The 144,179-nt window shown below is 35.9% G+C and overlaps 1 protein-coding gene across 1 annotated transcript; it reads right to left on the reverse strand.

Moving 5' to 3' along the window:
* Nucleotides 1-10,584: 10,584 nt before the first annotated feature.
* On the reverse strand, nucleotides 10,585-97,024 carry SAMSN1 (SAM domain, SH3 domain and nuclear localization signals 1). Its single transcript, XM_088144447.1, has 15 exons — nucleotides 97,001-97,024; nucleotides 92,900-92,989; nucleotides 83,394-83,434; nucleotides 78,597-78,640; nucleotides 68,425-68,501; nucleotides 64,051-64,113; nucleotides 58,993-59,116; nucleotides 57,164-57,543; nucleotides 31,886-31,961; nucleotides 30,022-30,170; nucleotides 28,204-28,336; nucleotides 23,771-23,922; nucleotides 20,061-20,267; nucleotides 17,968-18,118; nucleotides 10,585-11,730 (listed from the first exon to the last, which is right to left on the reverse strand). The coding sequence occupies exons 1-15, from the start codon at nucleotides 97,022-97,024 to the stop codon at nucleotides 11,531-11,533; spliced, it is 1,911 nt and encodes a 636-aa protein (XP_088000573.1). The 3' UTR covers nucleotides 10,585-11,530.
* Nucleotides 97,025-144,179: the final 47,155 nt, after the last annotated feature.

The raw sequence follows: 144,179 nt of genomic DNA on the forward strand, positions 1-144,179 counted from the left end.
TTTAATACTCAATAACTCTTTATCTTAAGCCTTTTTTTTGACTAAGATTTCTTTATTGTTATAAGAAATTTATACTTTTTGATTTTGAAATGGGGAAAGTGGAGTTAAGAGAAAGTAAATGAAAGAAAGTTGCACTGCCATCTAGAGGCTCGGCATAGTGCTTTTTTTCTTCTATTGTGATGCATGCTCAAGGACCCTGTGCTTTCTAAAAAGATAGTGGGATGTGCATGTTTATACAGGTGCCATCCGTAACTATAAACAAGAAAGTGGAGTTGAAAGCGATTTTGAAAATATCAAGATGGAAAGTTTGAGCTAGTCACAAGAGCCCTGATTAGTGGCAGTAGCTCTTCTTTCTGCTAGAAGCTCTGCTTTGCTCTCCATTCCCCCCTCAGCTGGATTTTTTTTAAAGAGACTTAGTCTTTTCCCTCCTCTTTTTTTTTTTTTCCTCCTCTTGCTTTTTTTTTTTTTTTCTAATTTTTGGCAAGAACAAAGATAAAGAATCCTTTGACTCAATGAAGGTTTATCAAGATAATAAACTATACGAGAAACACAATGCAGAAAAAGATTTTTAAACTATTGAGGATGACTATAAAAAACTGGAAGAAGAGCTGCAGAAATTCCCACAAAAAAAAAAAAGAAAAAAAGATATTAAAGCTAAAATGGACTTAATTAAACATAAAACGGGATCAATGGAAAAGGAAGAAATAGTACAAGAAATCAGAAACATTAAACAGAATTATTGTGAGGCTTATAAACTGAGAATTAAAAGGGTTAATCAACTGATAAATGAAGAGGGACAGACTTGTTCTTGGCACTGAGGGTGAGAAAAAGATTATACAAGATTATAATGGAAAATCGTACTAAGAGAATGCACAAAAAGAAGAAGTAAAACAATATTGAAAGAAACTACTTCAGATGTTTAAAGAAAAAACGAAGGGAATACAACAATGATGGAACTGACAGAAGCTTCAAAAAGCAGAATGTTTGAAAGGACATTTATTATTGCTTTCTCTTATCCAATAATATAGAAAAAGGAATAAACAGCTAGATATTTTGGGATATTGAATGAAAAGGGTGAACTCAAAATTATGCAAGCGCTGGAATAAAGTATAAATCTGAGATATATAGTTAAAAATTGTATTTGATTGTAAATGTTTCAAGAGATTAGACTAAAATTTATACATGGTTGAATATAGTAACATATAGATTTTAAACTAGAGACATTTTTGTTGAAACATGTAGTGAAGAATCTGGTTAGAACTGTAACCCGGTTAGAACTGTAACTGATATTGTAACTGATACTGGTTAGAACTGTAACTTTTAAGAATTGGAAAAATTAAAAAGTACTTATGCAGGAGGAAGTTATTGAAAATTATGGAATGTGCAGAGATGAGTTAAATTGAGATTTGAAATTAGAGTAAGAAGATAAGTAATTTTATATGACACTGAGAAAATATAGTAATGTAATGGATTAGGAAATTTTATAATAGAAATTTGATATTAATTATTATATATATACACATATAATCGATAGATGAAAATGTATTACTAATCCTATTGAAAGTTAAAATTTCTTGTAATAAATGATTCTATAGATTAGCTATGAATGATTAATAATTGTTAATTGATAAGTATACAAGTATATTTTGAATAGATGATATGAGAATTTAAGATTATGAAAGGGGCACCAACGAGTTGGTAACTGGTTGACACACGGTATAAAATGGAAGATGCTTTTTTTATGCCTTTCTATGTTTTTGTTTGTTCATGTATGTTTTGTGTTTGTTGTAAAAATAAAAAAATATTTTTTTTTTAAAAAAAGAAAATCATTAGACAAACCATTCTTCAGTTGAGCTATTTTCTATCCATCTGCACAATTTATTGGAGGTCTGTGCCTGACACTGGTGGGTAGGGCATGCTGTCATAGGTATTCATGCAGAAAGAATAGTTGTCCCTTGGTAGATGTTTTGTAAATTTCTCCCATTTGTATGCTTTCTAAAGTATTTGACACCCATATGTGATTGTAATAAAACAGAATATCTGTAGCTCAGGGTTGAACTGTGGAGTTCTTGATGCTCTCTGAGCTTGGTTGTTTGCTTGCAGATGTTTCATTACCCAACTAGGTAGTATCATCAGTGCGGTTGCACTAGTTAGGTAATGAAATGTCTGCAAGCAAACAACCAAGTTCAGAGAGTACCAAGAAGTCCACATTTTCAGAATTGCCCTACTTTTTTAAAATGTTAAAAGGTTGGAAAAAGAATGCATGAAAGGAAATCCAAAATTTGCTGTAGTTCTACACTGAATGTCCACTTTTTTTGTCAAATAGCTGTATAATATTTTTCAGGCAAAATAGTATGGAAAAATGCTATTACAGTTTGGAACATGGGATATTTGAGAAAAGGAACTGCAAATTATATCAATCATATTCAGTTAAATGATAACAATTTGCTCTGATCTTATAAATTGTTATCTTTGGATTATCAGATATTCTCTAGTGCAGAATCCTTTAAGATCAAGGCAAGCAACTTACCTCAGAGTATATCCCAATAATTTTGGACTTAATAGGGGGGAGGGGGAGGGGGAGGGGGGAGGGAGGGAGGGAGAGAGAGAGATTACATTGCCTAATTAAAAATCAGTGCTTGGTTAGTTAGGAGTTAATTCTGTTTTGGGTTGGGTGGCCACTAAAATACCCTAAGAAAGCAGGACAGTGATACTAAGAAAGGAAGTCATAACAAAAGGAAGAATAGTGATAAGTATTTTTTAAACATCTAAGGGCACCTCCAACTACATGCACCTTCAAGTAAAGAAATATATAACAATTAAGAGTAAAATATCAATAGAAGCAAATATGTGTAGCTCAGGGTTGAACTGTGGAGTCCTTGGGTTCTCTGAGCTTGGTTGTTTTCTTGCAAACATTTCGTTAACCAGCTAGGTAACATCTTCAGTTGTTGTTGTTGTTGATGTTGTTGTTGTTGTTGTTGTTATTATTATTATTATTATTGTGATGATGATGATGATGATGATGATGATGATGATGATGATGATGATGATGATGATGATGTTACCTAGCCGGGTAATGAAATGTTTGCAAGAAAACATCCAAGCTCAGAGAAGCTCAAGGACTACAGAGTAAAATATATATGTACTCACCAATCATAAAGAAGATTTTCCTTATCCACAGAGAGAACAAGTTTGCTCTCATACACATATACAACATTAACTTGTTTCCTCCTCATTCATACATGCACACATTCACATAAGCTGCCCTAGCAGTTGTAGTTCTTTAACCTGCACCTACAGCCTTGAAGAGAAAGAAGGATGTCTTGGAAGCTTGCCTGGGGTTCAGCTGTTCATTTTATCTTACCCAATTCCTTCCTGCCCAGGCCACTAGCCAAATTCCTTGGTGACCAGCTGGGTCAGTCTCATGCCTGTGTATACTCTTTCTGTCTCCAGGTTCATTCCACAAGATCCTGGGAGAATCTTTACTTCCATCTGGTGGTTATCCAGACTTTTGCAGTCCCCATGGGAGAGGACACAAAGCAGAACAAACCAAAAGGTGGACAAAAGGCAAATCTGCCAGAGGGTAAAGCTGGCTGAAGGGCTAACAGATTGTCCAGCATAATTCTGTATATTTGCCAGATCTTGTCCCTAGTTGTTAGACTTACTTCTGAATAAACCTAGGCTGTACAGTTGACTACACTTTTATCTCAGATAGTCTTCTCTGTTTCTCTGGAACTTTGCCTTTTTTTCTGAGTCTTGCCTAGAGCAATGCATTACTATTTTTCTTGAGTTAAAGAATATAACTTGAAAATATGGGATTCTTTGTAGAAGACTGGTTCTAACAATTAACTAAATTGCTTCAAGACAGTATAGTTATAACAGATTGAAAATGGAGCCTGTCAGTGTGCCAGTGACTGGCTGATGTTCCTGCTATGCCAGGGGAGGGAGGAGAATTTCTTTGCCAGCATTCAGTGAAAGACTTGCTGCTGTGACAGCAGATCTCACTCGTGGGCTTGATTTAATGCCCCCAATTACCATATCTTTGTAATTACAATCTATGCCTGATGAGGATGGTAGAAACTTTAAGGCCTTGAGTAGAACATCTCTGTCTTATAAGGATATAATGTCTTCCATTGATCTTCCCTTTTAATGTTTCATCAACTCTGCAACCAATTGATCATTCCTTGGATAAAAACTGTACCATAACTATATGCCAACACTTGTGATTCATTTTCACTTAGCTAATCAAAATGTTGTTCCACAAGACCCTGATGATGTTCAAGATGCTTTGTAGGAGGTATTGCCTCAATCCAAACTGGCTGCCTCAGATGGCATATTTCTCATAGCCTTATCAAAGTACAAGACATGAGTTATTAATCACGCCATCTTCTCTCAAATATCTATCAGGTGGTCCACTGGGATGGCTCACCAGAGTGTTTGCCAATTAATAAAAAACTTAAGTAATGCATCATGGGGAGTTTTTATTCTTTCCAATCCAATGGAATATTGGAAAGAAATTTTGTAAAGGAGGTTAGACTCTGTCCTTCTGTTTCTCATTAGGACAACTCTCTGAAAACTGAACAGGACCAACTTTGGTATGGGGAGAGAAGCCAGAAAAAGTAAGACTGAGTTTGAAAATAAGCTAGAGCTTGCTAAGAGACTGTGGAGTAAAATATTCTATCCCAAACCCCTCTATGCATCAGTATGGGGGGAGCAACTGGGCAACAGCCCAGAATGTTGCTGACTATTCTATTCTAAGCCACTTTATCACTTGTCTCCTAGTCATGTGATTTAGAATAAAGTATATGTGTTTATTACAAATACATAAAAACCGTGTAGACATTATACAAGGGGAAAGAGGAAACACATAATTATGAAACAGTTACTTCATTACAAAGAAATTTAAAAATATATAGATGTCTCCTTTGGCCTCTGTTAGTAAAGGGATTAAAAAAAAATCCAGAAGCCATGCTCTACACACTTTCCCTCTGTTGTTGTTCTTTTGTTGTTTTCGTTTTAAGAACTGCTGCATATACATATCTGAACCTGCCTTTTGTAGGGTATCTATTTTAGCACATTATGTGTGGGGGTGTGTGTATGGATTTTTTGTTGTTGTTGTTGCTGTTTGATATTATGCTGAACACTTTTGTATTTACAGTCAACAGTTCAACATGTTTGTTGGGCATCATAGCTTTAATCATAACTGTATGACAAGTTTTGTGCATCTTGTTTCATTTTTCTGAAATGTATGAGAAACCACCAACAAAAACACTTTTACATGCCAAATTACTGTATGTGTTTGCTTACTGTTCTGGTGGATTTTCCATTACTTCTATAATGCCTTTAAATAGGTGGAATAAGTAGAATTAAGCATAAACAGGAAGTTAGTATGTATGTATTAGTGCCTTTTCCCTAATGCAAAGTTGGATACCTGGCTTTTGCTGATCTCCAGCACCTAACATAATATTATAACACATCTCATAGAGATCTAAATTGTCTTTTAATCCTCAGGAGCATCATTTGGAGTGGGGTGCTAATCTGGATTGTGTGATCATTAAGAATTAGGTGTCCTGTCGTTTGAAAGGTGATGTACTCGCCATTCCTGAAAAGCCAGGATTGCATATGCAGTATTTACTGGGACTGGAAATGATGTTTACCATTGAAGATTTTCACACAAAAAAACTACCACCTTATTTAGCACCTATATGGAAACTGATGTTGAAAATATCCTTTTATCCCCTTTCCCCATCAAGGGTCAACTCAGATAAATTGTCTTAAAAGTCCTTTCATGTTTGATAGCATTCCCAGCAAAATCTCCTTTTATGATAATGTGTTATCCAGCTATGTCATCTGACTCCACTTAAATCTTATCACATAATTCTGGATATCAGCTGACTGCAGCTGATCCCCTAGCAGATATGGCCAATATTCCTCAGCCCAAAATAGGGATGCCACACTTCATTTCTTTAATCATTCAGTTGTGCTGATTGTATGTAGTCATGTTGACAATACTGTACAGTACTTCTAATGGTAAAGCAGCAACTGTATAGACAAGAATAGAAAGTGATTTCAGTTTTCTTATGAAGCTTTACTTGGTTCATGTACTGCTACTAGGAGAATAACATAAGACAACAAGAGTTATGCATGATGTCAGTCTCAATACAGGATATGTCTTGATTAGCCTGATGAAGAGTTTTTATTATTTATTATATTTTTATATTGTTGTATTTCCCAAGAATTAATCATACTACATAAAATCAGTGTACAAATGATTTCTATTTTTTTTTCTACAGTATATAGAAAGTCTGACTAAAATTTCCACGTGAAATAAATTCACTGAAGGCTAACAATAAAGAACATGAGGAAATAAGCAGGATATTTTTAAAAATAATCCCAAGTAGCATTAGTCTAATTCATCTCTGTTGGAAAATATGAAAAGTAAATTCAGGAAATAGTATTTAAAATAAAAAAAGGTGGAAATTAAAATAAAGAGCTATTTTGCTTTTCAGGGAGGGAGGGAGGGAGGGAGGGAGGGAGGAAGGAAGGAAGGAAGGAAGGAAGGAAGGAAGGAAGGAAGGAAGGAAGGAAGGAAGGAAGGAAGGAAGGAAGGAAGGAAGGAAGGAAGGAAGGAAGGTTTTATAGTTGTTTTGGAGATGAATGGATTTGGGATATATGGAGTATGGAAGTTACAGGGGAGAATATGGAAGACCAATTTCATGAACAGAAGTGTTCTAACTGAGCTGTATTCTGATGCTTTTTGAACACAACAGTGAAGTGGGCTACCAGGCAGCGGTTACTTAAATTGGGTTATATACAAGTTGCTGAAAGAAGTTACATAGTATTATATGATCACTGAACAATAACCACATACAGTATCTATGTTTTTAGGAAAGGAACTGCTGATGTACAAAGCAAAGTCAGCACAGGAGGTAATGATGAACTAACCCTCCAGTCAAGTGCACTTTCTAAATACTTGTCTCTACAGTATTAGAGACAGACTGAAATTGGTGCATTCCCAAACCAATACTACTGGCTTCAACCAATTACATTTGGTTCAATTATTTCTAAACCACTGATGGGCCTTCAATTAGTGCTGCTTGCATGATTCCACACAGGAGCTTTCAAAGCTCCTCTTGCATGGCAAACATTTTTCCTGATTAAGTGAAGAAGTAAACACTTGATTGACTTTTGCTATAAATGCGGACATTCCAAGGCTAAAAGACTAAACCTTTTCACAATCTTAGAATTATCCACACTATCTTTAACAAAATTTCCATCAAGAGAGGTGTTAGTGTAAATTTGAATTACTGTATATCTCAAACTCTTCTCATAGTACAACTTTACATTCTCCATGAAAAATAATATATATCACTGTTTATTCTGATATGGTATATGCTAAACAATGAAATCTTTTAAAATTGCAGAAAATGCACATAAGAAATACCAAACAATTTTTTGCTTTGTTTTTTACCTTAGTCTATATCCCTCCAATATGGAACATTTGAGGACAAAGCCCCTTCTCCCCACTTTTTTTTGCATTTATGTCCCGATAGCAGAAAATGAAACAATAGCTTCTCAGTTGGGGTTATTTTAGTCAAGCCCGATAACTGAAATTGAGGTTAATTGACCTTTATATAATGGGTACACAGGACAGTGCTTAAACTGCACACATGGAGAGCAAGTTTATTTGGAAAGCAAATTGAATTAATTGACATTCATTGCGCAGCTTTCTGTTGGTTATTGCTAGCTGCTCATGTGAATAGTTTGTTGATGGTATAGATAGGACAAACATTCATTTCTGATAAATAAGATTTTCAGTTGAATAGGTTTTAATTAGATGAGTTCTACCTGGACTTTCATTTGTACAATTTGAAACTAATCCTTTCAGGTAAATTTTTAATGCCTCCCTTTTAACACTCGAGCACAGAGGCCTCAAACTCAAATCATCATGAAGGCTACATGAGGACTATTCATTAATCCACTGATGCAATACAGAAGGCTTTTCTAGCATTGATACAAAAGTCCAAGGGATTCAAAAGAAAATGAAGAGTATCATGGTATGCTATTAACCACACAAAATAAAAATAATAAAACTCCAACCCTAATTCTGTGTATGAAATCCATAGTTGAACTTGAAAGGGATCCTCCCATTCATTTACATTTTGTCTCTTAACAAATACTTAATGGTATATTAAAACAGTATCAATGTACGCTTTCTGACTGGATATGTGAGCAGAAGTGAAATTAAAGAAGATAGGAACTTAAGGTAAACATAAATGAATATTGCTGTACTTTTCCACACTTCCATTTTGATTTTTCAGCCCCATTTTTTCGTCAGCTATTTAGGGAAGGGGTATCCTTTATTTCCAAGGGATTTCCTTTCTTTCTTCCTACACATTTCTCATTCCTAAAAAGGATCTTTTGCACAGACTGACAGCCATAGAAATGTTTCTTCCTGTTCTTCCATAAAAATAATGACTGCTTTTGGAATGTCATCAATCCAAGGTTTAAAGGAAGAAGGAATAAACCACATTCCAAGACAAAATGTTTCCTTTCCAAGTCTACTTGACTCTGTACCACATTTCCTAGGGTGTTGTTGCAAGCTACAGAAGATGACTCAGAGGGTTGCATGCAGTCTACCAATTGTGAGTTTAAGAACGACCGTCTCTTTGGGGCTTATATCTAAATAATTTTTTACTTCCCCCCATCTAAAACACATTCTGCATATGCTGCTGCCATTTATTACATTTTTATGATAATGACAGTACAAATTTGTATTTCAGGCAGCTAACCATGCTGAGGCCTTGGGATTATGTGCCCTCCTGACAGCCTAATATATACCCCATAACTTCGCTAACAATTGCCATTGAATTATAATTTGAATGGGACAAAAAGAGAAGAATTATTAAAGATATGGGGACTAATCTGTTTTAATTAATCACATATAATTCTAACTCAGATTTGACTGAAATGAAATAAAAACTAATTTCTTCTTCTAGCCCTGGCTAGTTCACTGTCCTATCCAAATTATTTTTTGAAGTCTGGCTTCTGAAATGCCTCAGATGAAAAAAATACCCATATTATAACATTTTTAACTGTTGAAAGCATTTGACTTGCATTATTTAGTTTGTATTATTTTCTCCTATAGTAAATAATAGGGATAGTGGCATGCCTAATATTAAGTAGAGTTGCCAGGGAAAAGATATGACTGAAATGCTGTAGATGCTGAACACAAGTCCTGATTAGACTGTTGTATGTCTGACTCCATCATCAATGAGCCTTTTTGTTACAGTTCTATAGTTGTGGCTTAACCCATGACTGCAGTAGTAAGAATAAATTCTTACGAAAGCAAGAACAGCTTCCTTTCATTCTCTTTTAAGAACCATAGGAAGTATCCTTAAATTAGGACACATCTTTGTCCATTATCTCAATATTATTTATGCTGGTTGGTAACAATTCTCCAGAGTCTCAGACAGAAATAGTGTTTCCAATCACATATCCCTAACCTTTCAAAACAGGAGCTTCACAGCCTTTTCCCCTTCTTCCAAGAAACAGCAGCAACTTATGCAGACCAAAACAAAGACATAAGATAGGGAAAACATGAGGTCATCCCACACCTAAACTACAAATTAGGAACTGAAAAAGTGAAACAGAACATGCTTCCAAATAAACTAACCCAATAAGTAAGGTCATAAAATGAAGGGACAGTAAAGAATAGCTCATATGCTTTCTTTCCACCTGATTTGCAGTTGAAAATGCTGTAAATATGCGTTATAGATCATTTCAAGTCCAACTTGAACATCACTTTCTAATTTTGCTAGGGCCTTATTTCCAAGCCTTATCCTGCTATACTACCCTTCCTTCTGGACAAATATCACAATATGTTATTTGCAAAGCTACCTATGGTTCCTTATGCTTTTTGGAAGCCTGCAACCATGTCAGTGGGGTTAGTCATATCTGACTTGATGATCATTCACCCAGGATCTGTGTTTCATTCTACCAATGCAGATTTTCTTAGCTGCAAGTATTAGTATAGTTCAATTGTGATGTGGAAAAATTGAAACATAACACACTCAAGGAAGTTACTGCAAAATCATTAACAAAATTAGAGCAGCTGGCTTTTCAAAGTTGAGAGATTACAGATCTTAAACAGACTTCCAGCTGAAAAATCTGGGCTGTTTTATAGCCCATCTCTTGGTAGAATCTTTGTTCACCCTCTGAATTGTAATACATGCAATGATAGCTAAAATAATAATATTATATTCTTACATGAACATTACAACAATTCAGTGACATTGATTTATTTTATTTTGAACTCTGGTGTTGGAGAAACTCTTGACAATACCATGGATAGTCAAGGGGGGGGGGGGGAATTGATCAAAGAACAAAGCAATCTTCAGTTCTCAGTTAAAGTACAAATGGCCAGGCTCAATTTATTGTATTTTAGACACATTATGCAAAGATTCAGAAATCAATAATGCTGGGAAAGGTGAAAGGAAACAGAAGAGGATGGCCAGCATCAAAGTGGATGGACCTAGTTACAGCAGCAGGTTGGGAAATGCTGAACAGCCAGGAGGCAGACAAATCATTCTGGACGAGTCTATCTGTGTGGTCACTAAGAGTCAACACTGACTTCATGGTACATAATCAATTTATTTTTAAGGGAATATTTACACATCTTTATAAAATGCATAGCTGATGTGACATTACTGAGGAAGAGACAATATTATACACTTTTTTTAAAATTATTGCTTGGTAAATAAATATATATTTCTAAATGTCTATTTGTACATCACACACATTAAAAAAGACTTGTGGGAAAAGAAAATGACTTGCTGTTAATAATTAACCTTCTATAATCTGAAGAAAATAATGAAAGGTACATGAGGAAAAATGAACATATGGATGAAGTATTCAGGATACACAATTAAATGTCATAAATAATGTAATCTCTCTCTCTCTCTCTCTCCTGTATACACTGTGTGTGTATATATATATATGCATTCATTTACTTTATGGTAATAGAAACTGTTTTAACTGATTAGACATCATTCTTCACAGTGAATTAATTAAAATAGGCCTAGAAATATTTATATGAAAAAAAGTGATCATTACATTTTAATTGTATTAAAAAGTATTTTATAGAAATATAGCATTAGATTAAAAGGATGGCTATATATTTTTTCAAATAAAATAATAATTATATACATTTTTACAATATTTAAATTTATAGGTGAACAGTCACAGAATAATAAACTAATGTTATTCTCATATTATAGAAATTTAATTTCCTATACAAATTCTGTATACAACTCAATTACTGCATTTTAGGAAAATTGCAAATAATAACATAAGAAATTTATATTATTTGTTTGCATAGTGTGATAAAAAGATGGGAATCAAATACAGTCTCAAAATTAATAATGTATACTATTGTCAATTATTGCATACTTTGCAAACAAATAAGTTCAATGCATTTCTTGAAACTGCCAAATCAGTATTAATAATTTGCTGGAAATTTAAACAACGTTCAATCTGATTCAGTGATGGAGATTTTCTGGACCATGTCAGAGAGATTTTCTGCATCTAGGTCTTCTTTGCTGTTATCTGATGTTTCTGATGAGATGTAACAACCAGAATCTCTTGGACAGTCATTTAATTGTGTCTTGTTAAGGTTGACGTTAGGGTTCAACATCTGTGGCATTTGTTCTCTTTCCTGGTCTTGTTCATCTGAAAAAAAAAAAAAATTAAAACCCTCTTAGAGATTAAAAACTAGTTCAACAAGACCTGAGGAAAAGCATAAAGTACCTTACAAAGTTCTTCCAATAGTGAAATAAAAGTCTGTTACTGAATGGCAGTTAGAACAGAAAACAAGTGGTGTCAGCCATGAAGCTTATTGCATAACATTTATTTTTCAACCCAACTTGATTCATTAAGTTTTTTATTAAGTTGGTTTATAGGTATTATTTCAACGTCATGTGTTCATAAAGCAACATACACATGAGAAAGATAAATTAAATGATTCTTCTCCATCCTGGTGTCCTCCAGATGTTTTCAATTACAACTTGCGATGGTATGTGGGAATGACCTTGAGAGACAGGGAGAAGTGCCACAGACAGGGAATTGGTTGGATAAGAGGCAGCTTAGCCTACAGCGGGAATGTGGACATGGGAAACATCTCAGAAGGGACCTTCCCTAGTTTCTTGGGCTGTAAAGGTGATGGGGATGAAATGTACTTTCATACTTGCAAGATTCTGTTAATATAACCTTACAATAAAATAGTGTTACATCATCTGGGTGTGCTTCCTGTCTGGACTACCTCACAAGGCTGACACAGCTCCTATTATCTTTGACCATTGACCATGATTGCTGATACTGATGCATGTGGCTGAAGGAAGGAGGGTGCAGTATGTACGTGCAAGTGAGCAAAGGGGGAAGGAGAGTGCTGGTGTGTGTGAGTGAGCGCAAAATGGAAGGAGGGCATGGTGCATGCATGCAAACAAAGGGGGACAGAGGGTGGTGGTGTGTGGAGCGAGGGAAGGAGGGAAGGAGGGCACAGTGCATGTGAGTGAACGAAGGAGGAAGAAGGGTGCTGGTGCATGCGAGCAAAGGGGGAAGGAGGGGGCTGGGGCAAGCAAGTGAAGGGGGAAGGAGTGCCAAGAAGCCCCTGAGCTACAGCATGGCAAGCAGCCTCAGAGCCGCGCAGTTCTGGGGCTCTTGCCGCCCCACAAGGCAGGGTGCAGGGTGATCAAAAGGGCAGAGATGGGTGGGGAGATAGGCGGGTGGATGGAGTTGGAGGCAGTCCTTTACCTTACTGAGACTCAAGGCTGAGAGGGACCAAGCCTAGAATGCCTTGGATTGGGGAGGGTCCTCAGGTAACAACTAGTGGAATTCACTTAACAATGGCAATGGGGAATGCCAGGATGGCCATCGTTAAGCAATGGAGTCACATGATGTCTCACTTTATGACCACATCATTTAGTCATGGAAATTCTGGTCCCAATTGTGGTTGTAAGTCGAGAACTACCTGTATTGCATTTTCAATTCATGAATAAAAAGTAACGCTTTTTTTAAAAAAAATGGGCAAAAAAAGCTAGGTTGCATGTTAAGATTGGTAAAATGTATACGCTATCAGTAAATAAATAGATAGTATAAACTTACCAATTGGCCAATTTTTTTTTATCAAGATTTTATTTGGTTATTTATATTAATATAATTGTGATATAAAATCTTTTCTCCAATGCATAGTAAATAAAGTTTTGGGGAAAAAAATTAGAAAAGCTTTGGCATATTTACTATTTAAGCAAGTAACTAAGCAACTATTTATATGCAAATAGTATATATGCTTATAGAGGCACAAAATTGGGTAATCCAAAAAAGAGTTAGACAAAAAAGACAAATAGAAATCCTGCTTTTTGCTGGGGAATTTCTCCAGGACAGGCTGGATAAAGTTCTCTGGGATTCTCTGTAGAGAGAGCATTAAAGGAACATATAGTTCAAGGACGCTGGTGACTATCTCCACCTACATAGGGAGTATTTTTGTAGCACCACAGCAGAACAGCAGAGGGCAATGCATCCAGTCTAGCCAGAGTGAAGACCCAACAAGACTTCAGAATGATGTTGGTAGAGAGGTAAGAGGCTAGCATGTACCCATTTTGAAGAACCCTCTTGCTCAAGCCTGGGAACAAGACTTAGATTGATTTGAAGATCAATGTCCCAGATGCACCTGTGACATTGTGAAACATAATGGGGAGAAGCTCTGATCAAAAATCCTAGAAAGTGAAGTTCACCAATAATGGTTGTTGTTTTTTTAACCAGATTGATTTAAAACAGTTTCTAAAAACCAGTGAGGCCAACCCCCCTGGGAAGTTCAGTTTAGTCAAATGTTTAAAAACTAGTACAAAACTTTAGTGTGTATGCAAACCAAGTAACTCTAAATGTACCTTTACCACTTTTGAATGAAATCCCTCTACAGAATAGAGGAACCCCACTCCCCAAACCCCACTCCCCTTAACCCCTGCTAAGGAATAAGCAGTCCTATTTCAAGCAAGGTATAATGGTACTATCTAGAGGGAGATTGTGATTGTTCCTAGTGTTGGTCCTGCATGGTTGCATGGTTTGCTTGCTTTCCACCGTGCTCACTGCCATTCTTATAGCAAAGCTATCAATGCATGATGTAACAAGGAGTTCTATTTTTCAGCCAGCTTGTCACGGAGCCTGATGGTGATTTGAGCTGAGAGAAGTGTATCACTGTCACTGGGAGTCACTATCAAGAAGGAGGTAACAAGCAGTTGGCCAATATTATTCAATTCCCAGCAAATCAATTGTGCTCTCAGGCTACAGTTTGGACCTTTCTATTGGAAGTCTGCAGTTCTCAAACCTGTGACACTTTAATCTTTTCATATTGCTTCCTAACTGAATGTGTGCTTTGATTTAAAGCATTTTACCACAAATGACAAATGTCAGTCTTAATCTGTAAAATATTAGTTAAAGACACAGGGTAGAGAAATTGGTTTTATTTTATTTTTTTAAAGTTACTACTAAATATTGCTGAATCAGTGGAACATACTATCTTATCAACTTGTAGAAGTCGTGTAATTTCCCTAAAGTAAAACAATTTCATAAAAGATAAATGGCTTTTGGTCCGAGTTATATAAGATAGTGTTAGTAGACCCTATGATGTGCATCATTTTGACATGTATATTCTATATTACTTTAGTCTGTAGGATTAGGGTATGGATATTGAAGAAATATAAGGCTGATACCTGTACTCTAACAAGACCTTGGTTATAAATATTCATTATATGCATTTCTTATCCTTGGTTTACCCTTGAAACTTAATTTTCCCCCTTAAATGTATAGTTTTCTAGCTTACATAATATTGTGAGTATAATTGTTGCAGCCTCTCCTGACTTTAATGAAGCTCTAGAAATTCAGGCTCACTTAGAGCTTATCTTATCTAATTAGATCTATGATATAGCCTTGTTGTGATTGCAGATGTGAGATATATGTAACACACCATAAGCCATAAGGTGATTCACTTGTTTTGGCAGTATGTAGCATGCGAACCTACCATTATGGATCATGTACAAACCATGACAGTATGCATTTCATGATGCATGTATAAATGCCCTATGTAAACATTTTTTCCTGAACAAGATGAAAGGTTTTTCTGTAGAATTAGTTCATAAACTTTATTAGTTAAGTGCTATGAATGTCAGTGGGACATATGCAGAGAACATTGTCATGGATTACAGGAACTTTGTTTGAGTGAATCAGAACTTGCAAAAATATGCCTGCCTGGTTAGGGTTCATTGTTAGACATTTTAAAATGAATTATAGTTGAAGCCTGGAGACACATTTTAGGTTACTGCATTAGTTTAGAGACACATTTTATGTTAATGTATTAGTTTTAGAAGCTTGATGAATGTAATATTACTTCCTCTGAAAGAATGCCCTGTACTTTTTAACAATACAAATATTTATTTCTATTGGTCTTTGGCATTTATTTTGCATGTAATCAGTATTAAAGTGATTGGTTATATGAATTTATTATCTCTACAGTGAAATTAATGAAAGCCAAGAGTCTAAACTTTTGGACACAGAGAAAATTCATGTCATAATTGGACCATATGTCAAGCAAATGCTTCTTCAAGGAAAACAACCATAAGTCCCAAAATTTGTAAGAATGTTGTCCTATCCAGTTTTATTCAAAAGAGCATTTACATATTGAGGTGAAGGCTAAACTTGATTGTAAGTATTTCAGTATATTTTTTGTAGCCGATAACTAGCCCTCTTATATAATTATGCTTTTGACTCCTAAGCAGTACACATAATCAATTTTAATTAGAAAAATCATTTTTAGCAGGCAGAATTATAAATATTGACCTTGGAAAGTTGATATCAGATGCAATATTTAGTTATACCAATGATGTCCAGCTTTTTCAACCCAATTTTCCACTTGGTTTGACTTCAGTGCTGTGATTTTGCAAAGGTCATGCAGAATTAGTTATTCTGCTAAGTGTTAACCCCAGGATCATATTGGCTTCTCTTTCTTTCATTATAACTACTTGACTGAACAACCTATTATATACCATCACATACTTTTCTTTTCCAATCTTCTCCATTACTAATCTACAAGGTGGAAGAACTACTTTTCTGTAGCAATCAGGAAGGCCACTTTGCCATTGAGAACTTCATGTTTTGTGATCTGAATACATGTCTCAAACTAAGTGCGCAATGTCAGCAAAAGAACATAACTTACACATAAACCATACATATATTTGATCCCTATGTGTCTTTTGTCCACTATCATTGCTCCACTGTTCATAGACTACTTTTACTTAGTGACAAGCAGGCAATTGTTACTATGCAAGATTTTGTCCAGTGGCTTCAAGGCAACAGTCTTCTGGTGAAATAACAGCCATCAGGATTCCAGCTCCATGAAGTTTAGAAATAAACACCAATAAGATGAAGTGATTTTCCATCTAGAAATTCATGGAAAATTATACCAAACTAATGTCTTTCTCTCAAGTAACAGTAATCTATTTCATGACTATAATCATTATCCCTGTAAAATTTTGAGCCTAGGAAGTTAAAATTGCTTATTACTTCAACTTCTCTGCCTATTTGCACTGATACAAACACACGTTTTGCACTATACAATGATTTAGTCTGATCCTCCATACAAATTCATCAGTAGGATGATGATATTTTCAATCCATGGTCTTAATGGTTATCCACAATTTGTTAAAGTCTACAAAGTCAAAAGTCTTTGAATAATCATTTGACCAAAAATAGATGTCTTTTGGAACACCCTTGCTTTTTCTATTATCTACTGGCTATGATTTCAGCTGCTTCTGCTTCTTCTGAATTACACTTGTATATCTGGCAGCTGTCACTGCATGTATGAATGAAATCTAGATTTACAAAAATTTAAGCATTATATGCCCATGTTTGCATGAAAATTTCCATTTATTTCTGTAATTTTCTTAAACATATTTGATTATCATCCTCAAGTTCTTTGTTCCTTGTCTCTTCTTGTTCTATGGAACTTAGGGTTTAGATGGGCTTTTTTTTTCTTAGATCATTCAGTTACTTTCGGTGTTGCATGTGAGCCCTGACTTTGACCCAATTTTGTTAATAACAATGGTTATTCCATTTCTTCTATGATTTTCTTCACAAAGTAGAGAATTTGATTGCCCTCTGCTGTTAATTGATGGTATACATATTTATAGCATGAAACTTTCCTATTGTCTTTTCCTATTGTGGTAATCAGCAACTGGGGGTCCTTTCAGCTTTAACTCAGCCATTTTATAAAAGCCAGTGTTACTCATACTTGCCCTTTGTCCTTCCTTAGCAGCTCAATGGATATCACCCAGCCTAAGTGACTCATCTTCAATAGTATGTTGACATTGTCCTGGTTATGAATATCTATATGGTTTTCTTGACAAAATATTGGAGCAGGTGTGCCATTTCCTTCTTGAGTGGATTTTGTTTCATGGATCCCTTGTCTGTGACATGCCATCAGGATAACTCTTCTGGGAGTATACATTCTCACCATTATAGTTCATACTGTTGCTGAGAAATGCATGTTCCTTCAACCACTTCAAATTAACAACAGGAAGCTAATCTTGTTTCCTTAATATAACTTTAGCAAGTCACTGGATAGTTCAATTAAAACCAATGAGAAGTTTGCCACTAATGCTAGTGACAAGTGGACATGACTTTTACAATGATGTTTACATATTCTCAAAAATATTTAAGTGATTTACATTGTGATTTACATATTTTAAATATATATATATTTTTTCATTCTTAAATGGTAAGCAGATCATGTAATATATTGAAAGCCTTCTGAGGCACATCCACAGTTGTATAGTACATCCAACTTTCACCATTATTTTTAATTTTATATGTGTATTCATTTTAATGCCAGTGTAGTACCAATAGAAATGTAGCACCTACTTTCAGAGTCTTGCAGATTCTCAATAGCTGAAAGTAGCCTTGTCCTGTCTTCTGGATCTTTGATGTTAAGTTCAATTAAATGCTTTTCATTTAGATCTTTCAAATCTTCTAATGTCTGATAGCCATTTAGCAAAAGGGTTGATAAATAGTCCTAGAAGAGAAAAATGTAAATTCCAAATGTAATAAAGACTGACATTTTTACATTCACGGAGTGCAGGGCAGCCAAAAGGTCAGAGGTGAGGAGAAGATAGGTGGGTGGAGGGAATTGGGCGGCGTACAAATTTAATAAATAAATAAATAAATAAATAAATAAAAATTGAAGTGCACACTGTGGCCGTAAATGCAGGCAGGCTGTCACCAAGCACCCAAATTTTGATCATGTGACCGCAGGGGTGCTGCAATGGCCATAACCAAGGACCGGTCATAACTACCTTTCATTCAGCACTGTTGTAACTTCAAATGGTCACTGAACAAATGGTTGTTAAGCAAGGACTACCTGTACAAGGCAATTGCTAGATAAGTCATCCTACTTTGTATAGAATAGCATGAGCATCCTTGAAGTAAAACTAAGTATTCATTGAAGTTGTGGCATACTGGCCAAAATGTGTCAAAACCTATCAGTACTGTCTTTATATAAATAGCACAACCATGACTAAGACTAGTAACCTACTCTATATGTTCTATATGTTATTAAAAAGAGTTATGTGAAAGCCTTAATTGATAGTAGAGATAAATATTTTGAACTGTGGTGCTGGAGAAGACTCTTAAGAGTCCCCTGGACTGCTAGGAGGTCAAACCAGTCAATCTTAAAGGAAATCAACCCTGATTGCTCATTGGAAGGACTGATAATGAAGCTCAAGGTCAGATACTTTGGCCACCTAATGCGAAGAGAGGAGTCTTTGGAAAAGACCCTGATGCTGAGAAAGATTGAAGGCAAAAGGAGAAGAGGACAGCAGAGGATGAGATGGTTAGATAGCATCACTGAAGCAATGAGCATGAAACTGAGCAAACTCAGGGAGGCAGTGAAGGACAGGAAGGCCTGGTGCAATATGGTTCATGGGGTCACGAAGAGTCGGACACGACTTAACGACTGAACAACAACAACAGAGATAAATATCTATGGGGCTCTTTACTGTTGACTATAGCATATGGAAGATTGAGACTTGGATTGTAAGATGAATTTATGGTAAAGAACATGAATTATCAGATGAAATCACAGGAAAGAAAATAGATATGTTTACTGATTGTGAAACCAGGAGAAAAAATATGGATATAATAGAATGAAGTTGTTGAATTGGTGAAAATATGCAAGAAAGTGAAGGTGTAGGCATAATTATGAATAAGATTAAAATATGTCAGGATCTATGAATTGGTGTCATCTAGATTACATGGGTGCATTTGACAGCAGAAATCCATAGATTGGTGATAATTGCATATTATGCTCCAGTAAATGATAATGGAAAATCCAGTGAAGAATTTGGCTAAAAATTGTGCAACATCCTGAAAGAATGTGACTCAGGAGGAAAACAAAATTTTAGGTGACATGAATAGTAGAGGGGAAAGAGACAAGACAGAAGATAAAAAATCATTGGTCCATTTGGAGACCAAAGAATGACTGAGAATGGTGACTGATGACTACTTGCTTAGAAAAAGGTCTGTTAGTTTCAGTTGCATGACTTAAGCTTAAGACTAACTATATGTACATACTGAAAATGAATGAATCAAAAAGTATGGTTGATTTGATTAATTATGATGAAAGATTGAGAATTAGTGAAGAATGTAAAGGTGATTAGAGGATATAAATATCAGATAGATCTTTATTTGATAAAGAACGGATCTTGGGAAAAAATGGGCATGAAGAAAAGAAACAAACTGAAAGAAACTAGAGTGAATGGTACCTTGTTATCTACATAACAACCAAACTGAGTGAAAACCATGAACTGCAATTTAATATGAAACAAATTAAACCCCAAAGGGGGGGGGATGTTTTATTAGTCCAAAGCAAGCCATAGACATAAGCAGCAACTTTGAGCTGGAAAACAAATCTAAAAATGAAGAATAATTCAAGACACACGTTTTCAGTTTTTGCTAACCTGGAGATGGATTTGCTCCAAGAATTCCTGAAGAGAATTAAGCTTGGCCCCTTTACTTTTCTTGTGTGGTTTTATTTTTCTGGGTGAAGATTCCTCTTCTATTATCAGATCCACATAAATAAATTTGAAGTTTCCCACCTTGTTGTTTAGCTGTCCGGTCCACATTCCCATTGGGGTTTTACAGATGATATCAATTATATCTCCTTTCTAGAAGATGAGCAACAGAAAAATAGAATATAAAATGAAGAATAATTTAATGAAATAACAGATTATTGCTGATTCATACAGCTGGTTTATTTCTTTGGAAAAAAGAGTTACTTTAAAGGAAAATTAACAGGTAACAATGCATATTTTCTAATTTAAATTAGACTTGCTTTATAAATATGCATGGATTTCCACATTATAAAAGGGTTAGTAAAATTTATGTATTAACTGAGTTATGCAATCAATAAATTACTATAGTTGCTTCCAATACCATTCCTATAAGTTTTGAAGGGGCACTAATAAAATGACAATTGGCATAATTCTTATATTCTCTCTACTGCCTAGATATATATTTAAGTTGAGGTAAAACATTAATATATGTTTGGAGTATCTATTCTGTATTATTTTAAGATATCAGTAAGAGAAGGCATATAATCTCTGTGAAAGGAAAATAAATAATTATTAATGAAAAACTCAAAACAAAGCCTTTGGTTCAAACTAAAAAAAACAAAAAAAAACCCATTCTAGCTGAATCATGTCTACTACAGAAGGAAGATCATGAGGAAAGTGCCAAAAGAAAACTACCAGTTAGAGAAGACAAAACTTTTCAGTTAAGCATAAGATAATGAACTGATGTGAATCAGATCTAAAGTCTGTCCATTCCCCTGTTCAATGCCACAGTGGCAAACCACATGCCTATGGGAAAATCACAAGCAAGACATCAACAATAATTTCTATTGTATTTTCCAGAACCAGAATTCAGAGATATTAATTATATTATATTAATATATTACCAAAACTGCTATGGATTTCTGCAGTTTACAATTCATAATTAAATATAGTGACCTAGTCTTGGAGATAATTGGTAGATACCATAATGTGTTTGGCTAATCCAATTTAACTCTGTCTAGAATTGTAGATATCATTTTATATTTTATGGAAGCAAATTCAGTCATTTAGTTATGTGTCCTGTAAACAAGTTCTTAACTGTTCTAGTTATCCCATCTTTCTGTTTCATTAGATTATCCTGGATTCTACTATTATGAGAAAGAGATTAAAACATTTTGTACACTTTCATATGTGTATACGCACACATACACACACACAATCTCATTCCTTAAATTAACCAGCATGTCTCATTAACAGTATAATAATCTATAGTACCAAAAATTTGGTTCCTATTTTTGAGTGAAGTTCCATTCAAATGTTATTAAATCTGGACTGGGGATTACAGGTGCACAAAGTGGAAATTAGAGCTGAATAAAACAGGCCTACTCAATGCATTTTATTTGTTCTTTTGGAATGTTTTGAGTTGGCAGTATTCACACAGAACAAAGCAGAAAATGGCTTGAGGGTTCTGGCTATAGAAAACAGTAGGAACTCAGTACAAGCCTGTTACTTCCTTGATTTTCACCCAAGGTCACATGAATAGTAGAATGACAAGCCCTGGTAATTTATACTTGCCATCAGATCTGCAGAAAAATAAGTGATTTTAAAACATTTTTTAAATATTAAGAAAATATTCCTCTAGAAAACAAAGGGAATATTGTTATTTTCTCATCAGACAAATCAATCAGGTTACTAATGCTAAACTGATAAACTAGCATGTAGATTTTGCAAAGAATACCAGCATCAAAACCAATCTTGAAACTCACCAGGAAGACACAAGCCAACAAACTAACCAGGCCAACATAATGTTTTTTCATGTTTAAATGCATCCTGAAAGTTCAACATAAATAAACCACAAGAGCATGGACAGAATACAAAAAGTAATAATTCAACTGAAATTAATAAATCAGCTGAAAACAACATTGACTCTGCATTTTAAATGCACCAAGGAGCTCAACTTCTGTAGAGGATGCTATAACTTTCACATAGTGCAACGGCATGCCAAAGCTCAACAAACTAACCAATCCACTATTGTAAGCTTTGCATTTTCCAAAGTCAGCATGAGTAACACAATTCATGAATCACAGTAGTGCACACATTTGAATTAACTGCCTGCAAAATAAAGCACATAATATGCAGCCTACTCACCTACAGGACATCAACTTTAACTTTCCCAAACCAAAGGAATTGGAAGAAAAAACAACAACAATCCAAGCAGTAATTTACCAGGCAGGTGAACACAAGTCTTCTAGCTTTTTTCCCCCCACTTTCCTATCAAGATTTCACTTCTACATTATCCCATTCAGATAAAACCAATAGGAACAGGAATGCAATTATGCTGGGTTAGGTAAAGTTTGAAAAGGGGGTGTGTGTGATGGACTGGAATGGAGGAAGGGGGGTGAAAACGGTGCTCTCATCTCCAGAGCAACGCTCTGGAGATAAGCGGAGAAAGCTGGCGCATCCCTAAACATTCCAGAAGATAGTAGAGAGTTGTGCCTGGGAACTACTGGTCAGTCTGAAAAGATTCTGTAAATAAGCGCTAGCTAATAAACCTTGCTGATTGAACCTACATGGTCTCCAGGAGTTCCTTGGGCTAGGCCTGACATCAATCAAGAGTCAGTCTGAAAAGATTGATGTCAGGCCTTTATTAGCTAGCGCTTATTTACAGAATCTTTTCAGACTGACCAGTAGTTCCCAGGCACAACTCTCTACTATCTTCTGGAATGTTTAGGGATGCGCCAGCTTTCTCCACTTATCTCCAGAGCGTTGCTCTGGAGACGAGAGCACCGTTTTCACCCCCCTTCCTCCATTCCAGTCCATCACAGGGGGGATCTAATCACAAGCCACAAGAACAATAGTCCAATTCTGCAATTTTGATCAGCCTTTCCAGTGTTTCAGCTGTTTCAAATGAACCCTGGAAAGGCTGATCAAAATTGCAAAATTTTGGATCAACTTTGAAACAAATCTCTAAAAATACAGGTTTTGTTTCAAGGTAGGAACATGTGAGTGGCTATTTCAAGGTTAAAATAATTTGCACAACCCTGGTTCATTGAGAAAAACATTTGGTGGAGGATTAAGCAGGAAAGGAGAATTGCCATCTCCATGTATGAGTAAAAATGGGTTTGAATCCAGTCCAAAGTATTTGAGTTAGCATATTATGTTGGTTATGACTTGATCCAAGACATGTAGTTTATACCATACTTGAAAACATTTGCATTAAATTAAATTATTACACTTTCAGAGTGCCTGATGGTTTTCCCTTCAACCAGTTTCACATCACTGATAAGCTCCAGGAAAAAAAAAAGTAATATAGGCAAAAGTCTCTTTTCTCCTAGGCTAAAATTATTTCAGTATTCCTAGTCAGCATTGAAACACTTAATCACGCCTTGCTTTGCTGGAAACACAGACACAAGCATCATTGCTTTTGTTAATATGGAAAAGTGAAACACTCTGTACTGCTTTCACAGCAGTAAGTCAAGTGACGTTATACAGCAGAGTCTTTGGAATCATCCTGTGAACAGGTATTAGCAAAGAAACTACAACAGAATTAGTAGATAGATCTACAAAAGCTTAAAGCTTAAAGTCATTAAGAGATCTGTAGAATAAAGAAATGTCACCTTGATTTTTAGAGAGTCTGAATCGTAAGGACTTGGAGTGAAGTCTGTGTGCACTCTGGCTCTGCCACAGAATGGTCCAACATAACTGATTTCTTCATCAAGCCTTAGGCTGTCTCTGTTGCTTGTTCCATCTGAACAACAAGTTACACCACCTGGAAGCAATAAGAATAGTTTACTTGTACATAAGAGTCACTTTTTCTGAGATGAGCAGTATCTAAATTTGAAATATAAATAAATAAATAAAATCAATCTAAGATGGGTACCACGTGAAGCCAAACTAATTCACAGAAAATCTGTGAAGAGAAAAATCCCTACTGCAAAGAGGGTCAGCCTATTTTTTGGTAAGGTGAGGGAACAGCAGGTTATTAAAGAACAGGGCTGTGTGCTGTAGACACAGCCTGCAAGTCCTAATTCAGCTTCCTGCCACTATATGCCCAGTAGTTACTATGATATCACCAGTGTTAATATTCATCTGTCAATCCAGTAAACTTTTGTACAATGAATAAGGGGTCCTGTGTTTTTCTTCAACTCAGGTAACTTGAATACATTAAAAAAGTGAGTGAGTATAATTTACTAAATTTACTATTGTAAAGTTCTATTGAATTTATAGGACTTAGTACTACTTAACTTTGGCCGGATCTTATCCCATAATTTATTCACACATACTGCAGAATAATTATTACTTCCAAGGATATGTTAAAAGATGGAAAATTTGGTCTCAAAGTTCTGAAACAGCACAAATGTCATTAAAATGATCAAACTCTAAACTGGCAAAGAGTAGTGTAAGGACTGGGGCCTAAATCTTCCTCAAGGCTGAAAACCAATGAAATATATAATATTAATATTTAAACAATCAACTGTTGAATTTTTCTTCTAAATTCGGGCATATGGGAATAAATTTTTGCTGTACATGCTACTGAATATACTTTTAGACACAAGGACTCAGATGCATTGCAGAATGGAAATTTTAGTCTCAAAGGTTCTATATATGGTCAAGCTGAAAAGTCCTGCTTCAGCACATTTAACTAAACACTATAATATTCCATTCAAATACACTTTTGATAACACCAATACTGTGAATATATTTTCTTCAAAACAGCTCACAGAACAAGCAAATAATTATACCTGATAAATTTGCTTAAATATAGCTGGGAGAAGACTAAATAGACTTCCCAGATCATGATATTTCTGAAAAATGTATAGGGAAATGAAGTTGGGCAACAGGAATTGGACTCAGAAGTAGGGCAATGGTAGAGAAAACCTGTGCTTTGTTTCATGACAACAGAATTTTAAAAGAAATATTAGATGTCTCTGGTTGCAGTAAGCCTTGTTCAGAATTAAACCCAAATAAGTTAAGTAAATTCATATAAGAAACATGAGTCTATATTGGGCAAATGCCTCCATGCACTAGCATCACATATACACTGTTACAGGATAGGCCATGTTTAGTAATGAGATAAAATAGAAATGATCAAGCAAACTTGATGGTGGTTTAATTCTGCAATACCACATCTCATAGAGTTAATGCAATTCAGACAGTCCCTCTTTTCATTTGTAACCTTCCTATGATTTCTCATCACTACTTTAATCTTTTTTTTTTAATTGCAGAAAGTCCACTAAGAAAAGAACAGTGTTTAGAAACACTAGGGGTTCATCTGTTTGGAAGCATCCATAAGGTTGGCTTCAAGGTAAGTTTAGTCATCTTTATGAGCTCACTAGAGATGTACAAATCATTACATGCATTAATTATTGTACACTAGAGATGTACAAAACATTACATGCATTAATTATTCACTGCATCAACAGCTAGTTTTAGATGGTTGATTTTGGACTAATTGTTTGGCCCAGGCACACACAGAAGCAAACTTGATGGGCATGGCAAAAGCATTTGGGGAGGGAGGGAATGGGAACAAGGACATTGGCTTGGGGGCCTGGTGGTGGCAGCTGGATGCTGGGAAAATTGGGAAATGGGCAGGTGATTGTTTAGGCTACACTTGAAGCCCAGGACATCAACAGTAATGATGGCTAAAGGAGATAGAAAAAGGAAGGAGCTGGGAAGATTGGGGAGGTGGGTGAGCCAGATAGATATGTCATGCTTAAAAGCAAGATTATCAGCAGTGGCTGATAATTAATTAATAATTAATTCCCTAAATTAAGGGAGGGAAAAGATGGTGCTGGGAAGTTCAGCAGGTGGGCTGGCACAGAAGAGAGGGAGAAACAAGGTGAATCAGCCTGCCTAACTTATCCCAAATTTTGTTTCATCCAAAACTCAAAACCCTCCCAAATGCTCTGGATTTCAGGTCTGCTGAACTGTAGCCCAACCTTTATAGTTCAATAGAATCCCAAAATACAATGGGTGTATTTTTTTCCATTTGAAATAAAACACGTTTTCTGTTTCATGCACATCCTTAGAACTCCCTGTTGAAATTATCAGGAAGACAAACACCTGCAAAATACTGCGATGTATTTGAGCACTTAAAGTGACAGAAACCATGTCTGTTTGGGAATATGATTGACCTCGACCTAGGACATGAAAATTGAATTGGTGTGTCAGTGAACCATTCTGCCTTAGAATAGAGAATGCTCTAGTTAAAAAAAAAAAAAAAAAAAAGCCTAAAATGGCATGCTTTAGTGTCATTAATCAATTCTATGAGACAGAATGACAGCATAAAAGCTTACATACGAATTTCTCAGTAAAAGTATATCATAGCAAAATCCCTATCAGTGTTTGCTATTTGAACATTGTGTCTCACCAGACAGTAGCTCATCCATAATTTTTATGTGTATTGACAATCACGTAGAACAGGTCCTAAGATGTACTTTCTATTGATATGCAATGAAAGAAAAAGAATCTCAGACACTATGCTCATTTTGGTGACTAAACCCCACCAGAATAATAGGACTCACTTCCAAGTAAATATATAAGGATTGTGCTATATGCTTCTCTTACTTTTAATTTTTAAAAAGCTATTTATATGTTAACTATCATTTAAGTGTACAATATCATACAAATAAGCTTTTTTCTTTAAAAAAAATTAAGAGTTAATTCTTGTGGAATCCTCTCTAAATTAATTTTTGTCAAATAAAAAATCAGTAAAATATTTTATACAATTGCATTGTTCTGAAACAATGTGGGAACTGATATAATTAATTTCATAACATTTATAGAATATTTTTCTTAACCTTGATCTTTCTTTCTTGTAAGTGCTTCATGGTTGATTTGGGGGTACATTTTGGATCATTGTTTTGGTGAACTATCCAACCTCTTTTCACCTCCAATTTCTTTGCTTACTGTGTAACATTATTTTTTTAGACTATTTAGTTGAATCTATTCTTTCCACCCACATAGTATTTCGTGGGCAAAGCTACCAGGAATAATTAGCAAGGTGTTCTTTTCTTCAAATGTTTCACTTTCTTTTCTCCAACTGTGTCTTGTTGGATTGTGGCCAACAGTTTTTGTTTCATCGATCAAAAGGACCTTGTTCCCAAACATTTCAGACTAATTCAGACATACTTTAGACAATGATTTTTGCAATGCAATTGAGTAAAGATTTTATTCTGACAATTTTTACATGCAGATTATTATTGTATAAGCAATGCTGTGCTGCAAACTGATGGACAACTACTCCAGTGTCAGCTAAAATTTTCAGGAGGTAATTTGCAAATCTATGGGTTGTTTTTTGCAGATCTGGCCCATTGTCTGGGTAGTTTTTGCACAGATCTTTTTCATGGTCTTCTGAATCTTGCCAAGTTCCATGTAACTTCCATTTCTTAGCAGTGTTTCTCACAGTTGAAATAGCTATCTGAAACCTTTTACAGATGTTTAAAATATCCTTTATATCCAATATATGCTTTGTAAGAAATAGTTACTTCATTTTTAATTGCTCAGAGAACTGATTAGAGGAGCCTATGGGCATTTAAAGTACACAAAACAGCAATCACAAGCTATGGGATTAGAAGAATCAGAGTATTTTCTAGCCTTTGAAACTGTCTTCACTTGGCTAATTGTAGGTCTAATAAATCACTCACCTTTTGGGATATTATTAATAACTTTACACTACTGAATCGAATCTGAAGGGTGTCCAAAGTACTGCACTTGCCGTGTTCACTATTTTCTTATTGTGAATCTATAAATATGTATATATAAATAGCAAGTATACATTCAATTTTTTTTTATTATGTAGACAGTATGTCAGCTTCTGTTCACTTACAGATTCATGAATCACATAGATTGAACCAGAGGACTAAACTTTTGCATGCAAAAGACTGGGATTTTAACACCTAGAATTCCTTACCAGGCTGATCATCTACAATTTTTATATTAGAAAAGGGGGCTGTGTTCTTTTCAGGCATGTTATTTGAATAGGGCTAACATTTTCAGCCAGTTAACACATATATATATATACTTTCTATATAATTATTTTTTTACTTACTTGATGAGCTCTGACCGCTATTAAGACTATAGAGGCTGTCCATGGAATCACTAGCCTTTATACAAGCTGTGGTTGGTTCTCTTCCAGGGTCACTTTCTCTATTAGAAGTAGAAAAGTTTTTTCCTTCTTCATTCTTGAGAACAAAAGAAAGAGAGAGAATAACTTCAACAGAAGAAAATGTATTTCATGCAATCATTTATCAACAATGTTCTTATTAAGAGCATGACCTTATGGGCTCTGGAAGGTAATCCATGAACTATATATTTTTCAGATCTTATTTTCTGAGAGATAGGAAGTTTTGTCCTAAGAAGAGTTGACTTCACAAGCTTCCTCTGTTAAGTCAATACGTTTCCAGAATGGTGGCACTGTAGAACTCAAAACAGCATTCTGAGAGTATATCCAGAGAATAAATTTGCACCCTCCAATCCTCTGACGTGGGGATTGCTCAGCAAGACTCCAGCAAAGCATTGGATTTGGCAGAACATCTACTTCAAAAAGTCTCTTTTCAGATCCCTTAGGATTGCTGTATAATCACCGGTGCTTTCAGCAGAGCATGTACAGAAGAGCAATATTAGAATTTCCCATCACTTGGAACATTGATTGATTTCTTAAAGTTATGTGTGGACAGAATGAAGTATTTAAATAGAACAAAGATATATATGGAAGCTGTAAAAATCAGAACTGCCACAATAGAACCACATTTTCTTTTTAAATCAAACCTTGAGTTGTTATTTCCATCAAATTAAAAAAAAATCATACCAACTTGAACCTTAACAAGCAGTTTACTATGGAAAAGTAGAATCATATGCAAATAAAAAAGTAGTTTTATTAAGCAGAGTTCTAACTGCAACTTCTTTACTCATTGCTCTTCATTATACAACATCCCCTTTTTACTTAAGGCACTTTTATTAATGAATGGCTTTCAGACAAGGAAGCATTGTAACAGCAAGACTTATTTTGCATGGTCATTATGTACCATTGGACAAATAATTGTGCAACTATAGTTTCACAAGAAAAAGGGAACCAGAAGAAACAACTTCATGCTAGCTGTGCATCTTATTTGTAGCATAGCACACATACCAATGAAGAGGCAACGTATTATTTAGAATATTACATCTAACTCACAAATTACATAGTTGGTGAGTGGCTTCACTAGTGGATTTGCATTTCTCTGTTTTATCTTCGGAGAAAAGAATGCCTTGGGAAGAAGTTACAGTTTGCAAATACACAAAAATAAAATTTTGGCTATACCTCAAGCATGGGAGAACCAAAAACATTATCCCATGGAAAATCAGGACCTGAATGTTTTGGCTGCATGGCTGTGGTGTGAGAGTATCTAGGGAATATAAATACAGGAAAATCTTCATGCCTGTGAGATCTAGGATTTAGCCAGTAGTTGATCCACATATAGGTTTTTTTTTGCTATAACACAATTACTTTGCTTTTTAAAATTTGGTTCAGTTGAAGGGATTTATTAAAGGATTAATCTTAGCTGATGGCATACCCAGTACTTAGCAGCAAAGAACTTATAACTCAGGCACCTTATACTAGGCCTTATTTTTTTTTTTCGTTTACCCATATACTTAGATATGGAAAACTGCAGGTATGTAAGCAAGCTACAATAAAATAATGGCTTGGTATAGTTAAAATAACATGTGTGATCTGATCTTGTTGCTTTGTCTTTTTAGTGTATCTTTCTGAGCGGATGGTGTAGCTGGAATTGTAAATGTATGTAAATTGCATAATTAGAGTCATGGTTGCTATAGGTGGCCTAAATACTCATTTTACAGAAACAAACAAACAAACAAAAAAGTTTACCATTTCCTCTGAAAGTGCCTTGCTGTACTTTTTACCCATCTTTTTCTTCATAGTCATGGAAATGGCCCGCATCTTTTTTCCAATGCTTCCTCCGTTATTGGTTTTGTTTTGCCTCATTTCTGTGCCATCACATGTCCCATCTACTTCATCTAGCTGTTTAAAAAGAAGGCAAGAAAGAAAAGCTTGTAAAGAAAATATAAGGAACTAGTTGTATAGAGTGTATTGAGGCAGTTCACTCATACAGTATGTGTCATAAGGATTCACATGACTAGCTATTGTTTTCCAGTGCAAATTATAAGCTTTGTTCAGGCAATATGTTTGCTTGTAGATTCCAGGAACCATACCTCTCCTCTCTAAATTATGCTGTGACACAGCCAACTGTCCATAAATAATTGCAGTTGTCTGCAGTGGGAGTCGTTGTATATACCACACAGGTTTTCACAGGAACCAGAATCCTGTAATATCAAGCTTTCCATTGCAGCCAATTACATTGTATTTGTGAATGACTTGTTTCTTCAGTGATGTCATAATGGGAATCATATGCTGAATTCTATATGTCAACATATCACCTGAAATAGAGCTCCAGTTCTCTCATAGCAAGAAGATCATGCAAGAGTTCCATCAGTAAGGATCTACAATTCACTAAAGAATAAATCTTTTGCTCTAGTGAGAGAAGAATGTAAAAAATATTCCCCTTTCTGATTTGCCAAAAGGAATATAAACATGTCCGTAATGCCAGACTAACCCCAGAACCTACAGGAGACATATATGCAAGGCATTTGATAGAAGTGATTTGGCACCACACCAATTCCCCTTTTCACTTATTTAGGGGCCTTGACCTTATTTTAATAACAAAAGATCTTGACTTCTCCTCCTGAAAAAGGAACAAAATTTAGCAGGCTAGCAAAATGAACCAAAATTTGTTGGTTCAGTTAAGATTCTTAGTTCATGTATGACTGTAGCATTTTAAGATCCCCAAAACATAGCAGGCACTAATATAATTAACAATAATATCACAGGTCCTCTGATCTTTATGCACTCTACCCCTAACAATTTGTCAGGCAGAGTGATAATCACAAACACTCCTGTTTGTGCAGAGCGCAGCAAAAACTCCAGGAAGATATTAGCCATGACAGCAAACACAATGCAATGTCCATTTCTTGTTTCCCAAAGAAATCCAGTCAGAAAATATATACTAACTGGTGTTTATTGATAAAAATGCAAAATTCCATAAAATGCAAATATCATACAAAATATAAAGAAAAACACATCCTCCCATTTAATGTAGCATCCAAGACTTATTAGCAACACAAGCTTAACAAAATCTCTAGCTACAAACTCTTAGAGAAGAGGTACGCTACTTGGTACTTTGTTACAACTACGTAGCCCATAAAACCTACATAGTGGCTAACACTAAAACAACTATCAACTACTCAGAGAGGCTGAACATTTTCCTCCCCTTGTATTATAGCTCTATGCCACCCCCACTGGGTAACTAGCATACACACGCCAATAGGTGGCAGTACGTAGCACAATACACAACACACAATAACAGGTGTTTTTCACATGATCTCTGTAGTCAAAATATTATTTGTTATTGTTGTAAAGATAACGGGATGAATCCTTTCCCATGAGAAAGAAAATCCTGACACAATTTGCATTTTGAGTATGGATGCTGGGGTGGGGGAGGGGCATCTTTTTTCTACAACCCAAACTGGGAGAAAACTATTTTCTTTTCCTGTTTTTATAAGTCATGGACTTTCCTCAAATTGATCAAAGTTTATTGTTTTGCAAAATGTGTCTTGCATTGCATGTAGAAAAGTCATAGGGATGTCATGTAAAAGAACGAGACTGTACAATATACAAACCTCAGATGAATCATTTGGTTTTGATGTTGAGTGATGTCTGCGATGATCAAAATTCCCAAAGCTGCTTGACCGCTATAAAAAGGAAATGAATACTTAATAGATACTGGAGATACTCTTGTTATCTTTAAAATTGATTCACTATAAGGTGGAGAAATTGGTACAGGTTATAACAGGTACTGTTATTGATATATTTTCCTGTATTATTATTTGGCATATATTCAGGGATTATCAGCAAAAAAATATCTTAGATAAAGCAATCAATTATGTTTGCAGGAACAGAAATATCAGTTGTAAGTACGCCAATACTGGGTGCAAATAGCTGAGCAGGTAATTTCAATTATATTCACCAAATGAACTAGCATACAGTGTTGTACATTCACCTTATTGCCAAGCATCCTTATAATTTTTAGGAAATAAACATAATCAAAATAATCATGATTTTAAAGTAAAAATTGTATGTTCAATGCCTCTATTATTATAAATCACAGCATATTTTTTAATTTATCAAGAATTTCTTTGTCATACTTTCATGTCTTCCATGTTGATTATGAAAGTGTTTTATGCCAGGGTCTTAGAGAGAATGTTGGCATTTCAGTCTTTGTGTAGCAGTAGTACTGATCTAAAGAATGATAGTTATACAATTGGCATTAACTCTGCATTTTACAAAGTAGCTTTCTTGCAGAAATTTCACTTTAGAAGGTGTTGCAGCCTACTCATAAATTACACATTTACTATCTTTGTTAAGTGCAATTTCTTTTACATTCCTGAAAACTAAAAAAAAAAAAAATTGGAAGAATGAGAATTGATAAGCAGCATAAAATTATCATTTAGTAAACTTGCTCAGAATCATATATAGACCTCCAATTGTTAGCTTCAGCTCTGGTGTGGATCTTTATTTTAATTTATAGACCACATACATCTCTAATGTTCAGGAAGCCTAAAAATAATTTCACAAATGGGGATGCATTTCCTGTATGGTCTTTGTACATCTAGCTAAAGTAGGGGGAAGTTTCTTCAAAACAAGTTTGCTTTGAATTTGCCATGCTATTACTTATCATGACTACACACATACACACATAAATAATTTGTCTAAAGAGCATTATTTTTAATTCAAATACTACAAAAGCAGATTGTCTAAAGTCACTTAATTCTTTCACAATGACTAAATGTCAAACTAAGATCTCTCACTAAATTGCTGTTCACTCAAAAGACAAATACTGAATTCAATAGCCCCACATGAGAAACTACAGGCCTTCACCTTTGGAATTACAATTCCAAACATCAAGAAGACTATATATAATTACAAATTATATCTCTGACATGCAATATAAAATGATACAATGTATACCATATGTAGACAAAGATTCATATTAAGTCCTAGACTGCAGTTTGAAGTACGCTCATGTAAAAATAAATTCAGTTAGATTTCCTGTCAAGCATATATATTTAGTATTCAGGAGGGTTGTTGTTGTTTTTTAATTTACATTTACTTTATACATTTACTGAAGGCCAAACTAATCATGAATCTGATGAGGTAGCAACCAACAGTTTCTAGGCTGGAGAGAATTTTACAGAAAGGCCACCAAGTGAACAGCCAAGTGTCTGTTAACTCATAACGTTGGGAGGAAAAGGCATAGAATTTAAAGTCTGGAGCATATACCTATTTGAAGGCTTTAACTTCTTTTCATTGCAGAAGGCAAACCATTTCTCTCTCTATGGCTTTATTCTTGTCTGCAGTAGAATCTAATTTAGCCATACTGTGTGTGAGAATCTTTGGCCAAGTAAACCAGTTGCTAAGTAAGGAATTAAGTAGGTAAGTAAGGGATTTACTAAGTAATTAACTAAGCACATCAACTAAGTAAGGGATTAAGCTCTGGGGGCCTGCAATTTACTGGTATGAAGGTTGACCCAATGATGTTAAGAGTGTGCAAGTACTTAACAAGGAATCTTAAATGAAAGGCATGATTGTGATTGGTGTCATGTATCCTTTCCCCCAGATTGTGGCCTCAAAGAACATTTCTAATCCTGCAATCTCTTTGCAAAAGCTGTTTCTATTTTCATAAGTTCCACTGATGCTTTCCCCTTCCTTGTGCACTAAGGCCTCAGTTCTAATGAATCCCTCATGAATGCTACTGAAAGAAGAAGAAACAGGTATATCAATGCTTACACATATTTAATGCTATATCCTTGATGGAACTATTCCAGCAAAGCATTGATTGGCTAACCTCTATTTCTTTCTACATTTAAAAAAAAATGGGTACAGATGAAACTCTTGGACTAAACAGTCAACATTTTATTTCAACATTTCCTATATTGACGTAATGACCAATGTTTTGACATCTGATAAAGAATAGCTCAGCAGAGTGCTATAGACACAGCCCCCAGAAATACAGGTCTATCAAGCTGGTTTAACTCCTTTTGCTGAACTTGTCATTCCTGCTGACCATGCTTCAAGGTATTATGGGAGACTAGAAGGCAGGAAAGGTCTAAGGAAGTCAGCAATTACCTACCATCCTAGTTAATTAGGTAAGGAGCAAGTTCATGCCATGATAGAGCATTTTTTGTATAGTCAGGATGCCTGCCGTGAACTGCTATTTTTTTGAAATGCCAGTGTAATAGTGAGACACCAAGGAGCAAATGGGAAATAATGCTTCTTGCTGCTGTTCTCATACTCAACTGCAGCTTGGGGAAATCAGTTATCCCTTCAGAGTCTCATATGCTTTCTAAACAGAGGCCTTGGGCCATTGTGTTATGTTTCTTAGCTTACTGTTGCTCTGCACTTATTAAACATTAATAAGGATTGCAGGATGGTTTCTACCATTGTAGATAATGGGTTTGTTGCACAGAAGAGCATTAAGCAGGCTTACTTCAGCATTCTCAGCCCTAATTTTTTTCACTCCCCATTAAGTAATCAATACAGCTGCCATTTTTAAAAATGCATTTGAATCCCCTGTTAACAGTAAAGAAAAATGCATGGAAGAGTGGGGGCCCCATAAAGTATGTGTCTGTGTATATGTGTGCCTATGAAACATTACTTTTGCTTGCTTCTACATTGCACATGACCCACCACGCTAGCTTAAGCAAATTTCAACTTCTGGAAGATAGCATAGCAACATGCAAGCTTGCTTGCTTGCTTTCCAATGTTAGCAAAGTTTTTAAAGCAAGTGCAGTCCCTTGGAAAAAGAATGGCCCTTTGCTTTTGACACTGGTATTCAAAATCCTATAAGATTAAGTGATTCCTTTTGGCAGAATGGCTACATTAAGCAAATTAACCTCCCCAAACATAAACGTGCTTCAGGAGGGACGTGGCTTGTTTGCACCCATTAAGAGCAAAACTTAGAAACCCAAAATGTTCTTTCCAAGCTCTCAGATCTTTTTGATTAGAAGATGCACTGGAAAATGCAAGAGTTAGTCACTGATCTCTTCAGCAGCATGTGTAAAAGTAGCTATTTTTTGCAATATATTATTTAGTTGCATTTCTTCCTTTTTTTTTTCCTTTGAATTTGTGGTTCAATGCATAGAGATCACTTTTCCTACTGGCCAGCTGATCAGACAGGAAGCTGGCTACAATTAATAGCAAGGAATCAAACAAACTGGTTCCCTTCAGAGCCAACTGATTACCTGGATGTCTGGGATGAGGCTGCTCACTTCCTCCAGAAGTGAATCTCTGGGATGGATATATGAGAGAAAAAGAATAATGTGTAAGTGTGTGTTTGTATACATGTGTGTAAGAGATGTACTTTTGTGTGAATGAGTACATGGACATTTGCTATCCTGACTCCGAACCTAAAAAGCATGCATATCTGTGTCAGCTGTTATGTGTGAATTAGCTAATGCATTAGTGCAGCTGTGCAGTTTGTACTATGGATTATTGTTGTTGTTGTTGTTGTTGTTATTATTATTATTATTATTATTATTATTAATTAAAGCCAATTCTGAGGCCGGCTGACCCTTGATGACTCTGAGTGGCTTACATATAAAAGAGAAACAAAACATACAAAAAGAGAACATGGCAGACCAGAAGAACAAACCCCCAGTCTTAAACCAGACAAAATTAAGCTAAACTAAAATGGGTTCCACAATCACCCTGTCCCAAGGCTCGGGAGAACAACCAAGTTTTTAGTAAATTCTGAAATAATAGTAGGAGCTACATGAATCTTTGGGCAGATACCATTCCACAGAGCAGGCACTGCAACAGAGTAGGCATGTATCTCGGGTCTCATATGATGAGACTGTTTGATGGACAGGACCCAGTATGCATCCAACCTACACCCAGAGTGCATCTACAGGAAGAAACAATTTGATTGGATTGATCATAAACAACACAGAAGTGATGAAATAAGCTATACAAGAGGGATTTTTTATTATTATTATTTATAATTAAATGTATATGCTGCCCATCTCCCCCAGAGGGTGATTCTGGGCAGCCTGGTTACTCTGGGCAGATTTATATTGTACCCTCCCCTTCTGACACACCCACATATACAGAGATCCAGTTTTGAGTGTGAACTTCACGGCTTCCCAAATTTACTGTGAATTAATAAGTATTTACTAGATTGAGTTTTTGGTAAATATTTATTGTAGAAAAGATTGGCTGCCAAGTAGCCCATGAACTTTTTGTGCCCCAAAGCAAAAAATAAAGAAATTTTGTACTTACCTTTGAAAAGGGTGATATTCATCCACAGGTTTTATATTTTGGGTTTTATATGTACCAATTTTAATTTAACAACGTAAACAAATAAATATGACCATCAAGTAGTCCTCACTTACTGACTGCAATTGGGACCAACAACTCCATTGCTAAGTGACATGGTCATAAAGTGAAACATCACTTGACCACGCCCACCCATGATGTCAGTTCTGGCTGTGGTTATAAAGTGAATCACTATGGTCATTAAGTGTGATATCATGTGACCACAACTTGCAACTTTCTGCTGGCTTCCCCATTGACTTTGCTTGTTGGAAACCAGCTGTGAAGGTCGCAAATGGCTATCATGTGACCATGCAACTGTTGTAAATGCATGCTGGTTACCAAGTGTCCGAATTGTGATCACATGACCATGGGGATGCTGTGATGGCCACAAGTTCAAGGACCAGTTGTAAGTCTCCTTTTTCAGTGCCATTGTAACATCACATGGTTGCTAAACGAGCAGTCGATAAACGAGGACTACCTGTAGTCATTTTTATCAGCATAATTGCTTCCTTGAAACTAAGATAATATCCTCAGACTTCAGTCTTTCCACATTTATTTATGATTTAATTTTATGGCCTATGAACCACTTTTGACTGCAAAATGCCTGACCTTCCTTTTGTGTACTTAAGACATGAAACAGTGCGGAATGTATATGCTTGACTGAAGATCAGTCATCTGAATAAGAAGTCAGAATACTTCTTAGGATCATTTTCGATATGGCAATGTATGCATCTGAGAATACAGAATACTAAATGGCAAAACATGGATACTAGATATATTTTGTATAACTGATTATATCATATTTCAGCCTTTCAAGACAGCTATTTTACAAATACTTTCTTCCAAAAGGAAGTGGGGGAAGAGGGAAGAAGTAATAAACATTTTTTTTCCACAAAAGGTCTGCCTATATTATTATTTTGTGAAAAAGTTAGGGATTGCAATGGATGTTTTGACTGATGATCATACAAGTATATGTTTTACAGCATGTCCTCTGCATAGTAGATAAGTTTGAGTGTATTATTGTATGAAAGATGGAAACATTTTCATTTTTCTTTAAGCTTTCTTTTCTAAAGTGAGTTCTGGGGAAAAAAGATTTCTGAAAGTTTTCAACAAAGTAAATTTGAGTGAAAAACATCTACATGACTCTTTCTTGTCAGTCTGTAGAAACTGCAAACATAATTTTGCTTTCTATTTCATTATGTTCCCAAATTACATTTCAGTTACCTGAAATCACTTTTACACCTCTCCATTTTACTGTACTGATGCTTTATTTTATGTTGCTTTTATTATATTTCATATAAAAGAAGTCCCTAATAATTTATTTAAGTATTTCTGATACTGGTTTCTTTTAGTGACAAGTTTATTTTGAGAAAACCATTATTATTTTATTTGTGGCATGAATATGGTCTTTCTTATGTGGCTAGTTCAGAAACTATATTTCCATTCAAACTTTCAAGAACAAGTCTATTTCCAGCTAATTCAAGATAGTACACTGTGTAGATATTCATACAGTATATTTAAAGCTTTTCCCTCCACTCTGCCTGATTTACAGCATGGTATGTATAGATTCTGCTTTCAATTGTTTTATGAAAAAGGCTACCACAAGGTATGGAGAACTGAAAGTATAAATGGCATACCTAAGGAATGCCATGTTTTGATCATGAGAGCTATAAAAATTATCTGGCAGGAAAGATATTATCAAATGTTATGCATGTCTAAACTTTATGTGGGCCAATTTGTTAAATGACTGTAGCAAAATAAATAGTGTTAACAGAAGAAACTGATCATCTGATCTGAATTCATTGAGTATTGTCTCCATTAAACTGATGATGAAACTTCTTGCTTGTTAATATTACATTATGAATCATGTCAGTTAATTTTATGTTTATGGGAATTTAAAGCAAATATGTTCTAGAAGATAACGTTTACATTAGATAAAGGTCCTAATCTGCCTCATCAATATCTTCACATTTTTAATACCTTGAAATAAGAAAAGTTTCAACTCTGACTTTTGTTTTACTCATCCATGCAACAATGCCCTTGACCGTAAGTGATGGGCAACAATTCACTAATTCTTAGGAAGATTTTTTTTTTTTTTTTTTTTGGTATGTGGATAGGGGAGAGGAATTTTACTACTTTTAAATTAATGTTTGATGCATCATTTTGGTTTACCTGATTAATGTGCACAGCAAACTCAGCCACAAGCATTGTAATGTTTCTGCAAGCTTCCCTAAAGCAAAGTTTAGCCATTAATTCAATGGCATATGTCAGCTCAGCAGAACAAGGTCACTTTTCTCCTTCAAGGGGAACCTTTTTAGAAATAATAAAACTGACAGAAAGATCTCTTTTGCATGCTTTATATCACCTGAGGTTGAATGCTGCCATGAATATAGCAGGGCTTATAAACAGCTCCAGCCAACAGCCCCCTATGTTGGTGGATGTTTTGGAATCTAGACATTTTGTTGTGTTCTTAAAGTCATTATAGTTTTATGTGAAGATGTGTTATACATAATCTTCTATAAACAAAAAATGAGTAAAGAAATAAATACACTTTTTTCTTAGGATATTTGGAAGAGGTTTATAAGCTAGTGAATAAAAATCATGATGTTGCAAATAGAGCAGGGGACTGTTAGAAAGAAAAGTGGAGGAAGGAACTTTGTGTGCACATGATTCCACAGAGTACAGACTAAATGCACTGCTGAGTGCAAATTGAGATTTGTTTTTCAAATATTGGATCAACCATGATTTTAATTCCTTCATATAGGAAGTGATTCCAAGGTTGATAAAAGAGGAATATTTTGTCTCTTTTTGTTACTTTATTGATCAAAGTGCTGAAAAGATGCACTACACTGAGGTTTATAAGAACTGGTGACAATTGCTTATTGATTGCTTATGTTGTTGTCCATAACTGCCTAGGTAGGGTGATCCTGATTCCAGTGTCTCCAGTATAATAGGAGTGAAATGTTAAATAAACCTAATTGACTAACCATATCTGTGAAAAAGCCACATGATATATGGCGTACCCTACCATATGAATATCCCAGTATGTAGATGAAGCAACCTCAGGACTGTAGCATGTAACTAATGATAACATTTATATTTTTTCCTCTGAAGTAATTTCCCATGGTCTAAAAACATAGATTTCTCAAGTTAGGTAAGACTTTATCCTAGCTCTTGGAAGCTAAACATAAGCACTCTGTTTTATTAATGTTTTATTTACACATTTTTTCTTCTTACTATCATACTTCTACACTAATATAATAATTTCATTATAAATAGTGCCTTATAAAGCTAAGTGATTTAATCTTCTGGTTCAAAAGGCCTGTTTAGTTTTATTGGGAAACCAGGAAATCAGATTTTTTTTTCCAAGTTAATTGTTCTATTGCATTATAAAATGCAAATAATACATTATAGAAAATAGATAATAACTGAGTACAGTGTTATTTATACCATAGAAACTAGAAATTGTTAATACTGTGATAATTTAAATAAATTACTATAAACCTTCAAAGATGAGAAAAAGTTTATATCAATGTTAAATATGATTTCTAAAATGTAATGAACATAAGGTTGTTTAACTTGCACAATTAAAGCTAAGTATAACATTGATAAACAGTTACAAAATGTATCAAATTACCAGATCCAGATGGGCTGATAGCTCAATATTACAAAAAACTTGAGGAGTAACTGTTAGAACCATTAACAAACACAATGAATGAAATTAAAGAAACAAAGGTCATACCATCAATATAGGAAGAGGCATATGTAACCCTCATTCATAAAGAAGGGAATGACCTGGAGAAACCACGGTCATACAGACCAATCTTCCTGCTGAATGTAGATTATTAAAAAAAAAAAAAATCTGATTGACAGGATATATGATTTAAAAACTTCACTTCTGTTTAAGTATTATAGTAATGTTACATGAATTTCAAAATTAATATATTTCGTATAGCTCAATGATGATATAAAAAACAGTATCCTAAGACTATTAAACTGCTACATAAAAAGGAGCTGAAGGAATAAACTAACAGAGCAATTGATACCTTAAATTAAGAACTTAGAGGAATGAATTCCTCTAATTCTACCTCATTTTTCACATGAGAATTAAAGACCTATTTTCATATACTGCTAGAAGATTAAATAAAGATATTAAATTAAGTTTCTTGTTTCCATTTTTATTCTTTATTTAATTTTATGGAACTCTAGGACAATTGAACCATTCTTCAACTGTTAATTACCTAAAGCAATCACAACCAAGAGGGAGCAGGACTAACTTTCCTCAGCCCAATTTCCAAGCAGTAGATATGAACTGCATCCAAAGATGAAGTGTATGAACTTAGATTTCTGTATTCTGTATTCTGCCTCAGAAATGAAGTTTTCCAGAGATGTCTGTGGATTGTAAGCTGTACTTATCAGCCTGTCCATGGATAATACATGAACACCAAGTGAATGGGGAGCATAGATATCATGATACCACCGTTGCCCTTTGATTCCTTTGAGACCCCTTTAATTATTCGTAGATTCCATGATCAAATACTGGTTTTTCTAAAAAAAATCAGTCCATGGTTAACCTTGGGGTGAATTTTATACATTTCTTCCCACTTATCTTCTGTATTTATGTGGATGAGGATAACTACCATGGATCAGCCTAAAGGCTAAGGTTTTGCTTAGTTTTGTTTTTTTACCATATTCCACCATTCCTTATTTATGGTAGTACATTCTTTTGCCCTTAAAACTAGATGAAAATGTAAGGAAAAGCTGCAGTGTTTCAAAAATAAAACAGTAGGAATGCTTGTTAGTTGTTCATACAAATCCCTATAGTTAGGATTTATAACAAGTCTTACAAATCTTACGTTTGGAAAGCAGGCGAGATGTAAATGTGAAAGCATGATAATAAAGAATTACGGATCGAAACTAGGAGTCTATTTTGTATCTTAAACATGAAATAGATAGGAATCTCTTCTAAGAATTAAAAAAAAAAATCTTCCAAGGTGATTGCTGTTATAGCACTGAAAACAGAAATACATTACAATCAATGCTAATTTTGCATTGTTAAATTTGCAGCAGTGATGGAATTAATCTTACAGTGAATTGTTATAGCAACTCTCAGTTTGGGAGAAAACTTTCATTGCAAAATAATCAAAGCAAATTCTACCAGATTATCATATATACAAGTCTATATGTAACAGCTTTAATATATAAAATTCTTGAATAGTTAATTTGTTTTTTTAAAAAAAACAGACGTGAATCATTGACATTGATAATTGAAATCCATTTGTCACCATTTTCTATATTTCTTTTTTTAAAAATGCAATATTTTATTTATTAACCATTTTTTAAAGAAAAAAAGACCAAATGAACAAGCGAAAGGATAAAAAAAATGAAAAAGGCAATATAGAAATGTAATATCGATTCAGTGGGTGAAGGTATTACCAAGATTATACAGTTAGTGCTTAGTCTATCACTGATGAGATATGAACCAAAGTACATTACATTACTTTACCAACATGAGTAAGGATTTGAATCTCTGAGCTAAGTGCCAAAATCTCCACTATTTATTTAATTTTTTTAAATAGAAAAACTACTAAAAACATTATAGATAAATATTAGTTTCTAACTTTCCCTTTGTTGTACTGCAACTGATATAGAAATGTATAAATATTTAATTTTCTTCTGAATTTCTGATCTCAGTTCTTTAGTTCTTACAAATCATTCTTTAAATTCTTATATTTTCCTTGCTCCACAGTATGCATGGAAGCCACTTTTGCTTAAATTTTGTTAAACTTCTGTTGTGAATATATGCTATTAATTTTGTGACTACTGCATATTCTCCAAATGTAAGTTTCTAGTTTAATATTATTGGTAATTTATCTCTTTTCTAATGTTGTGCTAAGGTTTATTCTTGCAGCCGTGAACATTTAACTTAGGAAACTGTATTTTTTTTTTTTATATATCCAGCAGTTTAATTCAGAGATTACTATAAGCAGTCTACAGCAATGGTAGAGACCAGTGGTGCAAACAATAGCCCCTCCACCAAGACTGTGAAAGAGGAATGGAGGAGCCACTGTGAGTCATATGATGCAAATGAGGCAACTCCCCCCACCCATTACTAGCTAAGCAAGTCACTTTGAAGAAAAAGGTCAGCTGTTGTGAAGACACAACATGGAGCCTTTTGACCAGGCTGACCCATTAAGATCTTTTACAAACATATGATGAACAGAGAGGAGCAAATACAGGCAGTACAGATGATGACCTCTATGGGAAGAGGCTGAGTGTAGGCTCTGGAACTAAACCTCCAGCACCACTTTCTCATAGAATCCAGGTCTTGTTATTCATAGTTTAATTAACTGCTGCTATATGCTGGAAGACCACCCGTCAAAATAACTACATAATATGGATATAACAAGCATGTCTGCAAAACATTAGAAATAACTATTAATTTCTTTTTTTAAAAGAAAAAATCACACTGTTCGTCATGGATTTAAATGAGTCTCTCCATATTTACAAGAGACTAGATTAAGAAACTGTTCCCTAAAGCTACTATCACAAAATGTAAACTTTTTCCATTATTTGAAGGGAGGTTTCTATGGTAGTTTGCTTCAAAATACACTTTCTTAATTACAGGTAGTCCTCAGGTTACACCAGCAATTGGGACCAGAATTGCTGTCACTAAGCAATGTGGTCATAAAGTGTGACATCACATGATCATGTTGCTAAATGCCAGTACAGCAGTCCTGATTGACGTTGTTAAGTGAGGACCATGTGGGTTATTAAGCGAGGACCTCACATGACTTGTCTTCAGTGACTTTTGATAATAGATTGTAGCCGAGATTAGTTCTCACCAGTTTAATTTACAGGTGTACAGGAAATAGAAAAACAAAACAAAACAAAATTGAAGAGGAAAAAAACCAGTAAAAAAAAATTATTGTGTAAAAGCCTGATGCATTTCAGATAAAATCCTATATCCAGGGCATTATATGAACTTGTTATAACATGTTGGATTGAAGCCAAAAATGAAATGTTGCTGGTATTTGGGATATTTTTCTTTCCCCTTTTTTCTTGGCTTTCAGTGTCTGCTCTCCTCTTTTTTGTTCTACAGGAAACAGACTTTTTATAACCATGCACATCACTTGTTTCCACAGGGTTATAGGTATTTCTCACACAAGTCTTCACAGCCAGATATTATCTGATTTAGATTATTTTACAGAAGTTGCAATGCTTTTTGGAAGATTGTATTAAAGATAATTCATGACAGACATTCTTTCCATCTTTATCACCGCGTAAATATACACAGTTCACAACTGGAAAAATATAACCAACACCTCACCATTCATTACAATTAGAATGAAATGCAAGTAAGGAAAACATTATAGTCTAATAATTTCTTAAAAATTATAAAAATATGATAAAACAATAGCTGTTTAATTTTACTTTTATCTTTTTAAAATTAACCTTCTGACATACTTTTGCAATATTAGAAAAAATAATTTAATCTTAGGGCATTTCTTCATCTCTAACTTTTCTACTTCCAACTCTCTACAGAGCAGTTGGTATGGTTCTTATGGTGGTAACTTTTATTTTATATTATCCTTCATAATACAAGGAATGATTTTGGGAAAATAAGATAAATTTGATTGATCCAACAGCCTAATTCAAGTCCATGACTTTTTCTAAGAACTACCAGTTTTTAGTGTACTGTATTCCTTTGTTCACAAGCACATATTCATTATATCATAACCACAATATGGAGTGATAAATTGCATTTGTATGTTAAAAATAAAATGTAGCTTTTTTTTAAACTGAGTTAGTTCATATAACTGGACATTTGTCTAATTCATGCACTTGAGTCAATTTAAGTGTCTAGTGCTATAACGTATGCCAGGTAGATGGACTCAGTTACAGTGGTGATGAGTGCACTATTGGAAGACCTGAAGGACCAAGTTAGGGATAGATCGTCACAAAGAAAATCTATCTATGTGGTCGCTAAGAGTCAATCATGACATGATGGCACATACGTTATCTTGCATGCAATGTTTAACATGCATCTCTGAATATTAAATATCTTAATTACATGAGGCTGCTGCTGCTCTTTGTAGGAGGTCAGATACATACTTTGAGTTTTCTAGAATTAGCTTTGTCCAACTAAGATCACTAGAAGAATCTGCTTTGCAGTGTTTTCCTTTATGCTTGAGGACAACTATGTAGATCTGTTCCAGTCTTCCAATTAGGTTAATGGGACAATCTCATCTGTCCTGAAACAACTATGGAGTTCTGAACTGACTGTAAGGCAACCTGTAAGCCAAAGAAGCACACTTTCTTTTGTTCTAAAAGTGTTCACATAAAGAACTATACCAAGCTACTGTATTTCTTGCATTTTTCTTTAAATACAGCTCTTGTTATATGAATTGCCCCCAATGAAGAGCCCCAACTTTTAACCAGCTTCCCACTTTTTTATGTCAGTTCTATCAGTTTTCCATTGCTACCACCACCTCTTCTCTCTTTCGCTGCCTGTTCCTTCACTTTTTAATATCTGCTATTCCCTTCATAGTTTTGCACTTTTTCTAAGGCTTAATAACTGTATTGCCAAGGGATGTATATTGGGAAGAAAGTAATCGTCTTTTTAAAAAATGTGTGGTGAAGGGAGCTACATATGCAGGTTGAAAAATTGAATTTTATATCTGAAGTGGGGAGAATTTTAAAAATGTCCAGCAGGGAAACAGGAGGGAATTAATTCTTCTCAATTAATTCTATTCTTTATTAATTTTACTGAAAAAGCCTATGGGAAAACTTTGTAATTAAACAGGATAGTAATTAACATGCCACACATAAGTTTTGAAACACAATTTTAAATGTCCTAAACTACTTTTGGGGGTGTAGCTGCTGACCTACTGCTCAAAGGCACATGTGGCCTTGGCCCAACAAATCAAGCTGCATGTTCCTATTCTGTATGGTCCCCAAGGCTTTTCAAGCTGTTTACATGCTGTCAGTTCATCTGGTGGTAACTGGGATCAAATATTTTCAGTAGTTATCGGTAAGCTCTGCAAGGTACTTTCTTTGTAAATATGGGAACTAACAATGCTCCTGCCCTTATAAGCCTACCATTTTACTTAATTTTTTTTTTTAAGTGTGTGATCATTGGAATTATTTTGATCATTTTATTTAATTATATTATTTGTATGTATTGTTCTCCCTTAAACTTGTAGCCTGTAATCCATACACATTAAAATAAATAATAAAATACACCTCTACCATGCATTAAGGTACAGAGGAGAGCTAAAATTAGTATTGTACTGTGCAATAAGAATATACAAGAAGCAGGCATTAGGCTCAAAAGCCGATACTGAGAGATTATTAACAGTTTGATAGGCCAAGAACTAAATGTATGAAGAAGAAATCTGCCTACTGGCTGAACTCAATGGAGTTCTCTAGACTAGCCCCTCTTATCATATGTACTCCTGGTATTCGCAGAATATAGATGTCTCTGCCTTCAACTGATGTTAAGGAAGATGGTCTTTCAAATGTCATTAAATAATACAAATTCCTCTTTGGCCTTTTAAATACTGAATGTTTCACATAGCTGTTTCACAACCCTCCCCAATGCTTGCTTGCTCTAATATGCATATGCTTATGTATTATATTTATTTAAGTTGTGATATAAAAAGTCAGCCTGTGAAATCACTTTCACAATCTAAAGCTTCAGTCTGCCATTTTGTGTACATTAGATAAAGACACAAAAATAAAGCACTAAGTTATGCATAGTTAACTAGAAGTACATCTTCACTGAACAAAGAGAGACTTTTTCTGAGAAAACATCCAAAGGATTAGATAGGAAAGAAAGAAAAGTTAAAAACAAATAGCCATTGGAAAGAAGCCAAGAGAGAAACAGGAAAAGTAAAAAGTTATTATAAGTATATATTCCAATATCTAAAAAACACAATCATTGTTTGATTAATATTGAAATTGCTAAGTGTACCAAAACTGTTATAGTGCTAAAGGCTGACTAGCTGGGAAGACTCACAAGGAAGTAAATTGTGAAATTCTCCCACTCTTTTTATGACTATAGACATGTACTTAAATATTTCCCAACTATATGGTTTGTTTGCTAATAATATTGCTAGGAGAAGCAAAATTGCAAAATGCAGTTTGACAACTAGATGGTTGTAATTGTCAGCTAAATGTAATGGTTGTAATTTTCCACTCAAACACTTCAAAGAACAATCAGTATCCCATTTATCTGAGTATTTATATGTATAGTAAGCAAAATCAGCACAAAATGATCTGAAACTAATAATATAAGGAAGACCACTTTTACTTAATTTTGGTTTGCTAGCGTAGCATCAAAATTATTTTGTATGAAAAGTTCTCAAATATTTCTATAACACAAATAATAAACATATATCAGGGGGATAAAATCTTTCTTTCCATTCATTTGGATGTTAAATAAACTGTAACATTTTGTAGAGAAAATGGGGAAGAGAAAGGCTAGATAGCCAATCTTATGGTTTACTAAAGTAATATGTGCCTTGTGGTGGCCATGGAATATTCACATGTTAATTCAAAATCTGGTCATGTGCTTATAGTGAATGGAGTTCTACCACAGATTATAATTTCTTCCAGTGTGATAATGCTCTGCACAGATCAAATGTCTGAATAATGTTGTGGCATGCTTGTATGCCAGCTTACAATAATATGCCAGTTTACAATAACAAATATAGCAGCTTTTTCATCATTAAAACAACCACACAACAGTTGCAAAAGTTGTTACTTCTTTATGAATTCAAAAAAAAGGTATTTTATTTACATTTATTTATTTATTTATTTATTTATTTCAGACTTGTATGCCACCCATCTCCCCCAACGGGTGACATCCTCATATGTTAAGAAGCATCTCTTTTGAATTCTGCACAGCCTAGACTTGTTGTTCGTTATTATTCACATAAGATTAAATAACTGCCTCCATAGGTTAAGGAAACTAAGATAGGTGTTTTGCAGCTAGATTTGATTATATTATGAAATCACGATTTAAAATTTGTATTGTTTATATGTTTGTTATGCTATATCAAAGTAGGGGATAGCTTCTGCCTTTTAGGATCAACCATCAATAGTAAAGGAACAAGCAGTCAAGAAATAGGGCACAGACTAGCACTTGGTAGAGCAGCAATGAAGGCCTTGGAAAAATATTCAAATGCCATGATGTGTCTATACCTACAAAGAGCAGAATTGTGCAAGCCATGGCATTCCCTGTGATACACTATGGAAGTGAAAGTTGGACTTCAGAGAAGCAGGATAAGAAAAGTATTGACACTTTTGAACTTTGGTGTTGGAGAAGACTCCTGAGAATATTGTGGACAGCCAAGAAAACAAACCGATGGATCATTGAATGAATCAACCCTCAGTTCTCACTCGAGGTACAAACAACCAGGCTCAAATTATCCTACTTTGAACACATTATGCAAAGACCCAGCTGTCTAGAAAAGGCTCTAATGCTGGGAAAAGTAGAAGGAAAGAGAAGAAGAAGATGACCAGCAGCAAGGTGGATGTACTCATTTATAGAAACGATGAGTGCACCCTTGGGAGGCATAAAAGAACAGGTTAGGGATAGATCATCTTGGAGAAAATCTACCTATGTGGTCACTAGGAGTTGAAAATGACTTGATGGCACATAATCAGTTCTATTATTATAATATATACTATATCTATTATGCTCAACAAATATTTAGTGAAAAAAGGATTGTTTGATTCATCCATTTTCTCTTTCAAGAAAGTCTTCACTTACTTTAATTGGTATTAATAGAATCGGTTCATGCCCTATTCTTTTTCTATAAGCAGATAGCAGAAGGTATAATCCAATTGGGTTGGAGGTGAGGGATACCTTTTCTCATAAAAGTATCAACAGATATTCTGAAACATCAAGTAGTCCAGATCCATTATATGCTATGTGAATGTAAGGTATCTAGGGTCTGAACTTTCTTCTGTCATTAAATTAATTTAATTATTTCCAACAACACCTAAGCTCATAGTTTTAATAGTGGAATATCAGCTATAATGATAGTATCAGAATAGACAAGATTACATATGACCTCAAGAAATTTTAAAAAAAGGTGTTTATACCCATCTATTTAAACATATGATTATATTTAAACATACAATGTATAGTGATAAGTTATGACAGAAATTGTTCTAAAAAGAAAGAAAAATGGATCATATTAAGTACATTTCTGCATTAAGGCAGAATGTTATTTTTCCAGTAATGGGAAAAAAGGAACAGAAAAGTGGGATATATGAATCAGAAAATAAATAAATAAATAAATAAATAAATAAATAATAATAATAATAATAATAATAATAATAGTGTTATTTCTTCTATCTTCTTTGAGTAGTGCTCAAAATTTGGGGCACAAGCCTACTATAATCATATTTAAACTGTACTAATTTCAATGAGATAAGTAATTCTACTGTTCAGATCAACAAACTTAAATTCTGGCTAAAATTCTGTTATTGGTTTATTTCAATTTTTTTAAAAATGATATTATTACAAAAGGCAGAGTTGGATTACTAGAAATGATGTTCCAGACAATAAATTATCACTACAATGACAATTTGAAGACAGTTATTAACCACACATTTTAAATTAAAAAAAAAATCATTTTAGCAACATGTAGCTGTTCATTTGTTGAATATAATAATTCTATTTTCTCTATTGTTAAGCAACTTTAAATTAAAACAGAAACGCAAATTTATTGGTTTGTCTAAATGAGCTAACTCTGTTTAGTTATGGGTTTATGGCAGGGTTCCTATTTATGCTATTCGTAGTTTGAAGAATGTTTTCTAACCCAATAATTTCAGAATAGTTTTACAACCTTATAAATTATATCATCTGTATATCTACAGATACATGTGTCTCTCTTGTGTATATACATTAGACACACACACACACAGTGAGAGAGAAAGAGAGAGAGAGAAGTATGTCCCTCTAAGTCACACTCTGAAATATGATTTACTCCCTGGTAACTGAACATAAGACTGAAGATTTAAGTTTTGTAAAAAATTAATGGAGTTAAATGCATAATATTATAGAGAAAATAAGTCCTTTATCAGTATTGGGCTAGAAGTTAATTTTTAATTAATCTTTATTTTGTAATGTAATATTTAACAACAAAAAAGAGCGAGAGTTAAAACAACTGTGAGAGTTAAAACAACTTCCAAAAAGATAGATGTGTTTTGTGAAAAAACAAAGAAATATTATGTTCTTAAAATACTGTACAAGCTTATGTGCATCACAGTTCACTTCATCAGATGCATGGAGCATTATCCTACAAAAGTATATAGGCCATTGGGTGAGGATAAGGGGAGGTGAAAGTTATTACCTATAGAATCTGTATTTACAGTATAGATTATGGCCAACAAAAATTTGTTGGTATGACATAAAGGTTCTTGCATTAACCATACATACAACCCTCCAGGCTTGGTTCTGAAAATGATATTCATTTGAATGATAGATTAGTACATTAAATGAAAGACACACACATCTCTGAATTAGGACAATGGTACATTTTCTAGACTTTATCAATCTTTGTGTTTAGCAGAGCAAGTTAAAAATAATTTCTAGCATTGTTTTGTTCTCTTGATATTTGAGAATGAGATAATATATTTGAGGACATTAACATCAAGACACAGTGATGTTTGCCACCCCATTTCATCTGAGCAGCTGTCCTCAAAATCAACATGTGAACCTGTTCATAATCCTAGTGAATAAAGAAAAGTGGGCAAAGCTTTTGAAGCCTATGACCATAAAACTATATAGTCTAGGCTATTTTAAATATATTAGAACTGATTTCCAATCTGACATTCAGCCTTCAAATGCTAACATCTCTTACCTTTGTTTTTTGTGATTTCTCCTTATCTGAAACATTGGAGGGTTTTCTCTTCAACATCTTAAAATACAGATTTATTCAAATATTACAAGGCAAGTGTTGCTTGTTTATTCTCAGACCCCAAGCATACTGAATGATATACACATAGCTCAATCAGCTAAATAAAGCTTCCTTATTCTTTATAGGATGTGGCTTCACTCAGCTCTGTCAGATCTTCAGCTGATATATTCAAGACAGGAAGGAAGACAAAAAGAGAAGTAGAAAAAGAAATGGGTGAAGAAACAGAAGCTTAGGGTACACGTTAACACTAACCTTTCAACTTCAACATTTCAACCTCAACATTTATTTTAGGGTAACTAACAAAAGTTGGCTGCATATGTACAGGTAGCATTTGATGGAAAATGTTACCAGTTAAGGAATCACAAGTGCTGAAGTCCATTTTATAGCTTTATCATTCTTGTACTGCAGCAACCTGCATTATTATATTTTTAAAGCTAAAAACTAATTAGCATGTTATTTTACATATGTGAGTATAAATATAAAATTCTATTTTCAAGATTATAACTAATCTATTTGCATTCCATTTGTATTTATATTTTAGTATCAGTTATTAAGGAGCAACAAGAGAGATTGTTTGCTTCATGCTTGGCTTCCTTGAAATTTTCCCTGTGGAAAATAGGATGACAGAGTATTCTGAACGTTCAGCTTTTCCCACATTTATTTAAAACTTCACGCTAAGCCCTGCACAGAAATGTATATCTATGTGCAAATGTATGCATAGGCCATGTAAAAAGTTAAAATTATTCATTTTTATCTGAAAGGAGATTACTCATAAGCAAATATTATAAGAACTTCATATTACACTTCATATTATGAAGAACAATTAGAAAGCACTAAAAGTTTTTAGGAATATCTCACCATACATTTTAGTCAGATTCTACTATTATTTGTTTGTAGTGTCCTACACTAATAAGGATTGCTTGTGTCTCCACCCATAAAATGCAGAAAATTCATTGGTACCATTATTTACAATATATATCATGTTTGTGAGGCCAATAGTGACTTCAGAAAAAAAAAAAGTAGTTGTACTACACTGTTTTGGTTCTGTTGTGATATCTGTATAGTGCATTAATCAAGGTACTATCATGCACACACAACTTATACACAAAGAAAAAGTTGAGTATATATAGGTTTATACACACCAACAAGAACTTAAATAAATTGTTAGCCAGATCAAAGAGGACAATTTCTCCATCACCATCACCTCATGTTCTTCCTATACAGATTTAAAAATCTAAACAAAACTTCAATTACATTATTATTAATATTTCATGCCTTCTGCATCCTCTTAAAGCAGCTTACATATACAACAGGAAAGAAATTATAACAAAAAGATTGAAAAGCAATCGTAGAATTTTAGCTATTAGTTAAGATGAACAGAAATGCACATTCAGGCTTCATTCTTTAACCAAGCTTTTCATGAGGTTTTAAGTTGTTTGACGTGTTTAAATCAGAGGTAATAATCTATCCTGTATTGAAATGAGTCACAAATGAAATTCTTAGAAAAGACAAAAACAACTCATTCTCATACATATGATAAGGGCAGCTGAAATGCCTATGTAGAGACCTGACAACAAAATTATAGAGAATAAATGCAAAGAAAACACCACCCACCTAGTATACATTTACAGTATCATACAATTTGAAAATGTGCATTCTGTGTTTTACAGACATTAAGAAGTGCAATTCTAAATGTACATTCCATATTCCAACTACTTTTAAAGGAATATGTAACCATGAGAAGGAATTAAACTACTCTGATCATTCAAACATTACTTCTTTTTCTGTGCACTGTTAACATCTATATGATTAATAAAAACTGAATTCATATGTAGACTTATATATGAGCTCCTTTCACCAGATTATTTATTGTTAAGTAGGAAGAAAGAGGCCATTTCAGGAGATATAGTACCCACCCATATCTATTCTATTTCTTCATGCATCAGAAAAATTATAGCAGTTTGAAGGCTGACCTAATTATCTCTTTGTCCTTGAAAGATTGACCTCTGCACTAGTTGTAGAAAATGCCAGAGTTAAAGACCAACACCGGTAATATCACAAATAAATAATTAACTTAATCAGGAATTCTCAATGAATTCTAATGGTTCAGAAGCTAATATATTCTTATATTTTTAATTTTCAAATGGTATTTAATAAGAAGAATGGAATGCAAAATATTTATCGGAAGGCGGAGCAGGAGAATTGGAAACTTATGTAATACTATGGATTCGCTCAAAGAATTATAAATGTCACCAATATACACAGATTACTTTTTTAATTCTCTCTCCTCATATTCATATGCACATATATGTATAAAAATTGTCTGCCTTAGTTTTTTTTTTTAAAAAAAGCTCCTTACATTTCTGTACTGAAAATAGCATTAAATCCTCACACAGAGTGTCACCTTTGATAAGGCTACATGCAAGCTTTTCCTTGAATACTGTTGCATACAAGTGGTAAACAGAGTTACTGGTATTAAAAACCTCAAATATTAGCTCAATGTGGATACCCACATTAAAATAACTTCCTTTGACTTTCTCTAGTGCATTAAGTAATACATTGGAAAATGACTGAGAGATAATTGCCACTAGAGCTTTTTGGCTATTCATAGGTTCCAAACATATCATAGACCTTCCTAAACTACCTCCAAATGTGGTATCAGTGGTTTTCAGACATATGATCTATGGCTACTGTAAGTAAATAAACCAGAATGGCTTACCAGCAGTGTTAATTAGCCAAGTACTTTTCAACTGCTGGCTTAAAATAGTAGTAATGGTGAAAATTTCATGGAGAAAAATTAAACAAATGCAATCTTTAGATTCCTGAAAAGATGTCACAGCATCAGTTTTTGCACTTACTATATATATTGTTCTTCTTCCTCCTCCTGGGTCTCTAGCACCTGATTCCTTATAACCTTTGAGCCCATGACAAGTTGAATTCTTGATTTATTTTGGATGCCAGTATTGCTTCCAATTATCTGCATGCCACAATTATCTGCAGCATAGACTGGCTCTAGGATCCTAATTACCATAGTTTTTCTGAGCAATGATAACTGTATTCCTCAAACTGTTCAGCCAGTGACATTTGACAGTTACTGGTTTGATTCATCTCACAACAGCAGAACTGAACTTCAGCATTGTCAGTGGCTGATGAAAACAGCTGCAATGGAACCAAATAAACAGGTCCATAAGTTTATACTTATCTCTCTTTCAGAAAGGGTCTTGTACTAAATATTTGAAAAAAAAAAGAAAAGAAAAAGCTAAATTAAACATGCACTAGACCTCCTCCAATGTTACACAAATGTGTTTTCTGTCAGTCAGCAACTAGTTTAATTGGACAAATGCAATCGCTGGTGCAGTCCTTGAGGACTCACTTCTGCTGATTTTTCAGCTTTACTGTTAAACAAGTTTGTAAAAAAAAAAAGTGCTTGATGAGTCAGCTGCAGCTATTCTCACCACCATAATTTGCTGTACCCTCACTGTTGCTGGGCCGCAAGACCAAAACAGATGTCAGTCCAGATATACTGGAAGCAAGGAAGATAACAGCAGTGGCAGGAGCTGTCATGCTCCTTACTGCTTTTTACAATATGGCAGTGAGGATGCTGATTGAGCTAGGGTTTTTTTCAGGACTGTCACTTATCTACTTGCTACATACCATGACTGCTACTCATCTTCTCTACTGACTGCTATCTTCTGTCCAGATGTAGTCTTCAGAGGTTTGAGGGGAGGTGCCCTTCATTGCTATGGAAGGTACTGAAGAAGCCCTGCCCACAATTCTCTAAAAGTTTGGTGGTACATCTGGAAATCAGAGCACTACCATATCTTAAATCTCAGCAAAATATTTTAAATATATGTACAACATCTACTGAAGGTTTATCATTTTGTAAACAGAACCTGGATTTTTTCTACCACTGACTTTTAAAAAGACTACATGATTTTGATGATGTATAATTATATATAAGATGGTGAACAATAACTTTATAAAACTGAAAACAAAGATTTTTCCTTGAGTAGCCAAGATAATGGAGTCCTTCCAACTTTATAAATGAACTATGTAAAGCACCCATAGGGTAAGGCATGATAAATTTTGTTGATTTAAGAAAGTGTTTGATGGACAAGGTATTTGAGCCATGAATGTGGCATTACGCATGTTCACATCTCAGAACAGAATTGAGATCAACAAACATGTTTTCGGATTAATAGGGAAACTATGTCTGTTGTCAGCAATCTCTCTTTCTCCAGAGCCATTTTCTACCAGTAAACAGTTCAAGCTGAATTAGTTTCTTAATATCAGAGTATCACAGTGTTGAATTGTTATAACATTAAAACTTGTCTGTGATAAACTGAGGTTCAGCTGATCTTTCACACACAAAGTCATATATGTATTATATATGAGAATATTACATTTTAGCGGTAATAAAACAATTTTGTTTGTTCTTCCTTCCACCTGCTTCCCCCAACAGCTGTTGTTGTTATTAAGTCCCAAATGTTCTATAATCTAATATTTCTGACCCACAAGAAATTAAATGCTGCCAGGAATAAGATTATCTTGAAATAACTCCCCCTAGAAGTGAGATCAGCTCTATCCCTCTTAACATTCCACAAGTCCCTCAGGACCTGGCTAGGTGATCAGGCCTGGGGGTCCTAGGGGACTGGGGAGATTTTGCAATGGCTCCCTTATTAATTCTATCCCCTCCTGTTTTGTGTGTGCTTTTATAGATTTTTATTTGTAATTGTTTTTTATGTATTTATAAATGTTATGTATTTAATTGTTGTATGCTGCCCAGAGTCACTTTGTGTGCGATGGGTGGCTATATAAATATAACAAACAAATAAATAAATAAAACTCTAAAGTAGACTTAACGTACTTTAAAAAGACAAAGAAATATCCCTCATAAACAGCTCCCAATAAAATCCTGGCCCTGTCTACCAGCTCTCTCCTATGTACATTTTAAAAAAGCATAAAGGGTGGCCTCTGGCCATCAAAACATTGTTCACAACTAAATAAAATTAACAAATGCCCTTTGGAATGAGATTCTACCAAGATTAGATGGCCCCCCAGTCTGCTATTGTTTAGAAGAACCATGAAGACTTGACTCTTCACCCAAGTTTTGGTGAGGGAGAGTGAAGCCCCTTGATTTGTTTCCATCTGGTCTGTCATTCTTGTCATCTTTTATTCTTTTTCCCTTCCCTTTGATTGGTTTTATTGCTATTTCTTCATTTTGATTGTTGTGAATCACCAAGAATTATTGGGAGTTGGGTGGTGTACAAGTTCAATAATAAATAAATGAATTTAAAGGTGTGGATTATTTCCATAAGGCTATGTTAAACATGATAATATTTATCATTACTTTTGCTGATGATGAGAAAGTACCAGAGCTACAGTTATCTTTGGTTACCAGTTCACTGACTATTCATACTATATTTTTAATTCCTGGTGGATCAATTCATTTCATTTCTGACTGTATATTAACCCAAAATGCACAGGAAAAAGAGACATAATTGTCTAATAATGGATTTAAAAAATGAACTTCTTTTAGTATTGTGGATATTGTATTGCTAGAACTAAAAAAATGAATAACTCAAGAAACCTCAACAGTACATTATGTAATGCTGGAAGTCTGTGGAAATCTTTGAAGCCATTCTTTCATAAATGAGCTTTTAATTTCCCTGATTATTTAATACAGTTTCATGTTCTGTAATATAAAATGTGACCATGAGTTCTCTATGTCTGTGATGAGTTCATTCCTTTACTGGCCTAGTGCAGCCCCTCCCCTCTTTTCATGCTGAGTATCTGTGCAGTGTATCCCGAGATATGGAAAGCTATTTGCATGATGGAGATAGAGCGTGCATGCCATTTTTTGACCTTGTCTACAAGTATGTATGACTTAGGTAAATAAGTGAAAAATGGTGAGTGAGAGATAATGTTAATGTTATACACACCCTCCCAACTGTTGCTTCTCTTAATTGTTCCTTCTATCTTGCTAAAGCCAACCATAGCTATTCCTTTGATGTGGTGATGATGATTCCTGTTATCTATTCCTATTCAAAATATGCTCTTAGTCATTGTATGTTTATCTGAGAAATATTTGGGGAAGAAAGATATTTGAATTTTTAGTGATACAGAGTAGGCTGAAGGCAGATGAAACTCAGGTTTTAGTGGATACCATAGGATAATGAACATTTGAATGATTATATAGACAAGTATGCTCAGGTTGATATACATGTAGTGTGATGATTGAAGTGTTCAGCTAAGATGGGGAAGACCCAGATTCAAGACCATCCCATGTAAGCTCACTGGGTGATTGGGTCAGTTGCTATCTCTCATTCCATGCACATGATAGTTACTGGGGAAGGGGCAGAAGTGCTTATTTTGAGCTCTCTATTTAAGTGCATGCCTGAATGAGGCTTATAAATGAATAGCATAAGATGCAAGTAATTGGGATAATGTTTCTACTGATGGAGGCTTTAATTTTAATTTTTAATATTATTAATTTTAATGTTAATTATAGCAATATTGCAGCAGATAATAATAAAATTATATATATATAGGATTGATATTTCTCTGATTCAAAGGACACCTATGCTAATAAATAATGAGAAATAAAATTATCTACATATCTGTAAGATATCTGTAAGACTTACCCATGAACTTGGGAGTTCCACATCTGTGACAGAGCTTGTAAGTTGTGGCTGATGAGAGCAACAAGTACATTTTTCCCACTCTTCTATCCTTGTGGTCAGGAAATCATAGGGACACAGCTGAGTATCTGGGAAAGATTTCCAGTCACTCCAGAGCTGAAATTCCACTTCAGAACAGGTGGCAATATTTCCTAGGTTGTTTAGTCCAGAAATGTAAGTTGTATCCTGCAGTGCTGAGATAAAATCTGTTCTAGGCTCAATTTCTTCCTTTAGTCTTGTACTCTCTTTCGATATTCTTTTGTCCTGGTATTTTGTTAATTTCATACATGAAATTGGAGCTTTATCTTCACCTTCAGAGAGTCCAGGATCTTGTGATGGTATATCTTGGAAAAAATGTATTAAAAAAACATTTAAAATAACGCTTGCCTGATCCATTTATTTACTCATTTACATACTTATTTACTTAATTTTCTTGTCTCCTGCCCAACCCGAGATACATTTAAAAATAATAAAATAAAAAAGATATAAAGGATAAAAATGTGGTCCTTTCAGAGAACACCTAAGCTGTATCATTATTTATTGATTAATATTTCTATCTTGCCTATCCTCAAATGTTACCAAGATGATATACAATAAATTGGATAAAAAAACATAACTATCAATTATATATTTAAAAAATCAATGTACCACATTAAACAGTAAAACATGATTAAATCACTACTAGAGATACAAAGGGACAAGTTGAAAGGGTTCAACCAGAAGAATAACTAAATGATTTCAGCTTGCATATCTAGATTTTATACATATATAAATATTTTTACATTGATGGCTGAAGACCATGAAAATGGAAAAGATATGCCAGTTTCACATAAATAAATTGAATTTTTTTCTGCAATAGCTCATACATATTGTTCTGTTGAAAAACTTGTCTGCATGTATTTTGAGTTTACTTGGAGCTGCTCAACACAGTGCATACTTACATTAACATGTGATAGAGCATGTCTTAGATGCTAAATCTCTCTTTCTCTTTCTCTTTCTCTTTCTCTTTCTCTTTCTCTTTCTCTCTTTCTCTCTCTCTCTCTCTCTCTCTCTCTCACACACACACACACACACGTGGCCCAGCATTCAAATGACCCTTTTCCTGTTGGCATTTGGAAAGTTAATAAAGACTTGGCTATTCAAACAAGTTCTGGGAGGTTGAATTTGTTGCTTGTCCCTCTCCTAATGGAATGGTTTTAATTGGTGGTGGTGGTTGATTGAAATTACTCCTAGAATCTTATATTGTGATTTATGGTTTTGATTTGCTGATTGGATTTTGTTTTGTTTTAATCTGAGTTATAGAGAGAGAATAGAATGCAGCTCAGAAAGCTCCATTTGTGACTGGAACAATCTATAAGCCCTCTAAAATAAATAAATAAATAAATAAATAAATAAATAAATAAATAAATAAAAGATTATAAGCCCTCTAAAATAAATAAATAAATAAATAAATAAATAAATAAATAAATAAAAAGATTATTTATTCCTAAATTGTAATTTATTTGCAGAGTATGTCCAGTTTCTAAATCAGAGATGAGAATGCTTGCATGTTAGTGGTGGTAGTTTTTTAAATTTTATCTTATGTCTTTATTGATTTGCAGAAAGGAAGACTTTTGGATTATTTTCTTTCTTTTTTTTTAATTTTTAACAAAAATGCATATTGGAAGCTTATTGGAAGCTTAACATTTTATTTCAACTGTGTCCAGGAAGTTGTTAGCCTATGTTCTAATCTGTGTTGAATATTGAAATGGATTTTACGCATATATGGATTGAAATTAAATCACTTTACTCACTGGATGATGATGTATGCTTGAGGTCATCCAAACTCTGCGTACTGTCTTTCTTATTTCGAACTAACTTCTGCAACCGTTTCAAGGTTCCCATTGTTTCAGCTTGATTTTCATCTGATTCTGCGACCTAAAGTAGTAAATACATGTTGAAGTGGGTTTTTTTCCCCCTTTCCAAGATTTTAAGAAGCAAAGAAACACAATTTCTTTATAAATTCTGAATTGACTCAGATATTCTTGGAGCCAATACAAACAATTAGTTCAGCTTGCTCACTAAGCCCAGGATTGGCTGAAAGTGTAATTCTAAAAGGCCAATCTAAAAAAAAAAACCTTTCTAGAAAAATATGAAATCCCATTAATCTTATTTTTATATGGATTCTTATCTTCCAAATGTCAGAGTGAGTTCTGCTATGAAATGTCCACTAAAGGCATTCATAGATTGGTAACCTACTCTTTTCATATTTCAAGTAGGGTAATACAATATCTTAGTCCCTCCTTATTTGGAAATGTGGCTTTAAAAGAAAAGAAGGTGTGAATTGGCATATCCAGTGCAGAATGATCTTGAAAGTTTAATTTTTGAGCAACTTTATTAGTGTCAGAAAATGACAAGATCAGTATGATGTCAAACCTTTGAAAAGAGAGAATAAAAAATCTGTCCATTGTCTAATTTCTGAGAATGGGTCTCAAATCTAGACTAGACAGGTGATTTTCATAGTGATCCAGCAAGTAATGATGGTAAATTATTTAATATTGCTACTGCTTCCACATGCTAGGCTGTTTATGATGAAGCAGCTCAGTGCTTGAGTAAGAGAACTTAGTACTGATATCTGCACTTTTTATAAAAGTCACTCATACAAAAGTGAAATTAAATATAAGGACAATCTGTGCACCTAATCTATGGTCCAATATATTACTATTAGAGCTAGACATATACCAGCTTACCTCTACATTAGCAACTGTTTTACACTCATCTGTTCTTGTATTTAAGTTTCAATGTCTTAATAAATGTTTAAAATAGTAGATGCCCATAGTTCTGATACATGTTATTTGGTAGATAACATTCATGGAATAAACTTCCTAGAAACATGCGATCATTGGGAGAAATTAGAATAAATCTATAAAATACAAGTTAAGTGAATGTAAGATCTGTGAAACCAATGGTTTTTCATTTTAAACCATAGTTTTGAAGCATATGAGGAATATATAGCATTGTGCAAAATATAATGGAGAAGAGATGACATAAATAATGAAATCCTGAAATATAAGAAACCTTATAGATTGTTTTGAACCAAGCATGACCTCCTGAAATAAATAAATGATTTTCTGAACTTAAGAACTTTTAATCATCACACTACTTTGGAAGATGAAAAGCACCTAAAGTTTTGTGTGGAATTTAACTTTATTTGATGCCAACCTTTGTGAGTGCATGGTGACAGAATTCAAGTCATCTTTGAACTTACAGTACAATATCAGAAAAGCATATTTAATTTCATCCACAATCATCTTCATAAGGCTATATCTGAAGATAGTATGTTTAAAATATCAAAGCTAATTGGCTGGGTGAGATGTTTGGTGATTAGATAGCATTCTGTTCATGGAAGAAGATTTCTGTGTATTTAAAGAGTCCATCCATGAGTAAAAGTGATCTTTCCCTGGGGGAAAATTGTGTCATTATGTAGATATTTTTTTTACCATAAAACAATTGTTATCTGTTAAATATATTTCTAGTTAATATCTCACAAGGATATACACAAACATAAGCACTGTGACATTATTATTAAAAGGACTTCAATCAAGATTAAATGGATGTAATATGCACAAAGTCTACAAGATTAAAGTTTCCCTGGTGACCATGAGATTCTCTGGCACTGCCCCTCACTCCAGGGAGGTGGGACCTATTTGATCAGTCCACCCCCAGTGACTGATGGACCCTGGCCTTATTCTTGATGGTCCGCTGCATGATCCAGCTGAGGCCCTGGTTGTCACTTAGATCAAGAGGGCAACTGAGGCCTTGGACCGGATCATGCCCATGCAACTCCTCCCTCCCTGTGGATCCTGACATGTGGATCCATGGTTTACAGAGAAGTTGAGGGAGAAGAAATAGGTTAAGAGCCATCTGGAGCCCCACTGGAGATCAACGAGGAGTGAACTCAACCAAACACAGGTGAGAGCCACTATTAAATCCTAACTTGTGGTGGTAAGGGCACCAAAGGATAAATACTTCTCCACCCTTACTGCATCCGCAGATAGCCAGATAGCCAACCAGCAGCACTATTTAGGGTCATACAGACCCTCAATCTTCAGGGGTGTGCCAAGGAATTTGCCCAGCATCTGTCAGATAAAATCACTTGGATTTGCTCTCAGTTGGATTCCACCTTTTGTACAGGTCCTGTGGAGATGCCTGGGGTATAGCCTTGCCCTGTTAGTGATTTGAATCTGTTGGACTTGAGGAAGTAGACAGGGTCCTTTTGACTGTGAGCCTGACCATGTGTCAACCCATGCCCCTCCTGGATGACTAAGGCTGCCTGTGAGGTGACATGTGGGTAGGTTCTAGGGTGGTGAATTCATCCTTGAGGGAGGAGGTTGTCCTTTCACCTCTTAAAAAGGCACTAGTTTCCTCTCCTCAAGAAGCCAACCCTGGACCCCACCATACTGGATAACTTTCATCCAGTGTCCAATCTTCAACTAAACCCTGGAATGGCTTTGGGTTTTAGGGCCTTCTGTATCTGGGGATCTTTGATCCTGGATGGGGTTGCAGTGCCCCAAACAGACCCAGTGCACAATTTGGGGGTTCTTCTGGACTTGCGATTCCTGCTTCAACAGCAGGTGGTAGTTGTGGCCAGGAGCACCTTTGCACAGCTTCATGTTGTATGCCAGTTGTGCCCATTCCTAGATCAGGAGGCTCTACTCACAGTCACTCATGCCCACAGTCACCCCCAGATAGAGTACTGTAATGTGCTGTTGTTTTCCCAATTGTCAGAGCACTGGCCAGGTGCAAGACAAGTGGTTCTTTTAGTTCTTTTAGGTCCAGAGACAATGAACACACCAGTAGGTAAGGAGATTTTAAGCTTTATTGTTAATTCTAGCAAATAGATTTAAACAGGAATATAAGAGCATAAGATAGAATTAAATAGAAATACATAAGCAAAGTATAAAAACAACATACCAAGTAAGATGATAAAACTCTTCCCCTACTGACGGGAGCTACCATAAGGCGACAGCAGAGAGATCCCAAGATGGTTTAGACACAGCACCTAGTCCCAAGGCCTGTGTCCACACTCCACATTCCAGGGACAAAGCCAGGGCTTTTTACTAAAGTCTGGCACTGCAATCCCATGACTCTGTTTTGGAGTCAGGGGCTCTGCAAGTGACCTTGACCAGAAGTGATACCTGCTCATCAAAACATTCCAGAGCCTGAGAACTGTACAGATAAACTAGTGCTTAACCTAAACAATCCTGAGGGCTCTCCTCTCCCACCCCACTTCTAAGTAAAAGAAAAAAAACAAAAAACAAAAAAAACCCAAGCCAGCTAAACATTATTATAATTCAAAGTGAGCTTTCTTAACATGTGCAATCAAACTATGTCACCTAAACTCCTCGAAATAACAATGGTCTTCCACATTGCCACTACAGCAATACATGGGGCTGCCCTTGATAAGTCTCAGGAAGCTTCAGCTGGTGCAAAATGCAGCAGCACAGGCAGTAATGTGTGCTTCAAGAACTGCCCATGTTACACCTCTGCTTTGTGACCTGTATTGGTTACCAGTTTGCTTCTTGGTCCAATTCAATGTGCTGATTATGACCTTTAAAGCCCTACATGGTATGGGACCAGGTTATTTGAAGGACCATCTTTCCCCAGTGACATCTACCCATCCCATCAAATCTGGCAGGAGAGGCAAATCCTGACAGCTAGGGAGTTTCATCTGGCAGGTCCCAGGAAGAAAGCCTTTCCTGCCATAGCACCTGCCTTGTGGAACATCATTCCCCCGACGTGAGGCTGGTCCCAACCCTCTTGGCCTTCCAGAACGCCCTCAAAACATGGTTTTGTCAACGGGTTTGGGGATCCCATGGTAGTGTGGAGCCTGTTGGATGGTTATATGATCATTAACTGATACACTCTCTATATGCTGGTCATCATTTCATTTTTTACTTTGTTGTTATTTTTAATTTAAATTGTGGTTTTATTGTTTTTTATGTATTTTGCTTTTATGTATTTTGCTTTATTACATATGCCGCCCAGAGCCACTAGGTAAGATGGGTGGCTATACAAATATGATAAATGAATAAAATAAAAATAAAAATCCAACTGAAAAAGTAGAGATGACTATTAGACTGCAGCAAAGAATTTCCTATATATCTTGCTGCCATCTACTGGTCATCTGGAGTGTTGCAGCCCAGAAGTCTCTGCTTGCATTTTAGCTCAAAATTATGCTAATAGCTGAAGAATATTCCTTTTAAAAGCAGCTATTATGCAAAACAGAAGAATGTTACATATAGCTGAAGTAATATGACTGAAATAATAAATGTGATGGTTATACTTAACAAGAAATATATACCTGTTAATAAAAGGGATGTGTTTGAAATGATTGCTTTTAGTTTGGTTTGTTTTAGTTTTTGCTTTAAGTGAAACACTAAAATAAAGCTTTATATTCAATGGTTGCCAAGTATCTATTATTGAATAATCACCTGGACAATATCATACAAACTGCATTCGGAAAACAAAACCAAGCATCAGAGCATAATGGAAAATTAGAATAAATACATACCAATTAACTCACCAGAAGACAGTGTAATGAAAGTCAAAGTAACAAAAATTAAATATGTTATTGTTTATTATTTCTCTGGCAAAATCAAAAGCAATTCTTGGCTTTTTTCAGACATCCACGATTCCAAGGCAAGGATTATGGGAAGTCAAAGCACAGTTATAGGAGGGTAAGGCTGGCACTCATGGGGTTTATACCTGAAACCTTCATGGATATTTTTTAATAATTTTGCTTGTTTATTCATTACATTTCAAGAAAAAAGGTATAGTTTTCAAAAAAGATATAAACTGCAGGATCTCACTGTATCATTGGATGTACTTAGAATATGATCTTGAGCTGGAATCCACAGTTCAAAAGTAATTTCCTTGGCCATCAAAAGAAAATATGTATGGAATAATGAATTTTGTTCTGTTTTTTTTTTTTAATATGAAGAATATAAAACAAAAGTTATATGTGTATAATGATACACATTATAATGTATAATAATATATATACCCACTATATATATCATTAAAGTTATAACACTAGAGCTTGAAAATGAAAAAAATATAAAACAAAAGTTATACCACTAGAGTGAAATAGAAATTGAAGAAAAGTGGAATACATTTTAAAGAACAATATGTGGATAATACAAACTACATTATTCTAATTACTTTTTCTGATATTAAGGGTCATAGTTAATTTTAATGTTATTTAGCAACTTTCCCCCATCTTATGCTTTTCAGATATTTTGGCCCATTGCCATGGTCTCTAAGGAGTGTGGATAATACTATTTAAGGATGATAGGTCTGTACTCCAACATATGTAGAGAGTATAAAGTTGGAGTAAGTTTTTTAAAAATTGAAGCATTAGGAAAAAAGTGAAAACTAACACAGAATTTACAAAACACAAGTCAGAACAATATAAATTTTTCACTGTGCCTTTAAATGCTTCCACAGAACACAGTATAATTTCTGCCAGATTATTAACTGACAAATAAATAACAGAGAATCAAAAATAAAATAAAAATGAAAGTTAGGAAGTCAAACTTTGGTACAATATTCCTTGCAGAGAACTTATTAAAATGATTGGCACTTCCAAATGGCCAACTGGTCTACTCCCAGCTATTCCCAATCCAGTTAAAAATGTACCTGAGATTGATCTGGGGTATTTTAAGATCTATTTAAATTTCAGGCCACTATGAGCATAGGTTTGTTTACATGTTAGTCTCTAAGGCTTGCAGAAACTATGAAGCTTGCGGAAAATCACCAGCAAATCAGCACTTGTCTCTTTCTGGCCAATAGCTAAGATCTATCAGGCCTAACTTTCCAGAGTAACTTACTTCACCCCCTCACATCTGTATCTAAATAAACATCTGTTCTTCTTTTTCATGGAAATGAAACAGTATACATTTCTACGCTCACTAGGGTTACAAACGTCTACTACCTTTGAAAACTCCTAATGTTCACATGATGTTCTGCATTTGAGTCACAGTGGTATGGAAGCTATGCAGCTGAGGTGGGATGAACTGAGAGTCCTATTCAATGAGAGAGCATGGATTAACCTTCAACCACAAATACGTTGCTGCTTTCAAAGTGGCACCACCACCTTGAAATGGCTTTTTCCCATCCATGGATAAAATACAACTGGCACAGAGACATATCAAATTTGCTTACCATTGCAAACTGCCATTTAGAATATTCTGTGACCAATAGGGGTTCCTCTTTCACAAATACCAGATTTGCATTTCATCTGGAAGATCCCAATAGATCATGAGTCTTACTTACTTACTCCAATAATACTCAAAGTGTAATATTCACAAGTGTATTACTTACTCCAGTTTATATGCCACACCCATTTGGAGAGTCTGAGTAACTTGTGTACCACTTGGATAAGTTTAAATGTTGCTCTCATTCAGGGACTACCATTAATTAACCCCAAATAAATGCACTACTCTTATATGTAATCTCTTTTAAGAATATTGTGTATTAACATAAGCCATTTGTCAACAGATTTAAATTCAACATATGCTATCTAGTAGTAACTTTAGCCCCTAAATCATTTACATGCATATATACTCCACTTTTATATATCAAAGCAGCTAAATTATGACTTTTTTTTTCTTTAGAGCAGCACTTGAAGAATTATAAATTACTGTTTCTTTATATTTATGTGAGCAATTTCCCATTTCTCTGGAAATATTTTCTTCCTGGTCTAGAGTTATTAAGCTATTTCTGAAAAGTTCTGCTATTTTTTTCACATTGGGAAACAAGGAACTATTTCAATATTTTCTTTGTATCCCTGTTTTTGCTGTTGCAATTTTTAAGTTTTTGTATACAGGTAGCCCTCGTTTAGTGACTGTCTCATTTAGTGACTGTTCACAGTTACAATGATGGTGAAAAAGTAACTTTATGACCAATCATCACATTTATGACTTTCACAGGTCTATAAAGCAAGAGAAACCTAACATAAGATCATAACCACAGTTGCAGTTTCACTTAGCAACCTCTTTGCTTAATGACCGAGTTGCTGGACCCAATTGTGGTCACTAAATGAGGATTACCTGTATTCTAAAAGCAAACAATATATTTACATGGTATGTGCCCTCCAGATAAGTTGAATAACAATACCCATCATCCTCAGACCCAACCACTGGCAATATTGGCTGTGGCAAATGAGAATTGCCTCAATACATCTGGAGATCATAGTTGGAAAAGGCTATTATACTGAATAAAGCCAATCCCGTAAACATTTTGCAGTGCTGTAATCATCTAAATATAAAGCTGGTATTTGAAGTCGTCATGGTTGTATAATTTTGTGGGATTCACCCGAACAGTTGTCCAACTGTTACTGCTGCCACAATTTTTTTATTAATTTGTTTTATTTATATTTCATATTTTCATCAATGAACAATAATAATAATGTAGAATTACTATAGGCTTATACCAAAGTGGAGCCCACTGAGGATGTGCCCAGAAGCCCTTCAAAATCTACAGCAGGCAATGTCTGTAGAGGTGTCTCTAGTTACATTATTGTTACTTCTGTAATTGTAAGCAGCTATGTAATAATTCACCAACTGGCTTAGGAACAAAAATGGTAAAAGAAATGAACCCCTGTTATTTCTTCTTATACCTCCACAGATTTCTGAATTAATAATAGTGTCATCAGTAACAATACCTGTTTGCGCTGTGCCTCTTTGTTCCTTAGTGTTCTGCAACTGATGAATCATTCTATCTTCTATATTATTATACACAGACCATAGGGTTGGGGCTCTTTAACTGTTCATACTAGTGGATTAATTAGTGTAGAGTGCCTAGAGACACAGTATATGTTTATACAAGTTGAGAAACTTGTATAAGTTTCTTCTGGGTTGGACACATACACCAACCCAGAGCTTGCCAGATTGATCAGATAATTTAGTATAAGTCTAAGTCTGATAAAATTCCAGCATGCTGATTTAATGGCAACCCCATTTATATATTTTTAAGAGGCTGCAAAACATGAAATCCATATGTTTGCATAAAAGAAAAAAAAAAGTATATCACTGAATAAGGTCTAGAAAGTCTAAAGAGGATATGAGGCTTGCCCCACATTGGCAATTACCACCCACAAGCTGATGCTGTCCCAATCTCATCCATTTGCTTTCCTGCGTCAATCCCATGTCCATTTACATTCTGATCATCTTCCAAATTGCACCTGGCACAATGCCTTACAGCCTGTGATTCCAGTTAGGAAAGGACCAACACAGTAGCCAAATGTGATATGAGGACTGAGTTTAATGCTTTCTCCCTTATTGGTTGTCCTGCCTCCTTACTCTGTTGCCTACAAATATAGGATACAGCCACAAATACATGAGTGCCTCGCCCAAAAACTCATTTTCTAAGTTTATTTTTAAAATCTTACTAAAAACCAACACATGCACCTAGTATAATCAAGAAACTTTCTGAGATCTTTGGCTAGTATCCTAGAAACGATACTTTAAAAAGAAAAAGAAAAGTTAGGAGAGAATAATTAGGACCTTTTGAAAATAATTCAGAAAAAGTGCTTCAGACTTCACATCTGCACAACTCTCTGCTCATCATAGTAGCCCATAGAGCCTTAATTTTCATAAATGGGTTCCTTAAAGCAGTGACATTTTTTTCAGGCTTACAAGGAAGCCTGAAAAAAAAAAAACGTTGGGCTACTTTAATGAAGTGAACAAGGGAAGATCTGAGTTTGGAAGAGCCATACACTCCTACTGCCAAAAATAGAATGGCCCTGGAAAACAACAGTGAGGAACTACAGGCAGACGGCATGGCTACAGCAGCTTACAGCAACCGATAAGAGCTAGGCAGACCCAAGATCCTGACTGTATCCCCACTGACTGCATCATCATTGCCAATGAAGTGCTATAGATGAGTATATGACAAGGCATATATTGGGAAAAAAGCGAAAATACTCCTTTAAAACTGGAGAAAGGAAGGAAGGAAGGAAGGAAGGAAGGAAGGAAGGAAGGAAGGAAGGAAGGAAGGAAGGAAGAGCCATAAATCTGTGACCCTCATTTCACACCCGAGTCTTGACTCCACACCAGTCACATAACCCCATTACATTAAATACATTATAGTTTCATACTGCAGAAGATTAACTGTGTTCCCATTTTCTCAAAGACGGAAAAAAAAAATCTTAAAGACATAACAAACTAAGACAAAGGACTTACATGACATGCAGTGTTTTCTTTTCTTGTTTCTTGTAATTCATGAAACTTTTCTCCAATAAGAAAATCTTCATTTTTTTCTGTCCATGAGGGTTGAAAATTACAAATGGTTATTATAAGGAAATGAATTCTTATCTATTAAATATTTTATATCAAGAATTATTAATTTTATAAAGATGTTAATAAAGAACTGAAACAAACAAAAAATGTTTGCATTGTAGTGGAGGAAGTTTTCTTTAAGTGGCTTTATCTTATTTCCTGTTTCTTCTTGGATTTTTATCTTCATGTAATACAATTGTCCATTTTTGAAAGCAGAGCTTGGTTCTTTGGTTTGTTATCAACATTTAATAATGCTGTGATGATAATATATCCTAAGTGTATCAGTTGCCTGTACCCGCTATTTTGGTGAAATGGAGCAATACGTTGTTGACTTATAAGGTAGTTTTAGATTAGAAAGCTTGCATAGAATAGCAAGAGCATGCTTTGGCTAAAATTAACTTTACTGGCCAAAATGTGTCTAAACTGACTGGTGCTGTGCCTTAACAGTAGTAGGAAATGCTTCAGGTTGTATTGGTATGACACAGCTGGTAAGCTAATCTGCATCTTCTCTGTCTTACTAAAAAACATGCCAGTGTCAATTGACTAAAGCCATGGCCACAGCATAGGGAAAATTGTGACTTGGATTATAAGTGGAGTAAATATAAAAAGCATAAATTAGTGAATGTAATTAAAGAAAGAAAAAGAGATACATTTTGTGTTTGTGATAGACCTGAATGAAGGTGGTCTGATTTTGTGGAGTAGAATTATGGTAGTAATTCTAGATGTAGGTGTAGGTGTCAGTTTAATCATTAACAAAAGAGCAAAAATTCTCATCAGAAAATAGCAATTTGATGTCATTCATGTAGATTGTTGTGAATGTATACAAAAGTAGCTGAACGTTCTGCTCCAGGGAGTAACGGTCATGAATGAACCAAGGATGCATTTAGGGAAAAAATGTGTAACTTTATGAATAAATTTGATCTGAAAGAAATGTTCTAGAAAGTGATATGTCTAGATGGGTGGGAAAGAAATGACACAGTACAGAAAAAAGTGATTGGACTATTCGGATATCCAAGAGTGTATGATAATTGTAATTAACTTGTTGTATGCCGCCCAGAGTCTCCTGATTGTGAGATGGGCAGCCATATAAATATGACAAATAAATAAATTAATAAGTTGTTTGATGAGTGTAGCTTTAAAAAAAGGTATGTTTTGATATATGTTTTAAACATAAATCTTATGTGTGTACTTAACAAAGGAATGATTATAAAAGCATGGTTCATTTGATTTTTTTATGATGTGTGTGTGTTTTTTTTTAAGATGATGCAGTGCTGTCAGCTGAGCACTCAAATGAATTGCAGCAAATTTAAGATTGAATGTATGATAAAACATGAAGTATTATTCTGAAAATTGATATATTAAGGACCAATGTAGTTTTGTTTAACAGGAAAAATGGAGTGAAAATTTAAATTGGGTGATTATAAGTTATACATAAATGTAGGAAAATTTGAGCAACTAGAAGAATTTTCATATATTGGTAGAATGTTATTGAAGATGGAAAAATCCATGGAGAAATTGTAGGTGGATATTTATTTATTTATTTATAGAATTTATAAGGCCATCTATCTCAACCTAGTAACTCTGGGCAGCCAATAAAATACAAAGACATAAAATAAAGCAAAGTGAAAGAACCACAATACAATATAGTACAATAGAATGTGACCATGTTCTAAGCAAAACTCACTTAAAATAGACTGTGAAACTTACATAGGGGATCAACTAACATCCTGGACCCAATGCCTGGGAGGAAAAAAAAAACCAAAACAGATATTCAAGTCCTGGCCCTGTGCCATGAAGGGCTTTATACAGTAAGTGGCAACCAGCACCTTGAACTGCACCCAGAAGTTTACTGCTACTTACAAAGCAGTGGTGTTACATGGGAATAATTATCAGTTGCAGCTTCCAAATGTACTTCAGAGGCAGCCCCATGTACATTGCAATAGTCCAAATGAGAGCTGACTAAGGCATGAGTGACTGTGAGCAGAGCCTCATGATTCAGGAATGGGTAGGCACAGTTGGTGCACAAGATGGACTTATGCAAACACCCTATATTCGCAGCTGCTCTCTCTTCCTATGCCCCTTGGGCCCATAGACTGAACATCTTTGACAGTCCAGATCTGTGGCCCTAAAATCCACAGATCTGGACATGTTCCATCTTTGACTCTGAATGGGATAGCACTATCCTAAACAGAGCCGGTGTGCAATTTGGGGGACCTTATGGAGTCACAGCTCTTGTTTGAGAAGCACATGACAGCTGTGGCCAAGAGGGCTTTTGCTCAAATCTGTCTTATGCACCTATTGCCCCTTCTTGGATCGGGATGCTCTACTCACAGTCATTCATGCCTTAGTCACTTCTAACCACTTGCCTTAATCATTGGACTATTGGAATGTGTTCTGTTTGGGGCAAATGCAGAAACTGATAGAAATGTAACCTTTTGTGAGAAATGACTGTTTGTTAAAAGTAATGAAATTCCTGTATATAAGACTGTGCTTCTGCCTACACTTATGGAAATCATAGCTGTATATTGCAGAAAAAATATAAAAGAAATTAAATACAGTAGAAATGGGATATTTACATAGTATATGTGTAAAACAAAAAGCCATAGAGTCAAGAATGAATGGGAGTTGAATTATTGTGGATTGAATAAAAAAAATGAGTGATCAGTACAGAAAAAAGTATTTTTAAAGTGGTCTGCTCATGTATAGAGAATGAATGAGGACTGAATCACCAAACTAATATTTAAAAGAAGAGTAAATTAATCTGGAAGGGAAACCAAGAACATTGTGGTTGAATAGAATTGAAGACATCATCAAAAAAAGAGAAATGAAAAGTTTAAACAATGAAAAGCAATGTATAAATTGATGAATGGAAAGAGTGGAAATAAAGCATGGAGAGGTATAGTAAACTATATTTAACTTTATTTTCTTTTATCCTCTGCCTTTAATTTCTTTTGCTCACTACTGCACATTCCTTGAGTAAAATATACATTTTCACATAAGAAATATTCAGTCAATTTCTACAGATTGTCATCTGTGTAATTTTATTAATATTTGAAAGCAAGATTCTTGATTTAATATCTTTTGGGGTTTAAGTCATCCAGAATTCCCCCCCCCCTTAATGCCTCTACTAAGCACTGATAGAAATGGCTAATCTAAATCCTGCCAAAGCTGGGCAGTCCATGGCTGTAATGGGCCACCAGCACCCATTTACAGCCTCCAAAGTCTCAAGTTTTACTGCTGAAATTTCATGGCAATATTTCCAGTTTTAAGCATATTTATTATTTCAGAATTAAGAATGGAAAAGGAAGATTGAGACCCAGCCACTAGGAGGCAAACTGCCTCCATTCTGATCTTTTAATACTTAGAAAACCCTTATAATCACACTATCATACTTTCACCATTCTGGACAGAAAATCAGTACCACGATTTGGGTCATTTTTTTACATCTAAGGATATTTTTCAGAATGGGAATGAAAGCAGTTTGCTTCATGGAGGCCTCATGTTCCCCTTCCAACTCTTGAAATCCCCAAAATTGTGAAAAAACCTCCCCTTTTGAAACTTTGTCACAGCCTCCTGCAGCCCTCCAGAAGATTAGGAGGCAGAGTTGCATCCATAACCTCTCAAACTTTGTCAGCTCTGTTCTAAACACTTTTGCTTGTAAACAAGTCACAAATGTTAGTGAATGTGTATCTTAATGTAGCTGCCTTAACAGGATGTCAGCTAATCCAGAAAAGGTTAATAACAGAATGAATTTCTATTTGTATGTATGTATGTGTGTGTGTGTATGTATGTATATATACATACACACACACACATACATACATACAGATAGAAATTTGTAGGGGTAGGGGTAGGGGTTCTTATCAACCATTAAACAAAACTTGGTATTTCCCTAGGGTTCTACAATAGTTATTTTTATAAATTAAGAACATTTGTACACTACTTTTCTGACTTCAGTGGGATTGCTATTATGTGTTTTTCCATCTGCTATCTCATCCAGGCTCACTTTGAATTGCGCCAGTGCAGCTCACATAACAGTGGTGCTTACATCAGTTTACCATGGGGTGCACAATACTGCATATGACACTGCATTCTGAAACAGCTGAAGTTTCTGAATGTTCTGTTTCAATAGTTCAATCAGGAGATGACTAGAGCATGAGTGACAATGAACAGTGCCTCCCGATCTAGGAACAGACACAGCTGGTGCACAAGATGTATTTGTGTGAAGACTTTTCTAGCCACAGCTGCCACTTGCTCCTCAAGCAGGAACTGTAAGTCTAGAAGGACCCCCAGATGGTGCACCAACTTTGCTGGGAGAGGGTCACCAAATCCAGAATTTAGTGATGGAAGTTCACTAGATACAAGTGGCCATAAAACCCACAGCCACTCTGTCTTGTTAGGGTTGAACTGAAACTTGTTCCTACCCATTTAGGTCTGCACAGCTTCCAGGCACTGGGAGAGCACTCAACAGTGTCACTTGGATGGCCCAGTGCCCAGAGATATCATCAATATATTGATGATATGTGACTTTGTGCTGACAGATGATCCCACCCAGCAGTTACATGTATATGTTAAATAAGGTCAGGAAGAGAGTTGAGCCCTGCAGCACCTCAGAGCAGAGGCCTAAGACTAGACCTTTCTCCCACTATCAATGCCAACTAGAATTGGCCTCAGGAGAAGGAAGAAAACCATTGAAGAACTAGGCCCCTCATTCCCAACTCCCTCAGCCCAGACCAATACTATGATCAATAGCCTTTGAGAAATCAAAGAATGCCAGAATCAAATGAGCCTATCAGAGGTCATCTACAAATGTGATCAAAACCCTCTCAGTACTATAACCCACCCTGAAGCCCACATAACCTACTTCCTTCAGAGCCTTTTTGGAGTGCATGGCAGGTCATCCTTCTCTGTCAGCAATCTAATCATGGATGAGGGAGGCCTTATGACAGAACTATTTTATATCTGTCATGAATAAATTATTTTATATTTGTGACTTTAGGGTACTTAAAGTAAAAAGTGATTCTAGTGTTCCATGAGGTCAAATATTAATTCTCACATCAGTTGAATTTGGAAAAGGGGGCAAGGAGAAACAAGTGGAGAAACAAAGGAAGTGACAAGTAATCTTGAACAAGACCACTTGATAGTATTCTGCAAACCCAATAAGTGTAAGAAATATTGCCACTTCACCATCTTTACAGCCATTATATAGGCTTAACCTACATTCACATCTGGTCATATTCATGCCTTCTTTTTTCATTAAATGGGTTCTGTATTTAAAATTTGGCAATAAATACATAGTAATCATGCAATATGAACATTTATTTCCTTTTCCTCCCTATGAAATGGGGATTTAAAACCCAGAATAAAAGGAATTGCACTAATATTCACAAATTTAAACTCTCTCCACAAGCAAATTAACCGAGTGCAACCTGTTCCTTTGTTATACTGTTAATATATGTTTTCCTTTCGAGTATCGGAACTTTACAACACTTTGGTGGGCATTTGGGCACAGCTTAGGTATGAATAACTCTGCAAATTGGTAAATAAAGAATCCTTTCTTATAGGGCAAAACTTTGTAGTAACTGCAGAATGACAGCCCAGCCCAGCCCAGCCCAGCCCAGCCCAGCCCAGCCCAGCCCAGCCCAGCCCAGCCCCTTTTCAGAGAGTTCTTCCACATGATTAACTTTGTCACCCATGAAATTGCTCCCTAACAAACAAAGGAAGCTGCTGTTTTATCCAGCAGGCAAATTAGCTGCAGCATAAAGCAATCAAATGTTTGTATGATATAACATTATATTTACAGTTTTTACACAATACTATATCATTAAATATGAAGATTTTGTGAACAAAAATTCATAACTATTCTATTAGAAAGCATCATTAATGTGAATACTATCCACTCACTGTCATCTACTTAGAAGAATATGAAAGAATGCAAATCCTGCTGAATTGCAAAATCCACTGAGCATTCAATAGGCTTTTTATGATGGATTGCCATGGCTCAGCAAAAACCTGTGTTTTAAAATTTATGAACAATTCAGCTACATGCCTTGGAATGTGTAGAAAATTATCAGTTTGTAAAAGCAAGCTGTCAAACAACAACAACAACCACCAAAATGTTTTTGAACATCATAATATAAAGGCCCTTGATCGAGAATTTCAGAAATTTCATAAAATGAAGTGTAAAAATCATATTCATGGTTTGGGCTAACAAGTGAAAATTGCCATTTTAAGAATGGAAAATTAGCAGTATATCCGTTTAATTAGGATTGTAATCCTATACATTTAGATATGAGTAAATCCCATTCACTTCAATATAATTTATTTCTTAACGAACAATTATAGGAATGCACTGTCAACATGGGATTTCTTGACAATTATTTAGTTAGTTAATTGCCTTAATTCCAAAGATGTTCAGGCACTGTACATAATGTAAACATAACAAAAGAGAGAATCATCGTCATCATCTTCTTCATCCTCATCCTCATCATCTGTATACTACTAAAACTCTTGTGTCTATAACCTTCAAATGAGTGAAACGGTGCATCATAGGGCAACAATTTTTGAACCAAGGTACCTCTAATGGGCTAACTTACAGAATGCATCCAAATTCTTGGACCCATTACTCCTGTAGGATTGAAATTTGGGAAATTTGTGGCTGCTTCAGTACTACAGCAGTCAGCCCAAGTCACATGATCATCATGGGCATATTCCTGACCCCTTTCCCACCTCCCTCTGTCCCCTACACCCAGTCAGCTGGTGGCAAGGGCTGACGGGCAAGCAGCGATTGGCTGCTTTAGAACTGAGGCAGAAATCTGAAATCTCTTAATGGCAGTTGGTAGTGAGGGAAGGATGAAGGAGTGACTCAGATGCCTGCTGGCAAGGTAGGCCTGGCTGGGGGATGCTGGTGATTGATGGGTGAGCCCTGTTCCTCACTTGAGGGAGGGGGCCCTTGGGGACACACCAGAATGGGGAGCAAGGGTGCACTTTCCCTCACAGTCCTTGGCTTCTTTTGTTCTACCTCCTCCCAGCAAAGTGGCAGGCAGTTCTGCTGGTCAGCTGAGGAGAAGGAGGAGGGGGAGGGGGAGAGGAGGTGGCAGCTTCACTGGGGCTTTTCTGAGGGTAATGAGAGGAGGGAAAATGGTGCAAGCCTATATTATATATGGAAAGGAAGGAAGAAAGGAAGATTTCTGACAGATTCCCACTAGCAAAGTCAGCGGGGAAGCTGGCAGCAAGTGGTAAGTTGCTCACACTCCCACTGCTTTTTTGCCCTTGGTCATTCTGTTTCTCTGTTTAGGTAAAGAAATATTTCTGAAATGATGACCCAATGGGTCACGGGTTGTCTAGTCTATTACTACTACTACTACTACTAATGCTAATGCTAATGCTAATGCTAATAAAAATATTATAGCCAACCATTATGGCAATGATTGAGTAACATATTCAACTTCCAAAGGCCTTCCAAAGTAGCCAGTTTTCTTTCATCTTGAGAAAAGGGGCTGCCCTAGTCTTAGGGAAAGTTGTTTGAAAAGAGAATGCCTACTATTGATCTTCCTGTCATCATACCATGATGGCTATTTGAGCCTACGTTGTAGTGGTAAAGGTGGTGAAATGTCAATATTTCTCTGCCTGGCAGCATTTTTTAGGATAACTCAAGCCCTCCTGGGTGGGGATGGCTTGATGGTTTACCTACATGGTTGCACTGAGGAATTTGCAAGGCATCTAATGGATAAAGTTAATGAGATTTGCACTATGTTTGACTTTGTAGAAGGTTTGGGGAGGTGACTGGGACAAGGTCTGGCTTGGTTATCTGGGAGGCATTTGATGCTATTGGGTCTGATGAAATGGACAGGGTTCTGATGGCTGTTAGCTCAGCCACTTCTAAGTTAGATCCATGTCCCTGTGGTTGGGTAAGGCCTCCCAGGGAGTGATATGTAGTTGGGTCTTGGTGGTTGTTAATTCCTTTCTGGTCCAACCCCCACCTCAACAGGCTATCGCTGGACCCAAAGTACTGGATAATTTCTGTCCAATTTCCAACCTTCCCTTTTTGGGGAAGGTTGTGGAGAAGGTGGTTGCACAGTAGCTTCAAATGATTCTGGAAGTAGTGGATAATCTGGACCTCCTTCAGTCCAGATTCAGGCTCAGGTATGAGACTAAGGCAGCATGGATCACACTATTGGATGATCTCTGATGTGAGGGGAATGGGGGTTGTGCATTTGTCCTTGTTCTTTTTAACCTCTAGTGGCTTTCGATACCATCAATCATGGTATTTTTCTGGACTAGCTTTGGGGGTTGGCAGGTGGGCAGCACTGAATTGTACTGCTTCTCTTCCTTCCTCCAGGGCCAATTCCAGTGGCTGTTGATAGAGAATGAGAGATCCAGCCTGCAGTCCCTTGCTATGTCTGGTGTCGCAGGTCTTGGTGCTGTCTCCTCTCCTGTTTAACATCTACATGAGGCCACTGGGGTGACATATCAGCAGTATTCAGATAATACCCAGTTGTACATCTCCACCCCAGGCTGTCTGAGTGATGCCATGGAGGTCCGGTTTCAATGTCTGAAGGCTACAGGGGTCTGGAGGGGAAACAACAGGCTTTTACTCAACCTTAGTAAGACCAAGTGGCTTTGGGTTTTAGGACCCCCTGGTTCTGAGGACCTTCCATGCCTTGTTCTGGATGGGGTTGCACTGCTCCAGACAGATCCTATGTACAGTTTGGGAGTACTGCTGCACTCATGTTCCCTGCTTGAAGAGCAGGTGGCAGCCAAGGCCAGGGGGGCCTTTGCACAACTTCGTGTTGTGTGCCAGTTGCACACATTCCTGGACCAGGAGGCCCTGCTCCTAATCACTCACACCTTAGTCATCTTCTAATTGGATTACTGCAATGCAGTCTACATGGGGCTGCCCTTGAAGAGTATTTGGAAGCTTCAGTTGATATAAAATGTGATGGAATGGTATGTTATGGCTGCTGGTTACTTGGCACATGTGACATTGCTGCTCTGTGAGCTGCATAGCTGCTAGTATGGTTCTAGATACAATTCAAGGTGCTGCCGGTTACCTTTAAAGTCCTTCATGGTTTGGGACTCTCTCCCCAATGGTGTTTACCCATCCCATTGGATCTGGTAAGAGAGTGCCAGGACCCAGGAGGAAGGCCTTTTCTGCCATGGCATCCACTCTTTGGAATATCATCAGCCCCCCTCCCCCCAGATCAGACTTGTCCCAAACTTGCTGGCTTTTTGCAAAATATTAAAAAACTTGGCTTTGCTGTCAGGTCTGGGGCCCTGATAGTGTGGGTAAGTCTGGTTCTTGGTTATACTGATTGTGAGGTGTTGTGATTGTTCTTGGCTGCTATTTTATGCTGTGTTATGTTATTTATGTTTTTAATTATTGGTTGTGTTTTTACTCTGTTTTTATTTTGTTTTCATTTTTAGCCATCCAGAGTCATGTATATGAGATTAATAAATAAAATGTGGTAGGAAGAGATCTTCACATTACTTGCTTCTCTGGGCTAGGCAGGCAGAATCTATCTGTTAAAGGCATTCTATGTGAGTCCACAATCCATACAAAGCTTTATTGGTAGTGACTAGCAACTCGAATTGCATTTTCTATAGCGGTGGTATAGCACAGAAACATTAGGACTGCACAATAAGCATGTGTGCGTTGTGGACCAGATGGTTGGTCTTTCTGGATGATCTTCAGGAGCAAGCCCTATAATGGAGTAAATTGCAGTAATTCACTTGTGAGTTAGCAAAGGCTTGAATTGTATTAATTCAATTATGTTTAGTGCCTCCTATTCCATGTGAGGCTACAACTGGTACATCAGCTGAAACTGGGCAAAGCTGTCCCTGGCACAGCTTCCACTTGCTTTTCCAGTAAGAGACATGAATCGAGGAGGACCCCCATGTTACAGGCTTGGTTTCTCTGGGGTGCATAACTGCATCAAGATTTAAAGTTGGTATAATCCTGAATCAGTAGACTTCTGAATCAGCAGCCACTTTATCAAAAAGTCTGGAATGCTCCTTTAATGGCATGTTAAGAAACAATACAACAGCTAAAATGGAACAAAAACTGAATTACTGACCAAATACCTCAATACCATTTTCTGACATTGGCTCCTGGATGGACCTAAAAGAGGGGAAAATAAAATTAAATACAAATAATAACAATAAGATTGACTTAATTATTCTGAAGTTTCAAGAAGGATTTCACTATGTTATCTTGAAATTACATTTGTGCAGCCTAAACACCATGACCTTTTGTGATTAAATAAGCTGTACCTACAAAAATGCATATCCTAGTAAATTTGTGAAAGGACTATATCATTTATCATAAAGCTGACTATGCTTTGGATGAGTAAATTACTCTCAATCCAAGCTTAATTTTCTATCCATCTATTATTAATTGCCAAGCATTTGCCAGATAGTTAGGAGGAAGCTAACTCATTTGGATTCTATTTCATCCTTCATAAATAGTTGACTTATATTATACAATGTATGCAGTGAGGAGAGGTCATTGACTATAATACAAAAAAATTCAACTACATAGTTCACCAAAAAAGTATTATCTGATATGAGATATAGCAGCAAAGTGGTCATTGTTTGCTGCTCAAAAACCTAATTTGCATTAAAGCATTTTTTTCTACCACTGTAAATTTGTATCAGCAGTAACTGGGTTGGAATATTTATACAAGGACTTCAAAATTCTACAGTAGCAAAATATCTATCTTCTTCTTCCCTTCACCAGCAATCCAAGTAATTATTTTAATGCTCATGGGCCTTGTAGTGGCTTTTCTCCACTGCGTATGATGAATTTCTTACTGCTAATGTTATCCTAGCACACAGAGCATGGCTAGCTTCCAGCGTTAGACTAGGATAAACCAACCCTATGATTAGACAGAGTGAGCAGTGCATGTTGGGCAGCAGACAGTGATTGTAATATGTTGGACTGCAGGATTATGTACGCTACATTAGTCTGAAGTACACTGTCTATTCAACCTTGATGTTCTTAAGTGTGGTGAAGGATGCTATCCTATTTACTATGTTGAAGCAGAGAGTGAAAATAGTAGTGAAGGGTGGAAAAGAAGGTGCTTTTCTGGGACTTCTGGGGAAGCAATGGCGTACTGAAGATGGCTGCACAAGAGTGGAGCCAACAGCTGCGGCAGAAAGAGAAGCCAGTGAATGGATCGGCTCCTTGGAACCCCTCTCTGGATTAAGGTGAGGTCTAGGATCACCCACAAGTTTGCTTCACACAGGGGGTCCCCATGAAGAGACTGTAGAATAGAAATTTGGGTGGGTTTAAATGCTCTGGGAGCCAGGGGAAAATCATCCTGCCTAAGCCATGGTTCGGCACCTTCAAAAGGACACTGGGTTTGCCCACTTCCTCTCTTAACTACCTTAGGAAATTGCTTGTTATTGACCTTTTGGATGTTAAAAACCTTCTGAAGGGCAATTTTTACTATGCCAGGACAGCTTACTTCTATCCTAATGAAAGAAGTTTCATGTCAGTTTAAGGACTATACAGAAAAAAATTAATTTTTGGAAAACAGCAAAAGAAGGACTAGAATGTTATTTTTGGAAAGTTAAGAGACCAGATGGACTTGAAAGAATATTTTCTTTGGGTTTAAAATTTTATAAAAGTATATATGAAGATTTTGAAATTAATTGTAAGAAATCCTCCCATAGAAAAGTTTTGCTGACTGGAAAATAAACATATGATCAGAGGACACTTTGAAGGTTGACTAGAGGGAACCAGAGAGAACTAAGGATTACAATTAAAGAAAAGACCTATTGATACAATGGAGCAGTAGTATCTGACTATAGAAGAAATAAAATCTGTTTGGGAATAATGTACTCAAAAATTACTTTCAAGATTGTCTGCCACTATAGAAATGGATTTTTGACCAGGACTGAATGACAAGGCTTTAAAGATTTGTTTATAAACGAGGAGAGATTTCTTTTGCTTTATTCCTCAGAGAAAGTGATAAGTTGGAATACAAAATGGATTTATTTGATTACGGTTAAAATATATATGTTATTATTTCTAGTAGCTCTCAATGGACTTTCACTGAATAGGACTGAATGATGAGTTTTTACAATTTGTTTATTGATAAGAGATGAAATATGGGAATAAGTTTTTTTTTTTAATTGAAACACAAGAGAAGGTATTAAGTTACTGAAGTTGTTGATACTTGTCTGGAGAGGGGAGGAGTCATTCTTTTATCTATCTTTTTTCTTATTTTTTCCTTTTTTCTCTTTCTTTGCACTTTTCTTTCTCTTTTCTTCATGTTCCATATTTTTATTAGTTTGTATTAGTCTTTTTTCTTTGTACTTATAAACTTTAATAACATTATTACAAACAAACAGACAAGCAAAAAAAACAAAACAAAACCCAGAGAAGGTGCTTTTCCGTGTAAGTGAAAGATTAAGTTGTAAGGTGGCATTGCAATAGTATGAACCCAAGATGAAACTCTCCAACCAGGAGGTGAGTGGAATAGTTTGGGTTGCTGGATCATTGGGAATGTATGTGTTTAGGCTGGTTGCCTTGTGTTTTCCTAAATGCAACACCTTAGGATATAGAGGTGGGATAGGATGGATGAGTGGAATTATTACTCCCAAGGGTACTGATTGGGGTGGGACCCTCGAAATCAAGGGAGGTTTTGAAGAAGTGATGCAGACTGAAAGAGTGATGTGCAGAGGCCAATAAGGTAGGCATATACTCTCAGCTTTCAGCTCCTTGTTATCATCCTGGGAGGCAGGTTACCAGATAATCAAATGCCTTGTGCTATTTAATGTCAAGTCTGCCTGTTATAAAATCCTGGGTGAGAAGTTAATTCTGGCTTGCACCAACCAAGACCTGCAAGGGCAAATGCAGGGGGGGGGGGGGGAAATTCCTCATCTGGGTTTTAGATTTGGCATCAGGCAGCAGTGCAAAAGAGGGGAGAGGAAGTGGCTTTTGTGTTATTTTGAAAGTCTATGCATGTGACCAGACTGCAATGTATTGCAGATAATACTGGGTGTCAGGCTTTTCTACAGAGGCTGGTGCTAGAAACAAGTGGCAGCTACACTGTTATACCAACCCCCATGCTACACGGCAGCATCCCTCTCCAGACTTCAGAATCTCATTGCAGGGATGGCAACAGAGTTCCCAAAACCTGTAGCACTTGGGGACTTCAACCTACGTTTGCTGGGGGAGGTTACATAAATTGTATCAGGTATTCATGGCTACCATGACAACCACTAGTTCATTCCATATCATCATGGCCCTGATTCATGTGGGTGGCAAAATGTTAGACCTCGTTTTTGTCTCAGAATGGAAGTGACATATTCTGAAACAGGAGAACATTAACATCTGTCCCTTATCATGGCCAGATCATTCTCTGATTGCTAAAGAGCTGACAGATGAACCCATTGGTTCACCCCAACTATGCTCTCTACAATTAGATAAAAAATAGAAGATGATTCTTTTTTGTATGTAATAAAGTTGATCAGAAGAGGATATTTCAACATCTCTTCACTGTGAAGATGTGCTTTTCAAAATGGTTTATATTCATTTTATTTCTGCTAGTTAACTGCATTGTTTTAAAGTTTTCTTTTAAATATTTGTAATGTTAAATAATATAGAAAACTGCTTTAATCTAGATCAAGCTGTTCCTCCTTCTAACTCAATATAATTTACAAGATTTTAGGCACAAGCTTTTTCCAGTCCTTGCTGGAGGGATCACAGATGGCATCTACAGTGGAACCTGCATGTGTGTGTCTTCAGGTCAACTGCCTGCTTTTTGTTTGAGGCAAGGCCTAGAACCCACAGCCTCCTGGTTTCTAGCCCCGTGCCTTTAACCACTATGCTAAACTGAGTCTTATAATAAAAACTACAGTCTGCAAAATATATGCAGTGCTATATCACTTCCCTCAAAGCTAGGACTACAACTTTTCCACCACCTTTCCTGGGAATGTCTACACTACTTGAATAAATCCCAAATCTATTAAGATCCCTCCACTCCCCAACTGAACAATATGCTCAAGCCAGGCTTCCTTCTTTCCAGAGGAAAGCCTGCTGCACCTGCTGCTGTTCAGGATGGATCTATTTGTAATCATGTAGGAGATGAGATTTTAGTGGAAATAGATGATACCTATTTAAAAAAAATAGTGTTACAAGCTTCAATTCTTGCAGAACAGCATTTTTAAAAGTACTTACTATTTGTATTGTCAAAGGCTTACTATTTGTTAATGCAAAACGTAAGACTCACATATCTCTTTGTCCAAACAAAGTCACTACTTAATAAAATAAAGTGGTTTGGCAGTTAATCCCAAATCATTTTGCAAACTGATTTGTGTTGGTTGAAGAGCGATGGGAAAACTTGTCAGAAGATTGTCAGTTCAGTGGTGTAATGGTATAAGCTTGCTGAGAAATAATTTATAACTATGTAAGTCCTCTGGAACAAAATGGCAGGGCCTACAAATCTGGACAACTAGCAAATGGCAGCAGAAAGATACAGAAAGTCTACATCTCTTGCCATCTGGTGATCAGACAAATTTTTGCAGCCTAGATGTGGTAGTCCTACATGGGTATACCAAAATCAGATTAATATTAACTAACTGAAACAGTGATTCAGTCTCTGCATTGAATTGTATAAAAATAATTGTAATAAATAAAAGTAAATGCAATAAGTTATCCTGCCAAAATTGTAGAAAGGAAGGTTTATAACTGCAAGCAAAACGGTAGGAACTTCATGATGAACTGAGCAATTATTTTAGTTTTTGAAATTCACTAAGCATTGTTTTGTCCACATGATGTCTGCACATTCCAGAAAAAGAACAGAGGCTAGATGAGTGGACAAAGTATGAAACATAGAATAATAGTGCAAATGATCTTCACTTACTCTCTTTCTTTTACCGGTACATTTCCAGTATTAGAACATTCCTTTAAGAAAAAGTAGGGGGAAAAAATAGGTTAGTTTTAAGTTGTTTGAAGGATTAATTATTAAAATGTGTTTATAAAGTGCTTTTATAACAGAACACTTCTTTAAAATATATTTATTACTCTGCACAAAGACAAGATATGAACCTGGAATTGGGAGAGAATATCCATATAGCATCTCTCCAAGTTACTGTAAGAAAATATATTTGAAGCACTCTGAATACCTGAAGATGCTGTTAACAAACTGCTATTGAAAAATAACTATATACTTCTATATCTTTCTCTTGATCAACTACTTCTGAGAGGGATACTGTTGTTAACCCTTTACATGAAAATCCTTTACAGAAAAAGCAGTAATGAAAGCTCATGCCATAATAAATTGAAAGCACAGTTGGCTGACAATGGCCATGATGCAAAGTATTGTGATAATATTTTTATTATCAACTTTTTATTTACATTTAACCCTTCAACACTTTTCCTGGACTTTTCACATAGGAGAGTTGCTCTCTGCTTGTAGGGGAAAACTCCTAAAATATTCTGTTATACAGGCACCAAATCTGGAAATACATGCTTTGATATATTTGAAGTTGCACATCATTTGCTGTGATTGAAGTTGCTCTCCCAGTTTTTGTACCACATTTGATATAAACATTGAGGATTGATTCTGAACTTTCTGTAAGTTTGAATTCCTACAACAAAAAACGTACTGCCCCAGACCAGATGAATGCAGAAGGAAAAATTACAGTACAGACATTATGGAACAACCTAAACCGCCCCTTGGAACTGATGTTGAAACAATGGATTGAATCCCATCATCAACAGCATGACCTTGTTCACAGAGAAAGCCAGTATTGAGAGGGCTGGATTCTTCCCATCAGACAAGGAAGAAAGAGAAGTCCCAGTACATTAGCCATTAGATCTACATACAGTTCAACAATATTTGAAAGAAGTACTTCAGAACACATGTGTGAAAGTATAGAACCTCTCATTAAAACAGCTGCATGTTTTCTTCAGGCTTCTGCAGGAACAAAAAGATGCAGAAGTTTTAAGAGTTATATTAATGACATGACTGCTTTAATGATCCAACTCATTAAAACAGCCTCATATTTTTTCAGCTGTGCAGAAGTGGAGGAGGGAGGGAGGGAAGGGAAGAGACTGCCTTAACAAATAGCAGAGGAGCTGTGCTCATTTGAGTTCTGAAATACTTTTTCCAAAACATTCTCAAAGCAGGTACAGCTCTGTCCCAAAAATATTTATAAAGAACACATTTAAGCAAATGTTTGGGCACAGAATGACAAAAGTATATAAATAATGAGTCAATGCTATATCATACTTCCCAAAAGATGAATAATCAATTCTTTTGCCCCTTTCCTCAATTTTTGTTCCTATTTCAATTCACTGTCAGTACTGAGCACTTTTAACACTTACTAGGGTTTATCAGTGTATTTTCTTCCTTGGGGTTTATTTTCTGAATTTTTTTGTACATCCACTAACTTGGGTTTTTTCCTAAGCGTATTCATATTTAGTTCTCAGTGTCACCAATTTATTACCATCCTGTTGGCACTTGTCAAATGAGTTTGTGATTGGACAGGGTGATGAAAAATGCCTCCTGGTGTTTAACAGGTGGATTTTTATATTTACTTAAAAATCAAAAGATATAATACCAATTTTAGAATATAAATATCAGCACTGGTTTCACTCTTTTTTAAAAAAAATATTGATACTATATGTTTTCTTTTCAATTCTTTCAGTACAGTGAATATCTCAGCACAATTGGACCACATCCTTTAGGTACAATATGGCAGGATTAACAAAATGTGATTCTATAGACTTTGCTGTAATGTAACTTCCACATTCTTCACTATTGGCCAGGCTGAGTAAGATACATGAAAGTTAGAGTTTGCTCACATCTCAAAAACAAAGACTACTAGATCTGGACTACAAAAGTCCAGATGACCTGACCACTAGATGGTAACTAAAAGATACAGAAAACTTTGACTCTTTGGAAGTCAACATAGTTGGCATCTTGAGAAGGTATACTCCTGTTTATGTAGTAAAGATAGTCCCACAATAGCATTATTATTTTTTTCACAGTAATTCATCCCAATTCTCTCAGAGATTTCCCAAGCAGAATTTCTTTCAGCTCCTCAAGATTGCTACTAAATCTTCCCCCAGAAAGGGTATCTGTAAGTAATTGCCCTCCATCCTGAGGCATCCAGTAAGAAGAAGAATACCTTTTGGTTATGAACAGCAATAGCTTTACTACTTGCAATCAGACCCAATAACTACGCATATCAATGAACAGCATTACATAGATATACAGTACAAATATCTTTTAACCACAGTAACTACTGATTCAATGGAAATAAATTCCTCACTCTTGAGAAGCTGGCTCAGAGATAGCAATCTTTTTTTCTCACATGCCCAACAGCTGAAAAGTCTACTTAAAAGAGCAGTATAGTTCTAAGACACAGCAGATATTCAAACAATTCAACTCTTTCCCCCTTCATAAACCACAGTTGTCTTGCAAACATCTGATGGATCATTCTCTCACTGTCTTCATTCTAGCTACTTGATCCTTTTCAGACCCCACCTTATTGGCCATTGCAAATTTCATCTGCTCCTCTTTCCCTGGTCCTCAGTCCTTCCCCAGCCAACACATACTGGACATTCTTCACAGGTGAAATATCCAGGTCTTCATCTCCACATTAGCCAAGCAACCAAGGCCCTGTGCCTTTGCCCTTCACTTCTTACAAAGTCTGTCCTTTACTTTAAAGCATTGTGTCTTATCTCTACTTATCTTCTTAAGCTGACTCTTATTCAGGACTCTTGCTCTTGTTTTAAAGCTCTGACTGCCTTTTCAAGGCCATCCGGGGGGGCGGGGTATTGGTCAGATGGCAGCCACATGTTCAAACCCCCATCTTTTTTATGTGCAATGCATGTTAAAAAAGGAGCAGGATTCTGATCATGTGGTCACAGCTGACTTTTAACTTTTGACCCCCAGGTGTCCCTGTGACCTTAATCTTGTTAGGTTGTCTCTTACTCTAAGCTAACCATTTCCTTTTTTTCTCCCTTTCCTACCCATTGTTTCCAAACTCTCCTTTCTCCCCTTCTACATGTCAGGGTCTCATGGAATACATTACATTCACAACTTTTATACCCTTCCCAAACTCTATGTTTGTTTTTTCCATCTAAGAACAATTTCCTCTCTTTAGGGAAGCCCCACTGTTTTGATTTCCTGACAGGTTCTACATTATCTGCTAAGAAGCTACTTATCTTTTACTGGTGATCTCTATTTCCTCCTATTTACTTAAATATCCAAGGATGCTTGTTTCTCTGCCTCTGACTTTCTATTTATATATCTGTGTAACTAGATTCCTTTACAGTAGAGCTTTACACTAGCCATTTCTCCAACTCTACTGAAGCTCTCTGAGTTAGAGATATAATAATACATTATAAGATGTGTGTTACATATATAGCTTTGTATATGACATTTCTTTTCATCAGGGTTGATGACCAAAATTCTTTGTAGCTGTTAAAGAAAAATTCCTCATATATATATATATTTTAAATACAGATAGGTTGTCTTCTAAGCATCAAGTGGTAATATTCAGTTGGTGACTGACCAAATGCAAAATGAGAATACAAATAGATTTAATAAGCTTAGAGCTTCATATGAATGTAGGCCTAATAACTCTCCCACTAGAATAACAGATTAGAGATTTCACATTGTGCTTTAGCCTAAGCAGCATTTTTCCATAGGGGCTTTGCTGAAACATCTTCACCAGCCTTGTTTTCCATTTCTAGAAGCTATTTTATAAATAACCATATTGATTCTGCAGCTAACAGAGTGACACAGCAGAGACATTATTTTTAGTAAGCTACAATATGAAACATTCCTTAAACAAAATTGCAGAGATCAAAGTGGATATTTGTTTCTCATTAAAACTAGCTGAAGTTGAGCAGTTAAACTGATTTAGCATTCTCAACCAAGGAATAATTAATTATTTTTTTAAAGGATGAGTATTTTTTTAAAGAAAAAATAAACCTTCTCAGGTATGAAATTCATGATTTCACCAAATTAGGGCTGAAATGATAGATCGTTTATTTTATTACTGTGAATATGTTTCTGATAAAATCTGCTTGCTTTGAGCTATGGGATCACTGTAAACCAGTAATATCATTTCTGCAGATTAGAATTTTTTGATGGCCCATCCAAAATGAGTGTACAACAGAGCTAGGCTGGTCCTTAGTGGGGACTCTGGCCACTGCATTCCCCTGCTTCTTGCCCATCCCATTCATGTAAGGAAGGAAAACCCAGCATTGCTGGCTGGGTTCTGTGAGAACCAGACTATCAATGACTGCCTTCTTTTAGGAAGAGTTCCCTCCTCACTAGTACTGGTGCTTTTCCTTTGCTTTCCCAGATATTTGCACACATGGATGCCTTCACACACAAACACACACACACACACATACACTTTATCTTCTTTGAGACTAACACAGGGCCTTTTTTTTTTTCTTTTTCTTTCTTACCCTTATTGTAGCATAATTGCTACAACAATCAAAGCAACAGCTGAAGAACCTGTTCTTTGCTTCCCAACTTCCTCTCTAGGTCCATGAAAATTTTGGTTCAGCTTTGTAGAAACAAAGTGGCAATAGTCCTGTGTTGCAGCTTAAAGCATCTCTGTGTGTGTGTATAAAATTCCCTTCTCATCCCTATGGGTGGTATGTGTCTTCCTCAATCTCAGGTCCTCTACCAGAGGCCCGGGATTTTCAGAGTTCTGTGCTGTATCTTAGCTGTTCCTAGCACTGCACTCTTCTGCACAGAGAGCTCTGATGTTGTTCCTGGGATCTGTTGGAGCCCCTCTCCCAGCTTAGGAGTCACAGCTCTGAGTGATCCTACCACCACTGGGACCACTTTGGCCTTTACTTTCCACATTCTCTCTAGTTCCTCCTTCAGGCCCTGCTACTTCTCCAGCTTCTCATGCTCCTTCTTCCTGATGTTGCTGTTACTTGGCACTGCTACATCTAGCGCCACTGCTGTCTTCTGGTCCTTGTCTACTACCACGATGTCTGGTTGACTGGCCAGGACCTACCTGTCTGGATCTGGAAGTCGCACAGGATCTTAGCCCTGTTATTCTTCACAACCTTCTGTAGAATCTGTGGACCAAGTCCACCTGGACTTGGACAGGTCTAGTCCATACACTGTGCATATGTTTCTGTACATAATGCCAGCTAATTGGTTGTGCCATTCAGTGTATGCTGTTCCTACCTGCATCTTATACCCTGCCACTATGTGTTGGACTGTCTCTAAGGCTTTGTACTGCACCTTGGGTCCTGTCTAGTGTGGTAGACCCCTGCTTCTATGGATCTGGTGCTTAGTTCTTGTGCTGCTATGATCAGTGCCTCAGTGCTGTCTTTCAGTCCAGCCCTTTCCAGCCACTGGTACGATTTCCTAATGTCAGCCACCTCAGCTTTCAATGGTACATCGCATGCAGGGGCTTGTCTTGCCATTGCGCTTCCTCCACTTGAACTTCCTCCCATGTTTGCTGCCGCCTCAGGCATTCTCTCAGCAGCTCATCTTTGGGTGCCATCTTACTGATGTACTCCTAAATGCTCCGGGTTTCATCCAGGACAGTGGCTTTGACACTCACGAGACCTTGCTCGCCCCCTTTCCAGCTAGTGTCCAGTCTCTGGGTGTTGGACTTGTAGTGGAAACCTCTGTACATTGTGAGGAGCTTCTGGGTTTTCACATCTGCAGCCTCCATGTCCTCCTTTGGCCAGCTTGCTATACCGGTAGGGTATCTGATGACTGGCAGGGCATATGTGTTGATGGCGTGGATCTTGTTCCTCCCATTGAGCTGGCTCTTCAGGACCAAAGGTGGTGGTACTTGGATGTTGCTGTCTTCCTTGTCTCCTCATTGTGGTTCCCATGTGACTGTCGGATACCCAGGTACTTGTAGCTGGTCTCTATGTCTGCTATGTGGCCCACTGGTAGTTCCACTCCATCTTCATCTCCATCCAATCTTAACCATCTTCTCGCTCTTTACTACCATCTGGCCACACTTCTCCAGCCCCAATGACATCCCAATGTCCTCACTGTAGATCTGTGTCAGGTGGATCAGTAAGTTGATGTCTCATTCCCTCTTAGCATACAGCTTGATGTCATCCATGCAGAGGAGGTGGCCGATGGTAGTTCCACTCTTGAACTTGTACCCATATCTAGTCCTTGTGATTATCTGGCTGAGGGGGTTCAAGCCTATCCATACTGAGGGATACCTCATCCCATGGTGGAGGATGATCTCACCCAGTGGTTTCATGTAGATGTTGAAAAGGAGCGGAGAGAGAACCAAACCCTGTGGCACCCCACAGAGGAGAGGCCGAGGATGGGACCTCTCTGTTTATGACATTCCTAAATATAATTTACTTTTGATGTAGCTAGATATCATCTACTAATTGAATTTAAAAATTGACATCTAGATCCTAAATACATTTATTTAGTAGTAACTTGATTTTATTTTAATCCAACTTAATTCCATGTAAGTATATTTATCCTTAGAATTAATCTTGAAAATTATGACAGCAAGGTTGCTGCAGAAATCCCAGCCTTGGCTGTAAAGGATAAAAGCATGATAAAGTATTCCCAATGCATGGTATGGAAATTAAGTTGAGGCACTAAAGAGTCTGAACAGGAGATGTTTGGACTATGTGTCTAATTTTCTCAGCCATGCTTACTTTAGCAGAATCAGAACAGAATACTGGAATATAGGTGTTGTCACTAGAAGAAGATATTTATGTTAGATAAAGGAGATTTTGGATGGTACAAGTAAGAAAGAATTAAATTAGGCATCAAATAAACATAAGTAAATTCCTACAGTGTGGCAGATTTATTTACTTAAAGTATTTTTATTCCACTTTTTAGCCAAACAAGTTCAAAGAACAGCTTTCAAGTATCCTTACCATGACATTTCTGCCTTCAGGCTTACTCTCTAAAAGATACACAAGAAAAAAGCTATCTTGATATTATCACTGATGACCCAAGCATGAGCTTACAGAAACTCAGAGAAGCAGTAGCTGCCAAAATATCCTGACCAAATGTTGTCCATAGGGTCAAGAAGAATCAGAAATAAGTCTGCTCACAGCCACTCATGCCTTGATTATAACTTGATTGGGCAACTGCAATTTGCTCTACATGGGTGCTACCCTTGAAAACTATTCAGAAGCTTCAGCTGGTCAAGAATTTGTTTATTTATTTAGGTGACTTTGAGTCATTATTGGCTCCTGGTGACTGCCTGGATTAGTCCCTGCAGTTTTCTTGGCAAGATTTTAGAAGTGGTTTGCCATTGCCTGCTTCCTAGGGCTGAGAGTGAGTGGCTGGCCCAAGGTCACCCAGCTGGCTTTGTGCCTAAGGTGGTACTAGAACTCACCGTCTCCTGGTTTCTAGCCTGATGCCTTAACCACTACACCAAACTGGCTCACTGGTCAAGAATACAACAGCTTAAGGACACCTCTTGCTTATCTGATTAACACCATTATTGCTGCATTGGTTGCCAGTTAGCTTCTGGGTTTTATTGAAGGAGCTGGTAAAATCCTTTAAAGGTAAAGTCACCTTTAAAACCCTACATGGCTTTAGAACACTTTATGTATGGGACCACTTCTATCATCAGTTTCTGCCCATCCAATATAATTCAATATAACTCAAAAGGGCACCTTTTGAGTTCCTTCTTCAAAGCAATGTCACCATCAGGGACATGGGGGCATGCCTTTTCTGTTACTCCTCCTCTCTTCTGGAACAGTGTTTCCACTTGAGGTCAGATCAGCACCAACCCTGATGGCATTTCAGAAAACTGCTAAGACCTGGCTATTTTGGGAAAGCCTTTGTAGACTGGTATTATGTTGGATTCTCCTTCCTGCTGCAGGAGATTATCATTATTCATCAGTGTGATGATGAACAGGAAGATGCTGTTGTTGCTGCTGGTATAAATTTTGAACTACTGTGTTTATTGTTTGTGTGTTTCTTTTTTACTATGTGTAAACTACAGGGGCCAGGGAGGAATGAATGGCATATATATTGCAGCAAATAAATAAACCATAAACAACTGAACAACAACAAGCAATGAATTATCATACACAGAAGAGAGCTCTGGGCACAGAGATGATGATGATGCATATTTGTATTGCACTGCACATCTGACCTAACCTGTACTAAAACCAGCAGGGATACATACAGTATCTCATTTTCCTCACAATTGTTGTACATGGATAAATGCACATGACTAGGGAGATTAACTAGTCCTGTATAAATGAGAACTCAGATTTTGGCCAGGATCTCAATTCTGATCTGAGTTAGGGCTACGGTTAGCAGTTCAAACTATTAAAGAAAACAAACTGATACAGCAAACCAGAAACGTGTTGGGTTCTTGGTATTCATTGAGCTTGGTTGTTTTCTTGTAGACATTTCATTACCAGAATAGGTAACATAATCATTGCATGGGAGCGTGGAGTTTTCTGGCTATTTGTTATTATATTATATAATAATATAATATTATTATAAGCTTGCCCTGCCAAACCCTGGTTGGGGTTTGGTTTCCTCTTTGATGGTTCCTTGATTACAGTATTATTTCTTCCTTAATTGTTTATTTGGTACTATTCCCTGCTTATCTGGGTGTTGGCTGCTAGGAGGAGGTGCTCTGTGTTATTTGCTTCCTATCCTGACTTTTGGTTATACCCTTTTTAAAATGATATGTAGATAGGGTTTATTTGTATATGTTTGATGATGGCTGATTTATCTGAATGTCAAGCCCCCAGGAATTCTCTACATTTTTAAAAATTTGGCTTGGTCTACAATATCAACAGTTTCCCAATTGCAATTGTGGTTCAATTGGTCTATGTGTTGAGAAATAATGGTTTTCATCATGTCTCCTACTGCCAGTTGATGTTCATGGATGCGTTCTGCTAGTTGTCTGCCTGTCTTTCCTACGTAGTGGCTATTGTAGTCATTATATTGTATGTTGTGGATTACTTCTGTTTTTTTCTTCTTTGGTTACTGGTAACCAAATGTTTGAAATAGAACAGCCAAGCTCAGCAAAACCAAAATCCCAACACTTCAACTCTGAACTATATATATTTTCTACTATTGCAACCAGAAACAGTTATAGTGCTGATATAGCCAAACCTTAATGCCTAGAGTTTCTCTCCCAGTCCCAATACATCTTAACATGTCTTTATTTTCTTCTGTCTGATTTTCCTCTTCCTCTTCCTCTTTCATAGACATGTAGTGGTAAATAAAGGCTTGCACAAATTTTAGGATATTCAAACTGGTCTACTTAAAAAAAATCATATCAATGTTCTGTCTCCCTCTTTTTTTCTTTCTTTTTTTTTAACGGCAACATAACCATTTTGCATTTTATAAGTCACTGATGAAAGAGTGAAATCTTTTTGTTAATCCACATTGACCAAAGTACTTACTGGTTTATTAGCTCTGCTAGTCATGCAAATGGCTTGTTGTAGTTCTTGATTTTCTTTAACTGGTTCATACAAGCTGTCCATAGAGCCCTCCTGAAAAGTAAATAAATCATGTGTGTCATACTAAGGCAATTCATTTACATCCATTTTTGTTTCTAATTTATTCATTGATTGATAATATCATCCAATTTCTAGTTCACAAGAACAGAACATCAAATAATTATAATATTATAAATTACTTGTAAGATTTCCAAGGCAAGAACTATGGTGCCAGATGTTTAAAGATATTGAAATGCTATTTATTTATTTATAACATTAATATGGATGTCTAACATAAACAGCTTGGTGTACAAGATCCAGTCTGGATCAAAAAGGAATTGAGCAATGGAATGGGAAATTAAAAATGGCAGAGCAGCTTTTTAACTGATTCCAGGGAGAAGCCAACATGCACTGGCAACATCCTGTTTGGAAAGGAAATAAATTTCAGGAAAAAATACAAGGGATGGGACCAGTATTGGAAGTGAGTTAATGAATGGTCATGTTTGTCAGGAGATGACAAGGAATAAAAAAGGCTGTGAAAAAGGCTCATGCCAAGAACATTTGAAAAAAAGATATAGTGTATGGCTGTTTCTATGATCATACTAGAAGACTCTAAGCCAAGATGGAGGGATTATAGTACTTAGTTGTGAACAAGAACATAAATGTAATGTTTTTAAGGAAATGTGGTAGAATGGGGAAAAACATCAGTGAGATACAATCATGGGAAGGGAGAATTGGGAAGGTGCTGTTTTTTTATACCAAGGAACTTATAAAATCTAATATACTAGAAAACACTGCCATACCAGGTTCTTCCACAGAAACACTATGGGTGGCAATATCTGGTCAGAAATGTAGATCTAGAGATATGTTATTGGCCATCTGAATGTAATACTGGGAGCAGCATCAAGAGGTCAAGATAAATCGGGGAGGCATGCAAAGAAGAACCCTTTGTAATAATGGGGACATTAATTGCCCTAACATCACTCAGGTATATTCATGTTCAGGCCATAACAAAAAAGATTGGTTGTTTATTTATTTATTTATATCTGGAATGGCTGGTCTTAGAACCAAGCAGAGAAGATGCATAAGACATAACCTTAAGCAGTGACTATGATCTGGTGCAAAACATAACTATTGTGGAGCCAACAGGGAACAATTATCATAATGCTATTATATTTAGTTATACAACTGGGAAGTTGCCAGTAGGAGTCAACACAGACATGGACTAAAACTTGCAAAAACTTAGCAGACACGTGAAAGAGATACTGGCAAGTAAAGTCAAGAATGAATTAAGGTCCATTTAATTCAATACCACTTCTATGAATTTTATGAATTCCTTCTTGTAAGAATTGATACAATTTGCTGTATCATTTTCAAGCTGCTTTGCAGCTCTCTTACAGGAGAAAAAAAATACAGTTTAAATGTATTGATTTAATTAATATGAGCTTCCATATAAATGCATATAGCATTGTGTTGCAGTAAATTTTAATGAGCTCATACTTATTGGTTATACGGTTATGAGTAAGCATCACTAATTGTGACAGTGCTCCTGAATAAGTGGATTAATAACTGAATAGGAATTATTTGCATAAAGATATGCACTTTGGACACAGAAATGTTGTGGTACTTCAGTACCTAATTAAAGAGAAATAATTCAGACACAATGAAATATGAGCAGATATTAAAATAATAACTAATAACTGATTCAGAAGATAAATTGGTCCAGTTCCATAGTTCCATCTAGAGTAAATCAGATAAAGTTTAAGATTTAAGTTAGTGGCTATATTCTATTAACTTCAGTGAATCTAATCATAAGTCTGGATGTAACACATAATTTCTAGCATGTAATGGCTTAGCTATGTGCATATGTGCATATAAAAAGATTTATGTAGATAATAACAATGTGTATGTGTGTGTGTGTACATACATGTATAGAATTTATCTAAAATTAAGTCTTACTTGTTTCAATAGGAAAATTAAATATGTGCTTAATATTTAGCTGGAATCGCAACTTTCAGAACTGCTGGTGTTCTCTCTTCTAAGGCAAAAGTCTTGTTTTTGCACCCAAATATCATTTAGAACTAGGATTCACATGTCCAAAAAACATTTAAATGGTCACTATTATGAAATTTGACTGCTGAAATATATGTAACACTGAGAAGTTTTTATGCTGATTTTACTACACCAAAGCAATCCAGTCATATTCATGATCCCTCTCACTATTTTATGTCAAAGAAACATATTTTACTTATTTATTTATATTTCAAATTTAGACACCGCTCACCTCACAAGGAATTATCAACTGATTGAATTATCAGTTATCTTAGAAGAAAAACATTTTATTTTCTTGCCTTGTAAGAAAAGGCTCCCACATCACGTTGCTTTATTCTTGGTATATGTAAAGATCTTTGGAATAGTTTGGTACTTATGCTAGCTTGACCCAAATCATGATTTGGAAAAGTGAAAACCATTCTGAGAAAGTCTGAGCCTTCATTTTATACATTAGGGAGACAAGACAGCTGTTTGATTTTCAGCCATCTGTTTCTTAAAACTCCTAACATAATCAAAGGATCAGTAAGCAAAGCTAACAGCTTAAAATCAAGCTTTAGCTGTTCATTGTTTTATACAATTTTCATATGACACCATTTTAACAACAAAATTATGGGTCACTGTTGGAAGATGATGTTTTACAGTATATGGCAGCTTCAAAAATGACAAATGCATTCCAAATTAAGACTGATATATAATTGCCAATGAATCAGCACTTGGTCCTAGAAATATGCAGCAAGTATTCCTGATGATGAAATGTCAGTCTTGGATTACCAGAGCAAGTGGAATTAATCTGCAAGTTTTAAGGGGGATACTCTACATATAGATAATGACAGAGGACATAATATAACCCAAGTTGGGACAACAATGCCTTATTAAACATACAGGACTTAAAATTTGGTAGTTACATTTATGTGAGACTATATTAAGCTAAACTCTAAACTAGAAGGGTTTTGATTACATATCTTCTGGCTGATGTAAAATATATAGCTATTTGCAGATGACCATCCCAGATATTTCAATAATATTTGATTTGTCTGTACTAATATAGTATTCTGTACTGCTATACTAAAACATTTCTTTTGTAATGCTGTCTTATGGGAAATAATCCCACATTTGTTTTTTAGAAACTGAACATCATCTTGAGGATTTGGACCATTAAAAGCCACTATTGAGTATGTGTCTTCACACTAGATATATTTTTTAATTTAACTCTTTGTGTTTTTATTGATTTGTTTCATGCATTCATCATTATAATTTATTATGTTTATGTATTATTTTATGATGTAAAGAGTTTGAGGTCTTAATATTTTACTATAAATCAATAAATGAAAACAAAATATTTTCATGTAGTGAACTAGATCAAAATGTCACGACTGTTCTGTATTTACCTACAATAAATAAATAAATGCAGAATACAGGATAGAAATATGATTGGTCATAAAGAAACAAGAAAAGCTTTTTAAAATAGATTTTGCTACCAAAATATATATTCGGTCTTCAAAGCATGAAAAGACCACATATAGAATGAAATACTTTCTATAAAAATAATGTCATTTTACAGAAGTGCTCACAATACAAATATCCAATCAGCATTTTAGAACTTTATGACACTGAGATTGTGAACTGTAGAAATGTTTTCTATGAAGCATGATAAAACTGTATATCAAAAATTTCCCAAAACATTTTACAAGAAATTAAATTACAACTATTGACTTAATTCATGCTACAGAATAAATTGGTTTATGTTTATGAACAAAAAAATAGCCCCACCATAATTATTGAATGAATATTATTTTTAAAATTATCTCACAAAATATCTGCAAACCAGACCTTTAATTTGTTTTTAAGCAAAACTTTTTCTTTGCTGCTTTGAAAACTTATTTCTGCCTTTCTAGAAAGATTGTTTAGTTTCATATTACACATTCTCTTTATAACACTTTTAATCTCTCTCATTTGACTCAATCTTACATTTATAAACTCAATAATGCAATCAGGAGAAAAAGAAAGACTTACCAGTGAAAAGCAGAACAAATTCATTTTGGAACAATGGCAAAGGTATACAGCATTTACAAACGTTATTCTGTTTCAAAGAATCCTAGCCACACAATGCTGCTGCTTCTTGTCCTTCCCAGCTGTTTAAACATTTCTCTCTAGGGATTAGAGCAGGATAAAATCCTTGCAATAATCCACTGGATTTCCAGACCATTATCAAATAAGACACAAGCTTGCATGGCTCAGCCCAAACAGTTCCCTAAATTAATGGACAGTGTTTATCAACGAATCTAGACAGTAAAGAGAAGGCAAAATAATGAAAGCAAGGCTTGAATTTTCCTTGGTTCAAAATGTGTTTCATGATTCAAAGACAGAGAAATACTTCATTAATATTTCTACAATTCCATTACCAAATATGTCTATTGAAACTCTTCAGAAGAGTTGGAATAGCTCCCAGAATTCCCAGGCAACTTGGCTGATAATGGCTGGAAAACCTGTGAATTGGAACCACAGCACAGAGTATTATCACCTGGCTAAACTTTAGAAAGTAAGGTATTTAATGGCTGCATACAGTTGTATACTCCTATGGATAAATTTGTGTCTTTTGAGTTTAAGCCTATCATGTACTTTTTCAGGAAAAAAAAAGGGCACGGAAATAAATGGTAAACATAAATATTGAGATAGCCTATATCAGAAAGGTGTTATTTGTTCTGATTCAAGTGGAACAGATATTTTATGTTATAAATTTCAAGGAAGTCTGTCTTAGCTCAGAGCTTCTGATGATAAAATAGTTATTAGTTAGACTGCCTTATCATGGTGGCCAAAGGTTTAAGAATCAAATTAAATAGCAAGGGAGAAGGTGGGCAGCCCTGCCATGTACCACTAATCCTAGGATAGGATCTAATCAAGGTAAAATAATAAGTCTTTAAAAAAAAGTCTGCAATCATAAAATTAGGTTCTAATGCAAATTACTAACAAATATAAATTTTATAGTTAGGAACAAATTTTGTAGATGTGAAAATTACACTAGTTTTAATATATAGTAAAAGAAAAAGCTCATATTTCTTGCCTACAATGATCATCCAGGAACTAAGACATATTAGTCTCTCTTGCATTTCTGAATATCAATTTCTATGAACATTTGAGTTGGTAATGACAATATAAGGTCAAAGAGTTGGAACATCCTGTTCCAGAGTAGAAGAATTCAACTATCAGACTTGAACTGCATGCTACTTAACAGTTTGGAATAGGCTCATGAAAGGCTAAACTACTGTTGGGATAGTATTCTCCACCAGAGTTCTGAATGGACCAGGTTACAGTACTTGAGGAAGACAGGGCTGGCACATAGCATATACAATTGTCTTTCTACAGAAGACTGCCACTTCAGCCTCCAATATTTGCTCCCTGTGGAAATTGCTGCATTCACCATAATGATAAATTCAATCTTGATCACACAGTGAATTACTGGGATTAAACTGCACTTTGGAAGGAACGCAATGTGAGTGCATGTGAGTGACACAGAGAAGTTCCTGTTTCTTAGTTAGTTCATCCCTTATAGCAAGACATCTTCAAAAGAGCCTCACCTCCAGGTCACAATCCGTAGAAGGAATCATAATGGAAACATTAGTCTCTCATAAAACATTTGCTTCTGGTTAGGGGTTTGAGTTTATATAGAAGTTTAATTTCCTGGTAAAAGGGAATTATCACTCCTTCTCAAAAATGGGCTGCTTGTTCACCCATTGCCAACTTAAAGGCAAATGCAGTGATGGGTGGCTGTCCAAAATGAACATGTACATTCATACCTGTAGAATCTGCTGTATAGGACAGAATAGGAAGCAAAGGGCTTTTAGACCATGGTCTTTTTTTCTTCTTGTCTCTCTCCAAATAGCACAGTAAGTTAACTCACATTTCAAGATTTTGCAGCATTTCCCAATACCTTAAAACTATAACTAGAAAGAAGATATTTTAAAAAGAGGCTTGGAGTGGAGGCAGTAATACATATAGGACACATGAAGTGATAATAGAGTGACAAGTAGCTTCTGAACAAACAATACACTCCATTAGTGAATGTTTAAGTGGACATTTAAGGATAAATTATATAATCCACAGTATATTTTGTATATCATATTTAGTTGGTGTTGGCCGAATCCAGATCAGCTCCATCACATGAAGTGGGGAAGCCTAACACTTTCCTCCGACCAAGAAGGTGGGCTGTTTTTGGTTTAAATCCTCTTTATTCTCTTTATTATTAATGCCAGTGGCGTGTTTCTGTGTGTTTGTTTAAAAAATGAACTTATATATAACTTTCTGAATTTTTCTAAATAAAAAAAGCTAAGCTATGGTTAGGTGTCCCTCATATTTTATGTAGACTTCCTCATCAGGATAAAGCTATTATTATTACTATAATGTGGAACAGCAACTACGCAACTGTTATAGTTATCATGTAATTTATTTCTCAGTTCTAATCCAGAAGGACCTAGAAAAGATTTGGATATACATATAAAATAATATTATAGGTTTTCAAATCAACAAAAAGTAGACACATATTAATTGTATCTGTGGGTAGACTAAAAATATTAATAAAATCTCTGAAATTTTTTCTGCTTGGGTAGCTGTATTAAAAGTTAGGATTTTAACCTGTAATTTTATTTTGCAATACTGAGTAAAAATTGCTAAGTTCTATCTTGGGGCCTATTTATATATGATCTGACAAAGCTGATGTCTACAATGAATTATGGGTATAGCAGCCATTATCTTCCAGGAGCACCTTGAAAACAAGATGTCTAATCTTAATAATGCAAGTTTTCTGGTGAAATGTTCAGTTACTCTGGCCATTTATAGAAAACATGTAAACTCACCCACTTGTTAGACCTTAAAAAAATATTTTCAAGCCTCAAGGGGATAGTCCTCCTCGCTAAATAGAACCGATTTCTCTTCTTACTGCTTAACATTCTCTTAACCACATAGTTCAGTTGTTTCTGCGGCATAATGGTTTGCCAAACTTTGATCACTGACCTGAATTTGAAGAGCAGAAAGACATTTGCTTCCTTCAGGTTTTCAAGTTTTCAACTACTTTTATTGGCACATTTGTTTTCGCATTTGTGAAATAAAACTGTTGTGACTCATGCACATAAACACAGAACTGAACCTAGATAATAAGCACCTGTATTTTTAATGCAGAATTTAGCCAAATAAGCAATTCTGAGAAAGGATTTAAAAATAGAAATTTGAAAGAAATATGGAAATATATAATCCACTGTCTAAGGAGGCTTTACCACTTTTTTGTGCATCTAATCAGGTTAAAGCTTTAAAGCATATGTGTATAATAAGGGTTGAAAACATAACATTTCTAATGTTCATCAGTACCATTCATGTTATTGTGAAAGTCAGTTGTCTACATAAAATGATAACAGGAAAACAAATTACGTGGGCAGCAACTTACTGTTATCATAGAATCATAAACTTGGAAGGGGACATTGAGACTACTGAGTCCAGCTTGCTGCCCTGTGCTGGGTATCCGTATTACAGCATTCCAGACAGATGGCTGGCATGCCTTCACTTGACCATCATTGATGGAGGTAATTGGTTGCATTGCTGAACAGTTCTCATGTTAGAAAGTTTTTTTCTAACATTCACATTAAATCTGCATTCCTGAAAAACAAAGGTCTGGAGAAATCTTGACCTCCTTCTATGTGACATTCTTTGAGGTGCTTGATGAATGCTATTACAATCCTCCATAATCTGTCCCAAGGTTTAAAATACTGAGTGCCTTCAGTCTCAGTAGGATTTACTTTCTAGTTGATTGGTCTACCCTTTCTGAACCAGTTGCATTTTCTTTGAATCCTTCTTAACATGTGGTGCTCATAATTAGACATAGAGACCAAATTCTGAGAAAGGATTTAAAAATAGAAATTTGAAAGAAATATGGAAATATATAATCCACTGTCTAAGGAGGCTTTACCACGCAGAATAAAGTAGAACTGTTGCTTGACCTAATTTTAAAATTATACTTCAGTTGTTGCTTTGATTTGTTTAACAGCTATAATACATTATGAGCTGGCTGCGGAATACAGGAAAGTACTTTGCATTTGTTAATCTAACCGTAACTTAACAAGTAAAGTTATAAACTTATCCAGCCTAACTTTTAGCTGGAACATGCCCGGATAGAACATTGAACCATCTGGATGCTGACTTCCACATCACAATTTCATTAAAATGAAAGGACCAAATTTTGAAGACTACTCTATGAACTACTACCTGATTCTTGGCTGTACTTTTTGAGGGGCACAAGTTTTGTCCTCCCTGGCCTAACATTATAATAATCACTTTGGCAGAACATTTTCAGACATTTTTAAAATGCTGCATTGTTTTAATTAAAAATCTACCTCTGATGATTCAGTATGACAACTTTACATATAAACATTAAGGATTACCTTTCTTGCTTAAAACAACATGTTTTGCAATGCCAGCCTGTCTGATTCTTCTGGGCATTCAGACTCTTACATTAGCTTCAAATACTTACCTATGCCTTCTCCTGACATTCTTTTTAGTATCATACTTAATACTTATTATTATTATTGACAGATTTAATTTCCATGCTTGCAATCTTAGCTATTCATCACACACATGTGCAGCCATAGGAACATTGAAAGTTTTTACTCCAGGCAATCATCCAGAAGAATAGAAAGGTCACCTTTTAAAATTTAATTTAATTTAACTTTAATTTAACTTTAACTTTAATTTAATTTAATTTTAAAGCCTTTACTGCTTAGACCTTATTATTTTATTAATAAGAACCTTAATAAATCTTAATAATATTATATATCTTTTCCATGTTTACAATATTTTACCAGAAGTGTAAACATTTATGTAATGTTATTGATGATTATGAAATAATAAATATTATACCTTTTATCTTTACTTTTGTCTGAAGTAATTTCCAATACAGATTTAATCTTCTTTACTGCAATTCTGTAACACTACAATTAAAAAAAAATGCTTTTCACATTGGAGACAATTACAGCAGGAAAAATGTAATTATATATACAGATAAGGTTCACTCAGACTCTAATCAAGGCCGGAATATACCATGGCTGATGTATTTACAAATAGCCAGAATAATAAAATGTGATCTCAAAAAGGAATGAGGATTATTAAGAAAAAAAAAAAAACACCTTAATTTGAAACTCTCATACAAAATCAGCAACATCTATTAGGGCATATTTATATGAACTCTTACTCAGATATGAGACAGAGACAAAACAAACAAAAAACTGTATAACAAAATAGATGCAAAATATCAAAGAAACAGTTACAATACAACAATGGGAAGAATTATGGACTAAATCTATAAAATCCACATCAAGTTATAACTTAAAGGAAAATTGGTGCAAAATGTTTTAAAGATGGTATACAACTCCATCAGTAATATCCAAGATGGACAAATCAAACAGTAATAAATGTTGGAAATGCAATGAAACAGAAGGAACATTTTATCACATGTGATGGGCATGTAAAAGAACTCAAAAGCACTGTGAAGACATATATATTATAATGCAGAAAATCTTGGAACTTGAATTTGAAATGAAACCACAATTGTTTTTAGTACATATAATATCATAATAAGTTAACAATCCAAGAAAGCTGCAGACAGCTGAAATATTTTAGATCAAAGAACTTAAGTCAAAGGATGCTCATATCTCTTTTTATTTACCATAAGCTTTCAAAGCCAAGCTCATTGGAAGAGTATGCATTATCATCCTGGATTCCCAGGAAACTGCCAGTACTTTTTCTTGTTTTGTTGAATCAAAATGTGATTCCAAACCCAGTTTAAATATGCCAAAGAAAAAACTGGATCTGGTGGATGAGGATGTCCACAATAGCTTTCACCTTTAGTTTAAAAACAAGATAGCAAAATACATACATATTAGTTTAGTGCTGTGAATTCCAGAGGAGGCATGCAAACTAAGCACATCTCTGAAAGAGCAGAGACAACAACCGCAACAAAGACCAGAGAGGGAAGAGAAGAGAAGAGAAGAGAAGAGAAGAGAAGAGAAGAGAAGAGAAGAGAAGAGAAGAGAAGAGAAGAGAAGAGAAGAGAAGAGAAGAGAAGAGAAGAGAAGTTATTTGAGGAATTTTTGTCAATGATCCTGAACTAACCCAAGGATTAGTGTCTCAGATTCTGTCCTCTTCTGAATAATTGGGGGTGGGTTGGGCTAGGGGTTGTTCTTTCTTCATTAGGAACTTCCTGATGGTGATGTATATTTGGAGAGAAGGCTCATTTCTCATCCTACCAAGGGTCATGAGGATGGGCCTCGTAATCGAAAGAGCGGGCCTGATTAGGTGTATAACAGCAATGATGATTTTATATCTTCCAAATAAATCTCTATGAAAACAGTTTGTTCTGAAACTCTCAGTGGAAATTATTTCTGTATTCAGTCTTCTCTGTCATCAGCTAAATCAAATCTCTGATAATAAGGAGCTTGTGTTTAGGAATGTTGATCTGCAATCCAGGTCAAAGTTAAAGTAGTCTGTGTCCAATGGTTAGTTGCAGTACAATGATAATATGTTTATCACAATTGTTACATTGTCCAGGGGGCATTATTGGTACTATGGTAGAATTCCAGCACAGCAATGGCACTAACAGGCCTGCTAGAAATAGGATCGGTATACCAGACAAAGCACCAGTACATATAGAACAGGGATGCAACTGAGAGATTCATGGATAGATTTAACAGTGGCTCTCATTAAAAGCCACATCCAGGTTGGGCATGCTCTGGCCCAGCAGCAGAGAGAATCATGGGATGGGCATTTAGATGGCTAAATAGAAGATGTAACCTACTAAGTTAAGGGCAGGGAGAACTCCTGGCTTCCTTGCAAAATAGCAGATGCTATAATAGCTGCAGTGGAAAGAACCAATATTTACATAGCCCAGATACTGTATAATGCCTGGACTGCCTAAGTAGCCAGTAAGTTTATATCAGCTTCTTTCCACATGTTGTGATATGACTGGATTGTGGATCAGAATGGAAATGAATAAGTATTTAAGTGATTGCATTATAGTCAAACTGAAGACAGCAAGAAATGAAGGTGACTTTTTTCTTAGCTGATCTTTTCTGTGTTTTGAAGCATTTTTGAAGTGTTCAGCAGCATATGACCTATTACAGCCTTAACTCTAAGCAAATATGGTATTAGTGAAAGTCAGGGTTGATAAGAAATTATGGATTCATTACTTTTTGTGCTATGAAACTGGCATAAAACACTTAAATAAATCAAGGGTTTGAAACATAATTGATCCTAAAATGCTTTTTTAATTCCAAAGTCTTTAGTAGCCAGCCTATGCATTGACAAATTACATTTTCCCCTGCAGTAGGCTAATTTGTGGTGTTTGGGTCGATTTGTATTAGCAGAATTCTGGCAATACAGCCATTTACTTTCATTTTAGTTTGAGTCTATTATGGCTAATAAAAATAGTATCTCCATACATTCCATCTTTTATAATGCATCACCAAGATAAATTGTTAACATTTGACAACCCCCAAGGCAATAATGAGTAACACAGTTTTCTCTGTTATCCCTGATAAATACTTAGGATATTGAAAGCAACTTAATCCTCTTTGTACACATTCCCATCTGTGCTTTCAGCCAGCATCATGAATTACTACATTCTACAACACTGTTTTGTGCACAATTTAACATTAAAAAACTGACAAATGAAAAAAAAAACTAGATAATTTAAGTCCACAGCATATGTTTAATATATAGCAAAATGGTGAGGTGCCTACAGAAGCCTAAGCAACTAAAACTGTTGCAGCTGAGAGATAAATTGAGATGTTCAAGCACACAGGGCATCATAAACATTTATTGGAATACAGGCTAGGAGAAACTAATAACTTCCTTTTCAGAAAGCTAGGGTTGCAAGATCAGGGATAACCATTCATTATTTGTAAGCTTCTTCAGTGATACAATTGGTGATAATAAGTATATCTGTAGGATATTTTTGGATTAGATCTTCCAGAGCAATATAAATTGTGAATACAGCTGACTTCATGATAGAATGGTGCTTTAAACATAGCCTTAGCCCACTTTGAACCCTACACTACACTTACTGTTATATCATAGATCTATGAAAGGGCATCTTTTCCCCCAGGGAACTTCAAGGACCTTTTGTAGCATCCTTTGATATTCTTATGCTTGCTATTAAAATTTTCTGCAAATGAAATTTAGATCAGCAACAGTGACTTTAGAAATGATGATAAAAGTACAATAGTTAGTACAAAAAAACAACAAAAAAAAAACCCAGGGATATTTCACATCTACTATATAAGGTTATCCTGTGAAGCATTGAGTTCCCTTGTCAGTTTGGGCTGTCTACATCAACTTAATATTATGGCTTCAAACACCATTCCGGTTCATTTTGATTTATTTTCAGAGAATGGATTGGACCTAGGCTAAGTTACATCTTAGTTTTCAACCATGGGGACTTGTAATTATTCATATTGATTTCAGTGACTTCTAAGTCTAACTAGCATATTCAGGAACTTATCAGTCATACTAATGCATCTTCCTCTAAAGAAAATAAAACCCTTGACTATGATTTTTTGGGGGAAACATCCATTTTTCAAAGCATTAGTTCTTTTGAGATAACAGTGGAGTAAAGATATGAAGGTATTTCATAATATCTTTAAGAAGATATTTCATAAACATTGAAGCATTCCAGTCTTACTGTGGTCAGCATGTGCTTGATAACAGCTGGTTAAAGTTAAAATCTTATCTGAATAGAATATAATCTTACAGTCAGATGCAGACACATTAAGTGTTTGAAAGCTGAAGATTATAGCACGGCTCTTTTCTAGCTAAGATTTTATGAAAGTTATTGGGGCACATCAGTGGCATCTAACTTAAGCACTAATGAATATTTTCAATAAGACCTATGTGTATGCAGTTAAATTAAGATGGATTGGGACCCCTGACTAAATGGAAGATAGAAAACAATAGTTTCTACCTTATTGTGAATGTCCAATGATATATTAAACCATTATAATATCATCCAGCTCAGCTTATCCCATAGGGATCGCTGATTCCTCTATGTCTCTCAGGCAGCGGCAGCCAGTCCATTTAACTTGCCAAGGCAGACCAAGCCAAATTCACAATATTCAGGAGCAATCAGAATATGGAGTTTTGCTCCATTAACTCACATGCAATTGCTGATGTTTTTCAGTATTATACCCTCAAAAACAAATTTCTGCATCAAGTAAGATGTCAATTACAGCATGGGTTCTTGTTTTGCTGCTGTATTTTTTCATCCCCACTGGCAGGGGATTAATATAATATAATATAATATAATATAATATAATATAATATAATATAATATAAAGATTTGCGCACATATCTAATAATCAGATGAGAAACATTATAGGGAATTCCAAAATAATCTTATAATCATTTTGAATATAAGACATTTCTTCATGCCTGGAGTTTTGGTTCTAAATTATAGAAGGCTGTTGCTCATTTTGTACATTATATGCTTGAAAAGACTCCACATTTTAAAGGAAATTGGGCCTAATCTGACCTTACCAGTCTCCCTATGTCTAAAGAGACAAAGAGGACATGAATATCTGAAGAAAGAATGTTAGTACTATGTGATCTGAGTTTCAAAAATGGGGACAATCTACCTAGCAGGCAGAGAAGAATCAATTTTCTGTATTTTGATATTCTATCTATCGTTGATCCATGTTTTTTCAAATCTGGTAGCCTTAAGAAAAATAACAGAGTTTTACTCATGTGGGCTCTGGAATGTTGGTAATATACTGTATGATTACCATTTATGGGGTCCTCTACTTGCAGAAACTTCCTGTTTTCAAATATGTAAGTTCAGTGTATGAACTTTTCGGGAGGCATATCTGTTTTTGGATGACATACTGAACCACAGAGTATTCAACCTCATTTTATTTTAGCATGTTGTGTGATCCTAGAAACAGCATGTATTTTTTCCAGCTATGTCATATAGAATCATTTATTCAAGGACTTTGAGTTGCATAAATTGAAAACTTGATTCCATTTATACTCTTTAGTATTATGGTTTAAGCACAAGGACAAATGTGTTATGATACAAAAGTGTGCTGTTGCACTGAGGTTAGTGAGCTGGAAAAGCTCCAAAATAAATTTCTGAGAATACTTTTCCCAAATTCTTCTGTAGCTCAAGTAAGGCCAGAGTGGAATAATTTTCTATCTCAAAGAAGCATCATGATTTTATTAGTTACTGATTTAAAATTAAGAAAATAAGTCTGGATCAGTTAGCGTTACTCCCTCTAATAAATTCAAAAGCCTCCTGGTTCTCATGGCAAAGTAATTACCTAATGCTCTGGTCACTGACAGGTACAGCTATGTTCTTTGGTGAGTGTATGAAAACCATTGCTACATGTTGCTCCCAATGTTACATCCTGACAGCCACAACTCCTTCCAGCTATAGTGTAGTCACTAAGATTAATGTCAGAAAAGGATTCTGCTTTCATTTCTGTCATGCCATAGAGATTTATCAATTAACTTAAGTTCAGAATTTGGGGTATTTAGTAGCGTATATTATAGTATTTTTTTAAAAGAAAAAACTAACAAATAATTATCTACCTCATTAAATTGTCCACTGTTTGTTAGCTATAGGCTAGGGTATACTAGTTAGAGTATTACTAGTTAGAGTGTGCTAAAACTGAAAATGACTCTTGAACACTTGCCTTCACTTCTGTACACACACATGAAACTGTGTAAATATAAAGTGTTTAAATTTAAAATAGTGTCTAATAAGATGCCCCAATACAATACAGTTTGATCTTAAAAATCAGCTTCAGAATCCCCCCCCCCCCGCCAAGTAATTTTCTTTGAATAAAAAGAAATACGATGGAAAATATCTGGAACCCTCTGTTCCAGTGAACAGATATGGTAAGAGTTCATATCAATGGCCTACCTGTCTGGAGATCAAAGCAACTGTTTGGATTGCAATTAAAGCACTGCATGTCAGAAAAGCATATCAGAAAAGATGCCTTGACTATTTAACTTAATTTTAGACAATTGTAAACTACAGTTTATTCACCATTTATTTCAACTGCCCTAATTTGTCAAACTTTTAATAAACTCACAGGCTGCTGATGATACAGTTCTAAAGGAGAAACTAAGGAACAGGCAGGAGAAACAGTAGAAACATGAAGGTAGAGAATGCTGAGAAGAAAGTAAGATTAGAAAAACTGAAACTTTTCCAATACCTTATAGGCTTCCAAGCACTTATGTAATGAAGTTTTGAAGTGGTTGAGACTGTGGGAAAGAAGCTGATTCTTCCTTCATGTGGCACACTTAATGATGATTTACTTAATTCCATTTTCTGGCTTTGTACAATACACTAAACCATACATTAATCACATTTCCTGAAACACAACATGCTATATTAATGTGTATTGGCTATATTGTAGCTCAATGTGTCATATAAATTCTTTTTTCTTGCTGTACTATTGTGTTTTAGTTTGTAAGTACGATATTATAGGAAGAAAGAGTATTTCTTTTTAAAAATATGTATCTAAATTATACAGCTGTAGCTAGTATTCAGTGCTTTCCATTGAAAAGGCTGTTAAACATATGAGAACTACAGTTAATCAATGGTATTCCTAACTGAATTTTTGCCCAACTGAGTCATTGTTTTACTTAAAACTTGTAAAACAAACTCAACTGTTCACTCTCCTACACTCTCTGAATCACTATCTGCATGATCCTACCTAAACTTTTGATCAGAAGTTTTCTGATCATATTTTTTTTTTCACAGTTGAGTGGAAGGGAGGGGGGGGAGCTTGGTTTCACTTGTCTACAAAACCATTCCTTTTTCATTTTTGGCATTTCAGTCTGCAAGATTAGGCAAAAAGAACTCTTAGGATGCAATTTCTTGAAATATTCATAGGGGGTCCATTAGTAAGATATGTATTCTGTAGAATGATGAGTCTTGTGGTGCCTCAAATATTGCCATTTTCATTAAGGCATGAATTTTGTAGATTGCAGTTTACTATATTAAATTTAAAAAGCAACAACAGAAATATGCTCCAAGCTTTGAAATCTGATGCCCTAATAAAAGTAGTAGTATTTAAAGTGCCACTAGATTCTTCCTTAGCTTCACTGCACTGGACCTGGCTAAGTATCTTTGGATGAAATCCTGTTCCTGGTGACTATATGGACAAATACTCACTATCTTGCCTTTAGTAATAACTCAGAGCTTTTTGAAGAATATTCCAGTAATCTGTTTTATTCTTTCCATTCATTTTGTCTGTTGCTTTCCCTTTATTCTACCTCCTTCAATTTTGCTAAGTAAAATCCTGTTTTTTTTAGTCTATCAGCTGCTCTCATAACTTGTAAAGTATATAGATTTTTTGTTCATGAGTTCTTCCTTTCCTTTCATTGTCTCAAGAGAGCAGTCAGTCTTTATTTTGTCCAGGACTGATTGTTTGGTTCTTCTTAAACTCATGGTGCTCTTAATAATTGTCTCCAAAGCCATAATTTAAAGGCATTTAAAAGTCTTTCTGTATTTTTCTTTTTTTATAGTCATATCTTACCACTGACAAGACCACTGCTTTAATTGTGATTATCCTTCACAATCTTATGTAATTTGTCATTTTCTTTTTTCTCTAGAATTAACCTCTTCTTATTCAACATCTTTATTCTTGAGCACAACATAACAAGACTATTATCTTCATTATGTCACTATCAACACTTGTTGTTTTAACATTAACCTATCCTTTTAAAATTTCTAGGACGCTTCTAAGTCATCTTTAATTTTGGTTAATAAAATGCTGTGGACTGCAATTTTCAAATTGTGAGTGATTCAATCTCCAGTTTGATCCCAGGTATCATCTTTTCCAATCCTCTTATTCTGATACAACATGAAGAAATATGGAACAATATGCATCCTTGTGTCACATCCTTTCCTAGTTTGATTCACCCTATTGCTTCAAATTAAAGTATAATAGCTTGTTGTTAATTGTAAATATTCTTCAGAAGAATATTTACCTATTCTGGTACATCCATTAACCTTCATGTGTTTATCTATTTATCAAATTTATATAGCTGCCCATCTTACAAAAAGTGATTCTGGGCAGCGTAGAACAATAAATTAAAAACAATAAATACATAAAAAAACAGTGATTGTTACAATTTAAAACAGACATTATTAAAAAAAAAAAAACCCATATGACACAGGAGAGAGTAATTATCAGTCACAGTAATGAAGCCACCATAAGATTTCACCAGTCCTCTTGGACTCCCAGACCTGGTGACAAAGCTAGATTTTGAGGGACCTCCTGAATATCAGCAAGGATGGAACTAGCCTCACTTTGGGGGGGGAGGGGGGAAGAATGTTCCATAAGGTGGGAGCTATGGCAGAAAAGGCCCGCTTCCTGGGACGTAAGCGTAGATCCCTAAAGGACAGAACCCACAGCATGCCTTCTCTACCAGACCTGATGGGATGGGCAGATGTAATCAGGGAGAAATGTTACCTCAAATAACCTGGTCCCATGCCAGCACTTTGAACTGGACCCAGAAGCAAACTGGCAACCAGTGCAGCTCACAAAGCAGAGGTATAACATATGCTGTTCTGGAAGCACACATAACTGCCCACGCTGCTGCATTCTGAAGCTTCTGGATACTTTTCAAGGGCAGCCCCATGTAGAGTGCATTGAAGTAATCCAATCAGGATGTGACCAGGGCATGAGTGACTTCAAGAAGAGCCTCCTGATCCAGAAAGAGCCGCAACTGGTGTATAACACAAACCTGTACAAAGTCCCTCCTAGCCATGACTATAACCTGCTCTTCAAGTAGAGTCGTGAGTCTAGGAGGACCCCCAGATTGTGTACTGGGTCTGTCTGGGGCAGTACCACCCCATCCAGTAACAAAGATGGCATAGTCCTAGAACCAGTAGGACCCAAAACCCAAAGCCACTCTTGCCATGGTTCAGTTGAAGCCTGTTGTTCCCCATTCAGACCTTCACAACCTCCAGGCACCAGGATATGACATTCACTGTATTGCTTAATTCACCATGGGCAGAGATATATAATTGGGTATCTTCAGTGTACTTCATCCCATGGCAATGGATGAGCTCACGCAGCAGCTTCATGTGGACGTTAAATAGAAGAGGAGACAGAGCACTGTTCCACATTCTGGCATGGTCTACTTACAGGTGAAACTCGAAAAAATATCGTGCAAATGTTCATTTATGTCAGTAAGGCAACTCAAAAGGTGAAACCAATATATGAGATAGACGCATTACATGCAAAGCGAGATATGTCAAGCCTTACTTTGGTATAATTGTGATGATTATGGCATACAGCTTATGAAAACCCCAAATTCACACTCTCAGAAAATTAGAATATTACATGACATCAATAACACAAGGATTGGAAATAGAACAATATCAGACCTCTGCAAAGTATAAGCATGCATATGTACTCAGTACTTGGTTTGGGCCCCTTTTGCAGCAATGACTGCTGCAATGCGGCGTGGCATGGATGCTATCAGCCTGTGGCACTGCTGAGGTGTTATGGAAGACCAGGATGCTTCAATAGCGGCCTTCAGCTCTGCTGCATTGTTCAGTCTCATGTCCCTCATCTTTCTCTTGGCAATGCCCCATAGATTCTCTATGGGATTCAGGTCAGGCAAGTTTGCTGGCCAATCAAGCACAGTAATCCCATGGTCACTGAACCACGTTTGGTACTTTTGGCAGTGTGGGCAGGTGCCAGGTCCTGCTGGAAAATGAAGTCAGCATCCCCATAAAGCTTGTCTGCGGAAGGAAGCATGAAGTGCTCCACAATCTCCTGGTAGACAGCTGCGTTGACCCTGGACTTAATGAAGCACAGTGGACCAACACCAGCAGATGACATGGCTCCCCAAATCAACACAGACTGTGGAAACTTCACACTGGACTTCAAGCATCGTGCATTGTGTGCCTCTCCATTCTTCCTCCAGACTCTGGGTCCTTGGTTCCCAAATGAGATGCAAAAGTTGCTCTCATCAGAAAAGAGGACTTTGGACCACTGGGCAACAGACCAGTTCTTTTTTTCTGTAGCCCAGGTAAGATGCTTCTGATGTTGTTTGTTGTTCAGGAGCGGCTTGACAAGAGGAATACGACATTTGAAGCCCATGTCCAGGATCCGTCTGTGTGTGGTGGCTTTTGATGCACTAACTCCAGCCTCAGTCCACTCCTTGTGAAAGTCCCCAACACTTTTGAATGGCCTTTTCCTGACAATCCTCTCCAGGCTGAGGTCATCCCTGCTGCTTGTGCACCTTTTTCTTCCACACTTTTCCCTTCCACATAACTTTCTATTGATGTGCTTTGATACAGCACTTTGGGAACATCCAACTTCTTTTGCAATTACCTTTTGGGGCTTTCCCTCCTTATGGAGGGTGTCAATGATGGTTTTCTGCACAACTGTCAGGTCAGCAGTCTTTCCCATGCTTGTGATTCCTACTGAACCAGCCTGAGAGACCATTTAAAGGCTCAGGAACCCTTTGCAGGTGTTATGGATTCATTAGCTGATTAGAGTGGGACACTTTGAGCCTAGAATATTGAACCTTTTCACACTATTCTAATTTTCTGAGATTGTGAATTTGGGGTTTTCATAAGCTGTACACCATAATCATCACAATTGTACCAAAGTAAGGCTTGACATATCTCGCTTTGCATGTAGTGCGTCTATCTCATATATTGGTTTCACCTTTTGAGTTGGCTTACTGACATAAATGAACATTTGCACGATATTCTAATTTTTCGAGTTTCACCTGTAGTTAAAGGCCTTGTTCTAATCAATGAAGTGATTATTTTAAGAGATATTATACAATATCTCTTGTATTTTCTTGTTTTTTTCATTATCCACCTCATATCCAGTTCTTTTGTGAAACATCTCTATTTCTTTGGAATTTCCCTTTCAGTTCAAAATGGCTCTATTCTTCTTTGTAAAATCTTAACCAAAGCTCTGTGTAAAAAGTTAATGTAACAGTTCAGTAATTTGCATATTCTCTTACATCTCTCTTTTCCAATTTCTTGCCTTTACTGTCTTGTTTCATATTTGTTGACATAGAAATATTAGCAGTCTACTTCTTCCCCTGCTATTATAAAAAGTTCACTGGGAATTTTATCTATACCTGGTATTTTCCTATTTGACAGCTGGCATATTGCCTATCATAACTTACTTTAGAGTGAACTTGATCTGTGATACAAAAAAATCCATTATAAAGCTATGTGTGTTTCTATACAGATAGTATAAATAAAATAAATGTTTTCAGAATAATATTTTCATATTCATTTAAACTCCTTTTCTTCTGATGGATCTCTTCCAGGATTTCCTTTGCATAAGGCTATGCAAAGTTTCAAATGGGTGATTCAATCTGACAAATTTTGAGTCAAATCAACTGCTAAAACAGCTTTATGAATCAAACTGAGAAGCTGTTTTGAAGCTACGGATAAAATCACATGGTGCTAAACCACTTTGGAATTTTTACAGGAAGTATTGATATATGGAAAATCTGGAAGAGAGTTAAGTGGTTTGATAGGCAGAAAGGTTAATGAATTAATATCTGCCATTAGCTGGCTTCCCATGTCATTGTCATAGAGCCTATCAGAGCTCCTTTAGGTGGGCAAGGCTAATGCCACTTTGGGTTTCATTAACTTCTCACTCTCAGATTCTTTAATGTGACCAGCCATAAGCCCTAAATTGGGTCTCTCTGTTGTTAATGGAACATTACACTTCCCCGATGGTTTTGTCATTACAACTGGAATCTTCATTCAGCTCTCCGTTTTCTGAATATGGGTTCAAGGATCATCTTACTTTTAAATTCTGCACAGTTAGGGCAGGTTTAAGTCTCCTGATAATGAACAAAGTAGGATGGCAAGACTAAAGACACTGCTTTCTGGGTTCTAACCATTCCTTCTGTTCCTTGCCTACCTCTGTGGCATTGTACCTCATTGTCCTACCCTGCTTCTTCTGCCACCTAACACACAATATAATCAGGAAGTCACAACCCTGACACAGCCAATTCCTGACAGTGAGGGGATCTCGTTTCTTGCTCAGGGCCAAGCTTGTTTATCAGAAATGCTAGTCTACCTGGCACCCTATTAAAATCTGTGATCCAAGGCAATAAAGTACAAGCCAGTGGCATGGTGGAAAACCAAATGGAAAGCTAAGAGCTTATATTTATATACAATTCTGAACATTTTTATTTTTAAATTGTAGTAGAACATGTAATATGTTGTATTGGCTGTTGTACTATCCTTACTGAATTTCTGGTATCTCTGCTCTAAAAGAGGTACAAAGAGGATATTTTAAAATGTATCATGGTAAAACACTTGAAAGTACCCAACTGAACAGGTTAAAATCACCTAAATAGTATATAATCCTTGTTACTCTCATCCTTATTGTGCCAAAAATAAAGCAGCTTCAGGGGTTTTGAAGATTCCCTATCATAGCTTAAGGAAGAATCTTTTTTTTTTTTTAATCAGATCTTGAATCTTGGAGTTGTTCATATAGTTGCTACTAAATTAAGCCCTTTTAATATCTTGAATCTCCAATTCAAATCAAATCAGGACTAATTTGGACATGTTTACTCTAACTTAGCTGTAAATTGTCCTGTGATTTCCTTGGTGTATGGTGTTTTATTTTCCCCCCCAGAAAACATAATCTTTCATTTTCCTTTCCTTGTTATACTTTTTTTGCATCAAGATATTCTTGATTAATATATATTGCCTTGTTCTTTCTTGCTTTATGTTGTTGTACATGTTCAGTTGTGATATGTCCTCCTTGTTGCCCAAAGCTTTTATCATTTTTATCTAGCTATTGTGATAGCTTAGTTTGAAGGCTTGGTCTGCTGTTTTTTGACCCAAGCCTTCTTAAGGACTTCAGCACAAATGCTCTCCAGTGCTTTGTTCCCTTCTAACAGCACCCCCAGCTCTGATTGACTGCAGTTTCTGACAAACACCCATTTCTTTTGGCAGCTGGTTTGTGCCCTGGGCAGACATTTAATGCTGCGGTGCTACATTCACCATTGGTTGGAGAACCAATCTCTAATATTGCAGTTGTTCCAATGATGGCTGTTAAGTCAATGTCCTATCCTCATGACCAGAAGCTCATGCTCCATTTAACCCTTACATTTCCCTTTGCATTTCTGCCAAGGCTGGTTAAGCACATTTCCCTAGCTTTTGCACAGTACTGCAAAGCCTCCCTTCCCTTTTCATTTTTTATTAATACTTTTAAGTGGCAATGTTGCAACATTGCTACTTTGTTTCTATGAAGCTGAACTATCAGTTCTTCCTTGCCACAAAATTTCAATGAACCTATAAAGGAAAGTGGAAGTTAAAAAGCAACCTGCGCCCTATTGCTTTGATTACTGCAGCATCAAAGCAAGGAGGGTTACTTTAGAAAAAAGAAAAAAGGAAGGGTCTGCATTAGTTCCAAGTAGATATGTGGGAAGAATTATAAAGACATCTATGTGTGCAAACATCTGGGAAAGCAAATAAAAGGTGTGGAGACCAGTGATAGGCCAACAGTCTCTAATAGGAGAAGCAGGGACTGGCAGACTAGTCCATACAGAAGCCAGCTAGAGAGGCTTGCCTTCCCTGAAGAGATGGGAAGGGCAAGAAGCAGGGGAAAAACCAACCAGATCTTGTGATGGCCTAGTCTGGACTAACTCCAGCCCAGCCCCATTACCAACCCATTAGAATCTGGACTTGAATTTCTGAAGTTTGCTCAAGAGTCAGCTGGGAGCAGCATGGAAGACAAGCAACCTAGGCTGCAATACGGAATTGTCATTACTATCTTTTCACCTTGATTTTAGGAGACACAAATGTTACTGAATCCAAATCTAAGATAATATTTGAAATAATATACAAATATATGATTATTGCTTTTGTAAAATATATATATATATTCAGATTATAAATAGTTATATATATAACTATAAATTTATAGTTATTCATATTCAATTATAAATAATTTTCTTTTCATTTTGTGTATCACAGCTCATAAAAAGCAAATACAACCTAAGTGTCTCAGTAGGCTGGGCTTGGGAGTCAAGCAGGGTAGCCCTGGTCAATACCTGCATGGGATTCTACTACTTAATTTTAGGAAATGAACTAGGCCAGAAAATAAAGGAACATATTGAGAAAACACTGTAATACTAGGATTTTTCAAGGATATGTTTTTACTGTTGAGCATAATTTTATCAAATATTGGGAACAACAAGAAACAACAAGCTGAATCCCAGCAAAACAGAAATGGCTACTTATTCATTAAAGTATGCTGATTTCTCCAGTTTTGTCTCTTGACAAGATTTGAATCAGATCCTCCTAGACTTGTGGCTTGTGATATGTGGAGGCCATAGCCAGAGGCAGGGAGGGGGCTTTGTTCAGTTAGTGGAAGGATCTTGCAACAATAACTCATGTTCTCATCACTGCATGTCTAGACAATTGTAATGCAATTACCTGGGTCTGTTGTTGAAGACCACTCAAAAGCTTCAGTTAGTCAAGAAGGCAACACCCTGGTTATTGGCTGGCTCTTGCCACAATGAGTACAATTACGTCTGGGTTCTGGTCCTTATGCTGACTTCCTATAAGCTTTTAGGTGAAACACAAAGTGCTATTAGTTGCCTATGAAACAATACATGCCTTATAACACAAGTACTTGGGGGGGGGGCTTCCTCCAACTATAATAATCCTACCTAACTATACATCCTAGGAGAAACTGCTATGAATACATCCCCATTTCCTCAAAGTATATGGAGTGGAGGCTTATAAGTGCTGCTTTTCAGTGTCAGTGCCAACCTATGGGATCTTCCTTTGGCCTTCTGGAAATGTTTGAAAATTGTGTTATTCCAGAAGATTTACAGGGAATTACAAGATGCTCAAGCTTGCCTGATTTTATTGATTTTGAGGTATTGAGGTTAGGTGTGGTTTAATTTTATTTTAGCTTCTAGTGTGGTGTTTTAATTTAAATGACTTTTTTACTCTTATTTATGCTTATACTCTTATGTTTAGAGTTTGTTTTGGGGTATGGTGGGCATTTATTATAAATACATAAATGAAATAATATAGAAAATGAGTGTGTAATGACTGAATATAAAATTTGAGTATTAATTAACTTGAAAAAATATATAAGTGAAAATGGGACAGTAAGATACCCATATTAATGTCCTGTACTTTTTTTAAAAGCAATAATGAAAACAGAATTTTTAGAAATAGTTGTAATATTACATCAATGCTATCTTTTGCCTTAAAGGAAAGAAAAGTATAATCAATGTAAATTCTGACTTTCCCACAAGAACTGAAAATAATATACTGTTCAAAGATTTGGAAAAATGGTTTACTAATTTCCCTCCCCTTGCATATCTGAGGAGTGTCATGCCCTTACAATGACACACATTTTGAACTTTTTCCAATTTCAGATATTTCCCATCTCTTTTAATACCTCATTGCTTTTGCATCAATTACAACCTGACCTAAAGCAACAGTAGAAATAGATATGATATATTGTGGAATCTATTTAAATGAATTTCTGATGAACATATAAAACTGCTAGAAGAATGAATTTACTGCACATAGATTTATACAAATCCAGTATGTGCAGTGAAATCCTCTTAAATGAAAAACTGATGAAAGATTAAAATGTTAAATGAATTAAAATCCAACATCCCAGTGATATATAACAATGATTTGACCTACTAAAGGAAAGAATCAAAGAACATAGTTCTGTGCAGTGTTCCAGGATGTCAGTTTTAAATATGCAGGGAAACTCTGTAAAGTAAATACATGATCAATAGATATCTCTATTAAAGACTAAATTTATTACAGGCTAAATAAATAGGAGACATTTATTGCACTTGTTCCTTCAGTGCATAAAAGCAGCATGTCCTCTGTTGCTAGAGGAAGCAAGAAGTGTTGTAGATTGCTAGCAATTTAAATCAGAAGTGTGAATTGGAGAATTATTGCATTTCAAAGATACCTTGCCAGCTTAGCTGAGCTGAATGAATGAAAATATGGAAAAAGGGAGTGGGGAATTACCATAATGTATCTATGAGTTTGAAAATGAGCACTTGGTGAATGTGATACACAAAATGCCTGTAAATTGCTTCCTTTGGTTCAAAATATATAGACAATACATAGTATCTTTCTCCAGCCTGATTTCTATAGATAGATAGATAGATAGATAGATAGATAGATAGATAGATAGATAGATAGATAGATAGATAGATAGATAGATGCCTTCCCATAATTCCTGTCCTCCCTTTCATAACTCAATTTTTTTTTCATTTGTTTGTTTGTTTTTTGCATAGTACAATGACACTCCCACCTGCTTCTTTTTTTAAGGACCAAAGATAATTTGTTTTTAAATTATCTTGTAAATTTGTTAGCATATAATTTATAGATTGCACACTGAGCCAAAGTCGACAGTGATTCCAGTGCAGTGGAATACACTGCAAAACAAGCATGTTGAAAATTCGTTTCTTTCCATAAGGAAAAATAATAAATGAAAGAACAGTGATTACAGAGAGTCAATGATCAACAAAGTAAAAGTAAAAAAAGTTTAATTCAGCCTGGAGTAACCCAGATTGGTGATAATATTGTCTATCTTGACATATCAGGCTAAATATGTTTCCTACATACAGTATGTCTTGGAAGGTGGGTGAATGCACATAATCGGGAGAGGGGAGAGGAATATACTGTAGCTACACTTAAAACCTTTCCCCAAATTAATATAAACTGGTAAAGATGTTGTATGAATTAAAAAAATAAAGAAATAAATATGACATTTACAGTATATGGTTGCAAGGCAAAAGGACAAAGCTAATATCCTTGCTTATTTGAAGATACAGATGTGGCCAAAAGTGTTGGTACCCTTCCACTTTCTCCCAAAGAATCCCAATTTGTCATGAAATAAGTTGAAACCAACACAGGTAAATGGAATCTACCATTCTTTATTCCACAGTCCATAGAACAGACATCTTGTTTTTATATTTTTTTGGGAAAACATAGAGGGGTACCAATACTTTTGGCCATGTCTGTATCCATAACAATGCCATTTCTTTGGAACTTATTTGCAAGTTTCAAATATTCCTCCTCCTCCTCCTCCTCCTCCTCCTCCTCCTCCTCCTCCTCCTCCTCCTCCCATCATCTACCAAATAGTTCTGACTAGAATTGATACTTTTAACCATCAGAATCTTCCCAAGGATCCAGGATAGCTAAAGTTGCTGAACAATATATGCATTGTTCCATGTGACTGTTTTGTAATTGATGTGTAATGTCCATTCTTTCATGTCCATGTGCTTTTCCAGATCTTTTGGTGTGACACCAAGTGTAGCAACCACTATCGATGACACTATTAGTTTTTTTTCAACATTTGCTCAATTTCTACTTGAAGGACTTTATAAATCCCTAGTTTTTCTATTTCTTTTTCATTGACTCTTCTGTCTTGAGCTAATGCACTGTCAGTTATTCAAACTTCTTTGTAACTACACTCATGTCTGGCTTATTATGGGCTAAATGTTTATCAGTTTATATTTGGAAGTCCCATGGGATCATTATCTCTTCAATCTCAACCACTTTTCCACCAGTTCTTTGTTCTTGGTAAATTGTAATTTTTTCTAAGACTTCAGTGAATCAAGGTGGCCACTTTATAGTGTCTTTCTAAATACTCAGTCTGCCCAACCTTTTTTCAGCCACATACCAGGTGTTCAAATATCTCCTTTTACACTTTGCATAACCAGCATTTACTATCATGTTGAGTTCTCAATCTTAGCTTTTATTATATTTGTACATAGCAATTATTCCTGAGCTGCTAAAATGAGTCTTTCTGTTTTCTTCTTTAATGTGCAGTAACAACATTATGGGATAGATTGAACTGAGATATAGTGATTAGCCTAAAATCACTGAAAGAGCTCTAGGATTCAAAGGAGATGTAATCAGTACATTGTTCACCCTAATCTATACTGTCTATATATAGATACAGATTCATAGATTCACACTAAGTGAATAATGTAAAAGATGACACTAGTTTTCATAAACTACATCTATGTTTTGTATTTATTTAGATTTTTTTTACAAACACTGCCTCAGTTCTTTTAGATTCACTTTTGCAAGTCATCTCCTGACATTTTGAATTTCTGACTTGCTGATATCCTAGTCTGTTAGAAAATGTATGCTTCACTTCTTCTTCTTCTTCTTTTTTAATTGGGAGAAAAAAAACATTGTCAAAGCATTTCTTCATAAACTAGTTATTTCTACTTCTAAATGTGCTAGATTTATATGGCCTAAATATTAATTATTTTTATTTTTACTTCAGTAAATACTATTTTGCTGAATTCATTGATGTATTTTGATAAAACAAAAAACCCAAAATCCAGCAACTATGAATCATAATACTATATACATGATGTAGGAGACCTAGAAGATTAGATGAATGCAATACATGGCTACCAAAATGATTCTGAGTTTTGCAAATTAGACTTTTAAAGAAAGGTTCAGCAGCCTTGTCCTTTACAGAAAACCCTTGCCTTTGAATATATGCATGACTCTGCTTTGCTTCTTGAAACTTTTTATACAATCAAACTGACTTTGTTTGTTTGTTTGTTTGAATATCTGAGATTACTTTCCATTCTCTCAAATGCAGTTCATTAGTTTATTCAGAATAATTCAAAATGTGTGCTCCAATATGTTTATAAAGTGTAATAAACTTGCACGTTGCCAAGCTTTTATTGGGTATCCTACATGGTTAACCTGATTTTAGTGACTCAAATTATATAATTTTGATTAATGATGAGTTATTTTCAAAATACTGTGCAAATAATAATGAAATCCTGCAAAAGCTTAACTCCACCATCCCCACATGTAGACAATTATTTGATAAGTTGCAGAATGCATCGAGAAGGAAAAATATGAAATCATGGCTTAGTATTAACTCTGTTTGTTTCAAGTTATCATAAGAAGATATTTATTTATACAGAAATTTTCCTAAGCTGAATAGAACTGAAATGAAACTGTCAAATGCATGCATGGATACATGCATACATACATACATACATAAGTTCTTAATTCAAAAAGTGAGGTACCCAGAAAACTTTAATGGAAAAGTATATGGATATACACTCCCATCTATATTTTGACAAACTAAAGACCAGTAACTATCACTTAAAAAAAAAAAAAAAAGCAACTAAAAGTTGGACTGTAAACTACAGTTTTCAAGCCAATAGTTCTGCTGAAAACTTTTCTTTTAAGACTGCAGTTGATTGGAGAGGCATAACCTTTCAAATCTCAAAATTGTGACCTAATGTATCCTATTATAGCTAGATAGATTGCAAATTATGGTCACTAGATTTTATAAATCTAGTGCAACTCTTAAGCTATGATTTTCACATTAGAAAATAACAATTGCTACATATTTTTAAAAACAGAAGAACCCTAAATATTGAGGAGGCATCTAGATTAAAGGGACCATTATACTTTCAGCTTGACCATTGTGTCCCAAAATTTGCCTAAACACGGACATGCATATTATGAAAAAGCAATGACTGCTGGTCTGGCGGGCTGGATAAGAAAGCTGTAGGCAAAATAATACTATCTAGGTTTCTACTCATTCTCTTCTCATGTATAGTTGGTTTTTTGGAAACTCCCTGGTTATGAAAGTGTTCTGCTATGACTCAACTTCCTTATTTTTTAAGAACATCTGAATGGCAGTGCTAGTAGCAAAAATTTAATGCATTATATGACTCACAAAATGTGTCATATGACTCACAAAAAGGAAGAAATGCATAGCTAATGAGACATTCTCAAATTGTGTATTTGTGTTGTATATATTGTATCTATTTTCCCAACCCTTCTCTTCATCTAGATATCATCAGTAGAAACAGAGTTAGACAGTGCCAGGTTATACCCATTTAGATACTACTTTCATGCTTTGCCTAAGGAGAATGTTCACATTTTGAAATAAAATAGGAACCATTTTGTCCACTTGTCTGTTTTGATTCATCTGTCATGTACTAGTTCTACGTAACTCAGTGTTTTGCAATTGCTCATATTACTTCTTATTATGAACAGTTATTCCCCAAAGGCAGACATGATAGATGACTAATGGTACCTTCAAGATGTGCTACCTATAGCTAACTTAATACACAACCAGTATGGATGTAGGCCATGTTAAATGAGAATTATGAGAATTGTAGTCCAGGACATCAGGGGAATATTAGTTTGAGGAATGTTGGACTTACTAGTCAGCAAAGTTTACCTTCTCATTTTATTTTAATTAAGAACTAGACTTTTAGGAGCTTATTGGAAAAGGCAGTGTGTGTGTGTATGTATGTGTGTGTGTGCGTGTATGGAAGTGAACTCAGGACAGCTTGCACAACGGGCCATCAAGTGTGGCATATACCAAGGTGATGCACTGTCCCCACTGCTGTTCTGCATAGGCTTAAACCCCCTCAGCCAGATAATCACAAGGTCTGGATATGGGTACAAGTTCAAGAGTGGAATCACCATCAGCCACCTCCTCTACATGGATGACATCAAGCTATATGCTAAGAGTGAACGAGACATCGACTCACTGATCCACCTGACACAGATCTACAGCGAGGACATTGGGATGTCATTCAGACTGGAGAAGTGTGGCAGGATGAGAGTAAAGAGAGGGAAGGTAGTTAAGACCAATGGAGTGGAACTACCAGTGGGCCACATAGCAGACATAGAGACCAGCCATAAATACCTTGGTGTCCCACAGTCACATGGGAACATGATGAGGAGGCAAGGAAGACAGCAACATCCAAGTACCACCAACGGATAAGACAGGTCCTGTCCAGGAAGAACAAGATCCATGCCATCAACATGAATGCCCTACCAGTCATCAGATACCCTCCCAGAATGGTGAGCTGGCCAAAGGAAGACATGGAGGCTGCCGATGTGAAGACCCGGAAGCTCCTCACAATGTACGGAGGTTTCCACCCCAAGTCCAACACCCAGAAATTGTACACCAGCCGCAAAGAGGGCAGGCAGGTCTGATGAGTGTCAAAGCCACTGTCCTGGATGAAACCAGGAGCATCCAGGAGTACATCACTAAGATGGCACCCAAAGATGAGTTGCTGAGAGAATGCCTCAGGCAGGAGCAGACATGGGAGGAAGTTCAAGTGGAGGAAATACCATGGCAAGAGAAGCCCCTGCATGGGATGTACCATTGACAGATAGCTGAGGTGGCTGACATTGGGAAATCCTATCAGTGGCTGGAAAGGGCTGGACCAAAAGACAGCACTGAGGCACTGATCATAGCAGCACAAGAACAGGCACTAAGCACCAGATCCATAGAAGCAGGGGTCTACCACACTAGACAGGACCCAAGGTGCAGATTGTGCAAAGAGGCCTCAGAGACAGTCCAACACATAGTGGCAGGGTGTAAGATGCAGGCAGGAACAGCATACACTGAACGGCACAACCAAGTAGCTGGCATTGTGTACAGGAACATCTGCACAGTGTATGGGCTGGACCCCCCCAAGTCCAGATGGGAGACTCCACAGAAGGTTCTGGAGAATAACAGGGCTAGGATCCTGTGGGACTTCCAGATCCAGACTGACAGGCAGGTACTGGCCAATCAACCAGATATTGTGGTAGTAGACAAAGACCAGAAGACAGCAGTGGTGATAGATGTAGCAGTGCCAAGTGACAGCAACATCAGGAAGAAGGAGCATGAGAAGCTGGAGAAGTACCAGGGCCTGAAGGAGGAACTAGAGAGGTTGTGGAAAGTAAAGGCCAAAGTGGTCCCAGTGGTGGTAGGAGCACTCGGAGCTGTGACTCCTAAGCTGGGAGAGGGGGTCCAACAGATCCCAGGAACAACATCAGAGCTCTGCCCAGAAGAGTCCAGTGCTAGGAACAGCTAATATACTGCACAGAACCCTCAAACTCCCAGGCCTCTGGTAGAGGACCCGAGATAGAGGAAGACACGTACCACCCATAGGGGTGAGAGGGGAATTTTATTTATATACTGTATATATATAATACTATATATTATATAGTATATATTAGATAGATAGATGAGAGAGAGAGAGAGAGAATGACTGATTATCACCTCTAATTGCTCAATGCACTGGTATTTTTTTTATTGCTTTTTAATAATAAAAGAAAAAGAAACAAAAAGAAACAAAACACAGAAATAATGGTGATGCAAATACATACATTGTCAAAGGAAAAAAATACATAAAAAGTGCTTTAAAAAGTGAAAAAAATAACAGAAAAAAGGAAAAAAAGAAAAAAGTATGATATATCTTTATAACAATTAGCAATTACAATTCTATATATACTTATATAACTGTTAATTGTAACTGCTCAATGCACTGGTATGACATTTTCACACTAAAGGAAATAATTAACTGGAATCTTCATATCTAGGAAAAGAACAGATGTATTCCATATAAACATCTTCAGGGAATTTAACCAAAAACTAGGGCCTGTTGTGGTTTCTTTTTCTGACTTCTTTTTTTAGTTTTTTTTCCCCACATGATCATGTTTTAAATGAGTCATAAGAATCTGTAACCAGGTAACATATAATAAAGCAACACAGTGCAATATACAGTAGTACTGTGACATACCACCACCTACAATCAACAGTACATTCAAAAGAAGTCACTAGATTTTGGGTTACTATTCTGTCAGATATCTTTACTTCATTGGGGAGATATTTTAAACTGCTTTCTTGGAAGCACCACTGTGTAGAATATCAGTCCAATATTCTGCCAGGGTGGCAAAAAGTGCAAATCGAAAAGGAAACCTTTTATTAAGGCACACATCTTTTTATTAAGTGCACATTCAATATATATTACACAACAGTCTGGATCATTCTATCACATTAAAATAAATAAATAATTGTAAATATGAATGTTATGGTCTAGGTCATGAATAATATCCAAGATTATGTACAAATATGTGAAAACCATTTTATGTTTTGTATAAAACATACCCATCTACCAGAATAGCTTGAAGCAACTTGAGAATTGACTAGTTGAAATGATGGTCTGAGCTTCAGAAAAGTGTTACAGATATGAGAGGAATAGTCTGCTTGGTCCTTTTCTCTTCTGAGACATCCACCTTGAGTAGAGTTGATATTTTTGATTGGCACATAGCATTTTTAAGAAGTAATTGCCTAGGCTTGGCAGCACTATTTATGAAAATTACAGCCAGTTTCTCCCATGCTCTTTCTTGAAGGCATGAGACTTTATGCCAACATAGTCAGTGATTCTAAGAATGAAGATTCAGACTTGAATTATCAGATACAAAATCTGAAAATAAAATACAACTTTTTGAGAAATGCTTAGATGCAGTTGATTGGCTGAGGTTGATTATCAAGTTTTAAAAAACTTATGGAATAAGGATTGTTTGAGTTTATTTCTGGCTGAATTATAAAGCTATAATTGCGATTATTTATAGCCACATCAGTGTTAGTAAAATGACTTCCAAAAATCTGACAGATATTTTCTTGTACATAACTTATGAGAATCAATGTAGTGTATTCGTTAAGATATTGGAATAGGAAGAGGGAAACCCATATTCAAGTCCCCATTCAACAGCAGTGCTCACTGAATGACTTTCAACCAAATACCCTTTCCTAATTTAACCTGCTTAGAGATAAAACTGGACGACTCCCATATACAGCGGGGCAAAAAAGTATTTAGTCAGCCACCAATTGTGCAAGTTCTCCCACTTAAAAAGATGAGAGAGGCCTGTAATTTTCATCATAGGTATACCTCAACTATGAGAGACAAAATGGGGAAAGAAATCCAGAAAATCACATTGTCTGATTTTTAAAGAATTTATTTGCAAATCATGGTGGAAAATAAGTATTTGGTCAATATCAAAAGTTCATCTCAATACTTTGTTATATATCCTTTGTTGGCAATGACAGAGGTCAAACATTTTCTGTAAGTCTTCACAAGGTTTTCACACACTGTTGCTGGTATTTTGGCCCATTCCTCCATGCAGATCTCCTCTAGAGCAGTGATGTTTTGGGGCTGTCGCTGGGCAACACGGACTTTCAACTCCCTCCAAAGGTTTTCCATGGGGTTGAGATTTGGAGACTGGCTAGGCCACTCCAGGACCTTGAAATGCTTCTTACGAAGCCACTCCTTCGTTGCCCGGGCGGTACGTTTGGGATCATTGTCATGCTGAAAGACCCAGCCACATTTCATCTTCAATGCCCTTGCTGATGGAAGGAGGTGTTCACTCAAAATCTCACAATACATGGCCCCATACATTCTTTCCTTTACACAGATCAGTCATCCTGGTCCCTTTGCAGAAAAACAGCCCCAAAGCATGATGTTTCCACCCCCATGCTTCACAGTAGGTATGGTGTTCTTTGGATGCAACTCAGCATTCTCTCTCCTCCAAACACAACGAGTTGAGTTTAGACCAAAATGTTCTACTTTGGTTTCATCTGACCATATGACATTCTCCCAATCCTCTTCTGGATCATCCAAATGCTCTCTAGCAAACTTCAGACGGGCCTGGACATGTACTGGCTTAAGCAGGGGGACACATCTGGCACTGCAGGATTTGAGTCCCTGGCGGCGTAGTGTGTTACTGATGGTACCCTTTGTTACTTTGGTCCCAACTCTCTGCAGGTCATTCACTAGGTCCCCCAGTGTGGTTCTGGGATTTTTGCTCACCATTCTTGTGATCATTTTGACCCCATGGGGTGAGATCTTGCATGAAGCCCCAGATCGAGGGAGATTATCAGTGGTCTTGTATGTCTTCCATTTTCTAATGATTGCTCCCACAGTTGATTTCTTCACACCAAGCTGCTTGCCTACTGCAGATTCAGTCTTCCCAGCCTGGTGCAGGTCTACAATTTTGTTTCTGGTGTCCTTCAACAGTTCTTTGGTCTTGGCCATAGTAGAGTTTGGAGTGTGACTGTGAGGTTGTGGACAGGTGTCTTTTATACTGATAACAAGGTCAAACAGGTGCCATTACTACAGGTAACGAGTGGAGGACAGAGGAGCCTCTTAAAGACATAGTTACCGGTCTGTGAGAGCCAGACATCTTGCTTGTTTGTAGGTGACCAAATACTTATTTTCCACCATGATTTGCAAATAAATTCTTTAAAAATCAGACAATGTGATTTTCTGGATTTTTTTCCCCATTTTGTCTCTCATAGTTGAGGTATACCTATGATGAAAATTACAGGCCTCTCTCATCTTTGTAAGTGGGAGAACTTGCACAATTGGTGGCTGACTAAATACTTTTTTGCCCCACTGTACATTATCTTGATGATTTTTAACCAACTGCATATTAATCAGGTCATACATACAAAATAAGGGAAAACAATCTGTTCTGAATTTGAAAAGAGAGAGAGAGAGAGAGGGAGGGAGAGAAAGAGTTTGAAATGGAGTGTGCTGACTATTCTGTAAGTATTCACAACTCAAAACAGTATTTCAGGCTTGAAACATTTTAAGATGAATGCTGTATCCTACCCAAATGATATTCTATAAATGGTAATATTTAAAACAATATTACCATTGTTTTTACTTTTGGTGTATGTCTTCTCTGTCTCTTCACTGTTTTATGCCCCACCCACAACTACATAAGTCTGCATGTTCTCCTAACTCACGATTGCTCTTATGCATCTGATGAAGCAGATGCAGCCTGTGAAACTTCATGGCAGAATAAATATATTGGTCTACATAGCATCATAGAACTCTATTGTTTTTGCTAAATAAGCTAACAGAGCTATTCCTATGGATATTATTCTCTTAGAAATTATGTTATATGAATATTCTAATTGTGAATGCAGATGAAGATTTTCAGTCATCCACGTGGAATTATCTTCAGACTGAAGAAGCTGCTTGGACAAGCAGCGAAACATATCAAACCAAAAGAAAAGAAGTCCAGTTGCCATGACTCAACCTCCAGATAACTGTGAATGCAAGTTCATTATCAGGAGGTATGTTTCTCACTAAATTATTTTGCTGTTTTCATTTACAGAACACCTGGTTATACTTTAGGTTATTGCCACTCAGAGCTGTTTTCCAGATTTCTGGAAAACTTGTACTCATCAGTCCCTTGTTGATATGGAAAAGCAGTAATGTCTTCTTTTACCACTTAAACAATTTCTTCACCTTTACAATGCTATTTCAACTTCTTCCTTCTAAATTATTTTTATATTTTCCTTTTGGTTATAGCTAAATCCATATGGATTATTTTTCAATATTTTTACTTCTGAGCATGTGTCAACCAAATGAACTGCATGATCATGCTGTGTTGCCTTGCCTGATCAACACACACACACATACACACACACACACACACTCATAGATATAGAGTACTTCCATACCATCCCCAGTACCATATCCCAATTCCTCAAAAGTAGTTTGAAGCCAATCTACAATTGATTGCACACAAAAGGATAAATTACTGTTGAACACAAAAGGATAAACTACTGTTCTGCCCTAACTTTACTGCTATGGAGCACAGAGTATATGCTTCTTAACATGCTTTACTTGAAACAAATATAGGAAGCATTCTGCTATTGGATCAGATTAACCTAGAATATTAGAACTGAGTTTTTTCCAGCCCTACAAGGATTGAATGCAAGCATTTTGCAGTCAACAATGCTTGTCCAGTTTCCCTGAACTTAAAGTAGTGTTATGCCAAAGTTTTATCTGTGCTTTTTTATGCCATAATATTTGATGGGAATTTTTTTAAAGGACAATATTTTGACAAAATTCTTATGATGGCGTATGTGTTACAAGGTGGGCTACTACTGTGTGTATAGCATCTCTATCATCCCATTTTAATTGAATTTTAATATGGTATTTCTCATCCTCTCCCCAAACAGGAGGCAGAGATTGCTACAGTGATCAAATAACACATTAAACAAAAATCAGATGCATTAAACAAAAAAGCTACTGCTCTGGAACCCTACCCTACCTTTTTGCAAACTCAAAAAGATCGCCAAAATAAATTATAGAGCAACCTGAGATTAAGATAAAAGCAGAAGTCTTTGAGAAAATTGGAAACCAGATCTCAGCACAGTAATTACTGAAATTGATATAGGCTATGTGCTCCAAATAAGTGTCATTAAATGATCATTTTTAAATTCTCAAAATCAGTAACTGTTGGAAGACCATTATTCAAATTTCACAAATGAATTAGGATTGAACATTGAAAATAGTCACTGATTTCAGATGTGGCTTCCTCTTCATTTAAAAACTCTTTATATTTCACTTAAAATACTTTATACTATACTTTAAAGTCTTTTGTGCCCGAAAGCTATCATCTGAATCCTTGCAAATTATATATAAATAGAATGTTTGGTATCATTATTTATGTATAGCATTAAACTATGTTTCCGGAGTCTCAACCTCTAAATTGTTAATTAAAACATTCCATAAAAATGGTGCATACAAAGACTAGTTTTTGTCTCACTGGGTCAGTTTGACTTTAAAAACAGCCACAAACATTGGTATATATGCTGGGAAGGGATTTTTGAGAATTAGAAGCAAAAACATAATATACTGACAACTAAAGTATGTGGGTTTGTTGATGTAAAAAAAAGCCATTATTTTTAATGATGTGTAGTTATTCTAGAAAATGGAACTAAAAATAAAATAATGCCTTCTTCAAAAACAAAACAAGTGTTGCAATCCTGACATTATGATGCACTGCTAAACATGTCCTCTTCCATTATATGGCACAATGAAAGGTTTTGCAGAAAGTAAAATGCGTAGCATAGTCCCATTTTTAAGCATCTGTATTCTGTATAGATGTGAGATAGACTTTGCATATGAAATTGGATCCTGTTCTTGTTTCCATGGAGCATTTCCTTATAACATACAGCTTCTCCTCTATCAGAAGAGGAAGAAACGATTTTAATTGATTCTCTTTTCATAGGTGGAAGGAGGGACAAGGGAGCAAGTGACAAAACATGCATGGCAAAGTCTCTCCCTTATATAAGTGCTGGATTGTAATAGTAGAAACGAATGGAACTTGCATTGTGATGTTTTGGTGTTACCATAGCTAGCTGCAAATACCTATACAATATTTTTCACAGGGCTTAGGGCCTCTTCCAGAGAAGATGGATTGCAGGGAAAGAAGGGAATGATTTAAAATTCTTTGCCCTAATTTCAGCTACATACACATTTACTGAGGATTCCATGACAGCTAAACATATATAATTTCCTTCCATTGCCTTCTGGAATGTTTCATTGGGTTTCCTGAAAGCCTTCCATCCAAATACTAACTGGGTCTGACTCAGCTTAGCTGAAACCTCTCACGTAGCTGAAAATGCCTCCTATCTTTAATGGCTATGGAAACTTTATGGCTGATTGTTCTGTGGCAGTTCAGCAATAAATATAGATAATGACCTTCTTCAAGATATTATACAAACTGATAAGATTTTACTTGCATTCAGAGTCAGGTGTAACTAGTCCTATTCCCTTCAAGTCATCCTTTATGCATAGATGGTAAACAGGTGTTAGAAAAAGCTCTGTTGTCTATGGAGGATCTTCAAGTGGAAAATCATTTAGTCCATGGATAAGCAGTAATCTTAAGAGGGCATGGATAACACACTGATCTCTATTTCCATTCATTATGAGTATCATATCTCTCTTTTTCACAGAACCAGTTAATCTTTCACCAGCCACATGTTGTTAAGTGCCATGTGATTATGAATCTGACATTTATGAATCTACATTGGCTGATTTTGCCTACTGATTGATAGATGAACATTTGCTTGAACATGCAGCGGCTGTATCCCCTGACCAATTCTTTTAAAGGCTTTCAGGGTGGTTGGGCAGTTCTGGAGATGAGCCTGAAAAGTAACCCTTAAGAGCACAATTACAGAAACCCTCCAAGACATGCAGACCTCCATTATTGTCTCCTAACCATTAATGGAAGCTATTGCAACTATCCAGTGATTCCAGAGCACTTTATAAATGCACATATGCCAAAACACAATGCCAATATATTACAAGCTTTCCTTTATTCTAAAATATGAGGAGAGGGGAGGGGTGATAATATCATCATGCCTAAAATACTAGTTTCTTAGTATTGCATATGTCATTTCTGTAATTTTAAATGCCAGCACTTCTTAATGTTATGAATTGAAATCCAGTCAAGTGATACTAATATGCTATTTCAGTTACCAGATTTTTTTTTTTTATAACTATGGGACCACTCGGAAGCTTTTTTTCAAAGTAAAACAACTATAGACAATAATGTGAAAAACTAGGGATGTATTATAATTGCAATGTACAGTGGAATTCAGAGGTTTTGCTTAATATTTGTGTGTTTACAAACCATTCCTCTGGAATATGAGGATCTGAAGGGAATGATCTGAACTATGTAAGAAATATCAATATGTATTTTACAAACTGTGCTTGTGAATAATTTTTTCCAATAAATTAATTTGGGATGTGTCAAGAAGTTAAAATAATCCTACCATTCAAATATTTTATTATTAATATTGACAAATTAATTATATTGAATACATGAAACACTGCATAATCCATCTGTTCAAGTGTGGGTGTTCAAGATACAATCTCACCCTTTCCAGTATGAACAGCATGAAATGTTCTATTTCATTAGTTGACAAATAAATTTTATTTTTTTAAAAAATCCATCAGCAGCAACAGCTTGTCTCTGACATACCAGGCTGGTCTGACTTTGGAATCTAGGCATACTTTCAGCCAAGATTATCACAAAGCTCCTGAGTAATTGTGAACTGATAAACATGTTATATTCTGAGGAAGGAAGGAAGGAAGGAAGGAAGGAAGGAAGGAAGGAAGGAAGGAAGGAAGGAAGGCAGGCAGGCAGGCAGGCAGGCAGGCAGGCAGGCAGGCAAGCAAAATGAATGAGTCTGGGTGCTTATTTTTTTTTTTTTAAGTCTTCACCCATGAAGAAGCAGGAGACTAAGAATACTGTGAGATAAAGAAAGAATATGAAGATAGTGGGAATGTTGGAAGAAATTTCTTTATCATAGCAGGGCCTATGTGACTAATATAATACACATCTCTTCCCTTATCACAAAGTACATTTCTGTATCATTTCAGACAGAAAGCTTTTTTTTCCCCCACACAAGGGAACCAACAAAATAAGAGTCTACACAAACTGAATAATTGGTCAACCATACTACTTGTCCAATACACAATGTAGATTTCCATTTTTAATTGAATTAGATGTCACAAACCAGCACAGCCATAAAGATAGTAACAGTAGTCTTGACTGGACAGAAGCCAAAAAAAAAAACAAAAAACGGACATGTGTAGGACTCTAGTAGCTACTCACAGGGGAGGGCAGGCAGTAGGCTACAGAAATATCAGAAGTTATGAAGTTATGAGTTCCAGTACACATTTATTTTACATTCTTAAGGCTCAATCAACATTACCAAATTTTAGTAAGACTAGAAACTAATCTTATGGAAAGAGTAGGTTTAGTCCAAAGTTTAGTCCAAAGAAAAAAGAACCAAGAAGGGAATCTGATAATACTCTTCAAATACCTGAAAGGATGTCATACCAAAGGAGATCATATTCTGTGTGAAGAATATGGAATAATGGATTTAAGGTATAAGTAAATTTCAGGAAGTCAAAAAAACTTCCTAACAATAAGAACCATTCCACAGTGAACAAATTACCAGAGAGATGCTGGACTCTACTTCAATAGATGTATTCAAGCAGAGGCTGGACCGTCTTCTGTTTAGGATGAATTAATTTGGATTTTTCCACTAAGCAGAGGGTTGTATTTGATGGCCTAAAGAGCCCTTCCAATACTATGATTGTAAGCATATTTCATTTTTAAAAATGTATATATTACTACATTATGAGATTGATCTAATCCTAATTATTAAAGTAGCACTATATCCTCATAATACAAAAGTATCTTCTGTTAACATTTTTCTGAAGCTTATAAAGCAGGTCCTCAAACAACCTAAAGTCCTGAAAGTCTTTCTTACCCCATTTCAAGAAGCTATGTGTTGTATTCATTTTTTAAACTAAGTAATAACAAAACCACTACATGTCATGGTATGATAACTAGTAATTGAATATACTTAGTTTGGTTCTTTGATATTTTCCAGAGTACTATTTCTATAATCTAGGCAGTAATATAAATAAATAATAATTTGAACCTGAATCACATTTGAAAATCTTGTTTATTCATCTTAAACAGTTACTTTCAGTATAAATGGTACCATATTTTTGCTGTGCTTTCATCACAAGATACATATAAACAAATATACAAATATAAACTTTTAGTTTTTGAATTCATCAGCGAGATAAAAGAAAGACATATCAAATCAGTGACCATGCCAATCACCATCTTCAAACCAATTATGTCAGTTTATGATATGGCAATTCACAACCAGGAGAATGACATTTTTAAATACCATTTTTTAAATATACATATCATAAAAATTAGAAGTAAGAATCAGATCAAGATGAACCCCCAATCCTGAGGTAGAATGGGATAATTTGTATAATTCAGAATGATAGTTCATAATAGTCGTGGTGCCTGGAGGCTGTGGGGGCCTGGATGGGGGACAACAGGCTTCAGCTGAACCCTGGTAAGACGGAGTGGCTGTGGATACGGGGAGCCTCAGGATCTAGGAGTTTGTCATCTTTGGTTCTTGACGGGGTTGCACTACCCCAGACAGACCCAGTGCGTAATCTGGGGGTTCTCCTGGACTCACGACTCCTGCTCGAAGAGCAGGTGGCAGTCGTGGCTAGGAGGGCCTTTGCATGACTTCATGTTGTGCGGCAGTTACGCCCCTTCCTGAATCAGGAGGGCCTCCGCACGGTCACTCATGCCCTGGTCACCTCTGGGTTGGACTACTGTAATGCCCTCTACATGGGGCTACCCTTGAAGAGTATCCGGAAGCTACAGCTGGTACAGAATGCAGCAGCGCGGACAGCTCTTAATGCCCCTAGGGGGGCACTATAACACCTCTGTTGCGTGAGCTGCATTGGTTGGCAGTTTGTTTCCGGGTCCAATTCAAGGTGTTGGTCATCACCTTTAAAGCCCTTCATGGCATGGGACCAGGTTATCTGAGGAACCGCCTCGCCCCGGTCATCTCAGCCCACCCCATTCGGTCCAGCAGAAGGGGCAGGTTGCAGACCCCACCCGTCAAGGAATTTCGATTGGTGGGGTCTAGGCAGAGAGCCTTTTCTGCTGTAGCGCCCGCCCTATGGAACATCTTGCCGCCTGAGATGCGGTGTACCCCGTCCCCCATGGCCTTCAGGAAAGAGATCAAATCCTGGCTCTGCCAGAAGGCTTGGGGGCCAGAGGGGGGCCTGCACCTATGGAGATGGCTGGTGGGGTGAGGGGTTGTCCCCCCCCCAGCATCTTACAGGTTTTTTAGAGCCAAATTATAGGAGGTTTTTAGGCCATTTTTATATATGTTTTTAACTATATTGAGTTATGTGATTTTAACTATATTGACTTATGTGATTAACTATAAGAGTTCTGTGTTTTTTCTTTTTTATTATTGTGAGCCGCCCAGAATCACCCATTGGGGGAGATGGGCGGCATACAAATTTGAAAATAAATAAATAAAATAAATAATGACTATTCATCTCTCCAAGCTAAAAAAGATAGTCTGATGATGTTTTACTTCTGAGAATAAACAAAGCCCTGGTCACAATGTGAGTGTTTCTCTAGACTTTAACATGCTTCTAGTAGGGCTTCTGTGGCTACGATGGCAAAAATAAAGAGAGGAGGAGGCTTTCATTGTTTATGTTGCAATGATCATGAAAGAAGGGAAAGGAATACTAGATTTCACCAATTTCACAGTTATAATTGCAATCCAGACTTCACTGGTCATCCTAATGACAATGGCTGGGCAGATTTTTGTTTTCATTTTTCATAAACTGTGTTAGCTACCTGACCTGATCAAGTGAAACATTCATTTTATGGATGAGATTAGTGAGTTAATTTCTTATAAACTGCCTGATTACCAATGATTAACTCCACTGCATTCACGCAAGAGTATCATCATTCCTTCCTTTTGCACAAAACCTCCTTGGTCATAATTGTCTGAAATTTGGCATGGCTGTTCTCCACTGTAGGACCTGTATGGATGCAAATTAAATTATATTCTGTTGTCTGAAAAACACTATGGGTACATTTAAAAAATCAAATGTTAAAGGAGAATTCCTCAAGAATATATCCCCCTTTCTAAAAAATTCTCCCCTGGAAAACAGGCATAAAAATGCCTGCCACTTTTGCAAAGAAAGTGTATGAAGGAAAAGGTAGGGATTTGGCCAAACACTACTTGAATTTATTCCTAGCAGGGGTATTATCCAGCTAGTTTTGCCTGGTTATGTAAACCAATTTTTTAAAAGTCAGTACAAAAAAAATTTTACAGACAGGGTGAAGGAAAGGATTTGAGATACACAGAACTGAGGGTGCACAGATTTTAAGATGAATTTTAAATCGGGATATACAATTCCCAATCAACCATGACAGCTTGGCAAAAAGTTGATGTTGAGGCTTTCTAGAGGTACAATGAAAAAGTGACTTTCCTTCTCACCTCAGGATGAAGTGCTGGCTGGGCAGTTGAATTGCTCTCCATGCCATTGTCATTTGTCTATGGTCAATGGAGCTGATGCGCCACTGAGCTTCTTGGTTGGGGAAATGATCCAAATTACAGATGCAACTGTGGGGAGGGAGGAGGAGCTCATTCAGAAGAGAAAAGTATTGGTGAAGATAAGATTAGCCTGCAATCCTACATACATTTTCCTAGGAGCAAATCTCATGGGATTACATTAGACCTTTTTCTTAAGGAATCTGTTCCAGTTGGAATTATTGTTGGAACAAGGTGTTACCTAATTTATATAATCCTCCCCCCCCCCGTCCCCATTATATTCCTATATAATGTCAAATTATAGGAATAATCTCTATAGTGTCACAAGATTTTTTTCTTATCAGCTGTCCTTCTGTGACTGTCCTAGAACTTCAGTCTGTTCATCTAATTTATGTGTTAAATCTATTCAGAGTCTAGTACTATGTCCTTGTACTGTACCTATATTATTTTATAGCTTAAATACCTTTTTCCTCTTCCTTTGAGCATCCTTCATGAATTTACAAAATGTAATCATATCTCCCCTCAAACAACTTTTTGATAAGTTAGGTCAATTATATTACACAATTTAATTTAGAACTCAAAAATCTGTATTTTTGTGATCTTCATAATGACATATATGGAGGCGTTGTATTTGGCATTTTATGACAAAAATAAGAATTAATGGCACCTTAGAAAATAATTTTATTTTGGCGTATATTTTGTTGATCAGATGAACAGATTTTTAGTTTATAAAAACTTGTTGAATAATGAATGTATTAGTCATCAGGAAGTTATAAACTTTTTCACTATTTCTAGTGGTTAGGGTTTCATTTGTTCCATTTTGTTTTTCCATATTCCAAATTATTTGTCATAAACCATTTTTGTATTACTGTTCTTTTGCACTCTGAATCTGTACAGCTTTCCAATTGTGTATGATAGGAAATGTACAATATGCTAATCATGACTCATTGTCATTTTGCAGGATTCAAAAAAAAGTACTATCAGTTTTATATTCCCTTAAGGAGTCAATTTAGTTAATTTACAAGTGAAAATAATGCATTAATGAATATAAACATACCAAATGTTCTTTTTTTTTTTAACACTGAGCAAACCATGCCAGATTTTTCTACCTATTGTTTTCTATACAAATTGAACTCCAAGTTCCATAATTTCCAGGCATTAGGGTTGCAGGTAAAAAGGGATATTTATAGTAACTCACCATTGTAACTTTAGCAGAAGTTGCGTGTCATGATGAGACGTCTCATTTCAAATTTTTATCATACTTGGGTAATTCAATTCATTTTTAACATCTGAACATTCACTATTGAGCATTTACATTTCTGTTTCATATAATGCAGTATATATGCTCATAGTTGTCAGTTTATAATGTTCTGATATGATTAGCACATAACAGTGCACTGTTTCTTATAGAAAGCACTTGGAGCTTTACAATGAATAGTAACTCTATAATTGCTATCCATCACAAGTGGGAAAAGAAGTTTGCCCAAGGCAGCAATAAATGCCTAATGCAATGGTTTTCAAATTGTATAATAAGGAACAATGGAGGTCTTTGGAGTTACTAGAAAGTTTAAAGTTAGAAGATCAGTAATAATATACAATATCCCTAAAAAGTAGAATCCTTGCCACTTGCAATATTCCCCTTGCAATATTCCCTTTGAATGCACAGCTGCTGGACAGCTACAGATATCCTATAAGGACCGTTTTCAACTCATGTAAGACAATAATGAGACCTAAAATGCCCAACCAGATGATCAGGTCAATTGACCATGTTTTCTAGAAAAGGCATCAACCAGTGGCTCTTGAGAAGTTTATGAGCAACTCTCAGCGTGAATGGCCTACCATTGACCATTCTACATAGAAGTGTAAGAAGTTGTTCAGCAATATCTAGATGTCTGCTGGTTCTCCACTTCCATCTGGAATAGATTTCAGAATCCTCTGAAGTATACATCGAAAAGTTCTTCAGCAATCATAAGTATGGGTACAGCTTCCTGAATAAAGAAAGGTTGAAAATTAAAGTCCTAGATCATCATATTCACCATAGATAGCACCATAATCAAAAGGTTTTATAAACAACACCTATGTTACTAATAATATCAATAACGAATTAGTGGGAGGAAAGGATGCTATTAGCAACTATGCTGTTTAGGCGCTATAGGATGCATTTGTTATTTATGTACTGCGACACTTCAGACCAGGATGTTGGCAAAAATTTTTGTACACCAATTGCCATAATTCTTTGCATTGATCATGCTGATTGGGATTGTTGTGAATTAAAGCATAAACAGATGGCAAGTATCATGAAAGAAATAATATTTATAGGCAAGACTTAAGCAGGCAGGTGATGGAATAAGGGAAGAAGATGTATCACAGTGAGAAGCAGACTTAAAGAGAATTAAAGGAACTAGAACTATCCAATGTCCAATTCAACTTCTGAAATAGGTAGAGCCTAACTAGTCTATAGTGGGGACACGGTGGCGCAGCGGCTTAATGACGCTGAAAGTTGCCGGCCAGAAATGGTCGACGCTTCAGCGGTTCGAGTCCAGCCTTCGCGTTAACAGGGTGAGCTCCTGTTTTCTCCCCAGTTCCTGTCAACCCAACAGTTCAAAAACTTACGTGAGTAGATAAATGGGTACTCTCACTCCGGTGGGAGGAAAAATGCTGGCAGCGCCTTGCAAAAAGGAGTTGGGAGCAGTTGCCGGTAAGCACGAAAAACCGTGCGTGCCCGAAAAGGGCGCGAAGCAATGGAAACCCCGCCTCCTGCACTCGCCAGCTGGGCTCTGCTCTAGGAAGGAGGCTCTGGCAAACCACTTCCGAAAAAACAGTTGCCTTGAAAACTGCAAGGACTCGTCCAAGCAGTCACTGCAGGGTCAGCAATGACTGAGCGCAGACAAAAAAAAAACAAAAAACAACTAGTCTATATGCACTAATACTACTACTTGCAGGGGTGGGGGTCAGGTGGAACCAGTCATTCTGAATGTTCTTTTGTGTTCTTCTGTGTCCAGGTTTCTAAACAGGAACCAAGACATTTAGGTGTTTTGTATAGCAAAAAAACTGGATAATAAATAGTAAATATATTCACATTTGAGAGCTATCAAGGGTGAAATTCACAACTGAGCCAAACTCTTATTTGATGTCTGTATTCAGTATTACTACTATGTTTTATTAAGCTATGATGTGCAGTAAGAATGTTAAAAAATACTAGAAAACCAGTACAGATCTCTTCCTTGTTTTCTTTTGTCCACATCCATCTACTATTAAGAGATTTATGCTCTGGAATTACTTCAAAAACAGTGTAAACCAATTCACAAAAGCTACCAATGTGCAGTATGATCCAGTGTATGCTTTTCCTGAAAAAAAAATCCACTGAATTCAAGCAAGTGTGCATTGCTATAGGTATCCATTAATCAACTCTTTGTCCCATTTAAACTTATAAAATGAATAAATAATTCCATATTGCTTGAGGTAATTATGAAATACAAGGCATCTAAAAATAATTTGCAACAACCTGTTACAGCTTTATACTTTTCCTTCAAATAATGGCTTTGTGCATGGAACAGAAATCAAAGGACATGTATCTGATAATACACAAATATAGACAAGATAGTCATAACATTTACTACACTTTCTTGATGCAGTTACAGAGATCAGTTTGTTCCATTGTTACTTCTTTATTTTTGTAATGTTATTACATAGTTTGATCCATGAGGCCATGCACCAAATTTGTATACAGTGTATGAAAAATCCCATGGTCTCATGTATAAATGAAGATTTTTATGAAGATGAATGAAGATTGAATGAATGAATGAATGAATGAATGAATGAATGAAATGAATGAATGAATGAATGAATGAATGAATGAATGAATGAATGAATGAAAATGAAGATCTGAGCAACAGCTCAGATGAATGGATGTAAAGGTCCAATTAGTTATCATGGAAAACTTCAGATGCTTGTAGCATCTGTATGGGTATATAATGTACTTTTCTTCTTTCTTTTTGCCCAGTATTTGAAGAAAGAATAGGCCATCGATGGCATCTATCAGTTGAAGATGGGAAAAGAACCCAGTGTCTATGTAGAAAGATTAAATAGATGCATCCAAGCTCTGTACTTCAGAAAGCCAGCATAAATCTTGACAGCTTTGTAGGTTTATTATGACTGTGCAATATAATTATTGTAAAGCATTAGTTGTAATAATGGTGGTGAATATTTTCAAGGACTTGCATGTCATCACTGACATTTGTGAATGTGGTTGGCTTGTGGGCTGTCTTGTTAGGCATTTTGTTTTGGATTGCTGAATGAAGGCAGCTTTACTTTTACAATGGATTTAAAATGTTTGTTCCAAAAAGGCAGGTGTTCTGCATACAAATCCTGCCTGGACTTACATACAAGAAATGGGTGTTTCCATCTAATTCTATACAGATGCAATAAAGTATCTTTTATTGGCATGCACAGATGACAATGATCATTGGGCTCCTCACCAAAGAACTGCAGAAGAGCCCCAAACAAAGCAAGTTTACAAATTATATATGTTTGGTTTGTTTCACTACATAACAAAGATAAATCACAGTATGACCTCTACACTGGAATGCCTTTGATAAAACATGGGGGTGACCTTATTATAGCATCCCTGCATTCCTCCATATTATCAGGATTCTATTCTGCTAGATACCTTCTCTTCTGCAAGCTAAACATATCTAGGTCTTTTAACTGTTCTGCCACTCCTTTCACCATCTTGATAGCGCTTCTCTGAACTTGCTTCCCTTTATAAATGTCCTTTTAAAACTGGGTGTGTATAACTGAATGCAATACTGCAAGTGAGATTGGACCAAGGCAAGCTAGAGCAGGATAATTACTTCCCATGATCTGGACTCTATGCCTGTCTTGATTGCTATCCAAGATGTTGTTGGCCTTCTTTGTGGCTGTATTACATTACTGGGACATATTGAGCTTGTGATCCACTAATACCCCCAAGTTCTTCTCACGTGTGCTGCTCTTCAGCTAGATTTCCCCCATTCTGTACATTTCTTTCATTGTTCTTACCTATATGCATCACTTTACATTTCTTCCTGTTAAATTTCATTCTATTTTTTTTTCTGCCCACTGTTCTAGCCTGCCTTTTTAATTTTTTTCCTTCTCCTCCCAAGTATTAATCACTCTCTCTAGCTTTGTATCATCTGCAAATTTGGTAAGCATTCCCTCAACTTCATTGTCCATATCATTTATAAAAATGTTGAACAACACCAGGACCAAGACACAGCCTTTGGTATCCCACTCAAGATGCACATGTGACCCCATTTATAACTACCCTTTGAGTATGATCTTTGAGCCAGTCATGGATCTACCTAATAGCTGAGTTGTCAAACCCATATTTGACCATTTTGTTGATAATGACGCTATGAAAGACTTTCTCAAAAGCCTTGCTAAAGTCAAGATATACTATATCCACAGCATTTTCCTGATCAACCAACCTAGTAACTATCATAAAAGAAGATCAAGTTGTTATACCAGACAACGCTGTAACTGAGGTACAGCTGCAGAGTCTAGAGGAAGTGTGATATTTGGACCCTTTTGTCAGGCTGATCATGGATCTGCAGATAGCATTGATCACTCTTGTGCATGCATTTTTTGGGAACCTAAATGGAGGAAGAGCATCCCTCTTTTGGAGATACCTTTTTTGGGGTATCTCCAATGGTATCCTGGAGCCAGTTCATATCAGCTCATGAGAGACCAATGCATTTTGCAAGCCAATTGAGGGAGGAGCTGAGCCACCATACTAAGCATATCAATAATTGTTCTACATTTATCAGAATACCACTGGGTATCTCAGTGCTCAATATCATTCACTATGGAATCTCGGTTCACCAGCAGAGGTTGGGGATTGGAAACATTATTTTGCAATAGTTTTGCTTCTTCCTCAGCCAAAAATGCTCTGTGTGTGTGTGTGTGTGTGTTTGAATGAATGAATGAATCTATCAATCAATCAATCAATCAATCAATCAAAAAGGAAGGGAATAAAATAAAGAAAATTATATATATCTGAGACAGAAGTATTTGAGGAGCTGGAGGTTGAATAGGTCTGAACATTAGAGGGTTTTTTTCCTTTTAAATGGAGCATAGTAGTTATGGGTTAAAGAAGTTCTTTTTTGGATAGTTAATTGGCTAAAGGACAAAAGCAGAATACATGGATACTAAGATATGACTTCTAGAAGCAGAAAGGCTCTCATGCTGACAGATTTTTTTGTTGCTGTTCAATTTTCTTTGTGTAGGTGAAATAGAGCCAATTACTATAGCAGTTTTATGAAAGTGTAGAGGACAAAAAGCAATGAAAATGGCAAAATAAAAGTAATTCATGTCTGCCAAAAGATTCATGTCTCTAAATGAGAGGAAATATTTTTTTTAAAAAAATAAAAGAAGTAACTATTTAGATTTTGTATTTTATATCTCTTCTAGATACATTATTTAATTTTTAATTCTGATTCTGGGTATGAACACATAGTTTAAAGATATTATTTTGTAGGAATCCATGTCCAGTGTTAATTTAGGTTTATATGTGGAGGAGTTTTCAAACCTAGTAATACATTGAACTCCTAAATACATTAAATTGCCTATTACTAGCCACAGATTAGGTGCAGGATTATGATAATCATTCAGCATTACTACAACTACAGTAGAGTGGGGCTAATACTCTTACCTCATGCATGAGGAGATCATGATGAGGTATTAAGAAGTATGAGATATTGTTTGTATTTCCTTCATGCTAAATAACTTATGTGCACCTTTGCATATGACTTATCTGTTCAACATGAGTTTTTAGTATTCGGCAATGGGTTTGCTGATTGTACTTATGCAAGCTGTTTCAGCACTGAACCAACTGAAGGACTAATTCAAATAAAAATAAGAAATATTATATAATATTTGCATGTGTGTATGTGCATAATTGGAGGAAAATAATATAAGCAGCAAATGTTAAAAGCCATTTATTTTTTCAATAATTATTCTAAGCAGAATGCTGTGGGTTTATATTGTAAATAAAATTCTTCTTTTTCTTTATTTTAGTATATGTGGAATAAAACACTTATTATTTTATAATATTCAGCTATTAGTAGTAAAAGTATTATTATTATTTCCAGTAATTGGGCAGAAGCCAGGGGTATTTGAAGGGAGAAGATCAGTTTAAAAAGTAAGATAACAGCTGTGAACATGCGATCAAAGCTCTGTCCATTTTTTATGTATGTCCCCTGCATAACACAGACACATAAAAAGGGTGGGGTTTCAATCATGCAACTGCCATCTTGACTTTATTTTTACCCTTCCCCATGGACACCCCAGACAGCAGCATCTAATGGATATTTAGTACCATTACTGCATCACCCTACTTTGGGAATGATCACTCTATATCTAAAAGTTTTTGAATTCTTCAAAGATGCAAAACTTTGCGCAGTTCATTTTGGATTGCTCAACTGGGCTCTAGTGAGAAGTGAAGGCTGTTCCTTCAGTCATGCTGAATAGTGTCTTAATTTATGACGACCCAACTGATTTAGTACAGTAGTTGTGAAGACTGTTTTCAAGAGAGACATTTCCTGACATGAAAGGCAAGTGTATAATGCTAACAGGAGCTGACATCATTTTTTTCATCAAGATAAAGCTATCCTGCTGTTAATTTACAGTCATTTTGGGGTTTCAGTAACTGCTTGGTAAAACCATATGTGAGATATGCAGTATGAAATGCATTCCATAATTATTAATTCTCCTTCGGCGTGAACATTTTTATTAATAAAAGCCAGGAGAGGGAGACATCAAAATGGAGCAAAGGTCATGTAGAAAAAAAACTGTATAGGATTAGGAGGAGAGTTACATTATTAAGGGTATCCTAAAAGACCATATAATAGTACAGATTGGAGATGTAAACAGCATATCAGCTGAATATATTGACCTAGAAATATATAATAAGACAAGACCTTGATTTAACAAAGTTGGTTAGGAGGTACTGGAACAAAACCCCTCACACCTATGTCCATGTAATATTATACAAATTCACTGCAATATTAAAGGAGATATAGTAGAGCAGGATTAAACCTCAACACAATATATCTATAAACCCAAATAACAGAGCATACTTTACCACACTATCATATATGTGGTCCTAAACTTATACATGAAGTATGTAGTAGAAACAGACAAAATATTGGAAGTAATGCTTTTTTCTTTTCTTTTTTTGCCATACTTGAAAAAAGTTCTGGAGAAAATAATCTTCATGTACAGTATGTAGTCAGTATAGATAATATAAAATTCAGGATCCATTCTGAACTTACTTTTCAAACCTTTATTTCAAAGAGTAATACCAAGTATTAGACAACTGCAATTAGTCTTTCAAAAGAGCTGTGCCTCTTGAAAGTGAATCTGCAGTTTTGATCTAATTGATTTAACTGGATTTAGAGATCCAGTTAAAAGATCCAATACCGTTAAAATAATAGTCCCTCAGGTGATTCCACGAGATATGTAAGCTGATTAATTCAGAAGAATTACCGATTAAAACCAACAATATATATGGCTTCTTGATACAATAGACGATTGAATGAAATTTTAAAATA

The sequence above is a fragment of the Python bivittatus genome, unplaced genomic scaffold (assembly GCF_059951505.1).
Source record: "Python bivittatus isolate LINGU-HERP-01145 unplaced genomic scaffold, Pbiv_v1 ctg000350_np1212, whole genome shotgun sequence".
NCBI lineage: Eukaryota > Metazoa > Chordata > Lepidosauria > Squamata > Pythonidae > Python > Python bivittatus.

What these genes read in the sequence shown, in the direction of transcription:
- SAMSN1 (XM_088144447.1), bottom strand. Translation starts at nt 97,024, where the DNA reads ATGAATTTGTTCTGCTTTTCACTG. An exon ending in AGGCACTTTCAGAGGAAATG is followed by an intron (nt 28,337 to 30,021) that starts GTAAACTTTTTT and finishes TTTGTTCTCAAG; the next exon opens with AATGAAGAAGGAAAAAACTT. An exon ending in CAGACTCTCTAAAAATCAAG is followed by an intron (nt 20,268 to 23,770) that starts GTGACATTTCTT and finishes CTCATCTTCTAG; the next exon opens with AAAGGAGATATAATTGATAT.